At 37.2% G+C, this 144,179-nt stretch overlaps 2 protein-coding genes across 2 annotated transcripts; both read right to left on the bottom strand.

Annotated features, from left to right (window-relative positions):
- Nucleotides 1-15,341: 15,341 nt before the first annotated feature.
- LOC149782589 (uncharacterized) lies at nucleotides 15,342-18,755 on the bottom strand. The gene has a single exon (XM_089934066.1). It carries the CDS (start codon nucleotides 18,574-18,576, stop codon nucleotides 17,293-17,295), a length of 1,284 nt encoding a protein of 427 aa, XP_089790192.1. The 5' UTR covers nucleotides 18,577-18,755; the 3' UTR covers nucleotides 15,342-17,292.
- A 32,595-nt stretch (nucleotides 18,756-51,350) lies between these two features.
- On the bottom strand, nucleotides 51,351-131,256 carry LOC149782588 (uncharacterized). Its single transcript, XM_089935158.1, has 4 exons — nucleotides 130,168-131,256; nucleotides 70,921-71,709; nucleotides 63,353-63,454; nucleotides 51,351-54,399 (listed from the first exon to the last, which is right to left on the bottom strand). Exons 1-4 carry the CDS (start codon nucleotides 131,113-131,115, stop codon nucleotides 53,566-53,568), a joined length of 2,673 nt encoding a protein of 890 aa, XP_089791284.1. The 5' UTR covers nucleotides 131,116-131,256; the 3' UTR covers nucleotides 51,351-53,565.
- Between the last annotated feature and the right edge of the window lie 12,923 nt (nucleotides 131,257-144,179).

The following is a 144,179-nucleotide window of genomic DNA, read 5'->3' as shown; positions in this document are numbered from 1 at the left end:
CTAGTTTACCGTCAATGGTGTCTACATATTTTTTGTTGGTGGCATCTTCGGGGCCTTCCGGATCCGCTAACACAGCTATTTTGTTACCGTTCATGCTGAGTTCACCTGTCATTGTATCACCGGTCTTTGCTACACGTCTTTCTGCAGCCTTCCGTGCATCATCTCGAAGCGCCGCGATTGATATCAACGAATCTCTGATTCTGCCGCTGTCAGTGAATACAACGATGTTGTCCGTGGTAGCTCCAATAACCCTGCGAATTATGTCATTCCACTTAATGTTACTGGTTTTTAGTTTGCCGTGCCTGTCCTGAAAAATAACAACCTCATCTGGGTCTATCCCGGTTAACGTTAGCAGGTTATCAATTTCATCTTTGGTCGCATACGCTGATAAATCGATATCTTTTTTTTCTTCCTTGGTTCTGCTTGATCTTCCGTAAATATCAACCATTATTATTTATGGGGTTGTTTAAATTTGTGGTGTATTCATGCACGACTTTGTGAGGAGGACTCGCTGATTTTGAGATCGCATCAAGAACATTTAATACTTCACGGCCGCATATCGGAGGATCGGTTAGTGTTTGTGTTGGTAACGTTGAGTACCAAATCTTTGACTTTGTCCTTGATTTCATCCCTGACTTGTCAGGGGAGATGTTTTTTACGTATCGAAGAAATTCAACTGGCGGTGCTAACCCGTACGAATCGAAATAGATAATTCCACGTGGATCGATCGCGTAAGCAACCCAGTGAGTTCCAGGACCGTTTTTATTATCGAGATTAATAATTCCTGTTTCTGGATTATTCGGTCGTGCTGGTAATTGATCTCGCATAAATACACCTCTGAAATTATTTATACGTAATTGTTTAACAGCATCAAGTAAATCAAAATTACTCGCTGTAAGCTTCAACATCGGTGTGAAAACGCTAGCGTTTTTCAAAACACTTAGAACTTTTTTGGGTACCATGATGCCGGAGTTCCCGGTAGTCTGAGACCGGATCCCTTTTTTTTGTATCCTTTCCCGGTGGCTTTCTTTAGTGCCATTCCAGCTGCGGTTCCAACAGCTCCTAACGCGGCTGCTTTTGCGACTGCGGGAGCATCAGCAGCTATCAGTGCTGGTATCGTGGCGAGAAGAGGAAATATACCGCCGGTTTTAACCATATCTTTGACCGCGGCCGGAGAGAGATCAAGTCGAACTCCAGTCGTTGATTGCTTCGCGCTATTGAAATGTTTTAGCTGAGTTTTAGTCAGCGACAGCTTGTTTGGACCACCCGCTAGCTGATCGTGCTTTAACGTTATTGATGTCCCACATGTGCTCGCGTTCTTCGATTGTAATTTCTTCGCCTGACCAGGAGTCAGTGTGACATTAACATGACTGTATGACATTTTATTTAATATGATGTTGATCTAATTGCGCTTTTGGAAAACCTACAGGTTTTCCACTGGTGCATCAATGACTCTCATTCGGCCGCCAGCACCTTCAAGTAACATTGCTTTATCGGAAAGTATGACCGCGATTGCTCTAGCACCTCCAGGAAGTGGTGGTGCCGCAACTGGTACTCGAGCCAGGCGAGCCCGAATAACTATATCGACGACAGATTTTCTGAACAAATCCAAATGTTCCAACGAAAAGTAATAGATCGGATACAACGTTGTAAAATCACGCTGGGATATCTGCAGCCCAGTGTCAACGTTTTGATCACGCCCATCATAAGACATCAATCGATAATAAGCCCGTGCAACATCATTTTGTTCAAAATTTAGATTGACATCCTCAGCGGGTTCTTGATGTCCGTTTATTCTTAATGAAACTTCAGAAACTCCAAGTGTGTCAAATATCATTGGATTTGCTTCCTGGTTATTTATTCTAGAATTTGCCTGAAACGCGATAAATATATGTCGCGCTGCTGATACTCCCTGTTGTGATCCCAATTGCCACGTGAACAGTCCAGGAGCGTTGATAGAAGTACTATCTGTTGTCATTGCTAACCATGATAACAACGATTTTCCACCTTGATCCATAAAAGAAAGTAATTTTTGTTCTTCAGCGATTGATGGAGTCATTGTTGGCATCCACAGAGATAGTTTTCTTAACTCTACTTGACCAGGATCAACTTCAGCAGCTCGCCATATTGCATCATTATTAGAGTTTTTTCTGACAAGCGTTACTGTGTGTTTGGCACCAAATATAACCTTTCGGACATCTCTACAAAATCCAAAAATATGAGATAACGGAATTGCACAGGAAAACTCTTCGTCGCCGCTCAGCATTGCTCGACGCGCGGCAAAACCCAAGTTGAAATTTTCGTTCATGGCTGCAACTGCATCCCCGGCCGCGTTCATCGTTACATTTCTATTTTCGGGATGATCAGATGTGTCCTTTACAAACATCATTGTTGGACCAGCTGATCTTGTGTAATCATCAGAATATCTTGCAAGACCAAGTATTGTCGTGGCAACATCAACATTATCCAAACACGACTCAATATCTTTTCCATCAATCGAGTATGTGGCTTTGCTAAATAACGCCATCACACCATTATTAACAAAACCAACACGATCGCCTATTCCGTATCCAGTACCGTCCGCTTTTAAGATTCTACCTGTGACTTCAATAAAAGCCTCACAAGGCAGAAAATATCTACTTGTATCATGAATTTGAAACTCAATTCTCCCCGGCGCGTTAGGTGTTTTTGCATCATAAGAATAAAATTGATAATCGCGCAAGGATTCATCCTTTCTGACTGGTTTAACCATATCAAATGCTACGTTGGATATGCGCTGAAACATCTTATTGTAATACATTATTATCTAAAACGAAGACCACTCCCCGCTACTAAACTTGAAGCTATATTTTTTTCTATTTCTTTGGAAGGTATCAGCGACGCTAGTTTTTGATTCGCAGTTTCATTTATTATTTTACTAACATTTGCAGGCATATCCGCAGTGCTTGGTAATTTTACCGGCGGAGGCTTTCTGCGTATTAATCGTGCTAGTCTGTCCTTGATCGCCGTGAACACTTTGCCAGCGGCTTCACCGATTACACCAGAAGCTTTGTCTTTGATAACATCAATAGCTTTTGACGATAATTGTTTTGCAATTGGTCCCGCCTTTGGAGCTATTCTTGTAAACAATCCTTGAATAACATTTCCAAGTCCATCTCCATAATATGCGCTGTAAACAGGATATCGCGAATTTACCACTCTCTCTCGTCGGGTCATATGATGAGAGTCATGTATGATCATTTTATTTAATTAGTTATTTCTCTAATCGACTTTCAATCGCGGCGACTTTCAATCGCTGTCCACGAGTTCATCAATAAGTTCTCGATAGATGTGAGTATCCATGATGCCGCCGCGAAATAGTCGCTGACAGATATCAGCAGCTTCATTAATTATTTCCGGAGAGTTATTTCCGGCACGTTTTCCTCCGATGAGAACTTCTAGCCGTGATACATCATTGATGATATTATCAGGGCAGGGAATAAAACCAGACCCTATACCGCTCCCGGATGTTTCTTTAGGTTCATCGAAAAATTCCCCTGGAATGGCTCCCTCATCGGAGGATGATTGTTCTCGTTGTTGTATCTCTGCTAGCTCTGCCAATCTCTCATTAAATTTTATATAACCAGGATCGCTTGGATCAACGGGTAAATCTTGTCTACCAAAATATACCGCTTCTGCCCATTTCTCGAAGGTGTCAATTTTTTGTTTACGTTTTTTTCTTAAAAATTTTTCTCTGTCATCAAAATTATTTAAAGCAAAAGCGGGAAGAGACGTAGTCATAGTATTTTCTATTTTATCAAGACCGAATTTCGTAAACAAACCCCGAGGAGTTTCTTGTTGGGTCTGCTGCAACGGAGGAGGAAGTCGATATAATTCTTCTGATTCTTTTTCTGTTGGATCTGCGACGACTTGCGGTTTAGCTATTTTTTTCGGAGTTGGTTTTTTTATGTCGCTTTTGTTGTCGCATTTGGACATCAAATCGATCTGATCCTGACATATACTCTCGATAAAATGCATCACTGGTATCTAACCGTTCAACACCCCGTTTTATTTTATAAATTCCATCGAGAAATTGTTGTTTAGATACCTTTTGATTAGGATCTTTAATAAACTTTTCTCGAGAGTGATAAGCCCTAGCAGCGTCAACGCCAAAAGTAATTATTTCATCTCTGTTTCCGACTGGATATTTTTTTATTTCATCCACGAAACCTTCAACGAAATCCGTTTTATAATTAAATCCTTTGATCGGTTTCGGTTGAGCCTTCTTAAGTTCTTCTATTGCCTGAAGAAGACTTTGTTGCGGTTTATCACGATCAGGTTTTCCTATGATAGCGGTTTTTATTGTTTCAGTAGCTGTTGTTACGGGTTTAAATAATTCTGTTGTACCTTCCATGAATTCAACTTTTGCTTGCTGTTGCGCTTGTAATTTTTCTCTGACACTATCACGAACAGGAAGAAATTTTTTATTGCTTCTAGTCGCTCTCGAGCTAGTCTAGCAGAATGTGATTCTCCAATGTTGGCCATTATTGTTAACTTAAATTTTTAATTCACAACAGAAATCCTAAACTGATAGCAGCAGACAGACTGAGCCACCAACGTCGTCGTCGTGGCCCCCCCGTGAGGAAACTATTTTTTATAGCGAGTTATCGCTGTCGAAATAACCCCGTTAGCCAGAAAAGAGGATTTAGTCATCATAGTTTCTGGCTAGAAGGGTTTATTTTGCGAAATAAGACCTTCTATGAGAAATGTTTTTGATAGATGGTCCTTTTGGACGAAACAGTTGGTGGGCTCAGTCTCTCTGCTGCTCATACACCTAATATATATTCTTTTACGTTTACTCCAGTACGTATCCTCATTTTCACGTTATTATGCAACATCGAAACCGGTGAAAACGCCCTACTGAAAATTCGCCCCCGTAGTAAACGTAACCACTTTTCGCAAAATCGCCTCCAATTGAAAACGCCCCCACTTTTCACATGTATGGAGACAATTTGGCTCAACTATATATATATATATATATATATATATATATATATATATATATATATATATATATATATATATATATATATGGGCAAAAAAGTAGACACTACACACACACACATAATATATATATATATATATATATATATATATATATATATATATATATATATATATATATATATATATATATATATTTATATATTTAGAGAGAGAGAGAGACAGAGAGAGAGAGAGAGAGAGAGAGAATTATAAATATACATTAGACAGAACGGAAAACGCTATCCCTAGATTCCTATAGAAAAAATGTTTGATAATAGTAGGCAGAATTAATATTTTAATACAAATAATACTACCATAGTTTTGGAGAATTTTTATACAATTTGTATACTACCGTAGATCTAAAAATTCTAGCGTTTTATAACAGAACCAGATAATAATTATTATCTCTTTGTCCTTTGGGTTATAATGCATGTAATGTATGAAACAAATGATGTCACCTTTCTCTTTCTATGATTTATTTTGTTCTTCAAAGTGAGAATAAATATCAATAATATATAATAATTTGTTCCTAGGTGAACTGTCAACTGGCTTGAGGACAATATTTTACTTTCAATTTCAGTGGGTTGTAAAATTTAATAAGTTTTCGAAAAATAGTAAATTTGAAACAAACGAAACTATCTTGACATTTTGAATTTATTGTAAACAAAACACGTTCTTCGGTAAGACTGATTCTTATAAATGAACAATTAACTGTCATGCAAGCATACATATCTATATCTGTAAATAAGTCCGCTTATGCAGGATTCGTCTCTTCCATTAGGTCCAGAGATTGTTAGAACTACATGTTCTGTAAAGTAAAAGGACCGTGTGCCTTTATGTGACATTAGCTGATTGTTGTCTCAACTCCTTGGTCGATAGATGCTTCCCATTTTCCCCTGTTTTGCATTCTTTTAGAATACACGGATCTACTGAATTTCTTGTCTTCAAAGTTTGCCTTCATAAATAATCTACATATGGGGTGGTATCTTTCGTGCCTCTCAGTAAAGCAGCGTCAGCATCATGTATATCTTTAGGTATTTTTCCGAACTTTGCGGTTCAATCGATCGATACACGGATATTTCATTGTCTGATTTTATAAGAAAGAGACACACACAATAAAACTAATTCTTAAAGACCAAAATTATTAAACGAAATACAAATCTTCAAGTCAAGCAATCATTAAGTATATACAAAAGTACGACATGCGTAAAAGAAAAATCAGAAATAATTCGGTTTGTTCTACGGTTGTTTAGGCCTACGCTCGACACACATTAATTTTAAAAATAAGAAAAATGAATTTGAAGGAAATATCAATTAGAAGATGTAAAAACAATTCATACATCCCGTTTTACATATGTCCATGAACGTTGTAATGAACCACAATTCATGATGGGTATTAAAGGTCTTTCATTTTCTTCTCTATTCGCCGATTAATACAATTACAGATTGTCTAATTGATTCTAAAAGGAAACAAAACAAGTATACATTGAAAGATAATCACAAGAAAGTCTTTTGATGTATCCCTATCAAAGTTGAATTAGTGGGTAAGTCCTATACCCCGGCCCTACATTTATCGCTAATTTGTAACAACTACATGGATTATATTTATTTAAGCCACGTGTGTTAAATTCGCAGCACTGTTACAAACGAGTGTGTTAAAAGCGCAGTACTGTTACAATCGAGTGTGTTGAATGCGCAGCAATGTTACAATCGAGTGTGATTAATGTGCAGCGGTGTTACAACGTGAAACCTTTAAAATCTTATGGACGGTGTTACCAGTCTTAGAAAAATGTATACGTATTTTATAGGATATTGACTATTTATTGGCATAAAAAATAAATATATACAAAGATTGTAATTAGACTGCATCATTTTGTGTTTTATCTCATATGCATGTACATTACTGAGCATTATATTTTTTGGGTAAATAATATCAAGCTAGTTTAGTTTGTTTAAATTTGTTCCATTTCTAAAATCTCTTTTGCAACCGTTAAAATATTGTCAAAAATATTTTGTCCTAGTTAACTTCCTTACATACATACATACATACGTTTATAACAATAAATACGTTATTTCTCTCTCTCTCACACACACACACACACACACACACACACACACACACATACATACATACACACTGTTACGTGTTTAGGCTCTTACAAAAGTAACAAGAAAAAAGTTAGTACATCAAGCTTTGTAAAATTTAACAAATAAGTTATTTCTCTAGAACAACAAGGTAATAATGAAAGAACGAACTTAAGTTTTACGAATCAGATCCAAAAATGATCCAAGAAATAAAGATTAGAAGCCCTAGTAACAAAAAGTCCTAAATGAATCTGAGTTCGAATCCCAATTAAATCCAAAATGGGAGACGATGACCTCAGTTCTAACCTGTGAAGTACTGCATTGTCAACAGTCTCTTGTTGAATCACAGAAATTATTATTCTATTTTTTTTAATTCTGTATAAATTTCAATAAATTTACTTGTCTAAGAAAAATGTAGAGCACTAGTATTTCCAGGGAGAAAAAAAAAACCTTGAAATCCAGATAAATTGAAGAAAACAAAATAATTAGCTCCAAAACTGGTTACAGTATAGAACTTCTCAAGTGTTAAGGCAAGAATGACAATTCTTTCTCAAATCATTAGTAAGAAATATAACTACAACGCAAAACAGATTCACAGATGGAGGTCAAGAGTTCATCCTTCTGGGAAAACCAAACGTTTGTAACAATAAATACATGTTATTTGTTACATACTCCAAGTATAGCCTCGATTCCACTTTATGAATCATCGGAGAAAAAATTAAAAAGAAGAAAAAAAGTTGTTTACTACAACTCTTACTGGTTCTGAATCAAGGTCAGGAACTAGGGCAGCATTAGATACAGTGTTTCTATTATTAATAACAAAAATCAGTCAGAACTGAACTCTGTTCTAAACAATATCAAATCCAGGAAAAAAGGTTACATTACAATGGCATGTAAAGGAATGAAACAAATTTAAAACTAAGAAACAATTAAATTAAATCAAATATAAATTAAATCAAATATGCATACCACTTCCCCACATAAAAGAAAAAGAAAGATTTATATAATAACGCTTTCTTTCTTTTTTTACCCTAGAGCAATTGTATATGTGGTTTTAAAAAATAACATAAAAACTCTTACGAATTATACAAAGTATAAATGAATTAATACATTGCTATACACGGGAAAGCGCATCTACTATTAAATTATCTTTTCCTTAAATTTCGTAGAAAAATAGCAGACTGGATAATCAACACGATTTTCGTCTTCTTGAATCAATACTGCTCCAAACCCATCATCACTTCATCAACAGACAGTTTAAATGATTGACTGAAATTAGGAACTGTAAGAACTGGTGCGCTCTTAAGTATGGCTTTTAACTTACCCAAAGTCACCTGACATTTTTGAGTCCAATGAAACTTGGTTTACTTGCTCAATAAATTTGTCAGGGCTCAGCAATTATAGAAAAATTGGAACAAAATATCTAATAGTATCCAGCCATACCTAAAAATCGCATCACTTTTTGTTAACAGGCATAGGGAATTCATGGATAGCCTTGGCCTTAGCATCTATAGTTTTAACTTGTCCATGTCCTCCGATATGTCCTAGAAATGTTACACAAGCACGGCAGAACTCACTTTTTGACAAATTAATTGTCAAACTTGCAAGATCGAGTCTATCAAAGAATTTCCGATTTGTCACTAAATGTTCTTTCCATGTGTCTTTGTAAATAATGACATCATTAATATAAGCGTAAAAAATGTCTAGACCAGAGGTAATCATATTCATGATACGTTGAAAAGTACTTGGCGAACCTTTCATCCAAAACTGCATCACTTTATAATATAAAGTCCATCCGTTAGTGGAACTTGCCAAATCCTTTCAGAAGGTCAAATTGTGTGACATACTTGGCATTTCCGATTTTATCAATCCAATTATCGAGTCTTGGTAATGGAATTAAATCTGTTTCAGTCACACTGTTCACCTTCCTATAATCAGTGCACATACGGAAAGTTTAACCTGGTTTCGGAATAAGTAAGTATACATGGTGAACTCCAGTCAACTTTACTTCCTTTTTCAAGTATTCTTGTTTGAGAGTGTTCGTCCTGTATGGGTTATGCTTCACAGGTGTGGACGTTATAATTTCGTCGTCAAGACAAATTGTGTTTGTTCTTGTTGAATTATCGGGAAATAAGTGATCATATTCAAATAATAATTGTTAAAGTTCATTCCTTTCTTGTTATTGCAAATGTGAACGTTTTTGGTCCAGATCGTTCATAATTGCCGAATGTCGAAGATTTGTCACTCCGTACTCAATAGAGTCCGATGGTATTCCTTCACTTAAATCCTCACTGAGTGGAACATATACAACGAAATTAATTGCATGGCTATTACTCTCAATATTTATCTGGCAAAGTTGACTGAGTAGAGCGCAGATTTGCTCTTGTATCCGCACAAGCCTTAGACAACTTATACTTAAAATTGGAAACATAGTTGAGAAGATTAATTTCAGTATCTTCATTAGAAAGAAGTTTATCTTTCAATAACTTCAATAGCCCACTAACATTATGTCCAAAAACCAGCTCAATGGGAATGAATCCTAAAGATTCTTTAACTGATTCCCTAACATCAAACAATAGTAAATGAATGCCTTCATCCCAATTGATGAGACCCGTATCAAAACAATATGATCGAACCACATTTTTCAAAGTCTGATGAAATCTTTCTAAAGCCCATTGGCTCTCAGGGTGATAGGCCGAAGATTTTAATTGTTGGATGCCTAAGACTTGCTTGACCATTGCAGACATGAAATTTGACCCTTGATCATATTGGACTGATTTAGGAAGGCCAAAATGAGCACATAAAAAACTTTAACAAAGTTTGTTGTTGTTGTTGTTGTTGTGGGGTTTAACGCCATTTTTCAGCACACGATAGGCTATGCATGGCGGACAGTATTAATGGTGGAGGAAGAACCTGGGAAAACCCCGAGAAGAACCACTGACCCACGAGAAGCTACTGGCATGCTTTCTCACATATCCACATTTGCCGAATCCTGGATTCGAACCCACGCAGACAGAGGTGAGATGGCAGTGATCCGTAACGGAGAGCGCTTTAGACCACTCGGCCACTCGGGGCCCCTAACAAAGTTTGTACTATTGTTTTAGATTTAATATTCTTCAAAAGAATTGCCTCTGGGAACCTTGTTGATGCACACATTATGGTCAACAAGAATTGGTTACCTGACTTGGTCTTAGGTACGGGACCAACACAATATACCATTAGTTTTCTAAATGGTTCGTCAAATGCAGGAATAGGTTGCAGATGAGCCTTAGGCATATTCTGATTGGGTTTTCCTACCATTTGACAAGTAGGACAAGATCAGCAGTATTTACAAACATCACTTGTGATTTTTGGCCATCAGAAGTGAGTCAATATCTTGTCAATAGTTCTATTAATCCCTAAATGACCAGCCAAAAGGAGTTTCATGGACTAGACTAAGAATGTCCTGTCTGTACGAATTTGGAACTACCATTTGATAGTTCACTGACCATTCGTCACCAGCAGGTACCTCGGGAGGTCTCCATTTTCTCATAGGAATTCCATTTTTAATGAAATAACAAACAGGTACTTCAGTGGCTTCAGTTTCATTACTGGCCCTTTAAAACAAACAAGAAATCTCGGGATCTTTTTCCTGTTCGATGATTAGTGATTGTTGTTTGTCACCCTGATTAGAATAAAGAGGATGAGTAGTTAAAAGATGATCACTGTGACCAATACCTTCTGATTGATCCAAACAAGGAGTGAAGGTGACCTCATCAGAAGACTGACCAATACATGTGTTAGCTAAAGGAATACTTTCTTGTTCGACATCATTTTCAAGAGCTTTCTTTGCCATAGGTTGGGTCGGGAATCCGGGCACTTTTTCACATCCGGGCATTTTCAGTGCATAGTTACGACCGCAGAGGTGAAAACGACCGACATTGTTCTAGTGACTTTAGGAACGTGTGGGTGACATTTATACAACATTTTAAAATATGCCTAAGATTTGCAATTATTGTTATAAACGCAGTGTGGATAAATGTACATAGGTTGAAAAATACGCAACTTTGAGTACTTATTAATCACGGTTTAATAGGACAAATAAAGAATAATATTTATGGAAAAATATAAATTAATGAGAACTTTAAAAAAATAATTAGGATCACAAGTAATACCGACTGAAAATTTCAGATTTTGATATAGTTTAATTAAAGAAAAATAGGTTTGAGAAAAGGGTGTTCAATTACTTCAACAAAATATTTTGTTAAAAAACAAACTTGCCAGGTGTATCTGTAAGATAGTTGCATATATCAGGTAAAGTCGCTTCAGGCCATTTTGTTGGGTTATTTACCCAAATATTTGCTGGAAATTTAAAAAGGACAATCATTAATTTCCACAATCTTTAAGTTTCTGTAAATATCGTGAATTAGCATCGCTATCCAGCGTCTCTTTGCAAACGTAAGACATTGCAAGAATGGCCAACTGATCTTATGAACCTTGCATTTATATTCATTTTATAAATGAAAAGTGTACAATACACAAACTATATAACAATCAGCCTTCAAACTGCCTTGACACTAATTGGCGTATATTGTCGTTTACACATGTACGTGACACGTACCACAGGAGTCTGACGTTTTATCAATAAAGTACGGTAAATCTCTGACAACATGAAATCACCTTATTGGTAATATATTCTCCTTTCCTATTGTTTTTTCCCCTTCTTCTCTCAATCATTTTCATCATCATCATAATAAATAGTACATCTCTCATATAAGTATCACATTTTCTTCTCCACTATTATCTTCTGTTATGAAAAAAACAGTACAAACAACAAGATAATCCTACCTGGTGGCAACCTCTAGAAAATCAATTAAAAAAAATTGGATTCTAACAGAAAGGGTGTGTGACCGTAATGGTCAAAATAAAGGTTAATTCGGTGGATTGGATTCATGACATGATCGTCCAAGAGTTATACGTACGTCACTGTATTTTGAATGTATATGTGTAGTTTTTCAGTCTACTTGCGATTCTGAAGCGATAAAAGACGCGCGAGAAAAGTCGAATCGCGCGGAGGGTTGTGGTCATGCCTGCACTCCTTGTGTTCATTTATATTACCGATAAGGTGATTTCATGTTGTCAGAGATTTCGCCGTACTTTGTTGATAAAACGTCAGACTCCTGGCACGTACACACCACTATCACCCTTATCAACCTAAAATATATTACGTCTTTTTTACAGAAGACTATGCAGCACTTCTGAACAGAAAACAGAAATAATAAACAAAATACAGGTAAACTAAAATGGTTGGCATATCGAACATAACTAACGCTACTGTACTGTTACTAAGCAATTGTTTTCACCTCCGCAATATGGCGGAAAGTTGGTCGCTATGCTTGTGACGTCATGCCGACCCAACCTTGCTCTAGCAACTGCACAAGCTGGATATAAATCAGTTAATTCTTTTTCAACAGGATCGACTTTCTGATTCAAACATGGCTTGTCAGATACAGGTTCATTAACCTCAACCTTATCTCCAGCTGGGTCGTTGCTTAGTAATAAATGAATGCTGCAATGGGTAAAGTAGACACAGTTGCGACTGTCACGGGTCTGAGACTAAGACTGATGATAAATTTACACAGTGGAGAGGAACAGTAACAAAGCCGCACTCTACAAAAAGGCAAAGTACGTGACAAAAGATTATGAGAAGCTCATGTGTTCCTTAAAATTTTAATAGGGATGGGATTGGCCGAATCACACAAGAGTGATATAGAACCCTTCGAAATGATTGATAATTAATTCTCCATAATAAAATCAGAGTTGGGTTTGTTAGACCCAACAAATGTATTGCTTTGAATACATGACCGTGTCACTGACCTCTTAGAAATAAGATCATTTGGAATATGTCTGTCTTGAATCTGATGCTTAGTTTTCAATTTGTAGCAATCAGAAATACCGTGTCCTTTGCAATAGGTGCACGTAGGAAGAGACAACGACTTTTGATCAAGCATATCAGAAGCTTGATTTCTAAAAATTGTGCCAGATTGAAATTTAAAATGGCTTGTAATAAATTTAGAAAGGACTGTATTAGGCTGAAATACATTTCTACTACAGGACTGCTGAGTGGAAGTCTTATCGTCAATTTCAAACTAAAGATTATAAAGTTAACGATGTGGACGAATACACCGAGTCAGAGACAAAACTTTGAACGTAATATGCGCCATGTCAACAACGAACGAGAAAAACACACTGAAAATTCTGTTCTGATCACTGAAACAGTTATTTGGGAAAAATATTTATATCTGTTAGCAAATATAATGGTTCAGACTATAATAATAATAATAATAATAATAATTGTTGTTGTTGTTGTAGGGTTTAACACCATTGTTCAGCACACGATAGGCTATACATGGCAGCCAGTATTAATGGTGGAGGAAGAACCCGAGAAAACCCCGGAAAGAACCACTGACACACGATAAGCTACTGGCAAGCTTTCTCACATACCCACATTGGCTGAATCCGAGACTCAAACCCACGCAGACAGAGGTGAGATGGCAGTGATCCGTAATGGAAAGCGCATTAGACCACTCGGCCACTCGGGGCCCCAATAATAATATTAATAATAAGGACTTTGTATAGCGCCTAATCTTTAGAAGCTCTTAGTACTTTATAACATTAGACAACACCTACAACATAAAAAAACCATATATAATGATATTATTACAGAAAACAACACCATGAAATTAGAAAACACAAAAACATGCTGTAAATATTTAAGGTAGGGAACATTATTAGGTCTTTAAGGTTGTTTTGCAGTCGAAATAAGTGAGTTTTAAGAACACACTTGAATGGGATCACTGTGTCTTTGTGTCTAAGTTCAGCGGGCAATTCATTCCACATTGCTGGACCCTGGTATGCAAAAGAACGTTGTCCATATGTCTTCGTTTTCGTAGTGGGAATAATGAGTATACGATTGTCAGAAGAGGAGCGTAAGTATCTTGCTGGTGTTGACACATGGGTAAGGGCGGATAAGCATCTTGGACTAGAGTCCGTCAGTGAAACGTAGTACAGAGAACAAATTTTGTGTTTGATTCTGGATCGAATGGATAGCCAGTGAAGGGTACAGAGCAGCGGGGAGGTGTGCTCTGATTGTGGTACTCTAAGTATGATCCAAGCAGCTGTGTTTTGAACTTTTTGAAGTTTCTGAAGTAGATATTGAGATGAAGCAGATATAATTGAGTTACAATAGTCCAGTCTTGAAAGTACTAATGAACATACAACTTGAAGTATTTTAGTGGCATCAGCTGAAAGATATTTGCGAATTGAGCTGATGCGTCTCAGCTCAAGATAAGATATGCAGCCTTGCATATATTCATGACATGTTTGTGCTACGTGAGAGTACTGTCCAGAGTGACACCTAGGTTTCGTACTGTGTGAATTTAATGTTGGTGTTACTAATATTTATTGTCTGAGGTAAAGGATGTGACTGAGAAAGTCTTTGTGTTGTGATCAGAATGGCCTCAGTTTTTATCATCATTCATCTGTAGCTTGTTACATGTCATCCATGATTTCTCAAAAGAAATGTACCTCTCTACACCTTGGATGGTAGCATCAACTTCAGTTGGGTGGCTATATTTGTATATTTGGGTGTCGTCAGCGTAAAATTGGCGAGACACTGGATGATGATCTATGACACTTGAGAGCGGCTACTGTGTATAGAATGAAGAGAACTGGTCCAAGAACAGACCCCTGTGGAACACCACAGCTTAGATTAACTGGGCTGGAGTGTATTCCATTTGCAGACACAGTTTTGTCCTATTGACCAAGTAGGACCTGAACCACAGTAACGCCGTATCATAAATGCCAAATACACGCTGGAGACGGTGAAGTAATATATCATGGTATATTGTGTCAAATGCTGCAGACTAATCAAGGAGGGTCAGCACTGTAATATTTCCGCTATCCAAAGCAGAGAGATAATGTCATTAACTACTTTTAGAAGAGTAATTTCAGTACTGTGGCAAGGGCGATATGCAGATTGCACATTGCTAAAAAGACTGTTTTAATTCAGATAAGATACAAGTTGGGATAGAACAACCTATTCTAAGATTTTTGATATTTATGGGAGATTAGAAACTGGGTGGTAGTTCTTTAAATCGTTATGGTCGAGTGTTGGTTTCTTCAGCAGAGGCTTTACAATGGCAGTTTTGAAAAATGATGGGTATTCCCCAGACGAAAGAGAGAGAGAGAGGTATTAATAATATCATTTATTGAAGGCAATACTGAATCTAAGCACTCAAGCAGCAGTGATGTTGGAATTGGATCAAGTTCACATGACTTTGGTGCACTCTTCATCATGATTGTACGTACTAAATTCATAGAGACAGGTTCAAATGCTTCTAATGTTTGCTGCTGAAATTCTGTATCCCAACTGTATGGTGACGACCAGTCAAATGAAATTGTGTTGTCAAGCTTATCTCTAATGGTTTGTACTTTGTCATGGAAAAAAATTGCAAACAGGTCTGGAAGGTCAACTAGAGAGAAGGTAGTTGGAAGTGGTGTACATTTGTTCCTTGACATTAGCTTGTTAGTATCTCAAAGAGCTCTTTGCAGCTGAAATTTTCCATGATCTTAGTACTGTAGTGGGCTGATTTTGCTGTATGGACTATGTTTGTGACGTTCTTCTTAGAGGCTTCATAGATTTGCTTATGAATAGTGAGTCTGGTGGAAAGCCAAAGCCTCTCAGCCTTACAGCGGTCTCTTTTAGCAGTGGGAAGCTGGTCTCTAACAGTGCTATACCATGAAGAACACTTTTGAATTGATACTCTACACTTGATAGCTGGGGCATGTTTGTTAAGCAATGAACACAGGCAGTTATCGAGTTGTTCTGCTGTAGGAGGTAGGCAAGTTGTTAGGTTTGCTTGGATGTCCTGCATTAGTTTGGTTCGATTTATCATACGGAGGTTTCTCTTAGTAGCAAATAAAGGTGGAGGGTTTGGTACTGATATGTCAAAATGGCATATAATGCAGAGGTGATATGATGCAAGTTCATGGGATACCAGAGAGGAACATCGAATATTATCATCAGGCCTATGAAGAATCCAGTCTAAAATGTGACCATGTTTATGGGTGGGTTGGTTAACTGACTTTTTGAGGTTGAAAATATTAATGTAATCTAGGAGTTTTTATGTGTTTGGGTTTCCGGGACAGTCAGAGTGAAAGTCAAAATCTCCAAGAATAATCAGGTAGCCACCTATTGAATTTCCATACTCCAGGAGATTCGGAAACTACTCCAAGAAAGAGATTAGTCAGCTTGTTTTTTCTACTTGGAGGAGGGCAGTATAGACAGAAGAAATGGACTGACCTTTGTTCCAATGTAAGTGTGGTTTGGACTAGTTCAAACGATGTGTGGTAGAAATTGAAAGTTGTGGTGTGGTTAAGATGTTTGACATGGAGTTCTTTGTGATGACAGCAATTCCACCTTCGTGAGAGTGGCGGGGTTACTAGCTGATGGAGTAACCGGTGGGTGTTAGATCCGCGCACTAGAGTTCAATTAATATTGGCCTGTAATTCCCTGGATCCTCCTTTTCTCCTTTCTTAAAGATAGGTGTAACCTTTGCATATTTCAATTTTGCTGGAAGATGACCACTCATTATGCATTTATGATATGAAATAATGACTTTGTTATTAATGGTGCAGCAATTTTAAGAATTTGTGGACCAATACCATCCAATCCAGAGGATTTATTAATATTCACCTTAATTAACATATCAAAAATATCAGCTTCACTAACATTAGCTACTGAAAAATAATTATCATCAGGAATTTCTGGTACTGAATACTGTTACTGGAGATGCTTAGGAAGAAATTGTCGAACATTTCAACATTGTCTTGTACAGATGTTGCTATGTCATCATTTTGCACAGGGAAAATAATTGTTCTTGTGTGGGTTCAGCTCTTTAGATGCTTCCAACATGTCTTGGTACTCTTACTTTCATCAATAGCCTGTTTATAGTAGTTTGTTTTTGCCTTATTTATCTTATCTAATCCATTTGGACAAGCTTTACATTTGTATTTCCTTGTCATTATTTCTCGCAATCCATCATAATCCATTTGGACTAGCTGCACTTAATTGCCATTATTTTTCAGAAGATTCAGACATTTACTGTAACTACACATTTTATTAAATATTTCACATTAAAATTATTTTTCTCCAGTATGCATCCTCACATGCCGATTCAAATGTCCACTGGCATTAAACCTTTTATCACATACTTCATATTTAAATGGTTTTTCACCAGTATGTATCCGGATGTGCCTATTCAAACCTCCAACTTCACTAAATCTTCTTTTGCATACTTCACACTTAAATGGTTTTTCTCCAGTATGTATCCTTACATGCTTATTCAAATCTCCACTTTCACTAAACCTTCTTTGGCACACTTCACACATAAATGGTTTTTCTCCAGTATGTATCCTCATGTGCCGATTCAAATGTCCACTGGCACTAAACCTTTTATCGCATACTTCACATTTAAATGGTTTTTCTCCAGTATGTATCCTCATGTGCCGATTCAAACCTCCACTTTCACTAAACTGTCTTTTGCATACTTCACATTTAAATGGTTTTTCTCCAGTATGTATCCTCATGTGCTTATTCAAATCTCCACTCCTACCAAAGCTTTTATTACACACTTCACATTTAAATGTTTTTTTCCCAGTATGTATCCTCATGTGCTGATTCAAATCTCCACTGTTACTAAACTTTCTTTTGCATACTTCACACTTAAATGGTTTTTCTCCAGTATGTATCCTCATGTGCCTATTCAAATCTCCACTCCTACCAAACCTTTTATTACACACTTCACATTTAAATGTTTTTTCCCCGGTATGTATCATCATGTGCCTATTCAAATCTCCGCTGTCATTAAACCTTCTTTTGCATACGTCACACTTAAATGGTTTTTCTCTAGTATGTATCCTCGTGTGCCTCCGAAGGTGTTGACCCCAACTAAACAGTTTATTACATACTTCACACTTAAATGGTTTTTCTCCAGAATGTATCCACATGTGGTGTTTCAAACTGCCACTATCACTAAACCTAGTATTGCATACTTCACACTTAAATGGTTTTTCTCCAGTATGCATCCTCATGTGCCGAATCAAATTTCCACTCGCAATAAACCTTTTATTACACACTTCACATTTAAATGGTTTTTCTCCAGTATGTATCCTCATGTGCATATTCAAATGTCCACTCGTACTAAACCTGTTATTACACACTTCACATTTAAATGGTTTTTCACCAGTATGTATCCTCTTGTGGATCATGAGATGTTCACCCCGACTACACATTTTATTACATACTTCACACTTAAATGTTTTTTTTCCAGTTTGTATCTTCATGTGTTCAATTTGGGTTCCACTGTTATAACATCTTTTATCAGATATTTCACACTTAAATGCCTTTTCTCCTATATGTTCCATTATATGCTAATTCAGATTTCCTCTGTTGACAAGGGCTAAACAGGACATCGAGTACTTCACATTTACATGGTTTCTCTCAAGGATTCGTATTTCTGTTTACATTTAGTTCCGGCGAAACATTTCGTCCATATTTAAAAACGCGCATAATAGGGGTAATCCGAGGTCATTTTTGACGCGAGATGGACAACTACGTTATTGATGTGAACTACTAGATGCGTAGGTACAATATGGGGAGCAGTGAATCGGGCTTCTTGCAACAAGTTTAATTATTCAAAAAGCATATAATTTTAGTTCATGTTACCGAAACGTGATTTTGTTATAACTAAATGGACATAGAAAACAAATAATTTTATTATATGTTCTCTACATTTGTTTCTCAGTACTGAACTTTCCACTGTGTGACAATCAATACAAATCATATGTTAATCTAACATACCTTCAAAGATGACTTCAAGGTGAAGTTCTCGTCGAAGGTTGACCTGCTCTTTTTTGAGATGCTGGACTGTCAACATAGCAGCATGTAAAAAGAACACAGATTTCACTTCCGGATCATCACCAAGGCCTTATTACTCACTGTGCACTGTCGCTAAAATACATACAGACAACAACACCCTGAGCTTATATTCTCAAGAATAAACAATTACCTTTAAATGCCATCCAAAAAAGCATAAATAAAACTTTTCTATCACCACCAAAATGAGAGAGGGAAAAATGTTCTAAAAGTAGACTAGAACTACATTCGTGGGTACTGAACTGGAAGTATTAATTGTGACCCGATTCCTGACAGGGTTAGATAATTTTACCTCCATGGACAAAACTTCCATCCGTGATCAAATCAATGTCTCTTAAATACTGCTGCAAAATTTTAAGGAATTTCATCCATGAATAGGACAGTTACAGGCTTTTAGCTGACACCACTGTAACACAATCACAAGCCAATTCCAAATGGCCGAATTTCAAAAATGCACAAAACTTGAAGTTTAATTGTGATTTCGCTAATCAAATAAACACTTCAAATAAACTGCAATTAGTTTTTAGTCTTACACCAATCTGGAAATTACTAGAAATTAAACTTGACTGTTTAACTTTCTTAGACAATTCAATTTTAAAAAATGATACATATTTTGATATGAAAATTTAAATTTAATTTAATTTTAATGAAAATTTAAAACCTGAAGTTGACAAATTTTGTTTTATGGCAAAGTCTCTCCATTCCTTTGTCATAAACATCAATGGTGTTCCTTATCAGGTGTGAAGCAATTAAACCAGAGCTTGTCAATGAAAGGTAACACCTGAAATCTGGTAGCATATAAATACGCAAGCTAAGTCTAACCAAGTACATGACATCATTTCCACCCATGAAGGGGAGGAGTCTTCAGATATTTGGCTTCCAGTAGTATAGAAGAGTTGGTGAAGTTCTCTGAAACCAAGCTAGCGTGCCTTCTCCTAGTTATATAAGCCAGAGAGAGAGAGAGAGAGAGAGAGAGAGAGAGAGAGAGAGAGAGAGAGAGAGAGAGAGAGGATAATTCGTGTATTTTACATGCAGTTATCGTAACTGAAACCATGAAAGGGTACAAGAAGAGGAATACAACTTTTTTTAAAACCTGGATATATTCCACATAACAAAGGAATCAGATATCTGACTGATGATACTCAACCAAGTTCCAGTGCTGCACCTGTTCCAGAGACCAGAAGAATTGATGCAGACAAGTTCTCTCTCATAGCATTGACAAAACCGACAAATAGGGGTCTCAAGTCAGTCCAAGGACCAGACTGTAATGGCACACCTGGGTCTGCAAAAATTCTACGACCATCATCCAAAGCAAAACTGGACCTGAAAAAGACAAATTTGAATGAGCACGATGGGATACATATGATCTGTATGAAACAAAAATGTTGAAATGTGGAATGATATCATTCATCGGTATGGTAATCAAGTCAACATATGTGGCAGACCAGAGTTCCAAATTGCTAATGAAATAAAATGGGGACTTGCTTGGAAGCATACTATGATGTGTAAAAACTGCAGCTTTAAGTCACCAGAGTAAAGTTTGTATGAGGAGATAAAAACAAATAAACCTGGCCCAAATCCTGCTGCTGTAAATATGATGTTTCAAGCTGGACTACACGATACACCAATGGGCAACACCAGGGCTAGATACTTGCTTGCAGCCACTGACATTCCGCCACCTAGCAGAACATCTATGCAAAAGGCCTCCAGCCTTCTAGGCAAAGCAACTGTGGAGCTCAATGAAATGGACATGACAGACAAGCTGAAACTAGTCAGTCAAGTTAATGTTATGCGTGGTGCTCAGCATCCTGAGCAAATAAATGTTGCTTTTGATGCAAAATACAATACCATTAGCTTTGGACATGAACATAAACCTGGTCAAAGTTCGTCACAAGCTGTTGGAATTGCATGCGAAACTGTTACAGAGAAGCAATACATTGTGGGGACTACAGTAAAAAAAACAAGCTGTGTTGGACTAGAGCATGGCTGAAGGGGAAAGGTTTTGATGTGCAATGTCGAGGAGGCCATGTTGACTGCACAGCAAATCTGTCACCATTTGCACCACATTCAGAGTATGAAAATGGGCAAGAGAAATGGGAAACAAGTTTGTGCTGCATGAGATTCTCATTAGACATGCAGCAACAGATGGAGATGCACAGGCTGCTACTGGCTTCCAAAATGTTTACACTATTCTGCATCCAATGTGGAAAGTAGAAAGACTGTCGGATCCCATCCATTTGGGTCGTTTACAGTTCAAACGGTGTAATTCTGCAATATTTAGTGAAAACATGTTTCCAGGAATAAGACCAAGAGAAGGAAAAAGGCTCAAACAGAAAATTGTCAGGCAAGACATTAAAGCACGTTGCGGTTTAATCTTCAAGCAAATGATGGAGGACAATAGTGGTGATGTTACAAAAATTAAATGTCAACTTCCCCAAGTACTGGATGCCACTCTGCACTGTTATTCAGGGGACTGCTCAAAATGTCGGCATTATTCAAAGGTCTGTGGGGAAGGACGTACTAACAGCTGGTGGATGCGATCAGCATACCTGGGCCCTCATCAAGTGACTCATCTCAACATGACAGAAAATGATAAGAATATCCTGCTAGAAGTTCTGAAAATGAAACTCTCCTGTGATGTTGTAGAAAGACTGTGACTGAACACAAACACACAGAAATGTGAGGCAGTGAACAGATCAGTCAGTGTTTCATTACCTAAAAATGTGAACTATTCCAGAAACTTTGAGACAAGAGTGCATTCAACAATACATAGACTCAATAACAGCCTGGAATCATCACTGAAAATAAAAGTGACACACTTGGGAGGTAAACTTTCAACAAGGACTCTGATATCACTGGAGACAATGGATAAAGACTGCACTTACCATTAATTGTATCAAAAGCATCCACAAACCAGGAAACGTATTCTAGCAAGACGAGAAAATATGATACAGGCCAATCTGAGGTACAGGACACAGCAAGGCAATAGGAAGTCTGACTACTGCAAAGGACTGCTAGACACCAAGGGTGATCACTCCTATGCAAAGGTTTACCAGGAGCCAATGGACACTGCAGAAAGAAAACCAGGAGCCAATGGACACTGCAGACAGAAAAAGTTATCTTAATTCCATGTGCATAATGAAAGTGCTCAAAGACACCATGAAGAACACATTGTACAGAAAGGAAAACTGTAGTGGGGAAATCCGTAGGTAACACAACGCATGCTATGTGCAGTTGTGTTACTTACTACCACCTGATGAGACCTATGGAGACGTCGAAACAGTTTTCTCTGAATATGAAGACACAAATAAAGAAATTAAAAAGCAAACTAAATAAAGATTAAAACATTCAAAATTAAAATAACATGGCATGACAAGAAATGACTTACTAGACTAGCTGAATGAACGAATGAATGAATGAATAAATGAATGAATGAAATGAAGGAAGAAAGGAAGGAAGGAAAGACATGAAGGAAGGAAGGAAGGAAGGGAGGAAGGGAGGGAGGGAGGAATGTATTTAAGAAGGTAATATCATACCAGCATGGTCTACTATAATAAAGACCACACTCTTTCCTTTCTCCATGTTACTCAACACATCCATCCATCCATCCATCCTTCCATGCCAGACATAAATTGATATGGATGTGGGTGGTGTAAAGGACATATCATGATACCTGAATTTATTCCATATTACAATTTCAACTTTAACATGCAGTCTGGATAGTCACCATGGCCAATGCAATGACCATAACTTTTGCAATACTGCCTGTTATTGTTAACGGAATGACGCTCTAGAATCAGACGATCCTCATACACACAAACTATTATGGCATAAATGGGATGCATCTAGTTCCTTTGGTATAGCCAGACTTCTCAACGTCACCATCAGTGCCAGTCTGTGAACATGTGTTTTCTTCCATGTGTTTGTCACATGATCCTTATATGACAATAGGCCATATAATCCATTGGCTGTTACATTTCCTGTCCATATTTTACAAACACTATTATGTGCTATTACAGAATGTAATGAGATTTTCGCTGACAGGCTTTGAAAAAATCCTCCATTGCAACTTCTGTATGGGGTAGGAATACATTGAAGCTAAGAATAATGAGTGTCATCTCCAATAGATACCATTTCTGTGAATTTATAGGGAAAAATTTATTGTTAAATTTTAAAAATTTTAAAATTAATTATAAAAAATATTAATTAATTTTATTTAATTTTAATTATATTTTCTGATTGCTACAGTCAATATACACATGGTGTGAAAATCTCATGTGTCTATCATTACTAATATTTTCTTTTATAGCGATTTAAAGTTGAATCAATGCTGCCCTGACAAGACATAGAACACAATTAATTTTACTATATGTTCTCTACATTTGTTTCTCAGTACTGACCTTTTCACTGTGTGACAATCAATACAACTCATATGTTAATCTAAAATACCTTCAAAGATGACTTCACGGTGAAGTTCTCGTCAAAGTTTGACCTGCTCTTTTTTGAGATGCTGGACTCTCAACGTAGAATAGCAGTATGTAAACAGAACACAGATTTCACTTCCGGGTCATCACCAAGGCCTTATTACTCACTGTGCACTGTCGCCGAAATACACACAGACAACAACACCCTGAGCTCATATTCTCAAGAATAAACAATTACCTTTAAATCCCTACCAAAAAAGCATAAATAAAACTCTTCTATCACCACCAAAATGAGAGGGAAAAATGTTTTAAAAATAGACTAGAACTACATGAGCGGGTAATGAACTGGAAGTATTAATTGTGACCCGATTCCATATACGCAGGGGTAAATCCGATCGTGTAGTGGCTTATTCCGACCTCTGATATGTGTAACTCAGACAACCATGGGGAAATACCAACCACAATGTGGGTGACTCGGGTTTCTCGAACACGTGTGATATGCATTACATCTCGCAAGAATAAAAACGTAGGATCCGAAAATCATGTTTCTACAAAGATAATTCAGGACAGGTTTCGTAGTGTGATAAAGACAATTTAAACTGATTTGTGTTTGATGTACTCTCCTAAAGTCAAGAAGAACAACATTGTCAGGTCTTCCTAAATGTGTGTATGTATGTACAGCAGTATGAACGAGAGAGAGAGAGAGAGAGAGAGAGAGAGAGAGAGAGAGAGAGAGAGATTAATTAGATAATTAGATCTGCGACTACAGACAACAGATATTAATTTTTGCAGCACTGTTCCTCCAGGATATTGATCTAGAAATATTTGAGACGTGTATTACCATCACCTTAAATTAATAGGAATAAAATTAAAACAATCTTCAACCATTTACTGGTACTGAAAAATTACTAATTTAATTCTTTCATGGTCCCCTCTTATTTACCAATCCTCTCCACCATTTCAGAGTGTTTCTATCCTTCTCCTCCTTTCCTGCTGTTTTTAAAAATTATCACCCATGGAAAGAGGCTGTGTTTGCATTGAAACCACCACATGTTCTCAAAACTTCATTCGGACATGAAAAATACATATATAAATTTGAGGATGGGGAGAAACAAATTTTATTCTATGAATTTTCATTGACTTGTCATATCAAATGAATGATATTCTTGTGTGTTGCTTTATTATACCTATCCAAAAACATGAACCTTTTTGACCATACTCATGTATGTGTTTTTTTTTTAAAAAAAATGAATTTTATGTTGGGAAGGTGTATGCAACATTAAGTTTGTGCTATAAAAACTTTCATGTACCCCTTTAGTAATGTTGAATCCAAGCTGGAATAACGCAACAATTAGCAATCCCGAGTTGTTTCGCTCTTTCTCGAGAAATTGAAAGGCGTGCGAACCGATATAAAGGTGGCAGGGTCCAGTTTCGTAAATTGGCCTCTGGCACATTTATTAACTTAAGGCTATGGTCTAACTTTTTCAGCTATTATTGTTTAATATTTAAATATATGGATAATTTTTGTGAACTAGGTTATTCGGGCTTGTGTTTTTCTTGAAATTGATGTCAGGCATGTACACCTTCCGTAGTTACTCTGCAGTATGTTGATAGTGAAATACCAATATTCGGCTAGGAAGAAGAGCTAGCCTCCTATATCAGTAAACACATGGGATTGGGGCAAGTAGAATATTTAACAAACGGCTTGGATGACAACTATTTTCAATTGCATCAGCCTGTTTAGTATATACTGTTTTGCAGAATTGTCATATAGGAAAAGGGCTTGTGTTTGCACTGCGAGCATCACATGGTGTCAAAAATGACCTTCGGACATGAAAATTGCAGGTGGAAATTTGGGGTTTGGGTGCATAAACTTCTGCTGTGAACTGCCATTGATTTTTCTGGTCAAGTGGATAATATTCTTTTGGTTTGTTTTAATATAGTTGTCTAACAAAATGGACCTTTTTGATTTTTTTATACTAGGTTGCTGATTGCGGCATTAAAATTGTACATAAAAACTGGCCCCTGCCCCCTAAATAGACCGAGCGGCTAGTTTTGGATCAGTTTCGTTTGAGTGTTGACAATAAAGGATGTAGATATGGATATATATATTTTCTTTTTGCAAAAACAAAGTCAATAATAAGACAGAAAATAAATTCGTGAAAAGGGTTTTTGTCAATCATGTATTTGATCTGCTGGATGGAATGGGAGCTTATTATCAGGATTATTATTCAGGTAAACAAGAAGGCGTGCATATATTTATCTGGGTCAGGGTTTTGGAGATTCCTTAGTGAATATTGTAGGCTTTTGTGTTGTAAATAAACAAAGCTGATTAGATCATTCTAGAAGGCTATTTTCCATTAAGTAATGCTTGTTTTTAGAAAATCCTAATTGTGATATGAGGTCAAACAGAGAACTACATTATCTTGTGAGTGTAAGGATTTCACCAGTCGTTTTTCAACATCCAGTTCTTTAAGTTATATTATGTTGTGACAAGTTTGACTGAATTTTATTTTCTTTAAATTATTGAATTGAAGTGTTTATTTTCTCTGGAAATATAAAAGTGCTATGACAAACTTCTTGGATAAAGACAGTCAACGGAATCTATGCTGATTTCAGACCTGGAATACTATTTTTGTGAGTCAACAAGAGACTGTTGATACACCAGCACTTCGCAGGCTATAACAGACACTCGTAGCTTTCAATTTTAGATCTCTTGTGGACTTGAACTGAGCCTTATTCAGGACTTTTTATTACTAGGATTTGTGTCTTTAATTCTTGGGTTTGTTTTGGATTTAACACAATACAGTAAGTTCTTTTTCACATTTTATTTTTCACTTTGTGCTCTGGGGAAATAAATTATTTGTTGACATTGCCGGGGTGGGAGTGGGAGACAAGCGCTCCACTCCAGCAGATATGCCCCATACGGCTTGCGTCTCTGATCGCCTCTGTTAACTAAAATTCAGCTTCTGGCCTTCGCGAGTGTCTTAGCTTCGAAGCCCGGCGGACCATGTTTTCCACTAACAGGCGAAGGGGTGAAGGCGGGCCACTGGCGCCTTAAAACCATGCGCTTCGGGTAGATGGGACTCGTAAACCCTGTATAAGAGCTCATCTAGGAGAAGGAAAACTCCGATTCCAAACCTCTGCTGCCTTGCGGCTATACCCACTCATGGGAAAGGCTAAGAGAGTAAACTCCGACAGAAAATCCGGAAGCGGAGTCCCTAAGGCGGAGTGACATTGACTTCAGCGTCATTCAGGCAACTCCTGGGACGACGTTGGTGCCAAACTGTATTGGCATTCGTGGTTCCCTTGGGTCTACGAGGTGCTGCCCGCCATGGCCTGCTTACTTCACTGGTTGCGTGGAGCCTATCGAACCATCTCAACAAGTGGGCCACAAACTCCGCATCAGGGAAGACTCAAAGAAGAAATAAGAAGACTCCAGCTCTTCGTTCTGCAACCTGGAACATCAAGACCATGTGTCCTGGATTGACCGCTGACCCACAGCAGATCTATGATGCACGGAAGTCTGCAGTCATTGACAGAGAAGAACTCGCACGACTGAACATCGCCATTGCCTGCCTCCAGGAGACTCGACTGGCTGATAGCGGCACCATCAGGGAAGCCAATTACACGTTCTTTTGGCAAGGAAAGCTCTCGGATGAACCTAGGCAGCACAGAATAGGCTTTGCCGTAAAGAACACGCTAATCACCTTCATTGAACCTCTGTTATCAGGTACTGAGAGAATCCTTGCTCTTCGGCTGTCAACATCCTTAGGCCCGGTCAAGATCTTCAGCGTGTACGCAACAACCCTCTGCTCTACCCACGAGGAGATAGACAAGTTCTATGAGGCTCTGGATCTGGCAATATCCAGTATCCCAAACAATGAAGGCCTCTACTTACTAGGAGACTTCAGTGCTAGAATGGGAGTTGACCATGAGGACTAGTCCACCTGTCTCGGCTTTTACGGAAGGGGCAAGATCAACAAGAATGGTCAGCGACTGCTGGATGTGCACTGATTTCACAGCCTTTGTATGACCAACACTTTACTCAAATGCAAGGAGATCCACCAAGTGTCATGGAGACACCCACGTTCACGCCACTGGCACCAGCTAGACATCGTCATCACCAGGCGTGCGGAACTGGCCAGTGTCCACCTCACTCACAGCTACCACAGTGCCGACTGAGACACGGACCATTCCCTTGTTGTCAGCAAGGTGCGAATAATACGCAAGAAGCTGCACCATGCCAAGAAGAAGGGTCGCCCACGCAACAACACCTGCTATGCAATCAACCCAGAGAAAATACAGCAGTTCATCAGCAAACTTCAGGCAGCTCTCACCAAAGTGACACCTGATGACACCATCAACTCTAAGTGGTCCTACCTTTGTGACTCTTTGTACAATTCAGCCATCACTGCTTACAAGAAGAGGGTGCGAAACAAATATCGACTGGCATGAGTCCAAATGGGAGGAGATGGAGCCCGTGACTGAGGCAAAGAGGAAAGCCCTCCTGGCATACAAGGCTGCACCTAGTTCCAGAACACTACAGCCATCAGGATTGCCAGGAACAACGCCCAGAAGACCGCCGCCGCTGTGCCAACACATACTGGCTGAACCTTTTCACCAGTAATACAGACAGCAGCCGACACCGGGGATGCAAGACGAATGAATGAGAATATTAAGAAGGCGACAGTCCCCCCACTTCCAAGACCGCCCCCTCAAGTCCAAGACGGGCGAAGTCATCACAGACCAGGGGAAGCAACTTCAGCGACGGGTTGAGCACTCTAGCTGTATGCAACCCAAAACATCGTCATTGACACCGCCCTGGACACCATCCCAGTCCTGCCTGTCATGGAGGAACTAGACACACCGCCAACCCTGGAAGAGCTCGGAAAAGCCATCGATTGCCTTGCCTTTGAGAAGGCTTCTGGAAGCGACGACATTCTGCCTGAAGTCTTCAAGAGCGGGAAACCAGCACTGATCCAGCCCCTACACATACTCCTCTGCCTCTGCTGGGAAAAGAGATATATCCCACAGGACATGGGTGACTCTAACATCGTCACTTTGTACAAGAACAAAGGAGACCGTAGCGACTGCAACAACTACCGGGAAATCTCGCTCCTCAGCATCATCGGAAAGGCTTTCGCCCGTGTTGCCTTGGCGCGCTTTCATATCACTGGACAACAAATTTTTACAAAAGTCATGTTACTGAAATAAAATTAGTCAATTCTTATCAATTTTTATGTGCTGAACACGAATATGACAGTCAAATTGCAAAATTGGCTCTAGTTTTTTTGTAATCTGCAAGAAATTAATGTTTACATAACGAAATGCATTCCAGTAGTAAAAGGTCAACTGTAATAGCCTACCTATAAAAAATCAAGTCATTGACTACATCTTAGATTTCTTCGCCTGTCTCTTGTACAGCTGTTCGGGAGCATCTCTGAGGAGTGTCCAGCAGTAGTCAGCCAGCATTGTAGTGGACCATTTTCCCTGGTATCTTTGTTCCATTGTTGCGATATCTTGATGAAAACGTTCGCCGTGTTCATCACTAACAATACCACAGTTGCTAGGAAAGAAATCCAAATGGGAATGAAGGAAGTGAATCTTTAAAGACATATTGCAGCCAAGTTTCTTATACTTCATCAACATGTCTTCTACTAGTTCCTTATAGTTTTCTGCCCTAACATTTCCGAGGAAGTTTGTAGAAACTAGGCGAAAAGCATTCCATGCTTGTTTCGCGTCACCTTCCAGCAAGTTGTTGAACCGGTCATCTTTGAAAAGCTCTCGAATCTGAGGACCCACAAAAACTCCCTCTTTAATCTTTGCTTCGCTGAGTCGAGGGAATTTTTCATGCAGGTATCGGAATGCTGGCAAAGTCCGGTCAATGGCTTTCACGAAGTTCTTCATCAAACCTAGTTTGATGTGAAGGGGTGGTAGCAAGATTTTCTGAGCCTCAACCAGAGCTGGGTGTTGGATATTCTTCTCTCCAATGGCTACATTCTGCCTGTGAGTCCATTCCTTCCTCATGTAGTGCATTTCCCTTGCTCGGCTATCCCACTCGCATAACAAACACATGTATTTTGTATATCCTTGCTGCAGTCCCATTAAAAGGGCAACTACCTTCAAATCACCACAGAGGTGCCAGCTGTACTTGTTATACTCAATGGAATTCAGTAGCTGCCTTAAGTTATCGTATGTCTCTTTCATGTGGACAGCATACGCTACTGGAATAGATGGAAGAATGTTTCCATTGTGCAAAAGCACAGCCTTGAGACTCAGTTTCGAAGAGTCCACAAATAGTCTCCATTCTTGTGGGTCATGAGTGATTTTTAAAGCATTCATGAGGCCCTCAATATCGGAACAGAATATCAGATTACTTTCCTTTCTGAAGAAAGGCTCCAATTGCTGGTGGCGCTTTCGATATGCAGTAATTGTGACATCTTCTTCTAGAAGATTCCATTGTTGGAGTCTTGATCCTAGCAATTCTGCCTTGTTCTTTGATAAGTCCAAATCACGAATCAGGTCATTTAGTTCTTCCTGTGTTATTCTGTGTGGGGTTGATGATGCACCACAGTGAAAATCTGGATCACTGCATGCTGATGGACCAGGAGAAGAACAGGTCGACTCACCTTTGTCTTCGTCAGATGAATCAAGAGAATATTCTGCTGGAGGTTCTGGAATAGGAAGTCCCTCACCATGTGGAACTGGTCTCAATGCAGACGGAATGTTTGGGTAGACTATTCTCGACTTCTTTCACTTCGTTATTCCGCCGGAAAGAGGAGGAACCAAGCAGAAGTAACAGTCATTTAGGTGGTTGCTTGGCTCTCTCCATACCATTGGGACTGCAAACGGCATTGATGACCTTTTGCAATTCAACCACTGTGAAAGCTGTGTTGTACATGTAGCACAGCATATATGCGGAGCCCAAGGCTTGTCTTGGTCACCAACCTTGCATCCGAAGTAAAGATGATATGCCTTCTTCACTTGAGAATTGATACTTTTCTTCTGGTTGGCAAATGTCACTTCCCCACAAATATAGCAAAAATTGTCCGCGGTATTAACACACTTTCGAGGCATTACTGTTCTTTATTGTACATAAATGGATAAAATAATAAGTTTTATGTAACAGTAGCTTGAACTGTCTCGCACAACGTCTAAAATATTTTAAATGCTGAACCTATCTGATTGGGCTTTATATAGTACACTGCTTACGTCAGCTTCAGCAGCCGCCTGGCATTAGTATAATAGGCCTACACATGTATAGTACACTGCTGACGTCAACTTACTTCAGCAGCCGCATGGCATTAGTATTGCATTGCATCAGAAAATGATGCAATCAACTGTGGATGATGTGAGCATGATGGTATTATGCAATGTTACATCATTATTCCGGATGTTGCTGCAGTCCTACTGGAGAAATTTACACAGTGAAACATAGAAAATGAGGTATATGAATATCTTCAAAACGAGAGCCAATACAAATTTTTCACGGTTATATTCGTGTTCGGCACACCAAAATACTACAGATTAGGGCCTTTTCAAGTCAGTAATGATTTCACTGTTGACCAGTGTATCCTAACCTCACGCGTCTACCCAGAGTCACAGTGTGGATTTCGAGCCGGCAGGTCAAGTGTAGACATGGTCTTCTCACTAAGCCAGCTGCAGGAGAAGTATCGCGAGCAGCAGATGCCCCTCTGCATTGCCCTCCTAGACCTGACGAGGGCCTTTGACCTGGTCAGTCGGATTGGACTCTTCAGACACCTGCATAAGATCGGCTGCCCCCCACGACTGCTTGCTGTCGTTACGTCGTTCCACGAGAACATGCACAGCACAGTGTGCTTCAATGGCGCAACATTGGAGGCCTTCCCGGTCATCAGCGGAGTCAAACAAGGCTGTGTCCTTGCGCCGACGCTCTTCGTCATGTTCTACTCCATGCTTCTCCAGTACGCCCTCAAGGACTTCAGCGAGGGAGTGTACATCCATACCAGGGCTGACAGCAAGCTGTTCAACATCGCCAGTCTCCGTGCTAAGACTAAAGTCACAAATGTACTCATCCATAAATTGCTCTTTGCCGCCGATGCAGCATTTACATCATACACGGAAGATGTGGTAGGTCGTTGGTTCCATCCCCGGCCGAGTCATACCAAAGACTTACGAAAATGGTACTAACATCTGCCTCGCTTGGCGCTCAGCATTAGGAGGTTAGTGTTAGAACTAGTCGGCCTCGTGTCAGGAAATTGTGACTGGTTGGGTCATCATGCTACATGTCTAAGGCATGATGCCGCAGTGCTAGACATCACTATAAACTGCCACAATGCAGACATCGTAGCGATATGACTGAAAAATATTTAAAGCTACATTAATAATCCAAATCTCTCTCTCTCTCTCTCTCACACACACACACACACACACACACACACACACACACACACACACACACACACGTTGAAAAGTTTCATACAAGTTACACCGGTATTGTAATACCCTGATAGAGGACTTTCATCCAATATTAAAGGCACTCCATCAGGCCACTAACCACAGGAATGAACGCGTAATGCTACACAATGTATAATCCAACAATAATCCATAGATCCAACATTAAACGCATTCCATCGGAATATTCTCAATGGGAAGGAATGAGTAATGCTACACAAGGTAAATGACAATAAGATGCATTATATTTTCTATCATATTGGAACCTGGCATACTTGTACTTAGTTCAGTGATTGGGCGACTACGTAATAAAAAATAAATGAATACCATCATCATTGTTAAATTAATACCATCATCAGTGTTGTTGGTCTTATCATTATTATGATTATTAAAATAGTTCGTTTATATTTTTGGGATGCGATATTATATAGAATATAATAAGTTGTTTCATAATACTTATATACATTCCGTTGTTACATATTTTTGAACTACATTTGCTCGATGAACTATGTAATATTTTTTACCCAGGTTGCTGATCATTAAGAAGGACTGCCCAAAAGTGTTTTTCAAAAGTAAATTCCATGTATATGACATGCAGCAGGAATAAGGAACACGTTACGCAAGCCCCGCTCATATATACTGTTATGTATATCTGATTTAATTTATATATGATTTAATTTAATTGTTTGTTTGTTAGTTTTAATTTTTTAAAATTCCATTGCATGTTATTATAATACAATTTTTTTAAAACTGGATTTGAAATGGTCCAGAAATTTAATTCAGTTATAGACAGTCAATACAAGAAACACTGTTTATAATTTCTGGCCTTGAATCGGAACCATTGAGGGTTCTGGTAAACAACTTTTTAACATTTTTTTAATTATTCATTCCTATAGTAAGAACCCTTGATTTCAGCAAGGTTATGTCTGGCCTACGTGCCAAAGAACATGTAGCATATGTTACAAACTTTTTTTCTCCAGAGGATAAACCGGGTACCTGTTTTGCGTTGTAGTTAAATTTATTATGGATGTTTTGAGAAAGAATAACCATTCTTGTATTGACACTTGAGAAGTTAAAGTGTTTTATGTTGTGACCAGTGGCTAATTATTTTGTTTTCTTCAGTTTATTTGGATTTCAAATTTGTTTACAATGGAAATACTCGTGCTCTAAATTAATTATTGGAGAAAGATATTTATCGAAATTTATACAGAATTTAAAAAAACTGGAATATTATTTTCTGTAATTCAACAAAGATCTGTTGACACATCAGTATGACGATGACGAAAGCATACGTCATCGCCTTCCATTTTGGATTTCATCGGGATTAGAACTCAGTTTCATTAGGACTATTTCTTACTATGACTTCTATTTTTAATTCTCGTATTAGCTTTGGATTTGATTCGTAAAACCGTAAAGTTCTTTTTCTCGTTTTCATCTTGTTTTTCTAAGGAAATAATTATTTGATAACTTTACAAAGCTTGATGTCTTCGATCTTTTCTTGTTACTTTTGTAAGAGCCTAAACACGGAACAATATAATCAGCGAGGAAATGTTCTTCGATTGTCGGGTTAGTATAACAATAGTTAAGAATCTTTCCCATTTGTGACTGCATGCATGTATGTATTACAGTGCTATCACCAATTGACGAGTACATATTTCTGTATATATCATGCATAAAGATAGTTCTAGTATCTCATGCTCGATACTAATATTGGAGGAAATGCATAAATGTAACCATTATAATGTGGATTTTACTTTGTATCTCAACCAATGGCTCATCGTTTGTCAAAACATTTTTGTTCTTCCTAATAGCTATTGATCAACAAAGCTTTTCAGACTGCTTGAAAAGACCAAAGGCAATATACATTTGCGCTTTTGCAGTTTATGAAAAACAGCAGAAAAACAGACATGATTAGATTCATTAATATATTTAATGTTTCCAGGATGACCTTGTAGACATGACGAGGAAGCCATCATATGGCTATAAGTGTAGTCCACCTGATGGATCACTTCAGTAAGTTCCAATTACTGGCGCCACTGGTAAAGATGACGCAAACAGAGGTTAACATTGCCTTGTCAAATATGTTTAGTGTCACTGGAATACCAGCCATTCTACATACATAATGGAACAGAGTTTGGAGCTCTTATTGGTTTCCTGTAGTAGTGGCCAGGGTCAAGCGATAGTGTTCATTGACGTCCTCGTCCTCCTCAGACTCAAGGATTGGTAGAGAGAGGGAATAGGGTACTGGAGGTGAAGATTATGTCCATCTCCACATGTTATCAAAGAGCTCATATTATAGACAAAATGTAGACTTACCATCAACAGTTTAAATCAGTAAAAAGGTTATACCTATTAACGCAAGTATTATATTTATTGTGGACACTGATTTAACCCACGAGGATAAGTGGTATCATTACGCACTTAAAACGGGCGTTTTATTTGATTTTTGGACATAAATGAATTGTGCAAATTTCATTCAATATTAAGTGCAAGACTGTATGCGTTCTCTGCATGTGCGGTTGCCAGAGTGTACTTTCTTAAAACCAATTTCAAAGAAAATTGTTTGTATATGATACTATCTTTCAAATGTCTTTAAACACTTTCAGATCAACTCAGAACCACAGTGAGCAGGGTGATAAAGATTACACCAAATGAGTGTGTATTTTAGCAATAAACATCATTCCCATCATCACTTGGACACAACCTGCCAGAGTGATTGCGCAAAAAGAGGTGGATGTGGAAGAGTCACAAGAGTCTAGTCAAGAATGTGACACACTGCTTGATCACAGCTATGCTGGAGTAACAAACCTTCTTCTTCTTCTTCTTCTTCTTCTTCTTCTTCTTCTTCTTATTATTATTATTGTGGTCAAAATACGTGTAAAGAAAACAAAGTTATGGAGAATGAAAAATTAGGACAGCACTCAGACAAAGACAGTAGACTGACCCTCTGCTCTGGCCTTAATATTTCAGTGAAGTGTGGCAAGTATGTATATAATAATTTACATATATACAATATAGACAGCAGATAACTAGAAGCATCTATGCATCTATGCCCCCACATGTGAAATGATGTTAGGATGGTGATATTAATACTGTAATTATCCAATGATAAACTCATGCCCTGCTTTAACAAAGTTTGAGTAAAGCAAGTCATGATCGATGACAAGGCTCGTCCGGTACAGTAATGTGATAATAGCTTTCACCTGACATTATGTGAAAAATCATATTGATTTCCATTGTTAATGATGGTCAAAATAGGTTTCAATAGTAGTTCAATGACTTTCACTCAACTACCTTTTTTTAACAAGATCGAACTGAAGTAAATGATACAACTTGTTTTGTTTCCAGGTTACAGCCACGCGAAAGTTCATAGATAAATTATTTATAAATCCGCTTTACACAAAAAAAAATCATCTTAGTGCTGTTTCCTCAGGTAAAGAAGACAGAAAGCAAGCAATTACATTTAATATTTTTCCTACACGTACAAAGAATGAAACACATTTAGTGGAACCACTTTGTTGATGCATAGTGTTAGCGACATGCTGAAAGAAATTACACATTATGTAATAGTATTTTAAGACAGTTTCAGGTTTAATTGGTTTTCACCACGGTTATAGCCACTTCAATAATTTTGTGGTTAGTTTTTCATTACCTGTAAAAGCATTATATTGTGTTTGTGGGGGAGATAGCTCACTGCACATCTTGGTATGTATATTTATATATATTTAATAAAACTTGGATTCCTTAGATAAAAGTGTTAAAAAAATAATTTTACTCTGCTTTTGTTCAATATTTCTTCATCTACTTGTTCCTATTATGTGTATTTCTTGTTGGGGCTTTCCAAGTTTATAAATTTTAAATAATAACGCATACAATTATTAAAATAATAACCAAGAGCAACATTGTTAAAATAATGTTATGATTCAGTCTTATCCAGCAACATAAAATCAAACTTAGTACAAATATAATTAAAAAATATATTGGTTAAATAAATAAATAAATAAATAAATTTAAATATTTTTACAAACATATATTTCAAGTAAAATGTTTTTCAAACAATTTTCAAATACAAATATTTTTTAAGCATATTTCAAGTACAATTATTTAAAAATGACATGAAAAATAAAAAAAACATTAAATAAATAAAAATATTTTAAATAAATATATAAATCGTTGAAAACTAATATTGTTCAGTATAGTATTTCAGAAGAAATTGTCCATCATATCTCGAGACGTTGTGAACCATCAAAGTGGCATAACGACGACCATCTCCGTAACGCTGGATGTCCTCTTGACTCCATGTGTTGTCGATATGGGTCTAAGATCCATTGTGCAAAATTGGCCAGCGTGTTAGGTCCTCGAAAGATTGTTCTCACTACCTCTAGAAATCTTTTGCTTCAGTGTAGACAATGACTGAAGATAGGTTCTTGGATGCACTTCTCGCACGCTCGATGAGCTACACAGATATTTGTAATGTGACTGCCGGTCTCTTGCATGCTCAGAAACGAAAATTCCCGTTTACATTTGTCCTCCTCCTCCTGTTTCGATTGCTATTTTTGAATGTAGCATTCTTGTTCCAAGTCCACGATTTGGTGACATATATGACATCGTTTCTTTTTTTGTGGATAAATGTGTGCCTTGACACTATTTGGTACATATGAGTCATCCACAGGTTGAGTACAATTTCAGCAGTTGGCAAGCCCTTTTCTGCTGTGAAACTTGCGTTTTGAATGTTGTTGATAACATCTAGGGATAACACAAGTTCGCTGACAAGCCGAGCAATGCATTCGTTCTTGTCCTTCATGAATACAGGGTTTAGAAGCTAAGCGACCCCGACATTTCGATCCGCAATGAATGTGTTGCTCTCGATTAGTCACAATTCTCACAATAATAACAGTATGCTAGGAATACAGTTATAGTGGTAATGGCATCAAAATGTTCTTCGTGCTCTTCGTGATGATAGACGTGTATGTATTTTCCGTCCGGGAAATCTTTGCCTCAAAACAACAGAGTTCTACGCACTTCTTGAGGGTGCACTTTCAACGTGTAGGATGTAGCCAAGACGTCTTGCAGTTCTTTTTATTTATTTTAGGAATGACACAGTTAGTGCCGTTGGATAGACCAGCTTGCTGTAACAGTTGTAATGCCCCTCTTCGTTGTTTGGCTCGGTTCGATCGTTGAATGGTTTTTCAGACTCTTTCCATTCTGCTGCGTCGTTGTTGCGTCTTTCTTGTCGGCATACGTTCGTTCCATAACAATGGCTCGAAATAAACACATCTTGTTCTGAGCGTTGTTAATTTGGACGAGGCTCTGTTTGGTGATGAGTCGGTTGTCCACCAATAAGACTTTTCTGCGATGTCTGTTCCCTTTCAGAGGAGAAACGTGGTCGTGTAAAGCGTGGCTTTTCCAACGGTTATGTGAAACCCGTTGTTGGATTGCTGAACATATTGAATCTTGTCGATCACTTTGAAAAGAGTCAGTTTTGCCTGGCTGCTGAACTTGATCCAGACGTGCAATTTCAAAATGTCGTGATAAATGGAGAGTCTGAAGAGGTAGTCTTATTTGGCTTCACATCATCTTCTCAGTATAGTTACAAAGAATCTAACACACCGATGACGAACCCTTCTGCTTTTTCTAGTGGTACGTCTGACTTGAAATCCTTAAATTCACTGTGCTTGTGTAAGATGAACTTCTAAATTTTAAGGAGGAGTGTTTTTCTGTCTCTCGACTGTGGTAATCCTTTTTGAGTGCTACTGGATGACACTGGCTTAAAATAGACTCTCTAGGTCTGGGCACATACGTAGAACATATTGATTCAGTTTCGCTCATCTCGTATTCAGAATGGCTGGCATGGATCTGAGCCAAGACTTTAGCTCGTGTGCGAGGCGATTTGTCACGTCGTGGACTCTTACTTTCTTCTCCTTTCACAGTGAAATCGTGCGATCGTTTAGTCTTTATTGCAAAAGTGAAAATGACTAGATTTCAGACGCCATGGGCACTTTATGTAGGATAAGTGTATTATCATTGAACTATCAAGCAAAAAGGAAGCAGGAAGAACCAACACAGTTCGAACGAATGATCAAAAGTTTGCGAGGCGTCTTTCGAAAATTTAGTTCAGAGCAGACAACGGACTAGTCATCCTTCTTTCGAGATAAAAGTCAAAATAGTTGCTATATCTATCAGGAGAATTGGCATTGCGGAAAACATGTTCCAAAACGTCAAAGTAGGACAGGAGTAAAGAGAGACAAAGATAAAGATACCTGTCATCTATGTAAAGAGAAAGGGCGTTGGTTTTCAGGGTCCCCGAAGGAAAAAGAGACCCGATCAAAGAAACAAGAGGAGGAGAAGGCTTCCGAAAATGAAAAGTAAGCGCCAGAAAGGAAGAACCCATGCTAGTCAATAAAGGTAAGAAATCTAGGCCAAAAGAAGAAAAAGGGGAAGAACCTGTGCCAATGAGGAATCGTATCAATGTAAAAGAAAGAGGGCTGAAAAGAAGGAGAAGTGAATTGAACTTTTGTGATGTGTTGTGAAATTTCATTGTAAATCCTAAAATGATAGAATATACAAGAAAGAAAAGGCGTCTCTTGGTCTTGATTCGATTTATAATAAGGATGGGTTTTGTTTTTATTGACAGTGTACGAATATGTGATGGTTCACCTTTCTCAGTCTCTCTGGCAAATGTTTTAGTTAGAATTGCAATGGAAGGATTGTTTTCCTTCACGTATGTACTTTGGCATTGCAGGTTTGAAAATTTTCAGTCTGTTCAGCCATCATTGTTTAGTCTTGATTTTTTAAACTGTCGATGAATACTCACCCAGGCAGACCCTGACATCATATCAGGTTATGTTGAGCTTTAAATAATGTGAAAGAATTTTGATGAATGTCATATCTGTGTGGTTACGGGATAGAATATTTTGTGAGATTTGATATGCTTCTCTTGCACTCTATGCTAACAGATTACGTTTCAAACGAGTTTATCTATGTATGTGTGATTGTTTGTGTCTGCCTTTGTCCCTAAAAAACTGTTTTTGTTCCAATAAAAAGCCTTTTGTCCATATAAAATTCATTTCACCTAACTACCTACAGTAGCTCGTATTGACATCAGCCACTTAAAACTGACAGACTGAGGCTAGAAACTTGCAACACTGTTGCCAATTTCTTCAAGTGTGTCCAGTACCGTGAAGTTGCCCCTGATCAAATCCCTTTTATAGCTATAGAGACCCACAATAAAGTCCCATTGTCGTTGTACTTTCTTTTAGCCATTTTGTCTCTATACAACGCACATGTCGCTCGTTTGCCCCCATATACTACTGATACACACGAAGTCGAGATGTTTGGCAATATGCTAGAAACAATACTTCGTTCCACAAAGCATGGTCAGTTTTATATATAGGCCTTACTCAATAAATGCTCAGGTCAGCGCCATTTAATGTAGCTAAAAATACCTAATTGGTTCTAAACACGTCTTGTGACACTAATTAGATACTATTAGCTTTATAAATGAAATTTACCTGTAAATTTACTGAGCTACGGACATGATAAAATTTGAAATTCTTTGTGGAACAAACTGTGAGAGAAATCACTGTTCCAGGAACACCGACTACGCTCATCACTGACTCCAAAAATCTATCAAGAGCTACGACAAAGACCGCAACAACTATAAATAAGTTATATCAAACCTGCCTTCTTCAAACTTTGTCAAACACACACAAACAGCGCTAGTTGAATACAACATTGTAATTAAAAGAAATTAAAATTCCTGCACTTACCAATCAGAGTGATTCATTCATTAGTTCACACGCTATTTCACAAGAAATAAGATTTGCATTTGGAGTGTTAGTCATTGACTAGTAATAGTGACACTAATAAAATTATCACGAAAGAAAATACAAATTTCCAAGATTATCATTGATTTAGACTTCACGCTTAGTTAGAATCCCATGATAGTCTCTATCCAGTATTGCAATGTATCGTAGAGTTACCTACCATATAACATTTATTTTTAATTAGAGCTATGAAAGTTAAAAGTTACCCGTATAAAAGATATTAATTACTAATTGTTATTTTATTTTTACACCCATCAATCAAATGTGATAATACAGTAATAATATCAAATAGCTTCCTGTTTCTGTTTTCTTATGCATAAAACTGGTTTACTTAGGGTCGACAGTTCGCCCCATTGCCGCATTAACATATTCCTATTAATGGGCAAAATTTTATTTTGAACAACAGTAGCACCAGACTCGAGAAGGTCGTTGCGCAATATTTCCAAACCTAAAAGTTGTAACTTCTTTATTTTTCCTCTTATTGTAAGAAAACGTATATAGATTGATTCAATTTAGATAATTATTCAGATTTTCATTAGAAAAATACGTGACCTGATGACCTTTATATGGAGTGAGAAGTAATAATAATACCTCACGACAGTACTATGGTTCGAATATGTTAATTAAAATTGACAAAGTGCATGGTTATTTTAATTCAGTCAGGAAAAACTGGGTGAGAAAAGTAATCCATCTCGGTGTTTGTACCAAGATAAAGAAATCCCAGTCTCGGATTACATTTCTTGTCAAAAACCTCGGCAGAGCCTCGCTGCGAGACAAATTATATAACCCCTTGTCTCCGTGCAAACCCGAACATAGATTCCCTTAATCTCCTCTATCCTCTGCTATGTATATTTTATTTCTATTTTTGTCATTGTCATTTATTTCATTTATTGCTGTCGGTAATGTAAAATTGCATCCTAAAAGCTGGCCTTGTGAAAAATCAAGTTCACTGGCTCTGTCAGACTTTGAGCAGAACGACCGCCAAGTATCCGATACGACGAATGGAAGTGTAAACCTTCTCTATTACTGCTGGACTCTAATCCAAGATCGAAGATAATCTTTTCCAAGGACAGTTGCCCCAACATTTAATCAAAGGCATCGCCAGCAATGAAGCCCTCAAAGGAAACATCACTACCAATCCTTTCGAGTTTGAGCATTACAAAGTGTCCATTATAGACGTCAATGGAGATGGTCAGACCTTGTGAACAGGACCATTCAAACCGAACTCTGACAAGAATAAATAATTACTTGAGATCGTACATGTATGTCCCTGTACGAAGCCACCGGACAGTTAGGTACCAATACCAGTCACGGCATTTCGTACGACTATTATGCAGGACGTTCTTCTGTAAATGTGTCTGTCAAAATTAATTGTAAATGTGTATGTCAAAATTAATTGTAATTGTGTATGTCAGAATTAACTGTAATTGTGCATGTCGAAATTAATTGTAATTGTGTATGTCAAAATTAATTGTAATTGTGTATGTCGAAATTAATTGTAATTGTGTCCGTCAAAATCTGCATTATTTTCCTTGGGTCGTGTATGTTTATCTACAGGCAGAAGTGTGCATGGAAGTTGTTCTAACGCATTTGTGGACATTCTCCATCTTGGATTCAGTTCATTATCGTAAAATTCTTGTTTATATACTTTCATCCGTTCAACATACAGGTTTTAGTTTAGCCATTAACTAATTTTGGTTTAATATCACTTGCCATTGACAATTCAGTTGGCCAATATGGTTAATATTACATTTTGTGTACAGATACTCCATCTACTCTCACAATATACCAGTCAGATCGATTTCTCTCGATAATTGCGGAGTGTTTGATACCATGAAATTCGTATCATTGCATACATCAAATGTACTAGATAATGGTAAAAGGAATGATGTCACCAGTGATTATGGACTCTCTCTGAAAATCCTCCATTAACAGTTTTGAAATCTCCACTGAACTCTGCTATAAACTGTTGTATATGTACAGGTTGATAATCAGGGCGAGTAACAACTGATATGGACACAGTATTTGTTTTATTTCTATTACGCAGACGGTATTCAATATACATGTCCTAATTGATTCATCGGTAGAATTATCTTTTCCACAGTTGCGTTACAATGTTTGCCATGAATAATATGTTATGATTAAATAAAGCAATGACTTTTTAATTCCTTGGCATCCATCAAATAACAGTCAAGCATAAAATCTGTTCTCTAAAAATACGATTTAATGATTTCTTTCCCATATTTTCAAAGGCATAGTTTCATAATTTGTAATTTGATCAATCTTGTACTGTCTCCTTTATTTATGCTGCTATTTCTTCTGAATTATTATTATTATTTCATCATCCTTTAGTTTAATTTGATCAATAATATTTTCAACTGATTTCCCCCCCCCCCCCAAAAAAAAATTCATTACTTATGTTTCTCTTAACTTTTCTTACACTTTCAAATATCATTGAATGAATATTTGATCCTAAAATAGTTTAACAGTATATATATATATATATATATATATATATATATATATATATAGTTGGTGATTTGCTTACTAAATTATTTGTTCAATCAAGCAAGAAAAGACCCTATAATGCATCAAGAACGTTTCCAAATATGGATCATCCAACAATTTTACTTTTGATAACATGCATCACTTGCATATCTGAAATTATTATTCACTGATGTGATAGCAAGCTATAGCAAATATCCGAACCGGTGTGTGATATGTTTTATTTGATATATCTTTTTGGTATTCAAAATAAATGGGATGATAACTCGACATACGTCGCAGTTCGAATACCAATTCTATTGTTCATAATTACATGTAATTTTCAAAAATAATGTTTTATATTCAGTTATATTCATTTTATCAATATATCAATTTATTAGATATATATATAATTTCGTTACCAATACTTTTCATTATAATTATGAGCAATTTGTTTGCTTCCACATAGAATGAGCGTAAAAAGTCATTGAGATTAGAGTGTACTAAGTCATTGAGATTATAATAATATCTGATATTATCAAAATATACTGTTTTGATCTTGTATTGTCATTTTTGATATTTCCTTTTTACCTTTAATTAATCGGATATCCCTCGAAATCTGTCGGTTTTAAAGCTTTCAAAAGATTTGCAGATATAACCCTTTTTATGAGTTAATGTGTATGACTTAAGTAATCTGACTGTTCGTGTGTGTGTGATTTTGATTTTTAACCTAGCTTTAACAATATTTCAGTCATATCGCAACTATGTCTGCAGTATGGCAGTTTATAGTGATGTTTAGCACTGGGACATCGTGCTGCAGACACGTAGCATGATGTCCCAACCAGTCACGTTTTCCTAACACCAGGGCGACCAGTCCTAGCGAGGCAGCTGTAAGTAGCATTTTATAAAATGTCTTTGATATTTGACTCGGCCGGTGCTCGAACCTGCGACCTCCCGCATTCGAGGAGGGCGCTCTAATCACTAGGCTATCGGAGGGGTAATCTGGCTTTAATATGTTAGTCATATCCTACTCCTCCTTGCTTAGCTGGATTAAACAAATCTGATATTGTCAAATTACTCATTTTGGGGGTGATGATGGTTGCTCTGTTGCTTTTATGTACTTCCATTTCTTTTCATTAATTCAGGTGGACGCATGATTTGAATTTGTTCTGACCTGTAGGTTTGGTGCTTTATCTTCTGCTGGTTCTGTTTTGGTGGTTATGATTGACATTTTGGCGGTTCCATTTGTTGTGATCTGACAAAGTCAGATTTACTTTTTCGTTTTTTTTTTTATTTGGTGTTGAGTGGTCTTGCTGGACTGGAGTGTTTCTGTTGCTTCTGTTAAATTAGTGTCTTCTTTTGAATATAATCGTCTTTTCCAAATATTTTTTTTTAACGAAACCCACTTTTTATTATCTATTTCTTCTTTCTTAAAGATCACCCTTCACCTTTTTGCGAGTTACTTTACTTTTTAAAAGAAGTGATTCTCACATAGGCGTATGAAATACGAATGGCTTATCACTATTTTAAAATCGGAACTGGTTATATTCACAATACTATTTGGCCGTAACAATACTAGCTAAAACACGAATAGCTTTCACTTTTGTAATTTTGGCATTATTTCTCGCAATCCAGCATAATCCAGTTGGAGCAGCTTTACTTTTCTCTTTTCTTCGCATTATTTCTCGCAATCCAGCATAATCTATTTGGAGTAGTAGCCTTGTTACTGTTAATTGCTCTTATTTTTCTTCTAATGGTTTGATTATCTTATCTCTTGCTGTTTCCCTAATTTTCTAATAGGTTTTGATTTTATACAGATTTGGCAAAACGTTCTTGAAATTTTTATTTGCTACGTTTTCTTCTCTTACAAAGCGTAACAAGAGCGAAGACAATAAGCTTTGTAAAATTTAAAAAATAATTTATCTCCCTAGAAAAACAAGGTAAAAATGAGAAAAAGAACTAACGGTTTTACTAATCAAATCCAAAAATAATCCATGAATTAAAAAATAGAAGTCCTTGTAAATAAAAGTCCTAATGAAACTGAGTTCGAATCCCGGTGAAATCCAAAAATAGAAGGCGATGACGTATGCTTTGATCAGCTTCGTAATGATGTATCAACAGTTCCTTGTTGAATCACATAAAAAAATATTCCAGTGTTTGAATTCTGTGCAAATTTCGATAACTGTCCATGTCTAAGAATTAATTTGGAGCACAAGTATTTCCAAAGAAAACAAACTTGTAATACGAATAAATTAAATTAAACAAAATAATTAACCATAAAACTGGTCACAACATAAACACTTTAACTTCTCAAGTGTTAAGGCACTAATAACTATTCTTTCTCAAAACATCAATAACAAATCTAACAGATGCCCGGATGTGGGCCAATCCTCTGGAAAAACCTAATTGATACATGCTATTTGTCACGTACTCCAAGTGTGGCCTCGCGTCCACTTAATGAATCTTACTCTGAGAAAGAATAAAAAATAAATAAAAAAGTCGTTTATCACAATTCTTACTGGTTTCTGAATCAAGAGCAGGAACTAGGTCAGCATTAGATAAAAAGTTTCTATTGTTAGTTTTTTTTTTACATCAAAAACAGTCAGAACTGAACATTATCAAATCCAGTATAAAAAAACCCAGTTACATTACAATAGCATGTAATGGAATAAAAAATTTAAAACTAACAAACAAACAAGCAATTAAATTAAATCAAATATAAATTAGATCAAATATATATAACAAATGGTCTAACAACTATTTTTCAATTAATTTATGTTGTTTATTGGCTTAGTTTTCATCGAATCGATTCACACAGAGATTATTACGTTGTTTTATAATATATAATACCAAATGAATGTAAACTAATTTAAAACAACAATATAGGTATATTATATAATGAAACACCATGCAAAACTATGGGAATATGTTTTATTAAAGAAGTGCACATGCTAGATAAAAAATGTTGTTGCTTTTGTTTTGTGAAAGATGATTTTACATCTTAGAAAATAGCAGAGCATGGACTATGGGAAAAATGCTGCCCTAAACCCAATAAAAAATTATTTCATGTTGGTTGTATATATTCATACATTGTGCATTTTATCATTTTTATTTTCACACTAAATAATTCTCACTTGTCACGCAATTGTATAAATTCCTTTGTTATTTAGTAAATTGTACAATATTTTGAAACAGTGAGTTCGGTTCATGCTATGCCGCACGTGAATTACTTTCAGTGGGAAAAACCGATATTCATCAAGCGCACATACGAGTTAGGGCTACATTGTCTGTGTATAAATGCCTCACTGTAGGATGAAATCTTTACATTACAGAACGTATTGTCAGTGAGCCGTCTACTTAATGACTAATACGAACTATAGCACCCTGCAGACTGTGTAATAACCATACAGATTCAAAAAATCATTTTAAAATGTATCAAAACTTTTACAGACAGGTATAGAATCATGAATAAGATTAGATATAACTATGGGGAGAGTGGAATCTAAACAATTACTATACACAAATGACATCAATAGATAAGTTGTTGTTGTTGTTGTTGTGGGGTTTAACGCCATTTTTCAGTGCACGATAGGTTATACATGGCGGCCAGTATTAATGGTCGAGGAAGAACCCGGGAAAACACCGGAAAGAACCACTGACCCACGAGAAACTACTGGCAAGCTTTCTCACATACCCACATTGACTGAATCTGAGACTCGAACCAGTGCAGACAGAGGTGAGATGGCAGTGATCCGTAACGGAGAGCGCTTTAGACCACTCGGCCACTCAGAGACCCTCATAGACAAGAAAATGTACTCTGAACTAACACATTTTATTAACGAAATTGTGAAAACTTCAAAAATGATACGTAGACTTTAAAATTATTTTTTTAAAAATATGATATATAAACAGAAACCGACAATAACTATCATATACTTTTACCTATACTTATTCGAAATAAAAGAAAACAATAAATTCATTTTATGATATGCAAACAAAAACAGACAAGATGCGAAAGGTTTATCCGAAAACAAGCTTCTCTGCATCGTTTCTGCAACTGTAATTTTGATATTCTCTATCAACACAAATACGGAATACTAATAAAAACACGGAATACCTCGTAGAAACTAATACAAGCAGTAACATCGATAGGTACAGTGAGGCAGCGATTGGCCTTACTGATTAAGGAGCATATGATGTACTATGCCTATGCTATGTGGCTCACGCAAGGTAGCACGGATCGTATCGGATCTCCCCAAAGGTAAGGTCAAATTATAGAACATTATGAAAACACAAAAAATGGGTACATATACAATCTACTAAAACTACGAGGTATAAAATGCACAACATACACGCAACCAGCAACATTTTCTTGTTTCTTTCTCCTCTTGATTACTTTATTCTCAAACTTTTACTTAACTCTTGTATTCTACACACATCACTTTCACATTAGATAAGGACTCAAAGCATGGGAATGAAGTAGCTACGATGTTGTAGCCTCAGCTCGATTTGTTGTGGTTGAGGCTACGAACTGATCCCATATTATGTAATGGAACAAACAAAAAATCATCACTAAAGTCAGAAAAACAAACAGTGTAGAAATCAACTAAATAAGTATAATCATGTTGTGAAAGAAGTTTGGCTTATTTTGAATTTATTAATCCCTTGCACGATAAAATAAATTTATATGGTTACACTAACCTCACCGTGTCCGCCATGACAGATAACATGATACTCTCGCCGTGACCCTTTTCTACGTAAGGCTTGCCAGACCATATTTGGATATTTTACACTATGTTATCAATCAATCAATTGGCAATAATGGCTTCTTGGTGGAATTTCAAAGTTGCTGACAAACCATATTTACTTTTAATGCGCAGACTTGGATTCAAGACGGCCGCTATTGCTTATCGGTTAACCGGCTTGAAGCAGCTGTTCCGTGTTTTGTGCCGTTTTCATGATATTTGTGCTTGTTGCCTGTTTTTGTCTACACTATTGTGTTCATTATTAGACTTTTTCTCAGCCGTCTTGCTCCACTGCTACAGCTTCCTTTGTTTTTGAACAAAATGACATCACGTGTTACTTGCCAGTCAACTCGTTTATGCTATGATGGACCCTCATTAATTGCTTTAAATAGCCACTCCTTGGCTCTCCACACTACATTGTGCTCTAGACTAAACGAACTGGGACTACACTCATCATTACCTAAATGTAAACAGAAGCGAAAAAAGAAACGTTTCAAAGCTGGCCGGTGTAGAACAGGAAGAAGGATTCCAGTAATCTCCCTTATGCCCTTTCCGGCTCAATAATTTAAAAGTTCGACCCATAATTTTGATAACCTATTTCAAATCCCTGTTAATTCGTCAACCTTTGTGTCAACTATCCAAGAGATACCTCTGCGTATTGCATTATTCAATGCCCAATCAGTAGGACCACCGGAAAAGCGCACAGAAATAGTTAATTTTATCAACTACCAGAATATTGACGTCTTTTTCCTGACAGAAGCATGGCTAAAAACATCAGGCAATGAGCCCAACTGTGCAGATATAACACCCACTGGTTACTCCATCAAGTCGTCCCCCCCACCCCGTAGCTCTCGCGGATGTGGAATTGCTGTCATCACAAAGAACTCCATGATCAAACGTCTTAACAACAATACAACGTTCAATTTCGACCACACATCGTTTGAACTAGTCCAAACCACAATCACACTGAAGCAAAGGTCAGTCCATTTTTTTCTGCCTATACTGTCCTCCTCCTCGCAGAAGAAACAAGCTGACTGAATCTCTCTTTTTGGATCAGTTTCCGAATCTCCTGGAGTATGGAAATTCGATAGGTGGCAACCTGATTATTCTTGGGGATTTCAACTTTCACTTTGACTGTCCCCGAAACCCAAACACATAAAAACTCCTAGATTACATTAATATTTTCAACCTCAAAAAGTCAGTTAACCAGCCCACCCATCAACATGTTCACATTTTAGACTGGATTCTTCATAGACTTGATGATAACATTCTACGGTCCTCCCTAGTATCCCATAAATTTGCATCAGATCACCTCATCATTATAAGCCATCCTGAGGTATCAGTCCCTAACCCTCCACCATTATCTGCTACTAAGAGAAACCTCTGTATGATAAATAGAATCAAACTAATGCATGACATCCAAGCAAACCTAACACCTTGCTTACCTCCTACAGCAGAACAACTCAATAACTGTCTGCGTTCATTCCTCGACAAACATGCCCCAGCTACCAAGTGCAGAGTATCAATGCCAAAGTGTTCTCCATGGTATAGCAGTGTTAGGGACCAGCTTCGCACTGCTAAAAGAGACCGCCGTAAAGCTGAGAGGCACAGATATAGTCCATGCAGCGAAATCAGCCCACTGCACTACTAAGATCATGGAAAGTTCCAGCTGCAAAGAGCTCTTTGAAATTACTAACAAGCTAATGTCAAGGAATAAATGTACACCACTTCCAACTACCTTCTCTCTAGTCGACCTTCCGGACATGTTTGCAAATTTCTTCCGTGACAAAGTACAAACCATTAGAGATAAGCTTGAAAACTCAGTTTCAATTGATTCATTGTCACCATAAAGTTGGGATACAGAATTTGAGCGGCAACCATTAGCAGTATTTGAACCTGTCTCTATGGATTTCGTATGTACAATCATGATGAAGAGTGCACCAAAGTTATGTGAACTTGATCCAATTCCAATATCACTGCTGCTTGAGTGCTTAGGTCCAGTATTGCCTTCATTAACCGATGTTATTAATACCTCTATCTCATCCGGGGAATTCCCATCATTTTTCAAAACTGCCATTGTAAAGCTTCTGCTGAAGAAACCAACACTAGACCATAACGATTTAAAGAACTACCGCCCTGTTTCTAATCTCCCATTCATATAAAAAATCTTAGAAAAGGTTGTTCTTCCCAGCTTGTATCTCATCTGAATTCAAACAGTCTTTATAGCAATGTACAATCTGCATATCGCCCTTGCCACATTACTGAAACTACTCTTCTAAAAGTAGTTAATGACATTCTCTCTGCTTTGGATAGGGGAAAGATTACAGTCCTCACCCTCCTCGATTTGTCTGCAGCACTTGACACAATAGACCATGATATATTACTTCACTGTCTCCATCATGTATTTGGCATTCATGATACAGCCTTATTGTGGTTCAAGTCCTACTTGGTCAACAGGACACAAATTGTGTCTGCAAATGGAATACACTCCAGCCCAGTTGATCTATGTTGTGGTGTTCAACAGGGGTCTGTTCTTGGACCTGTTCTCTTTATTCTATATACTCAGCCGCTCTCAAGTGTCATAGATCATCCAGTGTCTCACCAACTGTATGCTGATGACACCCAAATATACAAATCTAGCCACCCAAATGAAGCTGATGCTACCATCCAAGGTGTAGAGAGGTGCATTTCTGATGTGAAATCATGGATGACATGTAAGAAGCTGCAGATGAATGATGATAAAACTGAGGCCATTCTGATCACAACATTCACATCCTTTACCTCAAACAATAAATATCAGCAACACCAACATTAAATTCACACAGTCAGTACGAAACCTGTCACTCTGGACAGTACTCTCAAGTAGCACAAACATGTCATGAATATATGCAAGGCTGCATATCTTATCTTGAGCTGAGACGCACTTATTTCGACTGCAACTCACTTATTTCGACTGCAAGAACAAACTTAAAGACCTAATAATGTTTCCTACCTTAAATATTCTCAGCTTGTTTTTTTAATGTTTCCTAATTTCATGGTGTTTGCTTTTGTAATCATATCATTATATGTTTTTTATCTTATAGGTGTTGTTTAATGTTGTAAAGCGCTTAGAGCTTCTAAAGATTAGGCACCAGAGATCTCGCTAGGATTTTAAAACTAGGAGTCCAGGACTCCCATTTTGGTAAAAATAGGAGTCCCACCATCAAAAGTTGCAGTCCCTTCTTTCCTACAGAATCAACACAGACATGAGTGCATCTATTTTCAGATGAAGAGGTTTTTGTAATGTAATCACTCACTTTAATATAGCTTCATAACAACAGTCCATTGACAGGATTGCAAATTTATGGTTTATGTATTTGTCTACGTCCTTGTAGTAATTTTAGGCAATGGTTAAATAGTATCTGATTTGCTGTTTTTTCCCCCCATATTTTCGCAAATACATGCCAGGTCGGAAAACATCTTAGACCATAAAGCGCACCTTGCGAATTCCACAACATAGCATTGTCCCATACATTTCTGACCTACATAAGTTTCATTTTAAAGTGAAATCTTTAATAAAATAATACCTTGGCTTTGCTTTCAATGATCTATATATGTTTCTGAAAATATCTGCCAGATGATTTACGAAAACAGACAATCTAATAAACTGGTACATCCCAGACTTGGCAAAGTTTGCCATTATTTCCCGTTTGGGCTACTGGTTCACTTACAGTTTTAAACTAATTTTATGATGAAATAGTGTACAAGAGGCAGTTAATATATATCCTAATCACCGATTCTGATCTTACAACACATGTCTGTATGTTTTATCATCAAAAGATATCATGCAGGAAATTGATAGTTGCTACCTTACTCAGAAAAGGGTTAATGTTAAGCAGCTATCACAACATATGCTTGTGAACGGGCAAGAGTTTGTTTGTCAACGTAATTGATATCAAAACTAGGCCTAGCTACTGCTGTCTTGATGAATACATTTCGCTACAACACTAGAACTAACCGGGCTAAGGCGAGGGGCATTTTTAAAAAAAAAGTATGGTCATTGTACCTCCTAAATAGCTCTTCTTTGTCCATCAGAGTGATACGGAATATTTGTCAATCCAAGTAAGGACTTGTTCCAAACACTAAGTTAGGCATCACACACTTTCTTACACTTAGCTACTGTCCTATCCGAACTATCAATTCTAGCAGCTTTAGCACTCTTCTTAATCTCGTTACAATCTTCGCAAGTTTGCCGTTTAACCCCAAAATACTTATCCAAATTTACGAATGGCATTTTGTCTAAGTCTTAACATGTCTTGATTGTTGTGCACTACTTATTCCGATACATTCGGAAATGAACACAATAACGAAAGCTAAAGTTGTTTATTTGATGTACTTTTATAAATTACCACATGTACATATCTGGGTCTTTCTGACTCTGAATTCAATCACTGTAAATATCAGTACATTTTCACATCCCGCCACCAGTCAAAGCCTTTGAAGTTGCCGCCCAGCTATGGCATCGTGTTCTTTTTTATGTACTCTTATAATGGCAACATGTATGTACATCAAGGGGTCTTTCAGTCAGTGAATTCTTTCATTGTAAATATCAGCACAGCTAACTGATCAACACATTTTCCCACAAAGCAGGTGGCTGAAGCAGGAATGGCAAGTCTTTGAATTTTGCTGTACACCTATTACATGCGTATGAAGGACTCCCGCCTCAGTGATTTTCTGCATCCCAGATAAAAAATTGGCATCCAAATACACGTAATTAAGCGTTTCCGAGATCTTTGGGCGCTAAACAAAGTCCTCATTATTATTGTTATTATTATTGTTATTATTATTATATACTGATTACATATGCTAAAGGAATATGATAGAGTTAATTATTCAGTCAAAATGAGCTGTACATATCCCACGCAGCGAGGGTGTAAATGATGGAATGCAATCCAATTATATCAAACAATCTGAACTAGAAGCTTTCACATCTACAACAATAGGAAAGGAGTACACTAAAAAGTTCTTGTATGAATAAGACACTTGTTTCTTGATGTTCCAACAAGAACAAACAAAAATACCATGACACTGAAACTGTTGATTCTACACCAGTGAAGCAGCATCCTTAAAGAATGAATCATTTCAAGGTTTGAAAAAAGAAATTCAATATTTACTGGAGAAAGATTTCATGGAAACATGTAAAACTTAAATGGAGTTCACCAAGTATTCCTGTGCTTAAATGAGACGATACATTCTGCATGTCTGCTGACTATATAAAAGTCAAGTGTCACCAAAATGGATCGATTTCCAATACCAAAAATAGAAAATTGCAATAACAAAATTGGAAATGCAGAATATGTCACCAACTTAGACCTTTGAAAAGGATTCTGGTAAATTCCACCCATTGAAAGAGATTTTTTCCCCAGCAATTTCAACTCCAAGCTATTCGTCCTGTATGCAGCATACTTTGTCATGCAGTGTGCAGCTATCTTCTGTAAATAAGGTACTGAAACTTGCAACTTATGAGTTGACGAACACTTTGTTGATTGATATTGTGTAAGAATTTGTATTCCAATATAGAATATTTTTTTTTTTTTTTTTTTTTATATTTATTGATTGTATTCAGATGATTTATTCTTATATCATGTAATCTTCCATGGAAGGAAATAAAGATGATGATGATGATGAACTCCAGATAGGCTTTATCAGTATATAGTGATGCGCTCTAAAAAAAATATTATCCAAGAATATTCCAACATCTGGTGAGCCTGTTAACATCCAGTCTACAAAAATGTGAGCCATACAATGACATAATCTACAAGGACACCTAGAAAGATCAACTGGAAAACATTTGGAAATTCTTCCATCAACTCCAGGATTCTATCTGATTAATACTTTATTTAAAATTCAGTTTTGCCATGTCTTTGTCACGTTTTTAGGACATAATGTGGGACAAGTTCAAGCTGAAACTGTAGAAGTTAAGGTCAAGGCTATCCTTGAATTCCAACACCTACTAGTAAAAAGGAACTGATGTGACTTTTAGTTATAGCTGGATATTATCGGAAATTTAGCTCAAATCTTTTTATAACTGCCAATGTGGCTCGGCTAATGTCTGCATGTAAGAAAGCTTGCCAGTTGCCTCCTTTGGGTTGGTGTTTGTTACTGGGATTTCCTGGGTTCTTTGTCCAGTATTTATACTTGCAATCTATAATAACCTATCATCCACTGAAAAATGACATAAAACTCAATACTCAATAAAATAAACATATAAAGGTAAAAGGGGTAAATCACACTATCATCTTTAATATTACCATCCACTTCTGACAAAACCCATAGTCTCATACTGTATTTATGTTAAACCTATGGTCTACTGCTAACTTCCCTATGTACCCAAAGTGTCATTTTGTACCTCAAGTGTAAAATTACATTACTTGTGTATCTCCTCATGCTTCTTCAGATTTCCACTATTACTAAATATTTCATAGCACACTTCATATTTAAATGTTTTTTTCTCAAGAATGTATCCTATATGTGCTGATTCAAATGTTCACTGTCACTTAACCTTTTATTACAAATTTCACATTTTAAACATTTTGTTCTCCATAATGTAACCTCATGTGTATCAGTAGATTTTCGTCCTGACTAAACTTTTCATTGCAAACTCCACACTTAAATGGTTTTTCTATAGTATGTATCCTCATGTGCTGATTCAAATGTTCACTTTCACTAAATCTTTCATTACAAATTTCACATTTAAATGGTTTTTCTTGATTATGTACCCTCATGTGCTGATTCAAACGTCTACTCTCACTAAACCCTTTATTACATATTTCACATTTATGTGGTTTTTCTCCAGTATGTATCCTCGTGTGCTGCTTCAAATCTCCACTCCAACTAAACCGTTTATTACATACTTCACATTTAAATGGCTTTTCTCCAGTATGCATCCTTATGTGCTGCTTCAAATTTCCGCTGTCAAAAAACCTTTTATTGCACATTTCACACATAAATGGTTTTTCTCCAGAGTGTATGATCATGTGCCGATTCAATGGTCCATGGTCACTAAACCTTTTCGTGCACACTTCGCATTGAAATGGCTTTTCTCCAGTATGTATCCTTATGTGCCGATTCAAAGATCCACTCTCATTAAACCTTTTGTTGCATACTTCACATTTATATGGTTTTTCTCCGGTATGTATCCTCGTATGCCGATTCAAATGTCCACTGTCACCAAACATTTTATTACATACTTCACATTTAAATGGTTTTTCTCCAGTATGTATCCTCATGTGCCGATTCAAATCTCCACTCCAACCAAACCTTTTATTACATTCTTCACATTTAAATGGCTTTTCGCTAGTATTCATCCTCGTGTGCTGCTTCAAATCTCCGCTGTCACAAAACCTTTTATCGCGCTTTCACACATACGTTTTTTCTCCTTTGTGTATATCATGTGCCTATTGAAAGGTCCACGGTCACTAAACCTGTTTGTACACACTTCATATTTAAATGGCTTTTCTCCAGTATAGTTTCCTCATGCGCCGATTCAGAGATGCACTTTGATTAGACATTTTGTAACATAGTTCACATTTATATGGTTATTCTCCAGTATGTATTTTCATATGCCGATTCAAATGTCCATTGCTACTAAATCTTTTATAACACACTTGACATTGAATTGTTTTTTTTTTTTGTCAAGCATGTAACCTCGTGTGTTTCAGTAGATTAGCATTCCAACTAAAGATTTTATTGCACCCAACACACTTAAATGTTTTTTTCTCCTGTATGTATCCTCATGCGCCGATTCAGAGTTCCACTGTCACTGAACCTTTTATTTTACTGTTTCGAAATACACTGTAAAACCGAAATTCCCACCGAAATATACATTTATTTATATGTTCTCGGTAGTCTATCTGTGTCTGTGTACACAAATAAAATATTATTTACTTTTGGTTAAATATTACTAAATAGCAAACTAAAATATGATTTATGTGATTTTGATTTGATTTACTTTTCCCTATTGTATAGCTAAATTTGTTGTAATGGAGTCAATCGGTCGTGCTTGATTCGACATACAAGATACACTTTGAATTGCAGTAATACATGCACAGAATGAAGGTGAAAATAATCAAAAGTATTCGCGACATTAGATGATATATTTACTTATCCTTTTGAATAATATGAATAAAACCGACCTACACCGTCCGTTCTGTAGATTATCTCAGTTTCGAAGCGATCAGTTTTAATCACACCACATCCATTCCCGAATGGAACCATCAGCCATTTATGATACCTGCTCAATAAAGTACGACAGATTGATGAGGTCTCACTGGGCAGTTTATCTGGTAAATTTTTATCCGAGAATGACATATTGCAGAAAAAATGAGAATAATTTTACACTGAAGATACAAATAAAAACAAATGTTTTTTGTAGAGAGCATGCATGTGAGATTTTGACAGCGGCAATCAGATTAATTCCTTATTACAACTGGTTGCTTTTATACTGAACCAACACTGTCACCAATCTCTCATTTTTACATTCATTTTTGACAGCAAAGAGCTATTTTGAATATTTTCCTGTGTTAAGGTAACTAAAAGAATCAGTATATGCCTTATGCATGAATAAAGTTCACTAGTACTACAACAAATTAGCATACTTCTCATCACCCATCAACCATCTCGATTTTTAGATATTTACCTCTGTAACAGACATACTTAAATACGTAAGCCAAGTCGGCTGTTCATTTGTAGCCCAAGTTACGCATTTGATCTCCAGTGCTAGTCTAAACTGTGACAGGCAGTCAGCAAACAAGCCAACCCATTTTCAAGCCTAACTCAAAGTAAATCTAAATCACATTACAGATTTAGCTTCTGTGTGAATTTATAAATGCTAGGCTTATCATAATTAGGTTCATGCCTTGTACCTTAAAATTTAGGGAGATGTCAAAATACCAAACTATCCAGTGAGACCTGAGTACTATATATGTTGTTGTTATTGTTGTTGTGGGGTTTAACGCCATTTTTCAGCACACGATATGCTGCTATAAATGCCGGCCAGTATTAATGGTGGAGGAAGAACCCCGGAAAACTCCCGGAAAGAACTACAGACCCACGAGAAGCTACTGGCAAGCTTTCTCACATACCCACATTGGCCGAATCTGAGACTCGAACCCACCCAGACGGAGGTGAGATGGCAGTGATCCGTAACGAAGAACGCTTGAGACCATTCGGCCCCCGCCCCCCCCCCCCCCCAAGTGCTATAACTAGGAGTAAAGTAAATAATACGTATCAGGTATCACGGTACCAATTGTTTTTCCATATACATCAATGCTAATGTTTTGTGAAAAAAAATATACTTTTTATCCTACCTCAACATGCATATCACACACTGTCATAGAGAACAATGTTAGATTGTCAATTTGACCAGGATACAACCAGGTACTCCATTACATATAAGAGAGATAACGCTACTGAAACTAGACAGGGGTAATAGTTACCTAGTCACAACATACATTTTCAGCCAAGTGTACCACATTTAAATAAAAAAATCTATTAAAAAAAATACAAAATAAGATCTGTATATGAATTAACATAATCTCACATGTTGCCAAGAGGCTCAACTTTTTTTTTTAAAGCCTAACAGAAAGTATAACTAGTTGTGTTGCTTATGTCTGAATACAATGTTCCCTACACATTATGCTCCGCCCACCTGGGTTTGTTCAATTGGTACCGTTATACCATCAAAATCGCTCTGATCGTATTTTGTTTCGCGCTATATTACTATTCAAACAAAATCAAGTCCTAATTCCTGTGTACATCGATATTTATACATTTTTAATAAGTGTTGTTGTCTCCCCCTGGTAGGAATTCTTTCGTGCATTTTTTGCGCATGCCTTAACTGTCACGTCTACTTCCACAAGCCATGTTGGGAACCAGATCACAATTAACAGTTCCGGTTTAGTACCCACGAATATAGTCCCAGTCAATTTTAGAACATTTTTCCTGTCTTCATTTGGTGGTGATCCAAGAATTAGAATTAGGCATTCTTGGTATGGAATTAAAGGCAATTGTTTATTCTTTAGAATATGAGCTTATGGTGTGGTTGTCTGTGTGTGTTTCAGCGACAGTGTACAGTGAGTAATAAGGTCTTAGCGATGATCCGGATCCGGTGAACCTATGACAAGAAATTCACAGTGAAGTCATCTTTAAAGGTATTTTATATTAACGTATGATTTGTAATGATTGTCACACAGTAGAAAGTTCAGTACCGAGAAAAAAATGTAGAGAATATATAGTAAAATTAATAGTGTTATGGGTCCATGTGTTACAGCAATCTGCTATGATCATATGGATGATGACATTACATGTACTTTCGTAATTTCTGTGGCAATAATTTTGACTGTTAAAATCATCTGTCTATATAATAAAACAGATTTACAACTAACTTAGTAAACAACATATGTTCATGTCAATTGCAGTCTTAATGAAACACATTTTAACCATTGTTGTTTAACCATATATTCAAAAATGTTGAGTACATCAATGACTTGAAATGTCACTTTAAGTCATTAATTTGACAATCACTTTATATCTCTTACTTATCATCGCTGACCGACTTTATAATGAATTACATCTAAACAGGCGGTTGTGTAGATTTTAGTATCAATTTCTTACAAATAAAAAGAATTTAGTTTTTCTACCATAATATTCCACAATTCTAAATCGAATGAAATGCATTGCTGGTGGTTGCTTCAAGGTCCAAACAACAAAATTACATCAGTTCTTGTCCGTAATGTGCGATTGTCCCGGCACTTGAAACAATATTCAAGCTTCCTTTTTAAGATTACATTGCAATTAAGGTCTAATGTAGAAAATAAATATAATTGCGGGCTTCACCCAACCAGAAAAAAGAGTGAAAGAGAGTCAAGTAAAATAACTCATGTTCAAGGTGAAGGTCCCCGACTATTATAAATACACATTTAATTTTATATATTGTAATTCATTTTGGAATTTAATTAGGAGGTGGGGTGGGGAATATTGTGAAGGTAAAGCCAAACATTTGTTCTCTTATCGGTGTTACTTTTCAAGCGAAATCAACGAGGTAGAAAACATATTTTCATTAGTTTTTAATAATGTATTTGGGTTATTTTTTCTTTGAAATTTGATATTTAAATACCGCAACAGAAAGTATAGGACATGCAGATTTATATTTGTAAGGCAATTTGATGAGATAAGAAAATTAATGTCTTTTTTTTCACTCTTTATCTGTCGCTTTGCCTTCATTGTCAAAACTAAATGCAAACGTCATTGTTTGTAAAATTTTAATGTTACAATGATCCGTGGTCCAATTATTTATTGACGACGATGCGTGATTACATTTTATGATCATTTGACGAAACAAAATTCACATCTTTTAGGCCCAACACTATAATCCCCCCATTTGCTCGTTTGAAAAGTTCTTCCTTTTCCCGCTAACATTCTGCGCATGTTGTCTCAGGTAAGAATTAAGTTCCTGGATTTTACACCTCTCTGAAGAATCATTGTTTAAGTAGTTCATTGTGACAATATATATTCAAAGTCGATAATGATAGCCCCCGGAAGTTGATTAATTGATGAGAGCGTCCCCATCTAAGGAAATAATTAGCATATTGAAAAGGTCTATACTCCAAGAACATGTAAATAAATGTAAATTTCGGTGTATTTCGGTTTTTCAGTGTATTTCGGTGTTTATCTTAACCCTTTTGTTACATATTTCAATTTAGCAGCAGGAGGGGGTGGACCGACCCAAACAAATTTGTTACCTATCAATAAAACCTCCACTGTAGAAGCAGACGCTTTTATTAACAAGAGACAATTTTTTGCTCGCGAATGACCTAAATTTATACGAGATTCATAGAGCCACTATGCTGTAATCTGAATAATAAAAAAATTTAAAAAAATAAAAAATAAAAAAGGAAGAGCCTGCGACCAGTTTGAGCGACGTTGGATATCTGTTGAATCTTGGGTAATTGTTATATTTTTCTTTTTCCATTGTAATTGTTGAAGCGCTAAGTGTGAAACAAACTTTTAAAGATTCAGATGGTTTTTAGTTTGTTTGTGATCAAGCACGTACCCCTCCCCCCAGTGAACCCCGGGTCATTTAGAATGAATACCCTTATTTGGAATTGGAGGGGGCCCAGGTAAGTGCACCTTGGTTAGTTTTATTGTTATAAGTTTAGAATTACCCATCCAATGTAACATTATTTTTCAGCAGATGATTACATTTCGAGATAATCCTTTGCGTTTTTTATTTTAATGTCATCAGAATCATTCTGTTTCTCGTAATATCGCTTATGCGCTCGATATTTTCGTCTGCCATAAGAAACACATATCTGGGTCGTTCCCATAACCCGCCCCCCCCCCCCACATACTTCAGACATGGATGCGGCCATGTGATATCCACAATACTCTCCATGACAATTGTTTTACAATATGTGACTGATCCGGTCATGAGGCATCGACAACTATATTTTGCCTGATGCCTATTATATTATTAGATAAAGACTAATTGGAGGAAAAACGTTTCCTAATTATATAGATGACTACTTCGTAAATTGCAAAACAACTGGAAGGACAGTATTTTAGTCTAACCAAGATAAGAGAAGCTTTCCCAAAGTCGAAAAATGCATAAGAAAAATTCCTAAACGAGATAAAATCGTTATTAACTACAAGTGAAATTGAGAGATTAACAAAAAAAAAAAAAAAAAAAAAAGAACCAGAGAAGAGAAGAGAAAAGTTTTTGGAACGAGAATGAACAAGATTATCGGAGATTGAACCACAACACACTTCTAGGTTTGGTCTAGGTAGATTAACCAGAGTTAAGACACAATTACCATTTGAGTTACACGTGCATGATTTTATCAAAATGGCGAATACAATTTTTTTTATTATTAACGTTGGTGCTGATCATGTTTGGTAAACGTTTAAAATTGATGGTGATGTAACATTTATCGATTCCACCATGAACGGTAAGACGGCGGCTAATATTATTAATAATCTTTTTGATGACAGCAAGTATATATTCAGAATCAAATTTGTTATTGAACACGTTAGTGAAGATTGTCCAACTTGGATTATTCGTGATAAATTCGACCCTGTTAAAGAATCACAGCGACATAACAGTGCCGTCGTAATAGATAACAATTACAAACCAGATATTTTCATAGGAGTCGACAAACTATACTATAATAACGCATATCCTGTGATAGCTGTTGTTTATGCAATTTATCTTTTGAATGAACCAGACATAGCTGCTATTACTCCGATGAAAACAGGATCGCTAAATTGTGCGGCTCAACTTGTAAGAGAACATTTTGAAAACTTAAGATGAGGGAAAGGACTTACAGAATCACGAATAAAAAACATTGCACAATGGGAAAACTCTCTTATGAACGGAGCTAAGATAGATGACATGGTTATTTTAGAAAAAAATATTAATGATTCCAATAATTGTAAAAACAATAAACAATGAGATTTTGAACAATTGTGGTAAATACTGTAGCAAGGTTTCTCTAATAATTTTATATGATCATAACTCATATGCGTGGAGTGATTCGGTGATAAAATTTCCAACCGAGAGAATAATGCGATTTTATGGCGGTGATATCTACGAAGAAATTTACAACATAAGTAAGTGTGACCCTGTATCGGTCTGGCTATTTCACGGAGATGACTGAGTAGGATGAATCAATATTTTATCATTTTCATCAGCCATCTGGCGTTCTTTATCGGCAGGAATCATTTCAACGTGCGATGAAACAGTTTGCGGTAAAATATGACGGCGATAATAATGATTTACTAGTTAACAGTTTTACAACGTCGTCTGTGGCCCAACAAAAAAGTAAATGGCGTCCAACATTTTCCAACACGAAAAGAATTTCTCGATGATATATCACAATGCTGTGTTGAGTTTGGCAATGGTGGTCTTTGGAACACAAAATAAATTTCCTCAGATCTGATTTCTGTTGACAATGTTGGTGATTATCCGGCGGTTTGTCTTGGACTAGGTGATTGTCATCCATATTTTGAACGATTCGGATATCCAACACATGAAATGACACGAATTGCAATAAACGGACCACTACCAAATATTGATTTTACTGGATTTACGGAGATTGAATCATTCAAGGTTTCAGCAAGTATTCATCCGGTTATACCAATTTGGTTCGGCCGTCATTTTAATAAACCTGATACAAGTGTGAATATCAATGACCGCTGAGCAAAAAATCAGCGTGGCTGGGCTCCATTAGTGCTGCTACGATATATGTTGGACACTAATATTTTAACGTCATTAACTGTAACATCTGCGATATCACACAAATCACAAAAATATGTATGGTTACCACAAGGCGAAAAAGATATTTGCAGACAAATTATCGGCAAGTTCACTCAGTTTTCTTCAACCGCTCCGGTTAGAGCGTCCGCCTCGAAAGTGGGAAGTCGTGGATACGAACCCCGGCCGAGTCATGTCAAAGACTTACAAAAATGGTACTAACAGTTGCCTCACTTGGCGCTCAGCATTAAGAGGTTAGTGTTAGTTCTGGTCGGCCTGGTGTCAGAATAATGTGACTGGGTGGGACATCATGCTACGTATCTGCAGCATGATGTCCCAGTGCTATACATCACTATAAACTGCGACACTGCAGACATCGTAGCGATATGACTGAAATTTTTAAAAATTACGTTAAAAATCCTAATCACACACACACACACACACACACACACACACACACACACAAATAGAGTTTTCATCATCTGATAATGCACTTTGTTGTACAAGATTAATCATGGATCCAACCGAATTAGATTTTTTTTGTCAAGGACACAGCAGCAAAATATGTGTTGGTGTCACGGATAAATGCAACTATGCAAGATGAGAAAAAAAAAAACCGTAGGTAAAATAGTTATCAACTACAAGGGCAATTCTCATTAATTTACTCATCTGAAATAATATGTGCTTGCATAATCGTCAATAAACCTTTTCCCGACGATCAATATATTTCCCAATGACGTTGTTAGAGTAGCCACGGATTCTTTCTACATCGACAAATCAAAAATGAATATCGTTGATCCATTTATTTATAAAGACTGATACTCACTGGGGTTCATGGCAAATAAAACATGAACAAATACGCAATCATCTAGAGTCAGCTGACGTTAAAGCACCTGATGTTTATTATCGCAACGATAATGTATCACAAATTTCATCGGAACCATTAGTATATGATACAATCACGAGACATAGCACAATCTATCTTATCGGTCCAGGTTGTTCTGATAAAACAACGAGTGTGAACAAACTATTAAGAAATTCAGATATGATTGTGTTGTCAGCTCGCCGGCTTCCCAGAGAGATGCATCATGGTAGTCTGAGCGCAAGCACATATCATAGTTTCTTTAGATGGCGTGGTGATGCATAGACACCCCAACAAATGGGTGAGAAATATATCCCGAAAATATTTTTTGGGGATGAAATATGCACGGTGTCTAAGGATTTAAAAAATATTTCTTGGTTACCTAACGATGGAAAACAAGTCAATTAGTATGTGTGGCAAACCAGGGCATCGTCCACCATTTACTGGAGAATCCCCACATGACTGCTTGAGCAGCAGTTGGTGCTATGTGATTATTAATATTGTTATTGCATATTGATGAATCTACGGTTATGTATTTATGTTTCAATAGAGCACACATTTAATTGCTTTTATTTCTTTTGTTATAAGTAAACCTAAGGTAGAATAAGAAAATGAGTATATAATAAAAAGGTTACTGCAATATGTTTGGGAAAATATGAACTCTTTTTCTCGGATGAGTACTGGATTTCAAAGGTCATGCATTATTAATCCGACTCCATACAAATTCAATAATCTATAATTATTATATACTCATTATTGTCTGCGTTAACTTCACATTGTAAAGATCGTTCAGAATATTTCCTCACTGCAAGGCTTCATATTGCATGTGAGTGTTAAAATAGTATGGTGTGTTGGGACCTACTTTGATAGTAAACAATGTACGTTCATGTAGCAGACGCTTCTTCTTTCGATTTATTACATTTGTTTGTGAATAAACTAAGCATGCTGTTTCGTCCATTTGAAAGTAGAGATAATAAAGGTAACGATGTGGACGAGTTCAGTGAGTCACAAACAAAACTTTCAAACAAGCAAACGAATTAACAAGATATTGGCAATGCCCAACAAACGTGATAAACGCAGTAACTACGAGCCTCAGAGCCAATAAGCCAAGATGACGAAGAAGTATTATTTCCGTTAGCTAAATGGACTGTCACAGAACAGTTGATCTGCATTTTCCCCTATTTAGTAATCTGGATACAATGTTAGGCTTTAGAAGCCAGATTATATCTTTACAGGTGATAGCTGTGATTCCTCCGACAGCGATCAAGCAAGTGACGGCACAAAAAAATGTCTTCTTTAGCTGGTAATAAGAAAGATATTTAATATGCTTATATTTATGCATCTTGAATTTCCTTAAAATGTACTTTCTTAGTTCTGCAAATCCGAATCACATAACCCAAGTCATGGAAAACACAATATACGCGGAAACTGAATTGTAATTTCGACTACATTACAAACTGAAATCACATTCTCTTTACTGCACTGAATTGACACAATAAATCCAGTCCACCATAATTTGTTAAGCAGAAATGAGCGGATCAACAGAAAAACAAAAATCCATACATTGCAGATCAACTGCAAAAGTTTTTTCAATGAAGATTCATTAAAAATAATACTCTAAATTTTCAATTTAAGTAGACCACAACAAGAATTATTTTTAAACTAATGTCAAGCACGCGATTAAGTTCAAATGTTTCTTGGCAGTGCTATGTGCGCATTAATATTATTACAATGTATTAAAGAATCTACAGTTGTGCATTTACTCTGAAATACAGCATAAATTCATTTACTTTGTTTTTTTTTATAGTGTATTCCTTTATTATTAAACCATATGTACAAAAAAAGAAACGAGTATATAGTTTAAAGAAAGTTACTGCATTTGTATGGGAAAATATAAACTTGTTTCTTTCAGATTAATATTTCACTCTCAAGGTCATGCAGTATTACTCAGAAATAAACTTGTTGATATTTTCCCATACAACTGCTGTAACCTATAGTTGGGCTTCAACTTGGAATATTTAATTTCTCGAGACATTGCATGTAAATACTTGGAATTTAAAACTGCTGTGCTTTTTCTTGAGAAATTGCATGAGTCCAAATTGATCAGAAGCCTTCTTTCATCGGTGCATGTGTATGTGTGTGTGTTTAAATATTAGTTTTGTGTGTGCATGTGCTTTGGATTTTTAACTTAGCTTTAACAATTTTTCAGTCATATCGCTACGACGTCTGCAGTGTGACAGTTTATAGTGATGTCTAGCACTGGGGCATCATACCACAGACTTGTAGCATGATGTCCCACCCAGTCACATTATCCTGACACCAGGCCGACCAGTCCTAACACTAGCCCCTTAAATGTTGAGTGCCAAGTGAGGCAGCTGTTAGTACCATTTTTGTAAGTCTTTGGTATGACATGGCTGGGGATCAAACCCACAACCTCCTGCATCAAGGTGGATGCTTTTATATTAGTTTTATCATTTAATATGTGATACAAATAATTAAACAAGAACTAGGTGATGATTTTAAGACTTTTATTTGTTTTCTTATATACAGCTTTATAAATAAAAAATGGACAACAACTACAGTCTTAAGAACTGATTCTCTGTTTACAACCGTCCTGGATGAGGACTTCAGCCTCAGGGTGGGAGATGCCTTCCAAATTTTCTATCATGTGTATCAGTAACTTGATGTTCATGAAGAAACAAAAGCTGTTTTAATGTATTTTATCAAACTTAAGAATGTTGTGTTATGGGGTTTAACGCCATTTTTCAGCACAAGATAGGCTATGCATGGTGGCCAGTATTATTGGTGGAGGATGAACCCTGGAAAACCCCAGGAAGAAACACCGACCCACAAGAAGCTACTGGCAAGCTTTCTCACATACCCACACTGGCAAAATCCTAGACTCGAACACACGCAGACAGAGGTGAGATGGCAGTGATCCATAATGGAGAGCGCTTTAGACCACTCAACCACTCGGGGCCCCCAACTTAAGAATGTGTTCAAGGACTTCATTCAATATATATCTATGTACATGCCAAGATTTCCAGTGAGTATTCTTTCTCAGTCATGTAACAGAAATCTAGCTGTTTTGCTAACTGTACTTTTCTTATCCAATCTGGTTGTCTCAGTCAGGTCATGGCAGTCATGGTGTCCATGCGAAAAGTACTTTTAAAAAAAGAAACTTTTGTTGCTTTCTGATGTGCCTGATGGAGTTGGCCTAAAATCAAACAACTGACACAGAACACTAAAAAGTTCTCACCAACCTTGAGGATATTACAAATAAAATATTTTGAGAGAGAGAGACAGACACATGTACACCAAGTTGATCTGTTTGGTGTTAAGCTCGAAATAATATTTTGTTCTACACAGCATGACAAAATTGATCCTATCTATAGGGCTAACTCAGTAAATTTTCAGGTCAACACCATTACTGAAGCTAAAATTAACTAATTAGTTTTATATGCTTTGTGTGAAATGAACTAGATACTGTTACTATATTTAATGATGCTAATCTGAACATTTGCTGATCTACAGATAGGATCAAATTAGTGAAGCTATGAAGAACTTTGATAGAAATTACTGTTCCAGGCTCACAGACTATATACATCTATGACTCCAAAATATTTTCTTTTTAAATCTAAATTCTCCATGCGCAACCGCAAAAATTATAATTTTTTTTATACCAAACCTGTCTTTTCCAAACCTTGTTAAACATCTTCAAATAGCGCCAGTTTAATAATTTTTTTATATAAAAAATGAAAATTCATGCACTTACCAATCAGAGTGTTTCATGCATCAGTCCACACAATCTTCCACAAGATTTCCATTTAGCCTATTATTAATTAAACCTTAATAGCAACACTTGCCATATTTCCATGAAAGAATATATTCATTTTCAAGAATAACATGAATTAGAAATCTGATCCGTCACTACACAACTGTATGGCAGTCTGTACACTGTATTGTATTGTAGTGTTGCCAAGCACAGAACATTTACCAAATTAGACCTGATGAAATATGAAACCTGTTCACTTAGGGTCAACAGGATGCCCACATTGCCCTCATTAACATATTCGTGTAAAAGCGTAGAGCATTACTTTGAACAACAATATCACGTGGCTTGAGATGCTCAATGTGCAGTACATCCAACACTAACAATTACGACCTTTTTCATGAATTTTCCTCTTTTCTAAAATGGCATATATAGCTAGATTCTACTTAGATATTATTCAGATTATCATAAAAAAAGTGCGAAAACCTGATGACCTTTATATAGAGTGAGAAGCAATACTAATACCTGATGAATAATACTGTGTTTTGAATCTCTTAATTAAATTGAAAAAGTGTATGATATTTGTACCAAGACAAGGAAATCCATGTCATGGAGCTTCATGGGGAGCACAAAAAAGAAGCCCCATGACTGGGATTTCCTTGTCTCATTGCAAGCCCCAACAAAGATTCTCTTAAACTTCTCCTTCACCTCTATTTCCTGTTATGCATATTTAATTTGCCTTTTTGTTACTGTTGTTTATTTCATTATATGCTGTGGTTTCTGTAAAATTTCATCTTGTTGCTGACCTTGTCCAACTTCTAGTTTACGGGACTGGCTACCTCACCAAAATGATAGTTTATGTTTTTTTAAAAAAAGAAACAGCTAATATATAGCTAATATTTTCTGTGTGTGTGACTGTTTAATATTAGAATCATTATCATTGAAAGTAGGCCATACAGTTTTGACTGTCAGAGCTTCAAACAGCACAATGAAGTTTTACTTCTTGACCTATTAAAATTAATTGAAGAGCAATTTCACATTATTAAATACACTAAAATGACACAGCTTTATTCAATATAAGCATCTCTCACTTACAACACCTGGCCCCTTGTATGGCTCCCATGCAGTGTTATCATAACCTCTGCCATTACAAAAATCTCACTTATAACAAAGGCCAGCTATTTGGCTCCCGTATACAGTAGTTATATAGATTATAGTTAGAAAAAATCTCTATTATGCTGAATGGGTACACTTTGGCTTACTTGGAAGAACAATTTTTTAATGGACATATTATGCTTTTTATTTCAAGCAAGACATAATTATGATAAACTGTCAACATAATTTTTACCTATCATGAGTTGACTTTTCTGCTTTTGCAAACAAACCCCTTTATCTTGGATTTACTACTATATGGAAACGGAAACAATGAAGTGAACAAAATGTGACCGTTTTACAGTCCTACAGCAACTGATAGATCAATCATCATCATAAATATTATGATCCTGGATTCTCTGGATTGAAATGGTATAGGTTTTATGTAAGCAACGTTACCGGTCTTATTATTCGAGTACTTCTCAGCAAAATGAACAAAACAAAGTTTCCATCAACATCCTCCATTAAAAAAGGAACTTATGCAGCTGATGTTAAACGGATGATCAGTGTATTTATATTGCTTTGCAAGTCACACAATTTATAGAGAAAGATCATAATAACTCGGGACTAAAAATTCTTGCGTTATTCCAAGTTGAAGCCCAAAATACATAACAATTCTATCTTTGGCATGATGGTCTTAAGGTCTCACTGTCCTAATTAGTAATTAAGTATACATTAAGAGGTAACTAAGTACTTTTCAGATGATACCCTGAATATAAAGGAACAAATTGAACTGACCGTTTAATCAATGTAGATGCAACACCAAGTTGGTTGTATTGTAGGCTACTGTGATGTCAAAACCTGTTGACAATTCTTGCATTGCCATAGTGCCAGTCTCGTGAAAGGACGTGCATATTTACTTCTTACTTTACTTTTGTATTTTCCTGGTATTATTTCTCACAATCCCAATCATAACCATTTGGAACTGCTTTACTTTGTCTTTTCATGTCCTTATTTCCCATAATCCATCACAACTGATTTGGAGAAGCTATCCATCTCTTTCTTCATTATATTTCACGTAATCCATCCCAATTCAACCAGAAAAGATTTGCCTTCACTTTTTTGAGAGGTAATATTTCTCACAATTCATCATGATAAACTGTGGAGTAGCTTTTCTGTTTTTTTCTTTTACTGGCATTATTTCTCACAATCAATCGTAATCCATTTTGAATAACTTTACTGTTGTCTTTAATTTGTATCATTTCTTGCAATCCATCATAACTGATTTGGAGTAGCTTTACTTTTGCCTTTCCTTGGCATTATTTCTCGCAATCCATCATAATCCATTTCGACCAGCCACTGAAGTTATTTTTCAGAAGATTCAGACATCCACTGTAATATTTTATTATATATTTCAGATTTAAATTAATTTATCTAGTAGTTATCCTCACATGCAGATCCAAATGTCCACTGGCACTAAACTTTTTATTACATACTTGGCATTAAAATGTTTCTTTCTCCATTATGTATCGTCATGAGCCTATTCAAAGTGCCAATTTCACTAAACCTTTTACATACTTCACACTTAAATGTTTTTTCTCCAGTATGTATCCTCATGTCATTAGTCAAATCTCCACTCCTACCAAACCTTTTATTACACACTTCACATTTAAATGTTTTTTTCCCAGTATGTATCCTTATGTGCTGATTCAAATCTCCGTTGTTACTAAACATTCTTTTGCATACTTCACACTTAAATGGTTTTTCTCCAGAATGTATCCACATGTTTCAAACTGCCATTATCACTAATTCTTTTATTCCAGACTTCACACTTAAATGGTTTTTCTCCAGTATGTATCCTCATGTGTCGAATCAAATTTCCACTTGCAATAAACCTTTTATTACACTTCACATTTAAATAATAATAATAATAATAATAATAATAATAATAATAATAATGACTTTGTATAGCGCTTAATCTTTAGAAACTCTAAGCCAGGGGTAGGCAAACTATGGCCCATGGGCCACATGCAGCCTGCCAAGGGTTTTCATGTGAACTAGGAACAAGTCATCATTCGCACTGACTCTGTTTATGATACTCTGTCTATCAAATAAATGTGCTTCTTTTGAAGTTTAAGTTTTCAAATATTAACAACATATTAACAATTGAAAATTAATTATGATGTTATTTAGAAAAACTTTTTGTTTTTGCCATTTCAAATATTAATTATTTTACTTAATGAACTATGCGTCCCGCAACAAGGTGTAAATTTGTGTATGCAGCACTTGCACTGGAAAGTTTGCCCACCTCTGCTCTAAGTGCTTTACAACATTAGACAACACCTATAACATAAAATACATATATATAATGATATGATTATAAAAGAAGCAACATGAAATTAGAAAACATAAAAACATGCTGAAAATATTTAAGGTAGGAAACATTATTAGGTCTTTAAATTTGTTCTTGCAGTCGAAATAAGTGAGTTTTAAGAGTACTCTTGAATGAGATCACTGTGTCTTTGTGTCTAAGTTCAGTAGGCAATTTATTCCATGTTGCTGGGCCCTGGTATGCAAAAGAACGTTGTTCATGTAACTTTGTTTTCACAGTGGGAATAATGAGTATACGATTGTCAGAAGAGGAGTGCAAGTATCTTGCTGGTGCGTACACATGGGTGAGGATGGATAGATATGTTGGACTATAGTCCGACAGTGAAACATAGCACAGAGAATAAATTTTATGTTTGATTCTGGATCAAATGGATAACCAGTGTAGGGTACATAGCAGCGGCGAGGTGTGCTCTAATTGTGGTACTCTTAGGTATGATCCGAGCATGTCTTTTGAACATTTTGAAGTTTCTGGAGTAGATACGAGATGAACCAGATAGAATCGAGTTACAATAGTCCAGTCTTGAAAGTACTAATGAACACACAAGTGTCTTAGTGGCATCAACTGAAAGATATTTGCAAATGGAGCTGATGCGTCTCAGCTCAAGATATACAGCCTTGCATATGTTCATGACATGTTGGTGCAATGTGAGAGTACTGTCCAGAGTAACACCTAGGTTTAATAATGATTGTGTGAATTTAATATTTTAATGTTGGTGTTGCTGATATTTATTGTTTGAAGTAATGGATGTGAATGAGAAAGTCTTTGTGTTGTGATCAGAATGGCCTCAGTTTTATCATCATTCATCTGCAGCTTGTTACATGTCATCCATGATTTCACATCAGAAATGCAGCTCTCTACACCTTGGATGGTAGCATCAACTTCAGTTGGATGGCTAGATTTGTATGTTTGGGTGTCATCAGCATACAATTGGTGAGACACTGGATGATGATCTATGACACTTGAGAGCGGCTGAGTGTATAGAATGAAGAGAACAGGTCCAAGAAAAGACCCCTGTTGAACACCACAATATAGATTAACTGGACTGGATTGTATACCATTTGCAGACATAATTTGTGTCCTGTTGACCAAGTAGGACTTCAACCACAGTAAGGCTGTATCATGAATGCCAAATACATGCTGGAGACAGTGAAGTAATATATCATGGTCTACTGTGTCAAATGCTGCAGACAAATCAAGGAGGGTGAGGACTGTAATCTTACCACTATCCAAAAGCAGAGAGAATATCATTAACAAATTTTAGAAGAGTAGTTTCTTTACTGTGGCAAGGGTGATATGCAGATTGGACATTGCTAAAAAGACTGAGTTCAGATGAGAAAAAAGTTGGGATAGAACAACCTTTTCTAAGATTTTTTATATGAATGGGAGATTAGAAACTAGGCAGAAGTTCTTTAAATCGTTACGGTCTAGTGTTAGTTTTTCTCCAGTAAGAATCCTTATGTGCCTATTAAAACTTCCACGTTCACTATACCTTCTTTTGCATATTTCATACTTTAAGTTTTTCTCCAGTATGTATCCTCATATGCCTATTCAAATCTCCACTCCTACCAAACCTTTTATTACACACTTCACATTTAAATGCTTTTTTCCCAGTATGTATCATCATGTGCCGATTCAAATCTCCGCTGTCATTAAACCTTCTTTTGCATATGTCACACTTAAATGGTTTTTCTCCAGTATGTATCCTCATGTGCCTCCGTAGATGTTGACCTCGACTAAACATTTTATTGCATACTTCGCACTTAAATGGTTTTTCTCCAGAATGTATCCAGAAATGATGTTTCAAACCGCCACTATCACTAAACCTTTTATTGCATACTTCACACTTAAATGGTTTTTCTCCAGTATGTATCCTCAAATGCCTAATCAAATTTCCACTTGCAATAAACCTTTTATTACACACTTCACATTTAAATGGTCTTTCTCCAGTATGTATTCTCATGTGCAGATTTAAATGTCCACTGTTACTAAACCTTTTATCACATACTTCACATTTAAATGGTTTTTCTCCAGTATGTATCCTCATGTGCCTATTCAAACCTCCACTTTCACTAAACCTTCTTTTGCATACTTCACACTTAAATGGTTTTTCTCCAGTATGTATCCTCATGTGCATCAGTAGATGTTCACCCCGACTACACATTTTATTACATACTTCACACTTAAATGGTTTTTCTCCAGTGTGTATCTTCATGTGTTCAATCTGGGTTACACTGTTATAAAATCTTTTATCAGATATTTCACACTTAAATGGTTTTTCTCCTATATGTTCCATTATATGCTAATTCAGATTTCCACTGTAGACAGGAGCTAAACGTAGCATCAAGTACTTCGCGTGTACAGGGAGCAGTCAATCGGGCTTCTTGCAACAGGTTTCATTATTCAAACAGCATCTGATTTTAGTTCTTCTTTACTCAAACTTGATTTTATTATAACAATATAGGCAGGGTAAACTCCAGCGTATTGCGGTTTATTCCGACCTCTGATATCTGTAACTCCGATCACCATGGAGAAACACCGACCACAATGTGGGTGACTTGGGTTTCTCGAACATGTGACATACTGTACATCTCGCAAGGATCCGGAAATCATATTTTTAGAGAGAGAGAGAGAGAGAGAGAGAGAGAGAGATCTGTGACTACAGACAAAGGACATAATTTATAATTTTGCGCAGCACTGTTTTATTCAAGATAATGATCTAGAAATGTATGAGAAGGGGAGTCCATTAATTATGTCAACAATTTTTAGGCAATTTTTTTACCCCTCCCCCCCTTGTCAACAACTGTCAAACTTTCAGTGACCCCCTTAATAAAATTTTACCCCCCCCACACACAAACTAACAATATTTTATACGGCTGGCTTTTATGCTAAAAATAGAATTATGGAAATTAAAAGGTCTACAAATAAATTTTAATACATTTTTTTCATACTTGTTTAACAGATTTCAAATTGACTATAACACTTTGAATTCATGAAAAAATCGAGAGTTTATATTCTAGCTTCTATCATCTTCCCATGGGGAAGCCAAATGTTCCTAAATTGTTATAATGGACATAGTGGCTGATTCATTCATTTCTTGTGGAACCGATACACCCGACGATTTGGTAACAGCTTCCCTTAAAAATCTGTCTACAGTCTACAATCTACATTGAATAAAAACAAAATATAATGATGCAAGACTATGACTTCCTTGGCAAGAGCTCAACCGGTTTAGGATTAAACTGGTGGGCTGTTGACGGGCGAGCGATTGTGTACCATACCAACGCACCGACTAATTTCCTATTTTTTGATTTATTAAATTTATTGTAAAAAATAACATTGTTGACGTCAATTTATATTGAACTCCCCTTCCCCCATGTCAACAATTGTCAAACTTCTTCAAACCCATTACCCACATTTTGTTGACATAATTAATGGACGACCCCGAACGTGTATTACCACCACCTTAAATTAATAGGTATAAAATTAAAAATTCATCAACCACACAGTATTACTGAAAACTAACTAATTTTTTTTCTTCTTCACGTTCCCCTCTTATTTCCCAATCCTCTCCATCATTTCAGAGTTTTTCTATCCCTCTCCTCCCTTTCTACTGCTTTATTTGACTTTAAAATTTCAGCATTTCTCCTTTTATAATTCATCGGATGTCAAAAATATATGATTGCTATTTCCCCTGTTCAACTGACAAACTTCGGAAAATATTTTCAGATCATTGCTCCCCACTGAACTCAATGTATGATTTCCAAAACGGTATCATAACCTTCTTGTAGGATACATCTGTTACAGCACTGCCTTCTGCTGATACAATAGACAATGCAAGTAAAGTATTTGTTATAAGAAATAAGGTTTTATTGTGCACGAGGTTGGTAAATGGAGATAAATATATTTCTCCTGCTTTGTTACACCCTGCAGTAGTGGGATACTATAGCGTCAGTAGTGTAGTGGGGCGATAAAGCCTCAAAAGGAATTAACATTATGCCCCTCCCCCCCGTCCTGTATAGCCTCAATCTTTATAGCCTCAATGGGAATTAGAATTACAGACCCCCATTGGGCCTGTATAGCCTCAAGACTTTGAAGTGCACCCTGGGTCACTATAGCCTCAAGGGGAATTGAGCATGGGGACTATTGGGTCTGTATAGGGACAAGGGAAAGATAGCGTCTGACGTCACAGTAGGGGAGATTGGTAACAATGTTGTAACTGAACATAGAACACCATTGATTTTACTATATGTTATCTACATTTGTTTCTCAGCACTGACCTTTCCACTGTGTGACAATCAATGCAAATCATATGTTAATTCTAAAATACTTTCAAAGATGACTTCAAGGTGAAGTTCTTGTCAAAGACTGACCTGCTCTTTTTTGAGATGATGGACTGTCAACATAGCAGCATGTAAACAGAACACAGATTTCACTTCCAGATCATCACCAAGGCATTATTACTCACTGTGCACTGTCGCCGAAATACACACTGACAACAACACCCTGAGCTCATATTATCAAGAATAAACAGTTACCTTTAAATCCCTACCAAAAATGCATAAATAAAACTCTTCTATCACCACCAAAATCAGAGAGGAAAAAATGTTCTAAAAACAGACTAGAACTACATTAGTGGGTACTGAACTGGAAGTATTAATTGTGACCCGACTCCAACTAGGGGAGGTGACGTCACAGTACTAAGCATAGAGTGGGTGTACAGAGATAACACAGACAAGAAACAAACACTTATACATCATTTTAAAAAATATTTTTTTTGGTGAGTTAGGCAAGGAAGTGATTTCATTTCGAGGCCTATGAGTGGCCCTGAAAAGGGCCTTTGGGTTCTTCTTCAATTTCCTCCACTTCTTCATCCATTTCATCACTTTCCCAATTATTCCTTCCTTCTTCTCCTTTTTCAACTCTGGAATCCAGTCTGGATGACCTAATGTTCTAAACTTGTCTTGTATCTTCATCCAATTATTATTCAGTCTTTCAAACTCAACTTTCTTCTTCATATTCTCTTCTTCCTTTCTTTCTTTACTTTATTTTCTTTTATCTTCTTCACTTCTACCTCCATTACCTTTCTGATGAGTTCTTCTGCTTTTATCAGCTGGTTTAGACCTCACTTTAAGTACCACCAGTTGGCCCAATAAAGCTGTCTTCTAGGAAGCACCGGACTTCGATGACATGATCCAGTGCCTCCTTTAAACTTCCAACTCTCACATATGGTGGGTCAATGAATCATCTTATTTTTCCACTTCCTCCTCTATTATTCCCTCTACCAGGTCTTTCTCTACTCCAAGACTCTTCACATTGTTTAGACTACCTCCAAATCTCCCTTCCTTATTCAATCTTTCCACCACGTATGTCCCATCCAATATCCAAAAATAGATATCTCTCAAATCGTTGAATAAAGTTGTCACTGCTGCCATCTTCTTTGCTTATTCCGTAGAATGGCGCGAACGACGAACGCTTTGAGTTTTGATCTGTGAAGCACGGACGTGAAGGAAAACATCCCCTATTTTCTCTTCTCATATTATCTACTATCCATACAGAGGTGAGCAGTCAAAAAAAAAAAATAACCATAATATACTATCCACACACGCGAAGAAGGAAAATCAATCAAAAAATTTACTATCCACACACGCGAAGAAGCCTAATCAAACCCAAATTATACTATCAACTCACGCGAAGAAGCAAAAACCATAACCATAATATACTATTCACTCACGGGAAGGAGCTAAACTAACCCAAATTATACTATTCACATACGCGAAGAAGCCAAATCAAACCCAAATCTACCATTCACACACGCCAACAAGCTAAAAACAAAACCCAAACATACCATCCACACAGAAGGGAAGGTTAAAAAAACAATTCACTCTACTATGCACACAAACGTAAGTGAGCGCTTACAAAACCCAATAATCTACTATCCACACAAACGTACGTGAGCGCTTACAAACACAAACACACACATAAACACACACAATCTCACCAGGAAATGAGTGTTTATATTCACACCACTGCACATTCACACATTGGCAAATTAAATAGTGTTTCTTTTCTAGAGGTTTGTTTAGCCCTGTAAAGGGTTGTTTTTTTAAACTTCAGATGCATCTGGTTAACGCCTGCATCTTCCAGGCCGAGCACCGAACACTCGTAGTCTGCTCCAATCTCCTTCCCAATTCACCCTTGTGGCTGGGAGAGCAGAGGGGGATGAGTGGCTTCACTATCCCACTTCTCCGTTTGGAGAATAGTGAACACTTGTTGTTCCCTCTGCCTTCTTTGCCTTCTTTGCGCCACTCGAGGATGAACTGGCCTCATTGTCTCCTGTGTGCGCTCTACTGGTTGTTGTTGTTGTTGTTGACGATGTGGTTGTGGTACTGGTACTGGGTCTGTATGTGGCAACTTCTTCACCTCACACATATGCCTCATAATTACGTGAGGCAGGATATATCTTTTGTTTTCCTTCTCTTATTTCTTTTTCCTCTTCTCATCCTCTTCCTCTATCCTGTCTTCCTCTGCTACGGCCTCCATAGCGATCTCGTCCAAGAATCTTCGTGCATACTCCAGATGCATTTGAAGTTCAATCAGTTTGGCGATTCTGCTCCTCATCTTATTTTAGTCGTCTCGTTGACAATGGTTAGCCAGACTGACGAGTGATCCGTATATATTATCGAAGCACGGACGTGAAGGAAAACATCCCCTGATACCAAAACTTGTTGTTGTTGCATTGAATTATAGAGGTGTTCGTCTACATTAGACATGTACCTCTTGTTTATGGTGCCAATGGCACCTTTTTGATAAATCCTGGGGGAAGGAATGGTGCCACATCCCCCAGGCATTTATGTACTCTCAGAGTACTTCTTGATTGTAGCCGTTAGATTGTAGAAACATTATGTTCTTAACAACCTAAATGGATGGCTCTTACATGAGTGAGAACAGTGAAAGCACGCACTCATGTTAGTGAAAATTCAGTCTGCATTAAAATTGCCCCAGGTGTCAACCCAAGCAGTATGTAACGTCCGCTGCGATTGGTCGGCAGCGATGACGGCACACTAGGACACCTGGTCGTGTGGCAAGTGGAAATCGTTCCACATCTTGCCACGTGTACGATATCCGAGCGTGGTGAAGGAGGAAAAGGCACTCGGCAAGCCAGCCATGGATGTTGTGTACTTCCTGAAACGCTAGCCCGTACTTATTTCAAAATGAGTCCAGTTGTACTAATGGACAATAAAAATACCAATAATGTGTAAGCCACCTCTGCAATTGATCAAATAAAATGAGTTATCAATTTTGAATAAATTTTTACGGACAAGTTTGAATTTAGTGTACAAAGTGTACATGAATGATTAAAATAGGAACCAATCAGTAAAGTCTAAAACGACTTATATCAGTTTGAATCACGCATGGTTTAAAATTGAGTATCAGAATTTAGACGGCGGTACCAAAATAAATCAAATTAGGTAATTCATGAAAAATAGATATTATCAAATTGGTTCTCTAGCCAAAATGAGAACACAACATTCAACCAGGCAATTTAATACGTTGCTCGACCTTTTCAAATCGAGTTCGGGAATGTCACCAGGTCTGGTTTGGTCTCCACTGAGATTTTTTTATAAGCTCTGACATTTTCCGGCATCAGCGTTGATACTGTGCTAATGCGCAAGTTTCTGGTTTTCCGTTACGTTGAACGGTTGAGAATGGCTGGGTCGTTAGGTTTCCGTGGGCTGCAGGCTCCGTGTGTATGGTCGCGCCACCTTTTTTGCTTATTTGATGCTGGTTGGTCACGGCCCACGTGTCGCAGCTAAGTCCACTCCTTACTCATTCCTTTTCTCTAAAATTCCTAGAAACGAGCGCTCCGGTTTCTTTTCTGTGTCGTTCTGTCTCCCAGTGTAACTCCATGCTGCAATGCCCTTTGTGCTCCATGTTGAATTACCTATGCTGCAATGCCCTATTTTGCAGCATGTCGAATCTATTTTGGCGAGCGGCACGGCGGTAGGCTGCACTGTACTGCTTCGTAGCACGTGGTCGGCTGCCTTGCACTGCTCACGATGTTAACCGGTCGACGTTCCCTGGTTGAATGATGATGATGTGTGAGACGTGTGTTGATACCAAAACTTACATTATCCGTATTATCACCAAAAACGCGCGGACCTAAAAGAAACACTCACTCACTTCTATTACTGACACTCACTCGTTGAACATTTTTTGACAAGCGACGGAAACTAAGGACTTAGAGTCACACATTCTAACCAAGATTAACAAATTATGTGCTTATAGACGCACTTCTGTAGTTTTTTCTAACTCACTAACGTACCATTGGCAATTGAATGATTATTTCTTTTCTAGAGTATTGGGTAGTCCTGAAAAGGGCTGTTTTTGTGAACGAGGAGCTATGGCAATGTTTTATGATATAAAATTGCGGGTTCGTCTGGCGACAGGCTTTCCCACAGGATAGGGTCCGCTTCTTCGGAAAGAGAAGGAGAACTCTTTGGTGTCGACACGGCAGTCGACATTAACCTCTATCTTGTTCCTGCTGCTCTTGTTGCTGCCGCTCTCTTTGCTGATTCTGAAGTCTGTACTTCTCCGTCCAATTTTCTTTCTTCTTCTTGATTTTCTCTCTGAAGAGCTCTTCTAGCAGGTCTTCAGTGACTTTAAACATTCTTACATTGTCTATCTCTCTAGGTCTCGGTATCAGCCTTGTCATGACCCGATGCAAATTCACGTAGCCTTCGTTCAACTTGGCTAGTCTTGAGCACATCTTCGTAGGAGGATGAGTCGACAATGGATGGTCAGGCTTACTTATTTACTTAGTTGGATTAAAGTGATTTTCGCTCCAATGGTTCATGTATAACTATTTTATGCACGCACAGCGTGCTATTTAATTACTCCTGTGGGAAGGAAGGAGAGCCACATCTCCCAGGCTTTTATGTGTTCATGAAACACTTATTAATTCGGCCGTCAGATCGAGGTACTATTTAGTTCCTAGCGATTTGGGTGTATGGCCGAGGTGAGTGGGATTGGACCCAGCACGCACTCATTGCTTAGGTTGCATTGCTTTGCTGATTTGAGACGAGTGGGATTGGACCCAACGCGCACGCGTGTATATTGCTATGGGGGCGTGCACTGCACACGTGATGTTTGATGTTCGGTCGTGGCAGATGAGGAGGAGGCTTATGGATCAGGAGGCGGTTCATGGCACAGTTTTTAGCGTTTATAAGCTCCAGGGTATAGTTTCTAAAAGTGTCGTCCTGCATAATTTGGAGGATAACTCTGTGCTGTTTTAGAGTAGGTTAAAGATAGATACCCAGGTTGACAGCCATGGGTTTTGATGTCGCAACCTTGTGTAGCGGGCCCTGATGGTTTTGGGTATTTGAGACCACCTTGATTTGTATTGGTTTTAGGGTTTTAGTGGTCTAATAGTTCTGTTTGCGTTGCAGCTTTGTGCTGCTGGATCTGATGGTCTTTGGGTTTTAGACTACCTTATGCGTGTTAATTTGAGGTTATACTTCCTAATGCATAGTCTTTGTTTTGCAGCCTTGTGTTGCGGGATCTAATGGTCTTTGGAGTTTAGACCACATTATATATTGTTAATTTGGGGTCGTTGGTTCCTAAATCTGATTGGGTGTGGATGGTCCTGATGGTCTGGGTTCAAGCCCACCTTATACCATCTGATTTTGGCTCCTGTCGGTAATTCTAGGTATTTGTTTATGGCTGTCACCTGTAGAGGTGTTAATTTTCATGCCAGATTGTTAAGATGTTGTTTAAGGTGGTCAGACTGGAGACTGCCCCGATTTTAGGGTAAAAGCGCGGACGCAAAGGAAAACACCCCTACACGGATTCGAGTCGGAACGCTAAAATAATTTGATGTGAGGGATAGAGAGAAGTCAAAGAGCATGGTTCATGATACCCATGACAAACAAATGATAACCGCATTTTTTTCAAAACACAACATTTTTATTCAAATAACTCACAACTAACAATTAACAATCTTTTTAAAACTAAAAAAAATTCAATAAACTAGCAAACATTTTATTCAACTATCTATTTTGGACAATGTTGACAACGTTATGAATTAAATTGTGATTTCCACTGTTGGAAGTCATTGGGCCATTGATGTACATTACGTTTCCTAGCTAAAGATAAGATATAACCATAATAGTCACAGAACCATCGATCTACTTTCTCATCGTTTCTAGAAGAATGAGGATCAAAATAAGTCACTAAATGTTCTAAAGAATGTCCCAGACTGTGATGATGCAGACAATACACACAGTATTGTCCACACATCAATGAATATGTGCCTTGTAATTTCACATTATTGAATCATGTTGTCTGAGCATTTCTTCTCATAAAGTCAATGATATCATCTTCCAAAGGGGGCAATCCATACGAATCGAAATACTCCACACAACCTTCTTGAGGAAAGTAGACGGCTACCCAGTGAGTTCCGGGGAGATGACTGTCGTCCGTGTTGATGACATAAGCTTGATGGTCTCGAGCTTTGCGATGAGGTAGTTCATCTTTTGGACATACGACAGGATTCCAAGTAGCAGTGTACGAACTGTGGTTCAAAAGGTAATAAAGTTCCCAGGTATCCATGTTTGTGTTGTTTTTCTTTTTCTTGTTTTTCTTCACAGGTAATACTAAATGGTAAATTCGATCATGACTTTCTCTTTGAAAAAGTCTGACAAGTAACCGTTTCTTCGCCTTGTCTCCCAACTCTGAGCTAAGAGAGCTTCGATGCGACGGATCTGTTTAGTTGTTAATGGAGGACAAGAATGTTCACGCAAGCCTTTATACCACTGATGCATCACGTCTTCGTCCGAGATGAGACTCCAAGCTTCGTCCAGATACTCGTCCAATTTTTCTTCTTGACTCAGCATCAGACATTTATCGTGTTGAATTTGACTGGGATGATCGTTTTGACATCTATGGCAATCTTTCTTGATGAATTCCTTACATTTTTCTAACAGGTATGTAGCAAAACAGGAGACTAAATGTTCTTCTTGTTCTGGCCATCTGGACTTTATCATTATGTCATTTTCGTTTTTGTCCACGGTCTCCTCACATTCCATGTCCAAAGATTATCCACTATGTAAAGAGGGATAACAGTCTTCCATTACTTTTAATAGTCTAGAGTGACTTCTCTGAAACTGTTGATTTCTATGTTATTATCGAATTCGGCATAGAAGATGACGTTCACTGTCTTGTCCAACGCTTTTTAAAACTGAAGTTCCACTCGAATCTGGCCCGATTTTATAGACTGGAAATGTCCCTCGTCGCTGCCTTGGTCTGGAGTGAAATCAAAAGCCCACAAAGCGTAGCCTCCATCATATTCTTCGTACGTAATGCCGTGACTGGTGTTGGCCCTAACTGTCCTGTGGCTTCGTACAGGAACGTACGACCTCAAGTAATTCTTCTTGTCAAAGTCAGGTTCGAAAGGTCGGGTATACAAGGTCTTGACATCGCGACTGACTTCAGTCATGGTCACGTCAAAGTGTTGAAACTCAAAAGGATTTTCCTGGATGTCTCTGTTGAAGGCTGAATTCCTGACGATGCCAAGGATTACACGTTTGGGTAACTGTCCTTGGAACAGATGATCTTCGATCATGGATCGCTGACCCCTGGGAAAGGTGAAGGTTTTCACTTCCACGCGTCGTAATGGATACTTGGCGGTCGTTCTGCTCATAATTGTGATTGATGTCGTTTCCCACTTTAGGTAACATTTCCACACGCCGCACGTAAAGTCTGGCTTCTTGAATGATGGTTTTGCAATTGGCAGAAGTAGCATCGGCCATCAAGTGGAAAGCGGCACTGTTGCGATTCAGTCTCAGGCGAACATCGACACCATTCAGCAAATACTTCTCTTGCAACCACATGTCTGAATGAAAGCGATCCATCAGTTCTAAACTACGGCTTCCAGCAATTTTATCTTTACGAGCTGTAAACCCTGTATTGTTGGCATCTAGGCAATTAAACTTTTTTGTCGTGTCAGGTTTCTATGAGTGTTCTTGGTCTCTGTTCCGTACGTCAAGAGACTTTCCAGGTATGCTCGGTAAGGGTAAGTATCCATGCTACTGCTTGATCAGTTTGTTATTCAAATACAAATCCACAGCGCTGAACAAGGAATGCATGATATCGTTGACGGGAGCTACTACCCCGTCGCCCTCTAGATTATCACTATCGATCCCTTCGACTATTCTAACTTTCAAGTACAAGTAACTGCTATTCAGATCAATGTAATGTTCGGGCTGTCCTTTGATTTCAAACTCAGTGGGAGCTGAGATTGTCAAAGAGGAGATGGGATGAAATGCAACCCATTGGGATTCTTGCATCGTCATCAATGGGGGGGGGGGACATGTCAAACAGATCCAGTTCCGACTTGGAACAGGCACAAGAATCTGGGTGCATCATTTTTTTCTGTCTTTCTATAATTTAATAATCAAAAACGTCTAAGTCTCGGACATTTCTTCTTTTCTTAGTCTTTCTAGCTTTAGAAATGTGAAGTCTTCTGAAGAGGTGTTTTCTTCGTCGTCTCTTTCTGCCTCGTCCTTGCTGTGCCACTAGGGAAGTGGGAGGGCCTGACTCAGTAGCATTCAGAGCATTTATATGCGTTTCTTGTCGACCCAGAATGTCTTTACCCGTTTGCAGCAAGACATTTTTGCCTGCTCTCAAGAACGCTTGTTTAGGGTTTTGTTTGTCGATGATGACATTTTGGAGAAATTCTTTACCCTGTGTCAATGCGTCATCTTTCAAGGCTTGTAATCCTCGTGTCACCATTGGTTTCAAAACAGGAGCCACCAAACGAAAGGCTGATTTCAACATATCTCCTAAACCGTGTCCTCGCTGTACACTGGATACATGACCTACGAATCGTTAGAGAACCGTTTTCGAAAATGGAGTTTCACCTTGACTTTCCCTTTGGTGAATGGAATATTTTGTCCCAGATCTCTTTTTATAGCAATGTTGACAGTGTCAACATACGACTTGCTGACGGGCAAATAGTGAGGATGTACAAATTCGCGGTGAACGTGATGGGTGTTTCCACCTTCCTCGACAGCGTTCGTGGTAGAATCTACTTTGTTAGGGATGACACGCAGTAATGGTACCGAGGTGTGTCCAACCACGTTGTACTCCACCACATCGGAGTACACAAAGATCAAATTCAGCCCTTGGTTCAGTTCTACCGGGTTTCCAAATGCCCTGTAAAAATCCACATTACTGTTGATCTTTGGGCTCAAATTCTGTGTTACCATTTGTTGATGTCCGTCCAAAATTTCAAACAATGTGTCATTAAATGTAATGCCTAACGTTTCGGTATCTTAAAATTTCATCAGTAGGCGACCAGCCACTTTATTGCACTCAATCTTAACACTTCTTTAGGCTCTGTTCAGGGCTTTGCCAAAGGCTAATTCGAACATGTCCGCAATGGTGTCCACCAAATGTTGACCACTAAAATTATAGCCTGGCGGAATTTTCACAATGTAGATGCTGAATAATGGATTTCTTACTGGTTTTGTGGGACCTGAAAACCCGATTTTAGACATTTCCTCTTTTAATTGGAGGTTCATAATTTCAACGTGGAAAGTGCATTGATTTTCAGTGATGTTTTGGATTTGTGTCGGGTGAATCATTTCTACCAAAGCCACTTCCCAATGGGCTTTGTGATCTAACTGGATGCCCTGAGGGAATTTGGCCGTTTAACAACACAAAGTGTTGTGGGGAAACACCTCCATGGAACTGCCACTGGGTAAGGTTAAGTAAAATTGGTTATGGTGACTTATAATTCCAGAGTTATGTGGCTGTCCGAGGGGTTACTGGAAGTCAGGACTGTCTCCGCCCAAAATGGGGTTGTTGTTGTTGTTTTTTGTTTGAGTGGTGACTGGCACTGGACGCAAGATTCCCGTTGTTCCCGTTCGAGGAGATGGATTGGGAAGAAGGTAACCGATGCAAATGCTCAATAAAATGGTCCACACTTGTTTGTCTTCTTGTTGCAAACTCAAATTGGCAATGGTTGCACCGATGACCCACTATATCACAAAGATTTGGCAGAAAAAAGACGATTTGTGTTTTAGGCACACGTTCTCCACACTACACCTACAAGGGTTGTTTCTTTAAATCTTGCAGAGAAGAACTGGGTGAAGGAGTGGTCGCTGCGGTGGTAGCTGTAGCTGAAGCTGTGTGAAAGGGCATGATGGTTACTTCTTTTTATAGTCGATGACTTGGGAAGCGTCGATCCAAGAATCAAAACTGGGTGGCTATCCTTTCCAACGCACTTTGACTTCTTTGACACGTTGTTACAGGGTTCTGTGTTCGAGAATGCTTTCGATGTCGTACACTTCGTCTTCTGTTTTGGTGACACGTTGTAACTCAGGCAAGAAAACATTCCTTTTAACACTTCTCCGTTCATGTCTTCCAATTTATAGACGGTAAGATGACGGCCATGCACTCGTCCAGTGACACGAAACAATTCGGTGGTCCAGCTAGGTAAGTAACCTTTGTCGAAAGTGCGTTTGGTTTTGCCAATGCGCACCTAACACTTCACCTTTCTTGGGGACAGCCGCCTTCGGGGACATACCAAAGAGGCGATCAGAAACCAGCACTTTGTTGTGTCGTGAGCCACATATTGCGGGGCACGTCCAATGTTTCGATGGTAAGATTGGTTGTACGCTTGAACCAGGTGCGGTAAGATGTCGATGTACTTGAGAGTGTGGTGATGCCTAAAATATTTCCACATACGATCTTTGAAAGTGTGTTGAAAACGTTTCACGATACTGACCTTGGTTTCAGGAATCTCGCTTGTAAAAAAATGAATGTCACGTTTCTTTAATTCTTTTTGGAAAGCTTGGTTTAGAAATTCGGTGCCTTTGCAGTTTGCCATCGAAGAGGGTGACGACCGCTTTGTTTCTACACCAGTTGCAGAGTTTGAAGAGTTGACCGTACTTTTGCGATTTTTCTGTTTCAGACAAATCGTGGCGATCCATCAACGACTGCAATTCGTGTTGTAACTGGGACATCTCGGTCAAATTGGGATTGCAAGGCAAATCCGGGGTTCGTTGTTGACAGCGATGGCATTCCATCCATCGTTTGTAAGGAACTAAAGCTAGTTTTTGTCCTACCATTCGATATCAAGGGTCACGTCTGAGATCTTGGGACTCCAGAGGTCCTTTTTATCTTGCTCCCACGAGTCCTTCCAGTATGGTTCCCAATACTCCTTTCAGCAAAGGTCCTAACGTGCCAAAATTCCTCCACGTTGGAATAACATCTTCTTCTTATGATGAATGGGGATTTTCTTTTGAACCATTTGACGAAGAACGTGACGATGTTTGCCTAAGCATTGTTTCTGGTGTTTCGACAAAGGGATAGTACCTTTCAAGACGTTCAAACAACATTTGCACACGGTATCGATGACATCTCTGGAGGCCTTTTGATTTTTTTTCCCGCATGGGTGGAGAAGCTAAACGAGGAGGCAGTCCTTTCCTTTTCTTTCCTATGGGTTTAAAAGAGGGATGTTTTCTGGAGGGTGACATCTTTGGGTCTTCAGGAGCACAAAAACACTGATACACATGATTTGTCTCAGACCTATTTTATACTGGAACGCGTGGCCACTGATTGTCTTTACGTCGTATCAGCTTGATGACAGGCATCACGCGTCGTGGAGGTGTTCGCAACGGACTAAATCGAGTCAGATCTTGCTTGGATAAATCCAGTAAATTCTGTAACATGCCCGATCTCTCTTGGACTTTGCTTTTGGGAGCAGGTATTTTGTGAGCAGCTGCCACTGCAGCTGAAGAGGAGGAGGGTGTCACCATTGGATGAGAAGTTCTTGGAGACACAGGCAATCATGGCGTCATCAACGGAGAAGTGGATGAACCTGATTCTACCGGAGACGCGGTCACCGTCTTTGCAGGCCGTGGTTTGCGAATGTGAGGTTTCGTCCTGGCTGAAGTTCCGCTCTTGCGAGTAGAAGCTGTTTCTGTGCGATTTTCTTTTTCTTGGGAGGACTTCTCTGTTTCTTTTTCTGTGGGCTTTTCGTTTTCTGGGGTTGTGTCCTGGTCTTGACACCGTTGCTCTTTTTCTTCGTGGGGCTTCGTTTGGCTTTTTTAGGAGTGTTTTTTTTTTTTGGGGGGGGGGGAGAACTTTGGGAGCATTAGGATCCCATTTTAAGAGGTAGCGAATGATGACACATCCTAGAGCATTGCTCCCTCCAGGGTTCAAAATGATTGGCTTTTGGTTTGAGTGTCAATGCGGACATCGGCCAATTGGGTCAAAGCTAATTTGTTTCTATCAAAAAAGCGTTTGGTTTGATGAGGAATCTGAATGATGCCTTGCAGTAATTGACGTGCTGTCACCGTGAACCATCGTAAGACTTCTTTGAGACTGGCTTCTAAGACACGAGCACGTATTTGTGGATTTTTTTCGCGACTGATGGCATGCAAGGCACGAATCAATTTGACGGGAACATGAGACTGAAGGGACGTCATATTGACGTTGTGTGAGACAGACGAAAAGTGTCGGAGGTTTTTATTGATACTTTTGGGTTAAGTCGAGGAAGGAGACACGTAGAGGACAGGCCCACCGTCTTGACACCAGTGGTGAAACAAATAGGCACGAAATCGCAAATGATCGGGGGTAGTGGGTTTCAAATCGACGAGAAAATAGGCGTGTGGAGTTTGAGTGTCATCGTCATACACCTGAGTTAGCCAAGGCGTTCCTAACTGTTTGGCTAGGACTTGCATTTGCAATTTATTTCTAGGGCTTTTAAACAAGACCACGTAATGAGCATTGAGACTGATGGTGCGATGGGCTTTACTTTGTTGAAACAAATTCTGAGTGATGTAAATGACACTGGCATTATGGTGCTGCCCTTTGCACGTAAACAAAAGTTTGATTTCTTCTTCTTCTTCTCTTAACATGTCGTCGAAAATGACCAAATGGGTTTGACGGGGGTCAGACACGATTCCGTCGTCTTCGTTAGGAATGCCTTCCACAAACACAATGGAATCGTCTTGACTTTCTCGCAGGAGACTGTACGCCGATTGCCACTCGTTGTAACACCACACGATTCGTTAAGGTGGACGATCGATCAAATGATGTTTATGTTCGATCAAACGTTTGACAAATTCGGTTTTGCCTGAACCGCTAGGTCTAGCAATGAGGATGTTAAAGGGATGGCGAAGATACAAAGCCTACCAACTGGCACGAAGTGTTCGTCAAAGACTTTGAAAGTGGAGGAAGAGGGAGCAGAGACTACAGAGGTAGCCATAGTGTCAGGAATGTCACTTGTGACAGGAAGAAAAACAAGACAATAGTTTTCATACTTTTTCAGGACACGTTTAATGATGTTTTAAAAATAAACACGAAAGGCTAAAATACATAAAAGCCAAAGGGTTAAGTACAACGATAAAATGCACATTAAAACGGTCCAAGTGGTATATAAACAAGTCTCTGCACAAGATGTTTTGGGTAACCAAGATGTCCTAGGGACAGGGTGTAATGTTGTTACAGGTTCTACAGGGGGTAATGTCACACAAGTGTCCTCCCGAAAGGGTCTTTCAGGAATATCCATGACAGTCCTGTCCTCGGTGACGGGTTCTTCTGGTACTGTCACTAACACAGGTTAAAAAGTGACTTTTTTCCTGGGAGGTTGGAAGGAAGGATCACAATCCTTGAGCATACTGGACCACTTCTCGGGTCCAAGCGTCAAAATCCCATTTTTTCCAGTCACGTACATCTGTCCAGTGGGGGTGTAAGTCACAAGCTACACACACATCGTCATACACTCTTCGGTACCTAAACGTTGTCGAATCTTTTTTTCCCGTAGAGGTCGAGAAGTATCCAAATGAAATCCAAGGCTTTGAGCAAAATGAGTCTCTCGTGACCATTTAAAGGAACCACTGTCATGTTTGAATGAGTGGTAAGTACTGATCGTAAATAGTCCACAAGGAATCGGCTGGTAAACGAAATCCCAGAAAACAAGTCACTAAGACACAAACCACACGTCGACCCAAATTCAATGGATGCAGTTGTCGTACTAAATGTTGGTAATCATCGACGGTTTGAATAGTGTCATTGAGTTCCTTCCACGGAATCTGTTGAATCTCTTTTGATAAAAGCCGTTGCATAGCAGCCTGTTTTTATAACCCTCTTTTCTACGGAAGCAATAAATGTACTTTCTGCCCTGAGATATTCGTTCTCCAGTTGGGAATCTAAATGCTCCAATCACTAACCTACAGTTCATAATTCGTTCAGAAGTTTCCTCTTCTACTAAGCAGATGTTGCGTAAAAGATTTTTGTAATCCTTCAACTCTTCTTCCTCAGTTCGTTGCAGTTGGTGTATCTCCAAGTAACAAAAATCATGAACATGTTGATCCTTCTCGTCCTCGAAGTGTTTAACAAGGTCTGACCACTGGATCACGTTCTCATGAATCAGTCCCCTTATAGCGTTCAGGTACCAGTGGTTTAAACACCGGTGTCGTAACGGATGCAATTGTTCTTTACGTTTCACTGGAATTTTGACCAGTTCTCGGTAAATGCGTTCTCTCAACTCCACTGGCAAACCACGAATGTTCTCTTGTAAAGTATACATGATTAGGTCATACTAAACCTCTCTTTTGTCGGAGACAATAAGTGTACCGTCTGCCCAGAGATGATTTTTACACCAGTGGCGAATCTAAATAGTTTAGTCACTAACTTGCACATCACAGTTCGTTCAGAAGTTTCCTCTTTCACTAAGATAACGTTGTGTAAAAGATTTTGGTAACTCTCCACATTTCCACCACTTGGTATCCTTGCTGTTCTAACTTCAAGCGTCGCTGACAAGTGGCCCGGTACAAGTCTTCCATAGTTCGTTGTAAAAGCTGATTTTTAGTGACATGTTCAGGGTAACAGACGGGACATCCGTGAAATAAGCAACCGTTAAACTCGTACACGATCTTGGTGTTTTCTAAGTCCTAGCCATGTACCGAGTAGATTCCGATGGTATTTTCGCCTCTTCCGTTGCGGGCGTGCTGAATCCATTTCTCTTCCTTGTCGCACAAGTAATGTAACCAGCGTAGGGCCTTGACCGGATATTAACGTTTGACAAAGTTGGTCGTTTGAGGACTGATGACAGCCAGGGTGTTTTCAGGCATGAATCGTTGGTGGTACACTAAGGAACACGCTTTGACAATGGTGCAAGCTTCTTTCAAAGAATCGACCCCTTCGTGTTCCATGAACAGTTCTCGAAATTTTCCACAGCGTAAAATGTCAACGTCGGAACGACAATACTTTAGCATTTCTTCCTGAAAGTCGAAGGGGTCCGAGGCGTGAGCCTGGTACCAAGCGTATAAATCTTCTCGTTGTTCGGTGCGCATATTGTCGGGGTCGTAGTCGTGAGCCTCAGGCAAATGGGGTAGAACGGCATGTTGATTGGCTTCGATATTGAAAAAGTGTGGAAAGTAACCTTTTGCTATTTATGTCATTCCAAACGTTTTAGGCATTCGACTCATAGGCATGGCCAAATAGCTCATCGAATCTTTAAACTGTACTTGTCCCACTTGCATGGAAATGATTTTGGCTCCGTTCAAAGCCACTTTAGGACGTTCGGTGCCTTGTTCCGTATAGTATCGGAGAAGAAACTTTCCATCGTATTCCGAGAAATTGTGGGCCATCAACATGGCATGACGTTCCATGTCCTCTTGGCTCCACGTCTCGTCGATCGGGTCTAAGATCCATTGAGCGAATTCGGCTAATGTGTTCGGCCCCCGAAATATTTTTTCACGTCCTCCAGGAATCCTGTTGCAGTGAGGGCAATGACTAAAGATAGTTTCTTGAATGCACTTCTAGCACGCTCGATGAGCCACGCAGAAATTAAGAATAAAAAGGCCGGTCTCTTGCATGATTCGAAATCGAAAAAGATGAAATTCCCTTTCTTCTGGTCATCTTTATCTTGTTGTCGTTGATATTTTTGAATGTAGTGTTGGTGTTTCAAGTCCACGATTTGGTCAGTATGCCTTGTCCACACGTAGGACACTATCTCTGCAGTATTCAAGCACATTTCTGCTGTGAACCTTGTGTATTTAAATGTTGTTGGTCACAGGCAGGGCTGACAAAAGTGCGCTGTCAAGCATAGCAATGTACTCAATCTTGTCCTTCGTCCAGGCAGGGTTGAGAGGCCAAACATCCTGAGCATTTCGATCCACAATGTTTGTGTTGCTCTCGATTGTTATAGCCATAGTCACATTTCTCACAGTAATAACTGTATCCCAAGACTGCGGTGATACTGGTAATGACATCGAAATGTTCAGTGTGATAATAGACGTGAATGTATTTTCCATCCTTAAAATATTTGCCTGGAAACAACAGAGACCCGCGCACTTCTTGAGGGTGCACTTTTAAGTCGTAGCGTGAAGTTATGACATCTTGCAATTTTTGCATTTCAGGAATGCCACAGGGTGTGTCTTTGGACAGGCTGGCTTGTTGTAACAGGAGTACTGCTTCGCTTCGTTGTTTGGCTCGGTCCGATTATCGAATAGTTTTCCAGGTTCTTTACCTTTCTGCCGTATCGTTCTTGTTGGCATGCGTTCGTCCCACCACGATGGCTCGGGCTAAACATATGTGGTCTTGAAGGTTGTTAATTTGGACGAGGCTACGCTTAATGCTACGAAGGTCGTCCTCCAATAACATCTTTTTGCGTTGTCCGGCCTCCTTGGGGAGAGACGTGGGTCATGAACAGTGTCGCTTTTCTATCTGTGATGTGAAATGTGTCATTGGATTGTTGCACGTGTTGTATCTTGTCCATGACTTTGGAAGGTGTCAGTTCTGCTGGGTTGCTAAACTCGATCCAAACAGGGGATTTCAAGCTGTCGTGATGAATGAAAAGTCTCATTCGATCGTCTTCTTTGGCTTGACATTGTCGTTTCAGTGTGGTTAACAAAGAATCCCACACCTCCGTGATGAAGCCTTTTGCTTTCTCTAGTCGTACGTCGGTCTTGAAATCTTTAAACTTCATCCTGTAAATGTAAGCAGTGGTTCTAAATTTTCTAGAGGAGCGTTTTTCCGTGTCTCGAATGTGATAGTAATTTTCAGGGTTTACTAAGGGTGGTGAACTTTGGCTGAATGTAGAATTACTGGGTCCGGAATCTGGTTCACTCATGTCATCTTCAAAATTACTGGCATGAATGTGTGCCAAGACTTCAGTTATTGTACGAGGCGATAAATCACGTATCTGCCTCTTACTGTCTTCTTTCTTCACGAATTGATGCGATCATTTCATCTTGACTGCAAAAAGTCAAATGACCATATTTTAAACACCATAGGTCACTTTATAAGCAGACCAGCGTATAGAAAGGGTGTGTGTCTTGCCTTCCAATATTCATTTCACTCTCAAACCGAGCAGAACGATGGAAGAGCCTACAAAGATCGAACATTTGATCAGAGCTTTGCGAGGGGTCATCAGAAAATTTTCTTCAGACAAGCCGACGGACTACTCTCCCTCCTTTCGAGATAAAAGTCAAGATACTTGCTATATCTGTAAGAAGAAAGGGCATTGGTCTTCAGAGTGTCCAGACCGTCAAAAAAGCAAAACAGGTGCTAGAAGAGACACAAGTCGAGATACCTGTTATCATTGTCAAGAAAAAGGTCCTTGGTCTTCAGATTGCCCTAAGAAACGACAGGAGCATGAAGAAGAAGAGAGGGATTTTAGAGAGGAAGAAGAGGTAGCCTCCCCCAAGGAATAACCCAGACACGTGCAGAAAGAGAAACATGAGAAGAAAAGAAGAAGGGGAAAAAGTGAGGAAGAAGTGGAGGAACAAACTGTGAAAGTGAAGAAATTCAAAAATCAGAGAGAAAGAGTTAAGACAGACACAAAAGAATCCTAATAACTTTTTAAATTTTAAAATTTGTACCAGAATCGACCAGGCATAAAAAGTAAGTGTCTCTTGGTTTTCATTTTTAGAATAAGAACATACACGCTTTCATACATTCACACATACAATAGGGGTAAAAAGGGGCTTTTCTGAGTTTTAATTGATGTTGGCAATTGAAATAATATCTCGTTTCGAGAGAAATGGGTGGCCCTGAAAAGGGCCTTTGGGTATTTGTTTGTTTAAACAACAAACTTAGGAATGGGAACCAATCAACTTTAACTGCCTTAAGCTTTTGCCACATCCAAGGCCTACTTCTGAACTGCTTCCTGTCGATGATGATTTGGTAGAAATCACTAAGGATGGTACTGCAGGCGTAGTCGCAGGTTAGCTCGGGAAGGTCTTTTTCTCTTCGGTCGTAATAAAGAAGTCTGATACATATTTTTCAGACTTCCTAACTCGGCTAAAATGTCTAAAAGTACCGTGACCGTTTGACTTTCACTACCTTGTTTCTTAGCTGCTTATTCTTCCTGTCGTTTCCTTCTTGGCTCTTTTTCTTGCTGTTGTTGCTGAAGGAGAAAAGCTTGTTCTGCTTCATTTCGTTGCTGTAAAAATTTCTCCAGTTCTTAGTTTCCGTCATGTTTGAAAACTGTGTCGCATGGATTGACTGCGCACATACACTAGCGCATCTATATAGGGAATGTGATGTCACAGGCTGCTCTCTTCGGATTGGACGACTGATGCCGTGTGGTGAATGAATTTTGTAACGCGTGTTTGGATTGGTGAATGAACCCAATCCGTTTCAATCCTCTCGTATCCTATAAATAACCGCAGTTCGCTGCATTCTTTCACATGTTCTGGTCACAAGATGTGGACCGACGTAGAACCCTCTACTCTCGTATCTTCTATGCTGTTCCGTACGGACTTGCCCATGTATGTCAGATCATCGTGTACCATTATCAGGATGACGGATACAAGCGTCTGGAAAAGAAGAATTTATGTGGAGAGACAAGGCTGTCTGAAGAGAATTTTGATTTACGGTCCAGAAGTCAGACAAAGGAAAAGAAGAAGGCCTATACGATGCCCTCTATGTTAACGGAATAATGTTAACATAAAGCCAAATGCCCTTTTCAGGGCCACTCATAGGCCTCAAAAAGAAATGTCTTTCTTGCCTACCCCCCCAATTGTTTTTTAATGTTGTATAAGTGTTTGTTTCATGTCTGTGTACACCCATCTCTTTGCTTAGTACCGTGACGTCACCCCCTAGTTACAACATTGTTGCCAATCTCCCCATCTGTGACGTCAGACGCTATCTTTCCCTTGACCCTATACAGACCCAATAGTCCCCATGTTCAATTCCCCTTGAGGCTATAGTGACCCAGGGTGCACTTCAAATTCTTGATGCTATACAGACCCAAGGGGGGTCTGTAATGCTAATTCCCATTGAGGCTATAAAGCTTGAGGCTTACAGCTTCTAAAGATTAGGCGCTATACAAAGTCCTCATTATTATTATTATTATTATTATTATTATTATTATTATTATTATTATTATTATTATTGTTATTATTTTTATCATTATTATTATTGGACGTTTTATGTTGTTATTTTTCTTTGCTCATGCGTATAAACTGTGTACTTCAGAAGCAACGATCACACCACAGCCCTCATTAACATATTTATATTCATGCGCCGCATGTAAATATTGGACGTCAACACTAGTGAAGAATTCTTTTTACTATAAAGGAAAATATTGGGTGAGAAAAATAATCTACTTTGGGTTAGGACCAAGACAAGGAAATCCCAGTCGCGGGTTTATATTATATGTCTCCCTACGAGGCTTGCCCTCGCGGGGAGACAAATAATATAAACCCTTGACTGGGGTTCCATGTCTCGGTCCAAACCCCAATAATAATAATGATAATAATTCTATATTTCTCCACATAAATTCTTCTTTTCCAAATGTTCGTATCGGTGATCCGGATGATTGTCCATGATGATCTGACGTACATTGTTAAGTCCATACAGAACATCATTGACGATACGAGAGTAGATGAATCTTTTTTTTTTATTGGTCTCAGAGTTTACATCATTTGACGCCCCCACCCCCAGCGCCGAAAGATTAAAAGATTTGATTTGTTATTGTTTCCCCCTCCGTGTATGTGTATTTTATGTTGATTTTATAAGAAGTTAAATTTTATTAATTTAGATTTAGAGTTTCTACACCTTTCCTATTCCAGTGCATAATTATTCCTCAACCCTGACTAGTCTTGGAGTTGATTTAACAAGCAATGTTCCTTGCCAGGGATCAGTTGTGTCCTATGTGTGCTATGTGTGTGTGTGCTATTTGTTTGCATGTTATCTTCTTTAGTTGTAAGGACTGGCTATATATGGGTCAAATTCAAAGAGTTGTCAATTATTTATTGGTTCATTTGTAAGTCGGGAAGTTCGGTTGTGACGCGATTGTCGTCTGTACCGTACTTCCCGGTCTGTAGAATCTTGTATATTTTTAGTGTGTGAGCTATGTAAGAGAAGGATAAATAGATATGAATAGTAGTAGGATTAGCATGTTGAGCAAATGTGTGTGCATTTATATTATTGTGTGTATGTATGTCGTGCGTAATATACAGTGTTTATGTGTTCGTAATATTCTTGTTTCTCGCCTTGCCTTTGGGGGAGATTCGGTACGACCCGTACCACTCCACGGGAGTTACCTAGCATAGGCATCTTACCATCATATTCTCCTTTCTCAGCAAGGCCATAATCCTGTTCATTGTATGTGTATCTTAATTTTAATATGGTAGTGAAAAGAGGATCTCAGGTACGGCATTGTTTCAAAGTTAGCAATTAAATAATAAATAATAGGAATAATCTATGAATTAAAATTCGAAGCCTTCTCTTAATGTTTTCATGATTGAGTTAATGTATATAATTAAATCCTTGTATATTTCTCTATCAATAATTATTTGTGTAAAAGTAGTTGTTTATTATCTATTACTCCATACTTAGCCTTAATTTTGTCTTTTATCACCTGTCTTTCTATTGATTTTTAAGAACATATGAGTTTTAAATGAGTTTTAGAATCTATAGAGTTTTTGGTAAAATATTTCCTAAATGTCTATTAAAAGCAACTTTGCCCGTTAGCCATTTGTTGTGCAGGTATAGGAATAGTGTCCCCTGTATGGAGGCTGACCCTATACCCGCCCAATTTTTCCAAATGGACGTCCAGTTTAAATCAGGGTAACGAAGTTCAATTTTCTGTTTATCCTGGGAAGCTATATCGTTCAGGATTGCATAAATATTGTTCATCTTGTCCCGTACTCTTGGGTTATCTCTATAAATATATAAGAGTTCACTGACTCTTCTACATGACCCAGGTTTTTTAAAATAATTCAGTTTATTATTTTTATGAATTTCATTAGTAAATCGGCATAAATAACCATATAGATATATACTTATTGCTTTCCATGGTAACTTGAGAAAACCATTTAGTTGACTAAACCTATTTAAAATAATGGCATTTTGTTTATTGCTGGGGTTGGGCAGAGGCTAACACTTCTTTTTATTTAGGTCTGCATCTATATTTTTTCTTCAAGCAATGAATTTTATTGGTCCAAATGTAGCTCAATATTTTTTCTCAATGTTGCCAATCATGGCTTCTGAGAGTTGCACTGAATTCATTATATATTCCAACTGGCTATACGTGTAGGGTTTATCGACCTGTATACGGTCCATTAAGTTACTCTTCGTGTGTGACCAAGTTTCAATCTGCTCTTCTATCACAATTAGTAACTCATTGTAGTTCTTGTGAGTAGTGTTCATTCTGTAAATTATCCTTAGTGCTTTTACATGAACTTTAATTAAGTTTGGGAGAAGACCAGAGTGGTTGCCCCTCCAGTTTCATATTAAGGTCTCATTGGGTAGTTTCGTATTTTGACACCTCACTAATTTTAAAGGTAGAAGGCATGAACCTAATTATCACAAACCTAGCATTTATAAATTCACACAGAAGCTAAATCTGTAATGTGGTTGAGGTTTACTTTGAGTTAGGCTTGCAAATGGGTTGGCATGTTGGTGACTGCCTGTCACAGAGGTAGATATCTAAAAATCTAGATGTTTGAAGGGTGATGAAAAGTATGCTAACTTGTTATAGTAGTAGTGAACTTGATTCATGTATAAGGCACATACTGATTCTTTTAGCTGCCTTGTCACAGGAAATTATTCAAAATAGCTCTTTTCTGTTGAAAAATGAATGTGAAAAAGAGGGATTGGTGGCAGTGTTGGTTCAGTATAAAAGCCACAATTTGCATTAGGAATTAACCTGATTGCCGCAGTCAAATTATTAGTATCTTCAGTGTAAAATTATTCTCATTTTTCTGCAATAGGTCATTGTCGATTGAAAATTCACCAGATAAACTGTCCAGTGAGACATTAATAAAATTTCTGTTTTATCATGGTTAATTTTGGAACCAGAGGCTTTTCCAGATTGTTGGAATTCATACTGTAAATGTTTGAAGGAATATCCATCTCTGGTAAAGTTTGTACAGTCATCTGCATGCAGTATAAATTTAAAATCATATTTCAAATTTGGTTTTTGGATTCCTTGAATATTAGTGTTGTGGTTGATATTTATATTCAAGGATTCTATTGCTATTACAAATAGCAACATAGATAAAGAATAACCCTCTCTTACTGAGCGTTATATTTTTTTTATCTCATCTGTACGTGCTCCATTAATAATTTTTTTAGACGTAATATTAACATACATGGCTTTAATCCAATTTATAATATTTCTACCAAATCCACACTTTTCCAGGGCTTTAAAAATGAAGTCATGCTCTATTCGATTAAAAGTCTTCTCTTGATCGAATAGAAACATGACTCCCTTTTCATCTCTAATTTTTAAATATTCTATGATAGCGAATATTGATAAATGTATTATCTAAAAGTTTCCTTCCTACCCCTCCACGACTTTGATTTGATCTATATTGAATTTAAGCAATTCCTTATTATCTTGGTTATAATCGTGCTTAATATTTTATAATCGTTATTTAATAAAGTTATAGTTCTATAGTTTTTGATTTCTTCACTATCCCCTTCCCCTTTATATAATAATGTAATGATTCCCTCCCTCAGGATTTTTGACATTTCCCCATTTAATTATATATTGTTATAGAGCAATTCTAAAAGATCTACTAGTTCATTTTGAAAATTAATATAAAATTCCGAAGTATTACCATCCCACTTTCCTTTTTCGGGACTTTTATATATGGTAGTTTCCCTTTTTTTATAAAGATTTTAATACAGTTCCCTTCCTTTCTTATATATATACCAATGTTTTACTGCTCTAGTTTTGATACTTTAAGCTTATTCCTTTTCTATTTCCTCCCATTGTCTAATAACTTTCTCATCCTCTTGTGTTAGAGGTTCATTCTTTGTCTTAATTTCAGATTATGTCTTTTTAATCCAATGTTTATAGATTGTTTTAGTTTTGCTAAAATACTTAGTTATTCTCATAACCTTTCCCAATCCCCAATAATATTTCCTACATATTTAGTTTTAACAATATTCAGGTGAGTACGTATGATATTTACGTACTCATAGTTTACAAGGTGAGCATTATTTATTTTCCATATGCCTAGTTTTCCATTTTTGATTAGTAGTTCAAGTGAAACCAATTTGTGATCTGAGATTTGCTCATCCAATATAACACACGTTTTAATTACATTAATATAGCTGTCCGATGTGTAAAAAATGTCATGTCTACTCCCTTTGCCATTTTCATATTTATATGTGTATTCCCTTTTGTTTTTATTAACATATCGATAAGTACCTGTTATATTATTAGTTTTTGTGATAAGTTTAATCCATTTGTGAAGATTTTGTATCAGATTCATTGAGTTGTTTGCTTGTATCTAATTTGGTTAGGATCCAATTTAAGTCTCATCGTATGATACAAGGATCTGTAACATAGTGTTGAATGTAATGCTTTGCATTAATAATCAAGTTTCTTTTTTTAGGACTTGTACCTCCAGATGGTACATACATACATATATATATATATATATATATATATATATATATATATATATATATATATATATATATATATATATATATATATATATATATATATATATATATATCGAATATATTCCACTTGTTCAGTTTTATGTGAACTAATCGACCTTGAAACTCATTTTAAAAAAAAAATGTTTTCAAAGTTTGATTCCTTGACAGAACGTAGAACAATTGTGGCCACCCAGGGCCTGCTCTCTGTCGGGTGGATACTGGTGAGGACTAAAGCATCCAGGTCATCCTCCAGTTTCCTCACCACATGCTCAGGCATCCTATGCGTTTCCTGTAACATAATTATGTCTTAATTGTTTGATTGCTTTATGACTTTATCTACTTAATTTGTAATTGCATTTATGTTTAAGGTCAAGGCATGCAGGTTTAATCCCTCCATCTTGGCTATGGGCAGATGTTAAGTTTCCTTTACGCAATAAATTATAGATATTCAATTTGTTTTTATAAAGTAAAAAGGCAATTGATGTGAAAATTTAGTGGGCGGTCCTCTTTGCTCAGTATTGTTCTATGTTTATTATTCTCTTCTCTCTGGTCAAGAAAATTGCTCTTCTTTCATGTTCCTGATCCTTCTTCTCGTTTCTAAATGCTCTTACAAACTCTGTAATGTCGGACTCTGAGGGTGTCATGGGGATAGAAGCTGCTCTTTTCAGCTTGAGTGGTACTATGGTAGTTGAAGTGCCCTGTATTTGTACTGGTGATTCCTAGTTTATTGATTCCTCCATTATGTTTTGGTTTTCATGGTAGCTTTGACATATAGATTCTTCCAGTGTTCTCTTTCTTTCTTCAAAATTTGGCACTTCTCTTACAAAACACGGAACAATATTTTTCTCATGGAGTTTTAGTTCTTTAGCCTCAGTTTCTTTCTTTTTTTATTGATTTTTCTTGCTCTGGCTCTAGCTTTCCTTCTTTCTGCCGAACTTGTTTGGCTTGCATCATCCCAGTTCCATGAGACATCTTGTATTGGCGATTCTGTGCTCGTTTCCAAGCTATCTTGAATAGGAAAGCTTATCATTTCTATTGCTTTTCCGGTTTTATCTTCTGTCGGTTCTGGTACTTGTTGTGGTCTTTTTTTCAGTTACTTCATCTACTGTTGTTTCTTTCGTTGCCTTTCCTACTGCTGCCGCATAGGATTTCGGGGCTGTGTTTTGCGTCTGCTGCTAATTTTGGCAGTCTCTTGGCAGATGGTCTATGATTTTCACATTCTCTGTACCAGGATTTGATAATAAACCCCATTCCATAGAAATATGGCGGGATCTTCCTGTCATCCTCAGCTGCTAGACTCAAAATCCTTACTCCGATGACCACCGTGTGGGAAACCCCAGTATGTCGCCATCTTGGTCTTGATAGCTTTTACTCCAAATTTCTTCTCAACTTTATTTGATAGTTCTTTCAGTGGGATTTCTAGTGGAAGCCCAGACAAGTGGACATCCACAGATTTTCCTCCTAGGACTTTAATCAGTGGTGGTAGTGGTGGTGGTGGGCATATATCGTTACCCCTTTTCCTTTGATCTCCATTGTCTGGTTGTTCTTATATATGGGTGTATCCCATTTGGCGAATAGATGATTCTACGTTGGTCCACATCTTTGACGAGAACAGAGAAAGGGAATGAACTGAACGTGGTTATTTATAGTGGAAGAGCGAATCGAAACGGATTGAGTTTATTCACCAATCCAAAGACGCGTTACAAAATTCAGTCACAATACGGAGTCTGTCTTCCAATCCGAAGAGAGCGGTCTGTTTCGTCACATTCCTTATATAGATGCACCAGCGTCTGTGGGCAGTGAATCCATGATACAGACTTTTCAAACGTGACGGAACCTAAGATGACTCTGAATTGGGGTGCACTGGCCGTGGAGACGGGAAGCAATGGAATATCAGCGGCTATCAACAAAGTCAACTCAGTCTTACTTCCAGAAGAGGTCGATTTTAATTGGTATTTAGTCAGTTTTCTTTCTTCTTCCCAAGAATTTGTTCCGGTATCAGTTCCTGTGCCACCTTCTCCTTCTTTACCACACGTCGAGGATTTTAAAGAGAGACAGAAAGAAGAATTGGAGAAAAGTTTACAAAAGCAGAAAGAAGCCGAACACGATTTTCTCCTTAAAACAGCAACAGCGAGAAGATGAAGAGGCAGGAAAGAAACGACAGGAAAAAAGCAGCAGAGAATAAACAAGGTCTACGAGAATAAAAGACTAGTGAAAGTCAAACGGTGACGATATTTTAGACATTTTAGCAGAGTTAAGGAGTCTGAAACAAATGTATTAGACTTCTTTATTCCGACGCAAGAGTAAAAGACATTCCCAAGCCAGACAACTCAGCCCTGTTAATAAGCCTGCGACACCACCCCTAGTGATTTATACCGAATCATCATCGACAGGAGCCATTCCAGAAGTAGGCCTTGGCCGTGACAACGGCTTAAGCCAGCTAAAGCTGATTACGCTCCGTTCCAGAGTTTGTTTTTTAAGCAAAAAAATGCCCAACGGTCCTTTTCAGGGCCACTCATTTCTCTCTAAGAATTTAATATCTAAATGCCAAATTCAATTAAAACTCAAAATCCTCTTTTGACCCACAAATTTTATAATCCAATTTACAACACAATAGAACACTTTAAAAAGTTCATGGACTTCTTCTGTGTCTCTGTTCACTCTCTGTTTTGTTTCAATTTCTTGACTTTCACAGGTCTTTCCTCTTCTTCGTCATAACTTTATCCTTGTCTTTTTTCTTCTCTTATTTCTCTTTCTGCACGTGTCTGGGTTCTTCCTTTTGGGAGGGTACATCTTATTCTTCCTGTTCGGAACCCTTCTATTCCACTTGCTTCTGTTGTTTCTTAGGGTATTCTGAAGACCAATGTCCTTTTTGTTTCGATAATGATAACAGGTATCTTGACCTGTGTCTCATCTGACACCTGTTTTGCTTTTTTTGACGATCTGGACACTCTGAAGACCAATGTCTTTTCTGCTTACAGATATAACAAGTGTCCTGACTTTTATCTCGAAAGGAGGGGGAAATAGTCCATCGGCTTGCTGAAGAAAACGTTCTTATGACACCTCGCAAAGCTCTGATCAGAAGTTCGATCAGTGTGGGCTCTTCCATCATTCTGGATGGCTTGAGAGTGAAATGAATACTGAAAGGGAAGACACTAACACTTTATATATACACTGGTCTGACATGGATATAAAGTGACCTTTGGCGTTTAAAATGTTGTCATTTGACTTTTGCAGTCAAGATGAAACGATCGCATCATGTCGCGGAGAACGAAGAAATAAGAGGCAGAATCGTGATTTATCGCCTCGTACAATAGCTGAAGTCTTGGCACAAATTCATGCCAGTGATTTTGAACATGACACGAATGAGACAGAATCCAGACCCAGAGAGTCTACACTTAACCAAAGTTTACCACCATTACCTCCTGAAACTTACTACCACATTCGAGAGACGGAAAAGCGCTCATCTAGACAATTTAGAACCACGGCTTACACGTACACTGTGAAGTTTAAAGATGTCAAGGCCGAATTACCATTGAAGAAGGCAGAGGGGTTCATCGCCGACGTGTGGGATTCTTTGTTAAACACACTGAAGCTAAAGAAGACGATCTCATGAGACTTGCCATTCATCACGACAGTTTAAGGTCCCCCGTTTGGATCGAGTTTAGCAGCCGAGCGGAATTAACACATTCAAATGTCATCGACAGGATTCAACACGCTCAACCAATTTAACGACAAGTTTCACATCACCGGTGGAAAAGCCACACTGTTCATGACCCATGTATTTCTTCCTCAAGGGGCCAGACGCAAAAAGGTGTTATTGGTGGACAATTTTCGTAGCATCAAGCGTATGATTGTCCAAATTAAGAACCCTCAAGACCAGATGTGTTTACCCATGCCGTCGTGTTGGGACGGACGTACGCCAACAAAAACGATACGGCAGAATGGAAAAGAAACTGGAAAACTATTCAACATTTGGACCGAGCCAGACAACGAAGTGAAGCAGAACTCAAGAGAGACACCATGTGGCATTCTTGAAATGCATAAACTGCAAGATGTCATAGCTCTGCGCTACAACTTGAAAGTGCACCCTCAAGAAGTGCGCAGACCTCTATTGTTTCGAGGCAAAGATTTCAAAGACGGAAAATACATTTACGTTTATTATCATGATGAATATTTTGATGCCATCACCAGTATCACCCGTTCTTGGGATACGGTTATTACTGTATCACAATAGCCATAACAATCGAGAGCAACACAAACATTGTGGATTGCAATGCTCAGGATGTTTGGCCTCTCAGCCCTGTCTTGACGAAGGATAAGAACGACTCTATTACCCTGCTTTTTAGCTCATTTTTGTTAGCCCTACCTGTTACCAAAAACATTTGAAGAAGCAAGGTTCACAGCAGAAATGTACTTTTAACTCCTGAGATTATACTCTACGTTTGGACAAGGCATACGTACCAATAATACCAAGGCACACGTATCTTCAGGAAAGAAACGATGTCACATTTGTCGCCAAATCGTGAACTTGGAACACGAATGCTACATTCAAAAATACCATTTCAAACAATTAGAGGAAAATAATCAGAAGAAAGGCAATTTCATCTTTTTCAATTTCAAATGCATGCAAGAGACCAGAATTACATGTCTAATTTCTGCGTGGCGCACGGAGCGTGCGAGAAATGCATCCAAGAGCCTATCTTTAGTCATTGCCCTCAGTGAAGCAAGATTCACGGAGGACGTGAATTAATCGTTCGTGGAGCAAACACGCTATCCAATTTCGTTCATTGGATCTTAAACCCGATCGGCGAAACATGAAGCCAAGAGGACATCGACCGTTATGGAGACTGTCATCGCCATGCTACGGTAATGGCTCACAATTTCTCGGGATACGATGGACAGTTTCTTTTGAGATACTATATGGAACAAGGCACCGAGCGTCCTACGGAGGCAAAATCATTTCCATGCAAGTGGGATAAGTACAGTTTAAAGATTCGATGAACATTATGGCTATGCCTTTGAGTCTAATGCCTAAAACGTTTGGAATGACAGAAATGGTCAAAGGCTACTTTCCGCAGTTTTTCAGTACAGAAGCCAAGCAACATGCCGTTCTACCCCATTTGCCTGAGGCTCACGACTACGACCGCGACAACATGCGTACCGAACAACGAGAAGCTTTCTTCGCTTGCTAACAGGCTCACACCTCGGACTTCTTCGACTTTCAGGAAGAAATGTTGAAGTATTGTCGTTCCCGCGTGGACATTTTACGGCGTTGCTGTGGAAACTTTCGAGAACTGTTTATGGAACACGGAGGGGTCGACCATTTGAAAGAAGCCTGCATCATTGCCAAAACGAGTTCCTTTGTGTAACGCTAACGATTCGTGCCCGAAAACACCCTGGCTGTCATCAGTCCTCAAACGACAAACTTTGTCAAACGTCAATACTCGGCCAAAGCCCTTCGCTGGTCATATAACGTGTGCGACAAAGAAGACAAATAAAAATAAGTTTTTGCATCTGGTCATGGAAGACTTTACCAGGCCACTTGTCAGCAGCGCTTGAAGTTAGAACAGCAAGGATACCAAGTGGTGGAGATGTGGGAACACGATTACGATTACCGTTTGAAAACCGATCCTGAGTTTAAACCCATCGCGGAAAGTTAAAAGTTGGTGGACCCACTGAACCATCGGGACAGTTTGTACGGAGGAAGGACAAATGCCACCTGTTTGCTGTACCAAGCGGATAAGGAGAAAGGATACGATATCACTTACTCTGACGTGTGTTCTCTGTATCCATACGTTTGCAAATATAGTGGCTTTCCTTCAGGGCAGCGTTAATTGCTGACATCGATCTGGACAACATTCGACAATACGAAGGATTGATCAAGTGCAACATCTTGCCTCCCACGGACTTGTACCATCCCGTGTTACCTCACCATTGCCAAGGAAAACTGATGTTTCCCTTGTGCAGTTTTTGTGCCTAAAAGTGTAACCAAGACCAACCATGTCAGCACACACAGAAAGAACGCGCCTTGACGGGAACGTGGGTCAGCGTAGAATTATGTAAAGCTCTAGACATGGGATACCAACTGTTAGAAGTATACGTAATTTACCACTTTCCCAAGACAGAACAGTAACACAAGGGCGACGAGACTCATAAAGGCCTTTTTGAAACAGAAACAAAAAGCCGGCGGCTATCCTTCCTGGTGCCACACTACCGAAGACGAAATGAAATTCAAAGAGAAATACATGTGAGCAAGAGGGCATCACTTTAGACCACATGGAGAAAAACGAAGGAAGGCGACCCTTTGCCGAAGTGATGTTAAATTGTTTGTGGGGCAAAATGACACAACGGCCTTGTTTATCTAAGACGGAGTATTTGACAGAATCTTCCCGCTACTTCCAGATGATTCACGACAAAACCAAATACATGAAACACGTGTACGTCGTTCGAGAGGATTTGATTTGATATTAGTCAGTTAGGAAGAAGAACTGGACTTTGTACAAGCCGACGAATTTGGAAATGTCACCATTGCGGCTTACGTGACAGCCCATTCTCGCTTAAAGTTGTACGAAGCTTTAGAACTGTTAGTTGAACGTGTCTTGTACTTTGACACAAACAATTGCAGCTACATCGATTGCCTGGGTCAACATCACCCTGACATCGAAGGAGACCGTTTAGGAACTTGGACAGACGAACAACACGAACAACACTAGTTTTGCTAGTGGCGGTCCTAAAAGTCACGGCTACGAATACCGGGACAATCAAGAAGTGCACACGGAGTGTAAAGTGAAAGGATTGACTCTCAATTATCACAACCGTCGAGTGGTGAACTTTGACGTATTGAAAGAAGCCTTGGAGTCTGGACAGGATGGAAACGTTGAAGTAACCACGTACGAACGGCACAAAATTGTACGTTTAACAACCCACCAAATTTTCAGTCCACCCTTGGAATAATCAAATTGTGTACCAGAAGCGAGTGCGGTTTCCCCAGCTACTTCACTTTACAGTACAGCATAGACCCGTCGATATTGGTCAGCAGATAAAATGTGACAACATCTAAGATCGATAGTTCATTGTATATACCAAGACCAAGAGAGAAACATGTATCATTTTAAACAGATATCATTCAATTTTGGGGATTCTCAAGTGGATTGTGATATTGTACCGTGCAATGAGAGCGATGTAATACCACGTCATGGGAACTTTGCTATAACTACTACTATTGGCATACCTACCATGTAAAGTGATGCTATGCGTGTCAAACCTGACGGATCCGAAAGCGATGCCACTCGTTATCGTGGACTCATTACTGGTTTTCATTGTTCATGTCAACCTTCACGTGACACCATGCAGCTACCACCCTACGGTTGTCATCCAAAACTGAGCAAGCACCTGCTGATTTCACCCTACCCTCATCGAAATTAACCTGTGAAAGACAAATATTCGTTGCTTGTGCGTTTGCCTGAACACTGCAACTTTGAACGTCGATTGCAAACCTTTCAAGGAAGATGGCTTAAATATCTAAGAGGACCTACCCCCGAAGAAGTAGCCAGAGCCGGAATTTTCTACTTGGGCGAAGGGGATAAAGTCAAGTGCTTCAGTTGCTCGATGGCCTTCGGATTGTCACTACCTACTTTTAGTGGGACCGAGTCATTGAAGTGTCATACCATGCCATTTAAGAAACCAGCTGGCTATGAGTCAAACGTTGGACAACACCTAGACAAGTATTTAAACCACATTTAAAAATAATATTTAAGGATTTATAAAAGAACTGGAAGAGAAGATCTACAAGGAAGTTTGACAGGGACTTGCCAGAGCAAAATCTCAATTGGTGACTGTAGAACTTTTGTGTCGAGAAATTCATAAGAGGAAAGTGAAATAAGTCAAAAAACGGGTCCGATTTCTCTGAATCAAGTGTGCGTTTATCCTATTATCCCGCTTTAAACCGTTTACATCAGAAGATTTTATTGACATTCTTGACTGTTACTCTGAATGGGAGTGGTCAGAAATTACTCATTACTATCATTACTTTCGCTCTAGGAGACGATTTTAAACGAAATAATATTGACTGACATGATCATGGATACTTTACAAGAGAACATTCATCTTTTGCCTGTGGAATTGAGAGAACGCATTTACCGAGAGCTGGTCAAAATATAAGTGAAAAGCAAAGAACAATTGCATCCATTATGTCGCCGGTGTTTAAACCACTGGTGACGGAACGGTATAAGAGGAAAATGTTCCAGTGGTCAGACATAGCTCAACTAGACAAGAACCAGAAGATTTTGTGTCTACTCATCCTACTTGTTACATGCTGGCCATACTACAACGAGTACCAGAGGAAGAGTTAGTCGATTACCAAGATCTTTTACGCTATTATCACTTGTGATACAACAAATTCTGTGGAAGTAAATCAATGACACTATTCAGACAGTTGAGGATTACCAGCACTTGTTACATGAAATGTGTTCGTTGGATTGTGGTCGACGTGTGGTGTTTCTTAGTGACTTCCTTTCTGGGATTTCGTTTTCCAGCCGATTCCTTGTGGACTTTTTATGAACAGTACTTGCCGCAAAAGAAAACATGAGAGTGGTCCCTTTAAATTAGCACGAAAAACTCATTTTGTTCAAAGGTTTGCGTTTTCATCTGGATACTTCTCGACCTGAATGGGAAAAAAAAGATTCGTCAACTTTTAGGTACCAAAGATGTGTATGATGATATGTATTTAGCTTGTGACTTACACCCTCATTGGACGTGACTGGAAAAGTTGGGGTTTTGAGGCTTTGACTAAAGAAGTGCCAAATTATTCCCAAGAGTTGTGATCCTCAATTCAAACGTCCAGGGAAAAAAGTAACTTTTAAACCTGTGTTAGTGACAGTGCAAGAAGAACCCGTCACCGATGACAACCACTCCCTTCAGGATAGGACTGTCATGAACATTCCCGAAAGACCATTCCGGAAGGACACCTGTGTGACATTACCCAACGTAGAGACTGCAAGATCATTACACACTGTCCCTCGGACTCCTTGGTTACCAAAAGGGTGTCGTATAGTGCCTTGTTTATATTCCCCTTTGATCGTTTTGATGTGTTTTCTTTTGTGCTGTTCGTTACCATTTACCTTTACGTGCGACGTATGGAAGTGTTACCTAAGGTGGGAAACGACATCAGTCCCACTTTAAGCAGAACGACCGCTTAGTATCCGATACGACGCGTGGAAGTGAAAACTTTCACTATTCCCGCTTAACATTAATCCATGATCGAGGATCATTTGTTGCAATGGCAGTTACCCAAAACGTTTGATCATTGGTATCGTCAAAACTACAGCCTACAATGGAGCCTTCAAGGAAAATTATTTCAAGTTACAGCACTACAACGCGTCCAAGATCGAAGTCAGTCTAGATGACAAAACCTTGTGTACCAGACCTTTCGAACCTGACTTTAGTGACAAGTAGAAGAATTACTTGAGATCGTACTTTTCTCTGTACGAAGCAACAGGACAATTAGGAACCAACACTAGTCACGGTATTACGTACGAGTATTATGCAGAAGGTTACACTTTGTGGGCCTTTGATTTCACCCTAGACTAAGGCAGCACACCAAACAGCCTAGGAAAGGTTAAGATAACCATAAGGAAAAGGGTGAACTCAACCAAAATCACCCCATCCAAATCAGAGAAACTGGATACAGTTATAATAACCCTACAGACTATCACTAAGCGGTCACTGATGCGGTACTATCCTTAATTAAAACAGCACATAATATTTCTTCAATAAATCTGAAATTCTGTCAAGACGACAATTCAGTAACCTTTTGGCAAGGGGCTCAAAAATAAATATCCTGGATACACCAAGGTGCCTTCCCGATGCGCGAGCTCCTCCCTGACCGAATCTTAATCCTTGCCACTTCCAGACATAAATTAATTAAGGTTCCTAACACATATTAATTACATGAAGGGATAGACACTTATTCCTCTCTTCATGAACAAACAACTAAAAAAACCTAGGTGTGCCGATGTGACGTCATAGTGGCGACCAATCGGAACTGGCGTCACATACTGCTTGGTCGACACCAGGATCAGTAAATGCAAACTGAATTACCACCTCTAACTCGTGTGAGTGCTGCGACTATCCTCACTCTAGTACAGCCTTACATCCAGGTCGCTAGGGTCTAAGAAGCCGACCCAAGACCTGACGGTTCAATTAAATTTTGCCTTCTATGCACAGTAATGACTGAGGAATGTGGCACCATTCCGCTCCCCATGACCAATTAAATAGTCCATTTCGGATATTAAACGGACATGCATGCCCGTATGAATGATTATGTCTAAAATTTAAATATGATGATGATAATAATGTCACACAACTCTACTTCGGAGCTGTCCACGTGGCGGCTAGGAAATTACCACGAAGAATGATGATAATATGGGCCACCAGCCATAAAAGATTAAGTTGTTTGCCCTGGACGGCAATGAGTATTGCCAAACCACTTCACCGGAAAACTATATCTTGGGGATGGGTGGAATCAGGTTTCCTACGGCGAAATTTAGGGGTCCTTTTCTTCAGAACCTCAGACTGGTTTTTTGTCTAGTTGCATTAGGTCCATGAAAATTTACTCGGCATGAGCGGGCAACGGGACCTGTATAATTAAGGAAGAACAAAGAAAGCTGGCCGAGAATACCTACCTTGTCAACGGTCTCTACTATTGAATAATAGTGGAGAGTACTGCTGATGTAAAAAGGCGACCTTACACTCCAAGTATACTAGCCATTACCTACCAGGCTGAGAAACAGCAGTCTGTTCGAGGTTAGGATCCCTCAGGAGAGGCCCTTTCAAGAGTGGGACCGCCGATGTATTGAAAATGAGTTATAACAGCGCTGTAAATCAGGGGCTGCTTACATATGAGGACCCCGGAATCACTCAAATTGAAAAGATCGAGTGCCTAACAAATTGCCGTAGAGAGTCATGCAGTTTCCATTTGCTGGAAACCGCTTTTGATAATATCTCTATTTTTAGTATCCTAATTTGACTTGTTTCGTTACCACCATCAAACTTTTTATTCTCCTATTTTCTCTCATGTGTGATACAAACTATTCATAAGTCATTTCGACTTTACTGATTGGTATTTAATTAGTATATCGAAAAAAAAGTACACTAAATTCCAACTTTCAACGAATTATTTTTCAAAATTTCTGACTCAATTGATTTGAATAATTGCACAGGTGACTTACACATCATTGGCATCTGCAAACCTGGACTAGATTTGAAATAAGTACGGGGTGGCGTTATTGGGAGTACACAACAACCACGTGTCCTAATGTGACGTCATCGGTGCCGACCAATCGTAGCGAACGCTACATACTGCTTGGGTTGACACCTGGTGTGTTCAAACGCAAATGAATTCCAACTTTTCAATCATGTGTGTTGGGTTCATTCCCACTCATGACGGCCCTACATTCAGGTCGTTAGGGACTAATTAGTCACACGATATGATGGCCAAATTAATAAGTGTTCTTTGAACACATAAATGCCTGGGGATGAGGCACGAAATCCTTCCCCCAGGAGTAATTAAAAATCCAGATGTGCTGGAATAAAGCGTCGAGCATGCACTAACGCGCGAAATCGACAGTAATTCAATGCAACAACAAGTCCGACCGTCCATTGCTGACTCATCCTCCTATCAAAATGTGCTCAAGACTAGCCATGCTGAACGAAGCTTACGTGAATTTACATCATGTCAGGCAAGTCTGATACCGACGCCTGCATGGATAGAGAAAATCAGAATGTTTAAAGTGACCGAAGACCTGGTAGAAGAGCTCTTCAGAAAGGAAATCAAGAAAAAGAAAGAAGAATAGAGGGAGAAGTACATACTTCAGAAGCAGAGAGAGTAACAGCAGCAACAACAGCTGCAGGAACCAGACAGAGGTTTTGTTCACTGCCGTGTAGACACAAAAGAGTTCTCCTTTTTTCCGAAGAAGCAGACCTTATCCTGTGGGAAAGCCTGCCGCCAGACGGGGACGCAATCTTAGACAATAAAGATTGCCATACTTCCATGTCCACAAATGAACAGCCCTTTTCAGGGCTACCCAATATTCCAGAAAAGAGATGCTAGTCCAATTTGCAAGTTAAAAACTAGAAGTGTTTCCATAAGCACTTCGTTTCGTTAGCCTTGTTAGAAGTGTGTTTATAAGCACTTTGATTCCGTAGCTTGTCAAATAGTCAGTGAGTTTTTGGTAGTAGTTACGGTTTGAAAGTAAAATAGGTGGGTGAGGGTTTCTTTTAAGTCCGCGCAATCCATTTATGTTTTGGGTAATAATATGGGTCTTGAACGTTTGGTATGAGGTGATGTTTTCCTTCACATCCGTGCTTGACAAATATAAAGGTAGAGCACGCCAATCTGGCTAGCATTGTTGATTCATCAACTATGAAGAATGAGCAGTAGACTCGCAAAAATGATGGAATTCCAGATGCACATGGAATATGCCAGACGACTCCTGGATGAGCTGTAAATAGAGGCCGTAGTTGAAGAGGTCAGTAATGATGAAACCTGTGTGTGAGGTGAAGCCTGAGGCAAGGACGCCTAAACACAAACACCACAGCCAATATCAGCACCACAGCAAGTACCAGTATAGCTGCGTGAGCAGGATACAAGGAAGTCACAACATCCAAGAGTTGGAATAGGAGACGACAGAGGGAAGTCTTCACTATCCCTGAAAGTGAAGACTGAGAGAGTGAAGCCAATCAACCCCCCTCTGTGTTCCCAACCACAACGGTGAATTGGGAGAACGAATAAAGTCATCGTAGTATCTGTGGTGCCAAGCCTGGGAGATGTCACCATTAGCCAGGTGCACCTGGAGTTCTAAAAACAGCCCTTTTTAGGGCTGACCAAAGCTCTAGAAAAGAGACACTATTCAAGTTGCCCATTTGTGTGAATGGGAGTAGTGTGATGATAAACACTGTTTAACTGATGTGATTGTATGTGTGTGTGTGTGTGTGTGTGTGTGTGTGTGTGTGTGTGTGTGTTTGTCTGAGCTCACGTACGTTTGTGTGAATAGAGTGTGCGTTTGCATAAGTGCGCATACGTTTGTGTGGGATAGTAGAGTGTGTTTGAATAAGTGAGCATACGCTTGTGTGGTTAGTATATTTTTGGGGTTTGTAAGCGTTCGTGTACATTTGTGTGGATAGAAGAGTGTGTGGTTTTTTCCCTTCTCTTCCTTGGGGATGGTATATTTGGGTTTATATTTTTATTCGTTGAATAATAATATTTCAACATAACCCGATTTCGGCATTCCCGGCTTTCATTGCTTTCCAGCCAACTGAAATGTAGGGAAACGAAATTTGAAAACATCTCCATTTCTTTTGTGAGAATTTGAATTTATTAGAGAAAAGACATCAGAGTAAATAAAGTCTGACTAAAACATTATGACGTTACTTTGTAGAAAAGCGTCGTTATTTTAGTTGTCAATTGTGTGAAATATTACTGAAAATTTGATTTTCGTAACGATGTTAGTCGACATCAAAACACGCTACACAGCACCGTTAGTTAGGCTGTAAGGCCTTGAAGCCCACAACATAAATATCAGCGTCAAGGTTTTCCATGTAGGACTAGGAAAGATGATACCTCGAAAGGAACCATTTAAACGTGAAGTATGTCATGATTAGTTAAGGTTTAGTCTATATTGGAAATCTGAATAAGCACACGATGGAACAAACTGGAGAAAAACTATTAAAGTGTGAAGTATCTAAGAAAAGATTTTGTAACAGTGGAAATCAAATGAACACAGAAATTACTGGAAGAAAATAAAACACATTTAAGTGTGAAGTATGTGATAAAATGTTTAGTTACTGTAAAATCTACCGAAGTACATGATAATACATGCTGGATAAAAACCATTTAAATGTGAAGTATGTAATAAAATGTTTAGTGATAGTGTAGAAATCTACCGAGCCACATGAGAATACATGCTAGTTAAAAACCATTTAATTGTGAGGTATGTAATAAAAGGTTTATTGACCGTGGAAATCTGAATCGGCATATGAGATTACATACTAGTAGAAAAACCATTTAATGGATTATAATGGATTGTGAGAAATAATACCCATAGTGCATATACACATCTTCTCGTGAGAATAGCGTTATGGCGACGTTGCATGAATTTACAACAGATTCTGACATGACAGTAGTTTACATCAGAGCCAACTTGGTGTTACGTATACTTTTATCAGAGGGTCAGAATCTTTTGAGCGCTTATCTTAGTTGTAACTGAAAAATAATTAGAGACATTGTTTTATTGACGGAATGTCAGTCCTTTAACAGGTTTCAGTTTGAAACACTCAATGCTGAAATTAGCACATGACTCTTTGGTGCGGGATTGAAAGCACGTGTTTTTAAATCCTCTTTTTTCGAGGGTAATAAGTGTCCTTTTTTCACAAAAGTGATTGTACTCCAGTAGCGAATCCAAATGTTTAGTCACTAGTTCACACACCACACATCGCACATAATTTTCCTCTACAGACAAAATTTGATAGCGTAAAAGATCTTGTTAATCCTCTAACTCTTCCACTGGAACTAGTTGTAGTATGGTCAACTTGTAACAAGTAGGATGGTTAGCCACCAAAGTCTTCTGGTCCTCGTCCAGTTTAACAATGTCTGACCATTGGAAAACTTTCAAATGAATCAGCCCCCTTCTAGCATTTAGGTACCAGTGATTCCAACATTGGTGACGTAACGGATGCAATTATTCCTTGCGTTGGACTTTTCTTCAGGCCAGCTCTCGGTAAATGCGTTTTCTCAACTTCACAGGTAAACCACGAATATTCTCTTGTAAAGTATACATGACTATGTCAGCCACTGTGTATACCCACGTTGTTGGGTTACTTCTGAATGCCTCTTAGTTTTATCAATGTTTCCTTTTCTTAACTGGATGAATTTGACAAACAAAAGGGCATAGTTCTTCTGAGGTTCTTTCACCCTATAGTCTATCATTACACAAACAGTATTTGTTGATGCATCTAACATACGTTCACAAAAGGCTTCTCGTACAGGCGTGATGTCCGCTGGTTGATCCCACACATACCATGGTAAATTTCAACAGTCTTTGAAATTCTGTTCCTGCTCTTTGCTGTCTGGAATTTCACAATTTATTTGAATCTTAAAATGCGTACAGTACATCAATATCCATTAGGTAGCTGTTGAAGGTCCGACAATTTGAATACTTTCAAATGAATCAAGTCTCTTAAGACATTCAGATACCATGGGTAACTTAAAAGTTGACGATTGTTAGGATGCAGGCGTTTCTTGCGTTTCATTTGTACCTTGACCAACTCTCTGTAAATGCGTTCTGTCAACTCCACAGGCAAACCACGAATATTCTCTTGTCAAATATCCATCCAGAGATTACTGAGGTCATCCCACTAAAGGTAGGTAGTGACAATTCAAAGACCATCGAATATGTTCCAGGTAAGCCGAATCTTTCTGCTCCCATTCATGAATTGACACTCGGCAACTGAAGCATTTTACTATATCCCCTTCGCCCAAGTAGAAAAATCCGGCTCTGGCTAATTCTTTGGTGGTAGGTCCTCCCAGATTTTTAGACCATTTTCCTTTGCAGGTTTGGAATCGCCTTTCAAAGCGGCAGTATTCAGGCAAACGCACAGGGAACGAATATTCGTCTTTTATAGTAAAATCCGCAGGAGTTTTCTCATTTTTGGATGACATCCGTAAGGTGGTAGATGCATTGTCTCAAGTGGAAGTTGACATCCACCATGAAAACCAGTAAAGAGTCCTCGATAACGAGTGGCATCGCTTTCACTTCAGTCAGTTTTGACACGCACATCATCACTTTCCATGATAGGTATTGTAGTAGTGTTAGCATTAGTCAAAGCAACGTTCCCTTGATGTGATACTGAATTGCTGAGGTTACAGCGTACGGCATCGCAAGGTACAGCATCGCACTCTATTTCAAAGTCCGCAACGCACTTACAATCGTAACCGCATTCGTACTTAACAGTTTCCTTCTGTACAACTTCCGTTGCAATGCATGTGTCTTATCCATCCACTACTAGTCACACTAAGGGTGGTAAAGATTTTTTACAATCCCCGAACATTAATCGGGAAAGAAGACAGGAAAACGGTATGGTTTGAACTTGGAGTTCTCAGTAGGCCTCTCACTCGATTCTTGCTGTGTCGAAGTCATCCTTCTTGTTGGTGACTATAGTCATGGAACCAGTTTTCAATACCGGCACGTCCCTAAGGTAAAGTGAAGTGGTTGGGAAGCCGCACTCGCTTGTGGTACACGATTTGATACAGTTTTTCTAAAGGTCGACTGACAATTTGGTGAGTGGCTAAACTTCCACTTTTGTGCAGTTCGTAGGTGGTCACTCTAAAATCTCGATCCTCTCCAGACTACAACGTTTTTTTCACGAAAGAGTTCACCAGTTGACTCGTGCGATGATTCAGTGTCAGTCCTTTCACTTTACACTTGGTGTGCACTTCTTGGTCTCGGTAGCAAAAGTTAAAATCTTGTCGTCGGGGGTGCACGTCCGTCCTGGCTCCCTACGATTTCAGGGTAATAATGATCACCAGGACAGTAAATGTCGATGCAAATGTCCGTGTCAAAGTACTGGACACGACCTACTATCTGACATATTACATCCGCATACCTTCTCTAAGTGAGAGGCATACTTACATATGTCATTAGGTTGATTAAATTCGGTTTTATTGGTTAGTCATCGTTAATCTTTAATTTTATTTTTGACGCATAATGTTTTGATACAAAATTTAAGGCTTTCTGTTGTTGTAATGATATTTATGTTGTTTAGTCTGTTGCAGAAATTATCTATATGTTTTTTTATTTCAAGCCCTACAAAAGAATACCAAGTTTGTCTTGAACGAGGATCGAAACTATAAGTTACACGGACGTGAAGGAAAATACCCCCTTTGTTACTACAATTAGATTCTGTTCATTCTAATCATGTTTGCCGTACATCTTTTTGTTTTAGAGGTCATATTTCGGTGGCCGGACAAAATTGTAGCGGACAAGATGGTACGGACAAAATGGTATGGCCAAAATGTTAAGTGGACATAATGGTATTGGACAAATTGGTATGGATAAAATGATACGGACAAAATGGTATGGGACAAAATGCTACTAGGATTAAATGGTATAGACAAAATGGTATGGATAAAATGTTGCAGACAAATTGGTATGGGACAAAACGGGATAAAATGGTACATATATTAGAATTTCGCAAGCTAATAAATAATTACCTAAAATCATAATAAAATTTAATTTTTATACACATTAAAATATTCACGCATCCAACTGAAAAAGATACCAATACAAATGATTTTTATTAAATTCGTGTAACTTCGGAAATGTTAATTGTATTTTATAAAATATAAAAAAACTCAAGTGAAACTGCAAATAACATGCAGAATCTACAAAATCTACAAAATGCAACGATACCAAATAGTAATTCAATGCAATTTTAATGACTGAAAAAAATTCGCAACAATTTTGAATCAGCAAAATCAGTCTTTCATGACCTAAAAGCAATTTATGTCATTATACATGTGCATTCAACCCAGACATAAACTAATGGACAATGGTTATTCATATCATCTGAGACAGAGTTTATGTTGGTCTCATTTTTAAATCAGACAACTAAAAATAACTTTATGATGACCTTCATCAACCTGGCTTTCTGGCATCGAAATGAAGCATTTACCATGAAGCCTAGGAATAACTTGATCTAGTGTTTGTGTCACGCTTCCATGCTCTTCCTTCCGTTTAAAAAGTTATTTTTTATTATAGAATTTTAAGTTCTTCTAACTACACCTAATTTTTTGTGTCCCGTCGTTTGCGCGCAAAAACGCGCCGACAATATATTGTAGCAATTGTGACATTTGCGATTAGTGGAAAAGTGACACCATAGAAAGCCTGGTAAGACTTACGAGAACGGTGTATATTTGGTAAGGTACCATTTTGTCTGTACCATTTAATTCTAGTACCATTTTGTCCCATACCATTTTGTCCGTATCATTTTATCCGCACCATTTTATCTGTACCAATTTGTCCAATACCATTATGTCCACTTAACATTTTGTCCATACCATTTTGTCCGCTACCATTTTGTTCTAGTACCCGTATTTCTTCTTAAATAAATACACGCATCAATAAACAGATAGTTTGGGTCATCATCCTTGAGATTCACTACACTTTCGCTTCTTTATTTCATTCAACCCCAAAATCACTAGTTTAAAGAAAGGAAGAGAGAAAGAAGAAAGAAAAACATGCCACTCTACCGTATGAGTGTGAGTGTGATTATTTATGTCAAAATGTTTAAGTGAGATAAAAGATATTGTAATCTTGAGAACGCGAACCAATACTGACCACTCAATATTTGATGTGGTGAGAAGAAATGGTACAATACACAACAGAGAGATTATAAGTTCACATTCCAGTATGTATGAACTGCAATGGTAACAACGCAAGAACGTGGGCATTATTTTGCCACACTACCTTAGAACAAAACAATGCCTCACCCTTTGTAAGCAATTTAATTGGCTAGATTTTTTTCTTACCGCATTCGCTTCGAATTGACTTCATTAGCTCCTCACACCATGACGAGATAGGTCCTGCTTTTCTGGTTCTCGCCGCTAGTCGATTTACAAAAAAATATATAAAAAATTAAACTAATGCACGAACAATCGTACCATGGGCGATCACATGGAACTTGTGTCAATCTTATTTTTATTTGCAAAATACATCAAGGAATGTTTAATTGTACTATTCTGTGAGAACGTTTTAGTCGCACTCGACATCAGTTCACTCTGGTGATATTTTACAATGGTGGAGTTTTCCTATGAATTTGATTTTCTAAGTGGAATGTGTTTCCTTGAAACTTTCTTAATGAAAATATACCATAAAAATACGTAAGTGTCGTAATACGTTTTAAAAATACGAATAAGGTATTCTCTCTCTCATAGTAGTTTTGATTGAAATCCTAATGGCATTTGTTCCGTTTGAAGATACCTCTAAAAATGTGATCAGTAGTTACCATAAATATGTGAACTGTTCCGTTTGTCATGTAATTTTTTTTTCTTTAAAAACTTACACCATAACAATTGTAGAACGATGTTTTTCTTCTATCAGTAAATCGTTTGATGAAATAAAATCTTAAGTTGACGGACTTGCACAACGCATGAATCTTAACTTTATCCTTTTTCGGCACTGCAATGTGTAACGGAAAATATTAATAACATTAGATCCATTGTTTTTTCCAGAAAGGCAACAAACACACGCCTTTTTCAAGAAAGACGTGAGCAACATTGTACTGTATAACCCTGCGTATGGTAAACTCTGAATTATGACACCAAAACATGCGTTCAGAAAGAAATTTAATAATGTTCGACCTATTTTCTCTCAGGTTAGACTGTCGATAAAATAAGGCGCGTTTTGCTGCTGCTTTTTTTTCTCACGCGAATCACAGTACATCTCTTAGATTTAGAGTATACAGCAAAATGTTAAGCATTCAGTCGACAATACATTTCATACTACCTTTTTATACAATGAACATTTCTCACATAGAACGTGTGGTTGTCTTAATTATCTTTGCCTTATAATACCTCAAAAAATGACAAAACCAAAAATTGTGACCTACGTTTTTAAAAAATCATGTTTTCTTTCTCTCTCCAATGTAATATTAAGTCTGTCTGCTCATCTCACAAAACACTCTAGAATAAAGTAACACTTATGTATGCGCGCGTGTGTGTGTTAGCTATCGTTTTTACAAAATTTAATTACAAAGAAATAGAAACCATTTGATTTAACAGTGCAGATCGCCAGCACAAACCTCTACCAACTCATTTTGAAATGTGTTGTCTGGCACGGATGGCTATTGTTGCTTGGTGTCTGCTTTCACCTTCGAAAATAGATCGTTTCGTCTTGATTATAAAAAATTAATTTGACTAAGTTTTACACACTACTTGAAATCTTTACATTTCACGTTGTATGTGTAAGTCGTCGTTCTCAGTTTTCTGGAAGTTCGTTTTTGCGTTTCTCAAATGTGGTAATATTTTTTATTGACGTGAATCAGGACTCTTGCTTTTGTTTCATAAGTGGAGAGCGTTGTTACAAGCCCACTTATGTTGTCTTCGAAATCGCTGGCACGGATTTGATTTAACACTTCAGCTCTTGCGTGAGGCGACGCTGCACGTCGTTGCCTCTTACTTTCTCAATGAAATCATTTCATCTTATTGCAAAATTTCATTTGACTAGGCTTCATACCCTGCAGGTCCCGTATATAGGGAGAGTGTGTAAGAGTCAGAGTATATATTCAACTTTCAAACGATCAAGAAGATGGAAGCGTTAGCACAGATCGACCTGCTGGTCGAAGATTTGTTAAGGGCCGCACGAAAGTATAATTCACAGACGAAAGTGGCAACAAAACTTCACCTTCTGGTCGCTGATTTGATGCGAGTCATACGTAAGTGTATAAGTGATGATGAAGCTTGGTATATCTACAAGGTAAATGGCTATTTGTCTACAGAATACTTGCTTCGTCCAAGAAAAAGAGACAAAAATAAAGATACCTGTCATCGTTGTCAGAAGAAAGGACACTCGCCTCCAGATCGCCCTAAGAGAAAAGAGAAGAAACATAAACAAAAGGAGAAAGCGGAGAGGGGTTACGAAGAAGAAATTTATGATGAGGAAGAACTTGTGCCAGTGAAGAGATGGAAATGGAAAAATTGACAATTTGAGCCGATGCATTGGAACTGATGTGAAGTTTCATACTAACTTCTAAAAGAGAATAGACCAGAAGAAGAAAAAAACGTAAGTGTCTCATGGTCTTGAACTTTTATAATAAGGATGGTTTGTTTTGTTTTTACTGACAATGCATGAATATGTGGTATTTTACCTCTCTCAATCCATTTTGGTCATTTGTTTTAGTTAAAACTGAAATGGAAGGGATATGTTCCTTCACGCACTCACTTTAGGCATGGAAGTGTGTAAGAAATAGTCAGTCTGTTCAGCCATCATTTTGTGTCTTGAATTTTTCTAAAACCACACACTGACGCCATAGAATAACGGGTTGAATGGGTTTTGGAGTGTGTGTGTGGGTGAGTGTTCGGTGGACTTGGTCATTGTAGGCTAGGGCTTAGGTGCTTTCAAAAAAAACTTTTTGTTCTTCACTCTGTGTTGATAATATATAATGAGTATTTTCTTCACTCTATGTGGATAATATATTATGGTAGTCTTCTTCACTCTGTGTGGATAGTATATAATGGTTTTTTCTTCTTTCCTCTGTGTTGATAGTGTATATTGGGTTATTTTTTCTTGTTCCCTCTGTGTGGATAGCAGGTAAGGGGTTCGGTGTTTTACTTATCGCCTCAGTGTGGATAGTAGGTATGGGAATTTTTGGTTCCTCTTCCCTGTGTAGATATTATATTTGGGGTTTGTTTTCTCTCCCTTCTGTGTTTATAGTATATTTGCGGTTTGTATGCGCGCACATACGTTTGTGTGGATATTAGATATTGTTTTATGCGTTCACGTACGTTTGTGTGAATAGTAGAGTGTGTGCTTGTAAGCGTTCGTGTACGTTTGTGTAGGTATTATATTTGAGGTTTGTTTTCCCTCCGTTTTGTGTTGATAATATATTTGGATTTGTTTTTACTCATTCCCTGGTGTGGATAGTAGATAATGGGTTTGTTTTTTTCTCTTCCTGTGTGTGGATAATAGATTTAATATTTTCCTCTTCAGTTGTGTAGATAGTATATTTTTTCCCCTCCTTTCTGTGTGGATAGTTGATTTTTTTTCTCCTTTCGTTGTGTGGATGTATATTTTGAGGTTTATATGCGTTCGCGTACATTTGTGTGGTTAGTATATTTGGGTGTTTTTTGCTCATTCCCGTGTGTGGATAGTAGATTTGGGGTTTGTTTTTCTCTTCTGCTGTGTGGATAGTAAATTTTGATTTTTTTTCTCCTTCCCGTTTGAAAATAGTATATTTTTGAGGTTTGTACGCGTTCGTTTGTGTGGGTAGTATATATTATATTTGTATACGTTCGCTTACGTTTGTACGGATAGTATATTTGGGGTTTGTATGCGTTCACATAGGTTTGTGTGGATAGTACATATTGTGTGTGTATGCGTTCACGTAGGTTTGTGTGGAAAGTAGATATTGTGTTTGTATGCGTTCGCATACGTTTATGTGGATAGTAGATATTTTGATTTTTTCTCTTCCCGTGCGTGGATAGTATATTTGGGTTTGTCTTCTTGCTCATTCCCGTGTGTGGATAGTAGATAATGTTCTTTTCCTCTTCTCGTTTGCGGATAGTATATTTGGTTTTTTTTTTTCTTCTTGTCCTTACCGTGTGTGGATAGTCGAGTGTGTGTTTGTATGCATTTGCGTACGCTTGTGTAGATGGTAGATATTGTGTTTTTTCTTCTCTTCCCGCGTGTGAATAGTACATAATATGTAAAGTCAGTGCATAAAATGTTTTCCTTCACATATAAAGTCAAGCGTTGGTCATTCACGCAATTCAGCATTGAATAATCTAAGAAGATGCCAAGTAATCACATCGACAAAATGAAGACGTTGCAAGAAGCAGTAGTCAATTCGGGTATGGTGGAGGAGATGATCGTCAAACTAAATGATGGTTACTATTCGTATAGCCTAAATAGAGAGAAAACGGACATCAACAATTTGAGAAAGACGAGGGAAAGACTAAGGGACCTGATGAAATAAGAAAAAGAGGAGGATGAAGGGGATAAAAAGACGAGCCAGGAGCGGTACAAAAAATAGAAAAGGAAGAGAAGAATGATAAGAGGAAAAAAGGAGAGATGGAGATGGAGAAAGAGGAGAAGAAAAAGAAGAATGTAGGACAGAAAATAAGAAGTTGATGGAGGAAAAGAAGAAATTAAAAGAAGAAGAAGAAGAGGAGGACGAGGAGGAAGAAAAAGAAGATGACTAAAGTCCCTTCTCAGGGCCACTCCATTACCTCGAAAATATTTGCTTTAAGAAATTGTTTTAGTGTTATACATGTGTTTACCTATGATAGCACCTATTCAGGTCAGCCACTTGTTACATTGTTGGCAATAGCCAGTACCGTGACGTCACCCCACCTGTTCCATTCCTATTGTCCCTATACAGTCCCGATAATATTTTTGTCATTCTATAGTCCATGCCATGTTAAAATTTCCCATCTTAAATTCCCCTTGTCCCTATACATTCCCAGGGTGTTTTTCCTTATATGTTCTCATTTTCCCTACGGTATCCCACATTACTTCTAATATGGAGTACAATACAACATGAGCTTGACACTAATAAATTAAAATACACTGTAATCTTAGTCTTCAACATGCAGTAAGTTATCGTTATCGTATTTAGTGTGGACTGCACAGAAACCTTTTAGGTGAATATCATATCACTCCTTGATTGTAGTACAAAATATTTTGGAGGTGGGGTGTTGTTAACCTCGATTAATTTTACTTTATTTGTACATGATATTTTTTCCATATCAAAATTTTAATTATATTTTATGTTAGGTATACAACATTTTTACATTGTTTTGTCTTATTGATAGCGAATTGTCTACTAAGAAATATGCAGCAAGAAATGAACTTATTACAATTAAACATTTATTTGGACAAATCAGGTCACCATGGCAATAACTCTGATCATCCGAAATGTTATAAAATTTAGATATGAATAATCGTAAGACTGTAAGATTAGAACAGTATGTGAGTTAGAAGTGATACAGGAACATAAGAGATATTGATACTAAAACCAATGCTACTTTTATAATTTGTTTCATGGATAGTCCGTTTCAAAACGTTGACAAATACTTACAAAGATAAGATAAAAGATCACCAAAATAAAATGAAGATTCTTTGAAAATAACTGGTAATGCAACTAAAGGAGAGCTATTAATCACCTTCAGTGATCAGGACTATAAAATAATATTAATAGTACCAATTATCGCGATCATGACGACAAAATGTTTTTTTTAAAAATCTGCAGATACAATGAGTGGCACGGTAGACATCGCTGGAATTAAAATAACAGGCCATCAGTCGTCCATTAATTCGATGGAAGGCCTGTGAGAGTGATGGAGCCCTTAAAGATAGGGTAGGGATGCAATAAATTATGTCCCTTGTAGTTCTTCATAAGCTTCCAGGGCGCAAGCACGAGGTGGCACACTAGTAAAAGAAGGCGGAAATAGAAGTCAAAAGGGGAAGGAAGGATGAAGAAAAGGAGGAAGTAGGATTATGTATTTTTCACGTAGCTTGAACAGTTTTTCAGTCATATTGCTACGATGTCTGCAGTGTGGCAGTTTATAGTGATGTCTAGCATTGGGGCATCATTCCGAAGACATGTAACATCATGTCCTAACCAGTCACATTATCCTGACACCAGTCTGACCAGTCCTAACACTAACCTCTTAACGCTGAGCGCCTAGCGAGGCGCCGTTAGTACCATTTTAACAAGTCTTTGGACGCTCTAACCAGGAGGAAGTAGGAAGAAGTAGAAGGAAGGACAGATGAGAAAGGAGGAAGTAGAAAGATGGAATGAATGAGGAAGAGGGAAAACGGAGAAGGAAGGAAGATTGAAGCAGTTGAGTAGAACGGACAATATAAAGAATTGACATATGTAGATCACAGTATTCCGAGTGATGAATTAACTTGTAAAATGGGAATTGGATTAAAAACGTAGAGTATAATGTCCATATGAGCAGAAAGTGAAGTATTTATGTTGAATGTGTTTATTAATTTGATTCTTTATAATTTTATAAAAATTTGTATCTATTGAATCTTAAGTTATGTATATTTAGGTGTCAGCTATGCTGACTGGCGGCTCAAAATTTGTTAATGCACATCTTCTGCAGTATTAATTATAATACCGTATCTGGATTGTAACACCAAGTACTGGATAGAGAGAACTTTGGTTATAACGCTGTTGTGGTTTACAATATCAGGAGTGTAAATGAGGAAAATCCATCTGGTAATGGAAGTCTAACAGGTTCAAAGAAACAGAAACAGACTGATCAACAGCTGGATTATGGTTTTGAAACTCACAAGCAGAATAAAGTAATTCAGTTAAAGGGGGCAAGTGATGATAGAACAGGAGTTAGTATCATTTTAATGGTCATAAAGTTTAGGCTATTGCAGATACTGGTGAAAATGCTATTGTCATTTCAATGAGTACTGCAGAGAAGGTTGGTATTAAACAGAAAAGCAGAACATGTAAGTTTCTGAGCATAGACGAAGATGATGAGATCAAAGCATATAGGGGATTGCAATGACATTCCAAATCACCACCACTACCAGACAGTGGCCTGTGTATGTTGTGCTAATTACAAGAATAAGTGATCCTGGCAAAAACAAAGGGCTACAGTTTAGAATCACCCAACACCTAGCTTCATAAACTGGTGGTGAATCAACTTATGCTTGTTCGAGAGGTCTTGTGGCCCGAGGACATAATATTTGGACATGCATCAATAGATGATACACTGACTTGGTCTGAACATCTGATATAAAAGACAAGAAAAGCTCAGTGTGTTGCTAGAGGATAAATATCTGTGATGCAGAATTTAGGATATCAGTGTATGCCTGAAAGAATACATAGATGGGGATCTGGTTCTAACTAACGAATCAAGGAATAAAAGAACATCACCTAAATGCATAGACTAGATATTATGTTATTGCCAGAAATACTGGCCAAGTGCTTTAAGGCAAATAATAAATATTTCCGTTTGGATGACCATCCCTGTTTTTTGTTGCCAACCCTAGCACTCTTTCTCTTGCCAAAATTAAATTGTTGTGTATCTTACTGAGCCACTTTTACAAAGTATTTGAAGCGATGTATATATATAAATATAAATATATATATATATATATATATATATATATATATATATATATATATATATATGCTCTTATTTTATAACCAGTGCGGTAAGAATTACATGATTTGCTTAATTAATCAAGGACGTCAAGAAGGCATTGCTAGGTCTTCATAACAGATTGAAGCCATTCTAATCTGACGCTGTGCCTAATTTGGTGCCAATATTACAGGCTCATACCAAGGAATAGAGAATGACTGAATAACCTCATTAGCAGAGTTAAGTGTTGATGATGCTTGTTATGAAATGGATGTGAAGTTGTCAGCAATGCAATTAAACAAGAGCAATATAACCAAACAACCATTTCAGGAAGATATTATGTCAGGTACCACAGTCGAGCAGATTGGTGAAGGGCAAAGAGCGCTTGATATAAGTTCACAGCGAACTACATAAATGCACATTTCGGTCAAGACATGGCATGGGCACAACATACATGCACCACAAAGTATTGACCTTTAATTACAAGTCAATTAAATTGTTTCATTTTTAATGACTTTGTATCTTTATTGTGATAAATAAGTTGTTTTTTTTTTCTTCAAAGGATTTTATCTTTATTTTTGCAACCAACTCTTTCCACTGTTTTAGATTGCTTTTCAGTAATGATCCTCATATGAAGCAATCCTCTTTTATGTGGAGAGACAGTCTGTTCTTTTGCAGCTCTTAATAGTTGTTAAGACCGTTCAGGAATAAAGTCTTTTTCTTCAAATCAATAGGGTTGGTTTCTGTTGAACCTTTCGAGGTCATATTTCTCATAAATGTAACAGTAGTAAACCTATGTAAGCACCATAATATTAAAAATTCAAACTCTTCCATTTCTGAAAGCTCATGATCAAAGTTATATTTATCGGTAAAGAAATCCTCATGCCCATTTATCTGTAGATGACACTATATGAGCCATGATATTTTCTGAATCAACATGTGTCTGAAACATGTTTTTAATTCTGTACAAAACAGTCAAGTGCCCATATCAGTAATGAGGTTTCCAACCTCAAGTATGTAAATGAACTTAAATTCCAGCAATAAAACATTATCTCTAAAAACAATAGGGACAAACTCTAACAAAGATTCTTTTAGTAAATTTTACTTGTATTATCAGCCAATACTGGACAGATAACCCATATATACTCTATTTCCTGTTCACCTTCCATATCATTAGTATAGTGAGTCCTATGTCACTCTTGATTTACTTGACAAACCTGTGTATGGTAGTAGAATGCATAAGTAATCATTATGCATGGTTCTGCCTGTCAAAGATTACATTATTGAATGCCAAATTATATTTTAATTTCATGCATACAAATGCAATGGTACATTTCCGGGCAGTTTTTAAGTATTTGAGCTTCAGTTTTGAAAAAGGGCCGAGTGGTCGAAAGCGCTCTCCATTACGGATCACTGCCATCTCACCTCTGTCTGTGTGGGTTTGAGTCTCGGATTGGGTATGTGAGAAAACTTGCCAGTAGCTTCTCGTGGGTTGGTGGTTCTTTCCGGGGTTTTCCCGGGTTCTTCCTCCACCATTATTACTGGCCGCCATGTATAGCCTATCTTGTGCTGAAAAATGGTGTTAAACCCTACAACAACAACATCGTTTTTAAAAATCATAAAAATATTATTACTGTTCGAAAGGTGGAGCTCAGCCAAAATGGTTGATAAAAATTATGATTACCTTACACAGCTCATATTATTTAAAGAGTTAATGAGGTGTATCCATAGTGATGTCTAAATCTATCTTGATCAGCAGACAAATGGAAACTTTGGAACATGCTGCTTACACAACATAATTTTACCTATCCCACACAGTGAGGACATAAATATTAGAACACTGACTGTATTGATTCTGGTTTCAACAAACTTAAGAATTTAGTCATATTACGCAAGCTTGACCATAAATTTTTACATCTGGAACAGGAAAACAATAAACTAAAACAGCTATTATATCAATATTAACACTTGTGTCATCATGTTCTAGCATAACGAAATAAAATGTCAACAGTGTCACCAAAATGGATTTATTTCAATGCAAAATAATACATAACTACAATTACAAAATAAGAAATATGAAATATGTCAGCAAGTTTGACCTTTTAAAATGATTCTGACAAATTAAACTCATGGAAAGAGGAAAAAAGGTTTCAATAATTACAAATCCAGATGAGGTTTTATCAGTATAAAGTTATGCCATTTTTAATTAAAAATTCTCTGGCAACATTCCAACATCTAATGAACATGTTAACATTTTCTTCCCCTACATAATTGTGAGGCATATATCATGGATGATATCATCTAAAATGACACCTAGAAAGATCACTTGGAAATAATTCAAAAATTCTTTAATCAACTCAGCAATTCAAATCTAATGGTTAATTTATGTAAAAGTGAGTTTTGCCATGCTAGTGTCAAATTGTTAGGACATAATATCAGACAAGGTCAAGTTAAACTTGTAAAAGTTTAGGCCAAGGCTATCTTTGAATTCCCAGTGCCGACTAGTAATAAGCAACTGATGCACTTTTAAAGTATATCTGGTAATTCTGGGAAATTTCGCTCAAATTTTCCTATAATTGCCAATGTGTGCTCAGTTAATGTTTGTATGTGAGAAAGCTTGGCAATAGCTTCCTGTGGGTTGTTTTTTTTTTACTGAGACTTTTCCAGGTTTCATCGTCCAACAGTTATACTGGTGTCAATATAGCATAACATGCAGTGAAAAATGGTGTTAAACCCCAAAAAGCAACAAAACAAATATATACCGAAAAAAGGAGTAAATCATATGTTCATCTTTAATAGTACTTCTGCTTGACACTACCCACAATGTCAAATAGTCCGAGTTTCCTCTGACCCTTGCGACCCCATTTTTTATATTTGCAGAGGTCTCGCTAGGATTTGAAAACCAGGAGTCCAGGACTCCCATTTTGGTAAAAATAGGAGTCCCACCATGAAAAGTTGCTGTCCCGTCTTTCCTACAGAATCGGGTTATTAGAAACACCGAAATACACCTGTATTTACATGTTCTCTCTGTACATATCGGTTTCCACACACAAATTATTATTTGTTTTTGTTTGAATAATAATATAAAGCAAAATAAAATATGATTTATGTGATTTTGTGTGTGGAAACCGAGATAACATGTAAATGCATGTGTATTTCGGTTTTTCAGTGTGTTTCCGTGTTTCTAGTAACCGTACAGAATCAACACAGACGTGAGTGCATCTATTTTTAGATGGAGAGGTTTTCGTAATGTAATCACTCACATTAACCCCTAGCGACGACTTTACGGGGCAGGAGGTAGTAGCCTACTGCCGAGCTCTGTAGCGTCATGGTCATGCATGATACACTAAAGTGGGTGGTATTATAGAAAGGTAGACAGATGTAGCTCTACAGTGATACCAAATAATCTCGAATATCTAGTTGCACTACAAAATACAGATAGAAAAACCTCAGTTTTTGGACCCGACTTTTTTTTACGCAAAATTCGCCCGTGGTCGGAATCCCATTTTGTGTCCAGATTTTAGACTTTTAGGTCTCAGATCTAAGGTAAACCGGTATGAACTGCAAACAGACAGACGAGCCTTTGCAAAAAGTAGGATAAGTTGGGCATTTGGAATAAAAAGTGGTCTCCATACAAAAATAATGGCTCCGTTTAGCAAAAAAAAAAAACAAACAAAAAAACAAAATCCAACTTTTACCCTTCTGCTCATGCGCGAGTCAAATAGCCAACGAAAAATGATGTTTCTGACACAACTAGGCAGCATGTTATTGAAAGATGACCGGGGATTTGTTGTTTTCAAGTCTATTCAGAAATAGCTTTCAAAATGTGTTTCCTACTCGATTTTCAGGCAAAAATGGCAAAAACCTCCAGGGGTTAATGTGTTAATATAGCTTCTTTACGACAGTCCATTGACAGGATTGCAAATGTATGATTTATTTGTTTGTCTACGTCCTTGTAGTAATTTTAGGCAATGGTTAAATAGTATCTGATTTGCCGTTTTTTCCCCGTATTTTCGCAAATACTTGTCAAGTCGGAAAACAGCTTAGACCTTAAAGCGCAACTCGCGAATTCTACAACAGAGCATTGTCCCATACGTTTCTGACCTACATAATTTGCATTTTAAAGTTAAATCTTTAATGAAATAATACGTTGGCTTTGCTCTCAATGATTTGTATATTTTTCTGAAAATATTTGCCCGATAATTTACGAAAACAGACAATTTAATAAACAGGTATATCCCAGACTTAGCGAAGTCCGCCATTATTTCCTGTTAGGCCTTCTGGTTCACTTACAGTTTCAAACTAATATTATAACGAAATAGTGTATAAGTGGCAGTTAATATATATCCAGATCACCGATTCTAATCTTAAAACACATGTTTGTATGTTTTATCATCAAAGGATATCATGCAGGAAATTGATAGTTGCTACCTTACTCGGACATGGGTTAATGGTCAATCAGCTATCAAAACATATGCTTGTGAATGGGCAAGAGTTTGTTTGTCAACGTAATTGATATCAAAGCTAGGTCTAGCTACTGATGTCTTGATGAATACATTTCGCTATAACACTAGAACTAAGCGGGCTAAGGCGAGGGGCATTTAAAAAAAGTATGGTAAGTCAGTGTATCTCTTACATAGCTCTTGTTTGTCCATCAGAATGATACTAAATTTTGTCAATCCAAGGACATATTCCAAATACTAAGCTAGGCTTCACACATTTTCTTACACTTAGCTACTGTCCTATCCGAACTATCAATTTTAGCAGCTTTAGCACTCTTCTGAATCTCGTTACAATCTTCGTAAGTTTGCCGTTTAACCCCAAAATACTTATACAAATTTACCAATGGCATTTTGTCTAAGTCTTAACATGTCTTGATTCTCGTGCACTACTTATTCGGATACATTCGGAAATGAACACAATAACGAAAGATAAAGTTGTTTATTTGATGTACTTTTGTAAATGACCACATGTACATCTCTGGGTCTGTCGGACTCTGAATTCAATCACTGTAAATATCAGTACATTTCCACCTGGCCGCCAGTCAAAGCCTTTGAACTTGCCACACAGCTAGTGCATCATGTTCTTTTTGATGTACTCTTTTAATGTCAACATGTATGTACATCAAGGAGCCTTTCAGTCACTGAATTCTGTCAATGTAAATATCAGCAAAGCTAACTGATCAACACATTTTCCCACAAAGCAGGTGGCTGAATCAGGACTGGCAAGTCTTTGAAATTTGCCGCACACCTATTACATGCGTACAGAGGACTCCCGCCTCAGTGATTTTCTGCATCCCAGCTCAAAAATTGGCGTCCAAATACGCGTAATTAAGCATTTCCGAGATCTCTGATTTGGAAATTTATGTCGGGGGGTAGGGTCAGAGCGCATTCCCTATTGAAAAGTTGGAATTCGCCGACAACATTTGGTGTCGGCATGGGGTAGCCGCTTTCTAGCCGACCCAGCACATTTGAATGACCTTTCATCGAGATATACATGCATGAAATTTATAGGAATATGATTTTTTTTCCCCTAAAAAATCTTGAGCATAGCCAGGGCCGTCTTAACAACATTGTAGGCTCTGGGCAAAGCAATGCATTGGGGCCCCCTACCAGCCAATATTCATTAACAATATGGGCATCATGTTGCCCCTTGAAGCGTGAGACTCTGGGCAACTGCCCACTGTGCCCATGCCTTAAGACGGCACTGAGCATAGCATTCGTCATGTCTTTAATCCGCTGACAGACTAGATGAAAGTATGTAGTTGCTGAAATTTGACCTGGATCTGGCCATTTGCATTCCGAGTCACATTACTATACAAATCTTGGAACATACATGTTAATTATATCAGCGGTCATAGTCACGTGATATCGACAATAAACAAATTTCCCAAGTTGTTGTAGATAGGATTTGGACATATTATATAGAAGTCACTAAATGTTTGTAAATAAATATAATGCACCCTTAATTCTCAACATACTTATTGTGAGAACAACGAACAGAAACCTGTTGGTATCGCAGCAGGGTGGAGAAAACCATTTTCAAGAAGTACAGAGCACATGTCAGCGATGGTTTTTTTTGTTGGTGTCACGTGACTACCACATTGACACGTGCTCTTCGAAGTGAATATGGTTTCCTTCAAATTTACAGATTGTCGTCGTTTTCACAATAAATATTTGCGAAGTTTATGGGTTTTTAAAGATATTTTTCTATAAAAAAATTACATGACTTTTATTTATATGTTCGATTTGTTTTCCTACAGCAACACTAGAAATGGTCTGTTGTTGATATCATGTGAATGTATGACCTCTGATGTCATTGAGATGTCGATTGCGAGAGTTGTGTAGTCACATGGCTAGGAATACAAATGGCCTGAACCAGGGAAAATTGTATCAACGATGTACTTTCGTCTCGTGTATCAGCGGATTAAAGACATAACGAATGCTATGATCGCAATTTCTGAGAAAATAAATCACATTCCTATCGATTTTATGCAGGTATATCTCAGTGAAAGGTCGTTCAAGTTTGCTGGGCTGGCTAGTAAGCAGCTACCCCATGTCGATAGGGAATGCACTCTGACCATACACTCCAACATAAATATCAAAATATCAAAAATGGGGTTGCAAGGATCAGAGGAAATTCGGACTAAATGGCAAACAGTACTCATGCCAAACTATGACCCACTGTTAAATTCCATATGTAAACCAAGCATCATTTTATAAAACTTTGCTACTTATGTTACGTAATATGTATTCCCTTGTGCATCTTCAGAGTTCCACTATTTCATCAGAGCCTTTATATTTAAAAGGGCTTTCTCCAGTATGCACCCTATGTACTGATTCAAAGATAAATGTCACTAGAACTACATACTTCACATGTAAATGGTTTTTCTCCACTATGTTTCTGCACATGTGCACCCTGGCAAAATCATTATATATTTCACACTTAAATTGTTTTTCCTCCAAAATGTGTTTTCAAATGCCCATTCAGATTACCACTGTCACTAAACCTTTTATCACACACTTCACATTTAAATGGCTTTTCTCCGGTATGTCTTCTCGTGTGTATCAGCAGCTGTCCACCCTGACTAAACCTTTTATCACACACTTCACACTTAAATGGTTTTTCTCCCGTATGCATCCTCATATGCCCATTTAGATTTCCACTGTCACTAAACCTTTTATTACATACTTCACACTTAAATGGCTTTTCTCCAGTATGTATCCTCATATGCCTCCATAAACTTCCACCCATGCTAAACATTTTATTACATACTTCACACTTAAATGGTTTTTCTCCAGTATGTATCCTCATGTGCTCATTCAGAATTCCACCAATACTAAACATTTTATCACATACTTCACATTTAAATGGTTTGTGTCCTGTATGTATGATCGCATGCCTCTTCAGGTTTCCACTTTTATTAAACCTTTTATTACACACTTCACACTTAAATGGTTTTTCTCCAGTATGTGTTCTCGTGTGCTTCTCCAGACCGTCACTCCCACTAAACATTTTATTACATACTTCACACTGAAATGGTTTTTCTCCAGTATGTATCCTTACATGCATCTTTAGTGATCCACTTACGCTGAACGTTTTTCCACAAACTTCACACTTAAATGGTTTCTCTCCAGTATGTGTCCTAGTGTGCTTCTTCAGATTTCCACTGTCACTAAACTTTTTATCACACATTTCACATTTAAATGGTTTTTCTCCAGTATGTATCATCATGTGCCTACGTAGATGTCCACCCTGTCTAAACGTTTTACTACACATTTCACACCGGAAAGGTTTTTGTTCAGTATGTGTCCTCATATTTTCATTCAGAGTTCCACTATTAAAATTTGTTTGATCAGATACTTCACATTTTACTGGTAATCCAGTATCTTCCATTATGTGTTATTCAGATTTCCACCACAGACTAGGTCTAAACCTATCATCTTCTCTCAGTGCTCATCTTTCTCAGTACATTCATCCACAGTAGTCTGGCGTTTAGTCAATAACGTACGGTGAAATCTCTAACATGAAATTATCTTATCGGTATTGAGTTCCAACTTGGAATAGTCCAGTTTGCGAGAAATTGCACTCAACAACTTGGAATTTCAAATCGTTGTGCTCTTTCTCAAGAAACTGCATGGTCGTGGGCTCCAACTTGGAATTGCCATTTCTTGAGAAACTGTTTGCAACAACTTAGAATTCCAAATTAATAGATATTTTTGTATATTTTAAATTTATACATTTATTTAAAATCTTTATATTTGTTTCATCTGATTTTTCTTTTTCATGACATTTTTAAAAATACTTGAAACATGTTTAGAAAATATTTGTATGTGAAATATATTTTTGAAAACATTTTTGTACTTGAAATATATGTTTGTAAAATATTTAATAAAAGAATATATTTATTTATTTATTTAACGAATAATTTATTTCTATGTATTATGCTTGTAATAAATTTGAATTTTATTTTCTGGATAAGACTGAATCAAAATATTTTATATGAATCTTGTACAAAACTATTTTCAAAATAGATAGTGAGGAAACTGGTTATCTGATGGTAGGGAAATATTGCACAACAACGCAGGTTACACCTATCTCTTAAATGATGTCTTATGCAAATTTTCTGACTTTTGTTCTAAAAGAATAGCATAAATGTAGGAAGGATCTAATTGGTCCATTGCCAAGTTTCACCATTATGAAGTATACTACAAACTGTTGCCTGATGTCCAAAAGAGAGACGTTTCATGAAAAGTATTTCTGGAATGTATAAAAGATAAAAGGGATTGTTACTATCCCCCAAAGAGTTATATTTCACAGTCATGAAGATTTTTTCCAAGGTCTTACATGGTGCCTGCACGCCATTTAATTTTTTTATAAAAAAAAAAAAAAACATTTAAAGACCATTTTAAAAGAAAGGTCATTTATAGGATTTGACACGGAAAAAGAATACATGTATGTGTTGTTGCTGTTACCCAATATATTAAGATTTATCTATAGAGATTATTTCAAGTTGCTGCAGGCCATATTTTGGAATTTAGTCCTAAAAAAGACTGACTTAAAGGTAGCAAATGTCCTGAAGGGTGTTTTTGCATAAAATGAATATTGGGAAGATATTAAACATCTCAAAGGACTGTTACTAACACAAAGTATGGTCAAGTTTCACAATTATGAGGGTTATTCCAAAACGTTGCAAGATGCTTGCATGCCACTTTTGGGAATTTAGCCTTAGATGGACTGATTTAAATGGAAAGTTCTTGAATGGAGTCTAGGATTAGTAGAGCTAATAAAGTATACATGTAGACATACCAAGAAATTGAAATCAAAATTATTTTTTAGACACAAATTTAAATCTCAAATTAAATCTCCGCTCTTACTAAACCTTTTATTACAAACTTCACTTTGATATGTTTTTCCCAGTAAGTATCCTCATGTGCCGATTCAAATTTCCACTGGTACCTAACCATTTACCACATACTTCACATTTAAATGGTTTTTCTTCAGTATGCATCCTAATTTGCTGATTCAAATGTCCACTGTCACTAAACATTTTATTACATTCTTCACACTTAAATGGTTTATCTCCAGTGTGTATCTTCGTGTGGTCCTTTAGACTTCCACAGTTATAAAATGTTTTGTTAGATACTTCACAATTAAGTGTTTTTTCTCCATTATCTTCCATCATATATTTTTTTCAGATTTCCACTGCAGACTAGACCTAAATCTATCATCACATACTTCACATTTAAATGGTCTCTCTCAAGGACTAATTGTTCTGTGTATATTCATCAACAGGAGTCAGACGTTTTATTAGTCAAGTACGATGAAATCGCTGATAACACGAAATCCCCTTATCGGTATTGGGCTCCAACTTGGAATAGTCCATTTCGCGATAAAATGCACGCAACAAAATCGAATTCCAGCACAAAATGAATACTTTGGAACCTATTAAAAATCTCAAAGGACTATTACTGTTGCCCCGTAGGGTTATATTTCACAGCCAAGGTGTTTATTAACAAGTTTTTGTATTATATAGGCATAATATATTTGTTTTAAAATTATTTTCTAGGTAGGAGAGATTCAGATGGGAGATGTCGCATGACACGAATAGTAGGAATATATCAAACCTAAAGCGAATTTTAGTCCTAGAAAGAATGACTTAAAGGTAGGAAATGTCATGAAGGGAGGTTTTGCGTAAAATGAATATTCGGAAGATATTACGGTTATATAATACGGTTATATTTCAGAGGTATGTGGGTTATTCCAGATCGTTGCAAGAGGCTTGCGTGCCATTTTTGGGAATTTAGCCTTAGAAGGACTGATATAAATAGAAAATTCTTGAATGGAATCAAGGATTAGTAGAACTAATAAAGTATACATGTAGACATACCAAGAAATTGAAATAGAAATGTGTGTTTTATAGATATCTTCCTTACATGATTATACAACAAATGAGTATAGCATCTTCGTGGTAGTAAATTATATGACATCCATTCATACAAAGAGTTACAGTTTATAAATATGTAAAATTATACGATACCCATTCTTACAAAGAGTTACAGTTTATAAATATGTAAAATTATATGACACCCATTCTTACAAAGAGTTACAGTTTATAAATACGTAAAATTATATGATACCCATTCTTACAAAGAATTACAGTTTATAAATATGTAAAATTATACGACATCCATTCTTACAAAGAGTTACAGTTTATAAATATGTAAAATTATATGACACCCATTCTTACAAAGAGTTACAGTTTATAAATATGTAAAATTATATGACACTCATTCATACAAAGATTTACAGTTTATAAATAAGTAAAATTATATGATATCCATTCTTACAAAGAGTTACAGTTTATAAATATGTAAAATTATACGACATCCATTCTTACAAAGAGTTACAGTTTATAAATATGTAAAATTATATGACACCCATTCTTACAAAGAGTTACAGTTTATAAATATGTAAAATTATACGACATCCATTCTTACAAAGAGTTACAGCTTATAAATATGTAAAATTATACGACACCCATTCTTACAAAGAGTTACAGTTTATAAATATGTAAAATTATACGATACCCATTCTTACAAAGAGTTACAGTTTATAAATATGTAAAATTATATGACACTCATTCATACAAAGATTTACAGTTTATAAATAAGTAAAATTATATGATATCCATTCTTACAAAGAGTTACAGTTTATAAATATGTAAAATTATACGACATCCATTCTTACAAAGAGTTACAGTTTATAAATATGTAAAATTATATGACACCCATTCTTACAAAGAGTTACAGTTTATAAATATGTAAAATTATACGATACCCATTCTTACAAAGAGTTACAGTTTATAAATATGTAAAATTATATGACACCCACTCTTACAAAGAGTTACAGTTTATAAATATGTAAAATTATACGACATCCATTCTTACAAAGAGTTACAGCTTATAAATATGTAAAATTATACGACACCCATTCTTACAAAGAGTTACAGTTTATAAATATGTAAAATTATACGATACCCATTCTTACAAAGAGTTACAGTTTATAAATATGTAAAATTATATGACACCCACTCTTACAAAGAGTTACAGTTTATAAATAAGTAAAATTATATGACACCCATTCTTACAAAGAGTTACAGTTTATAAATATGTAAAATTATACGATACCCATTCTTACAAAGAGTTACAGTTTATAAATATGTAAAATTATATGACACCCATTCTTACAAAGAGTTACAGTTTATAAATATGTAAAATTATACGATACCCATTCTTACAAAGAGTTACAGTTTATAAATATGTAAAATTATATGACACCCACTCTTACAAAGAGTTACAGTTTATAAATATGTAAAATTATACGATACCCATTCTTACAAAGAGTTACAGTTTATAAATATGTAAAATTATACGATACCCATTCTTACAAAGAGTTACAGTTTATAAATATGTAAAATTATACGATACCCATTCTTACAAAGAGTTACAGTTTATAAATATGTAAAATTATACGACACCCATTCTTACAAAGAGTTACAGTTTATAAATATGTAAAATTATACGATACCCATTCTTACAAAGAGTTACAGTTTATAAATATGTAAAATTATACGATACCCATTCTTACAAAGAGTTACAGTTTATAAATATGTAAAATTATATGACACCCATTCTTACAAAGAGTTACAGTTTATAAATATGTAAAATTATACGATACCCATTCTTACAAAGAGTTACAGTTTATAAATATGTAAAATTATATGACACCCATTCTTACAAAGAGTTACAGTTTATAAATATGTAAAGAAATCTCATGCTGGATTAAAGATATTGTCATATAATATGTGGTGAAAATGATAACGCAACAACTATGTGATGATTTTAAGATTTTTTGTGTGTTCTTATTTATAGTTTTATAAATATTAAACAAAAAAGAAATTCACATATTATAAACTAATTCTGTGTTGACCATTTTCCAGTATAATGACGTCAACCTCAAGATGGGGATGCCTTCAGCATCTGATATTATATGTATCAGTACCTGGAAGCTGATGAAGAAAAAATGCTGTTTTGAAATATTTTGTCAAACTTGAGAAGGTGATCTAAGGTGTCCAAGTACTTCATTCAATATATATATATATATATATATATATATATATATATATATATATATATATATATATATATCCATATACATGCCAAGATGTACTGTTAGGACTATATGGTCTTAAACACAGTAACATAAAAATGTTACGAGTCTATGCTCTTAAAATAAATACAGAAAAGAGTGAAAGACAACAAACTTTGTAAAACTTAACATATATACTATATTTCCCTAGAATACAAAGTGAAAATGAGAAAATAAGAACTTAGAGAATGCGACTTAAATCCCAAAATAATCCAAGAACTACAGACACAAGACCGAGTTATTTAAACTCTTGAATAACACTTAGCACAAGTCCTGAAGAAATCCAAAAACTGAAGGCGATGCCATTACTATTATAACCTATAGAGTGTTGATGTGTCAGCAGTCTGTTGTTGAATTACAGAAATATAATTCGAGGTTTGAATATGCTATAAATTCCAGTGAATATCTCCATCCAACAATTTTATCAGAGCACTTTTGTAAATCCAGAGAAAATAATCACTTGAATTCAATAATTTGAAGAAATAAAATTCAGAAAACAGAACAAAACATAACAGAAAACTTGAAAGTGCTATATATTAAATCACGAATGGCTACGTCCTCTCAGTTACAAGATTTTATTGTTCTCTACTTGACCTCAGGTCGCAATTAGCATTTTCTAAAATAACATTTACTAATGGAAAACAATCTTCTAGAATGATCCAAAACAATAACACGGCTTATCTATAATTCACTTAAGAAATTCCAAAGCCAAGACCCATTTAAACATGTTTCCTTCTTCTATTAATAATTATACTTATTTTAAATCCAGATACACGGAGAATAATGTAGCTGTGTACACAGAATAAAATATAAAAAATTAAATTTGGGTCAAGCAGAAATGAACTCAGTTTTGGAGCAGGTCAGGTCCAATATACAGTGTTACATTACAACAGCATGTAATGAAATAAAATTAAAATCAAACTTACTAACAAAGCAAATTAAATATACATAACACTATATAACCTTCGAGTGAGTTCGTGCAGAGAACGAACATACTGAAGATATTAATGGCCTGGTTGTTACTATACCCTGACCGTATTGTATTTCACAGCTATGAGGACTATTCCAAGTTGTCGTACCATGCTTTCCTTCCTTATTTTGGAATTTAGTACTTTAGACCATTTTAAGGGTAGGAAAGGTATGTATGGTAGTTCTTGTATGAAATGAGTGTTATAGGACTGAAAGGAGTTTATTTACTGATCCATAAAATGATATTTCACACTTATGGGGCTATTCTAAATTGTTGCATAATGATTGCACTCCATGGTTGGAGATTTAATGGTGTAAAGACTATGGAAAAAGTAGGAAACATCTTCAAGCGAAATGTTGCAGAATAGAATATTTGGAAGATAATAAAGGTGCAAGGTTTGTTCTTATTGCCGCATAAGTTATATGTCACAGGTATGAGGTTACCTCAAGTTGGTTCATTACGCTTTCGTGTGATATTTTGGGATTTAGTTCTACAAAACCTGATATCAAGGAAGGACATGTCTTGAAGGGAGTGTCTGTATACAGTGAATGTTTGGAAGATAGTTAAGCAAAGCTAAAGATAATGTTACTATTACCCTACCATAGATTATGTTCATTGTTGTTAAGGTAGTTCAAAGTTGTTGCATTATTCTTGCATAATAGTCTTGAAATTTAGTCTTAGAAAAGGAAGGAAAAAATCTAGCTAAATTGATGCATTTAGCTTGCATGGAACGTTTTCTAATATAGTCATAGAAATACTGATTAAAGACAGGAATGGTCTTGAAGGGAGTCCTTGCATAAAGTGAATATTTGGAACATATCAAAAGTATAAAAGTTCTGTTATTGTTGCCACATAGAGTTTTATTTTATAGTTGTGGTGGTTATTCCAAGTTGTTGCATGATGCTTAAATACCCCATTTCGGAAATTAAATTCTAGAAAAACGAATTGAAAGGAAAGTAAGGTTTGAAGAGAGTTGTTGCATAAAATGAGTATTTGGAACAAATCACAAATGTAAAGGCGTGCTGAATGGGCAAATCATCTGCTCTGCTCAAACAAACAAAGTTTTTAAAGGGATAAACATAATTTCGTTGAGTGAGTTTAATATAAACACGGAGAAAACAACTTCAGGAAATCAAATTTGTATTTCAGTATTATGGGTTTCACTTCTTATGGAAAGAATTTTTTTTTGTGTGCAGTTCACATTCATTAAACAATCTACTGTCCTATAGTGTTATTGTGACCCATTAGAATTTCACAGGACAAGTAAGTGGTTCTGAATCAGGTCAATCTGGGTAAACCATTCCCTAAATCCCCCAAGTAGTCCTTTGAATCCAGGTGTCCTTTCCCATCTGCAATCTGCACCAGTCAGTGAACAAGAGATGACAGCTCTAACAAGATATATTGATAACACATGGTTTCAGGAGAATCAGCTGGAAGCTCCATCCAAAAACACTTCTCTGCTAACAAGCCTGATGAGGGCTGTGACAAGAAGGCAATAGTCATAATGTGTGAAAGTTACTCAAGGAAACTGCAAAATGGATATTCCAACAAACAAAAATATCAAAATGACTAGTTAAACAAATACCAGTCAGAAAAAAGAGACATGACTAGGTCGCTGAACACACTTCAAAAATGAAGGTAAAAGTTGAATTGCTGGGGGGAAACCAGTGTAAGCTACTCACAATGAACGGAGAAATTTCCGTTTAAAATATTTTAGTTAACATACTTTTTTTTATCTCTGCAATAACAACTGAGAAAGTTTATAAATTTTTGAAAATTATTGCAGCAAGGAAATTAACAGGCCTAGATATTATTGGAATATGTATCATGAGGGTTGCAACAGATATAATATCTGACAGCAATGCTTACACATGTAATTTAGGATGCTAAACAAAGTGTTTCCGCAGACATGAAAATTGGCAATAGTTACCTCCAATCACAAGTCTGTCAGTATGGGTGTCAACATCTAAACATCCATATATATCTTAATGGAGTGTGTGATCTAGTTCATATAGCATTTTTATGTAATATGTGGTAATAATGAAAGAAAAGAAGAAGAAAAAAAACCAACTAGGTTATTATTCTGCGAATTGTATTTGTGTTGTTATTCTCAGCTTGGGAAAAAAGACGCAAAAATACACACATTAAGATCAATTTGTTTGCTAACAACTGTCTTGTATGAGAACTTCAGCCTCATGGTGGGATATTTCTTCAACAGTTGCCATCATGCATATATGTACCTGGAAGCAGATGAAGAAATAATAAACAAAAGCAGATTTAAAATATTTTATAAAACTTGAGAAGGTTATCAAAGGTATCCAAGTACTTTATTCAAAATATATAAATATACCTGCCCAGATGTACAGTGAGCTATCTCTCACCCCAATATTATATCATGCTTTTTATAGGCAGTATGAAGTTATACAATATCTGACAAGAATGCTTACACATGTAATCTAAGCATATCCAACGCAGTGTTTCCGCAGACATGGAAAATAACAATAGGAACCCCAAATTATGCACAAGTCAGGCAGTACAGGCGTCAACAACTAAAAGCATATATATATATATATATATATATATATATATATATATATATATATATATATATATATATATATATATATATATCTTAATAAAGTCTTTGATCGTGTTAACAAAGCATTGTCATTTAATATGTGGCAGTAATGAAAAACCAACTAGGTTATTATTTTAAGAATTTCATTTGTGTTGTCATTTACAGCTGTATAAACATAGAAAAAACTCAAGAAATACAGATATTAAGAACAAATTGTTTATTGACAAATGTCTTGCACGAGAACTTCAACCTTATGGTGGCATATTCCTTCTACAGCTGTCATCATGTATGTATGTAATATATATATATATATATATATATATATATATATATATATATATATATATATATATATATATATATATATATATATATATATATATATATATATATATATATGCCAAGATGTACAGTGAGCTTCCCCGGCTTCATACCAATACAACATGAATCTTTGAAAGGTAATGGGAACCTAACCACAACTTTATGAGATGGCTAGGACCGTGGTGAAAACCAACTATACCAGAAACTGTTTTAAAATGCAATTAAATATTGTGTAATTTTATTCAGCATGTAGCTAACAACATGTATCAAAAAAGTGCTTCCACTAAATGTGTTTCATTCTTTGTAGCTGTAGGAAAAGGTTAAATGGCTTGCTTTTTATCCACTTTAACTCCAGAAATAGAACTAAGTAGATAATTTTGATATTAGTCGGGTTTTGCATCAATTCTTTTATGAACTTTCGCACCGCTGTAACCTGCAAACAAAATAAATTATATCATTTACATAAGTTCGGTCTTGTTAAAAAAAGGTGAGTGACAGTCATGAAACTAATTCTGGCCCACATTTCACCCATTCTGAACAATGAATAATCAACACGATTAATCACATAATGATAGGTAAAAGCTATAATCTCATTACTGTTCCTGGATCAGCCTTGTCATTTATCATGAATTACTCATACAAAATCTTTATTCATACTTTGTTAAAGCAGGGCATGAGTTGATCATTGGATAATTGCATTATTAAAATTGTAAAGTGTCAAATTGTGAATAGAATTGAACCTTATAGTTAAATGCATTAATCATTACAATTTTATCACATTTAAGCCAGTAAAGTCTTATGAAGGGTTACTTCGACCTTTTATATTTTCTCCCTCCCCATGTCAGTGTTAAACTTGAAAGGCTAACTTCTATGACTCACTGGAATTTGACCAGGGCATTGCAATGCTTGCCTGAGAAAGTAAACATCTGAGCTACCATCCATAAATGCTTGATAGGAACCCATGTCAAATTATCATTTTCAAAGGGATATTGATATGCAACGTGGTTTAGAGATTTTAGGCTATCCAAAAGCTGACATAAGAAATATTGATCATTGGGAAAATTATTGAACTGCTACGTACGATTAGTCAGAGTGAATTGAAGTGTACATTTTGAAGTAATGCGAATTAAAAGTGAATATCTGGGTCGAAATTCTTTAGTTCCAAATACTGAGAGAGAAGTTTGGCTCCGAGGAAGCCTAAAATAAATAGTGCTTTCCTCGTTAAGCAAAAAAAAAAAAAAAAAAAAAAAAAAAATGGGACCAGATGGATGTTTTGTAAGAAAGATAGGTTTTAGTGCTAGAATGCACACTTTCTGAAAAATTCAGGTACGCAATTTTAATTTTTCACGTAATTTTATTTTCCGATTGTTTCTTTTGTGCAAATATGTTAAGTATATAACCAGGATCCATATTGTGCATCGTTTATTCAATTTCATGGCAATCTGTTGATGCTAGAGTTGTTATGCAATTTATCTCTTTAATTGTACAGTTACTAGTTCATTCATAGAACTGACGCCTTGCATGATATTAAAAGTTTCATATGTGTAGGATTTCAAAGGTTTATATGAAATAACTTCCTTTGTCTGTTTGGATGATACTGATTATCATGAGTTAACGATAATCGCATATTTATATCTGATTTTGTAATGTTCAAAAAATCTTGTAAGTTAGGGATTGATGTGAGCTATAATGTTGTGAATATTATGCAATAGTAATCGAGCATGTCGTAGTGTAGGTAAGGAGATGCGGTAATGTTAAATATACCGCTCACGTATTAATTTATGGTCGGTCGCCGTGAAGCAAGAGTGAAGATCTACCGAATTAGGTCAGAATGTATGCAGTCTTTGTATAGCTAGTTATTTATTCCTTTGAGTAACGCAAGTTCGTAAGCGAGGAAATTTTACGTACGTATAGAAAGTGATACGTATTGAGATTTAGGGACAATTATGTCCTTTAAGGAAACAGCCTTCGGGGAGAAACAGGACAATCTGAAGACGTAAGTCGGAAGTCCGGAAATAGATGACGTGTTCAGAATAAAGAACTAGGTGGTCCAGGAAGAGTTGAAGCGTTCAAAAGAGGAAGACTAGATAATAGGAAGACGTGATACATCGGTCACGAGAGGAGGGTGATGCAATCAGTCGTGACATTGCACTCTTTTCACCACTCGTTAGTATGATGAAATAAATCCAAATTAGACACTCCTATTAAATTATGTTGACCAACTTAGATTTAATTGCAGTTGTTGCTATTTTTTTATTACATTTTGTAATTTTATTGTCAAAAAGGGCTCGTATTGCATTATATCTTCCAAATAGTCTTACTCAGTTCTCATTTAATGTTCCAGCCATCTACTCCCATCAGGCTATAAAATCGAAGGAGGTCATCCTCTAGATAACACCAGCCAAACTCAATTAACAACTCTTCTTACTAAAAGGGCGACGTTACAACGATCACAATACTATCACTACACCAGTGTATTTCTCAACACAATCTTTATACATCTGCTGTCATTATTGTATTTTTGTAAATTATCATATACATACTTACCTCGCTTTCATTTGAAATATTCAGACCGCAGCAAAGGGTCAGTTTTCTGAACACATGTGATGACCTGCTGTCCAAATATGCCATTCTCCATTATTTTGATTTCTTTTCACATGTGTTAACCGCAACGTTTTATCAGATAAGTAAAGATAGTCAGCGTTTGCCTTCACCATTTCAAAGTAGGAAATTCACTCGTCTAACAAAACCACATAGAGCGTTATTCTAGTAGAACTTTTGATTTATTTATAAACATAATTCAGACCATATGTGTACTTGTAGTCTATGTAAAATAAATGTTTTCTTTAATATATATTTATATTATTATGATTGTTGATTATCAATATACACTGTTAATCTAATAGAGTGTGTGATTTACTTGCATTTCATACACCATAAGGTGTCTGTTTCGTTTTATAGCACACCGTATCCGGGTAACAAGGAACTTTTTGTATTATTGTAACAACAATTTCATTCAAATTGTGATAAAAATACACATACAAGAATATCAAGCCAGGACCAAAATTAATCTCGATTAATACAAATATTGTGTAGGTTTGTTCAAGAAATTGATTTTGTATACAGGTATAAAACTGAAACTGCTGATGTGAATTGTAGCATGAACATTTCTCAAAACAATGAGCACAGCTTAGTCATAAATTGTTATGCTCTGTGTTCATTTACTGGTTGAAGTTTCCAAGGGATTATATTGAATACTTATTACACTGTAAAAATAATTTTAAAAAGAATGGTTTAATCTGTTCTAAATGAACTTGAAGGCTGTGCTTTATTTCCTAATGAAAGCAGATGGTATATTAAGAATCATATTAAAATTATTTGATTAAAAAGAATAAAGATAAAAATGGCATTAATATAGATGGAAATAAATTTATAATATCTCAGTATGCATATGCTGCAACATTGTTTTGGATGGATAAGAAAAAGCTCTTAAATATATAATACACACATTAAAATTATATGCAAAGGTTTGGCTTTAAAATGTAATCATAGACAAAGCAATCATAATATGGATAGAAAGCGTGAAAAAAGCAACAGTCGTTTGTGTATATAGTATAATTTATGCTCGTTAGATAATAGATTCAAAAAATTAGGCATCAACTTTTCTACATATTTAAGTCTCATGATAAATCGTAATTATGATAGCAAATTAAATTATATCAAAACACCACTGGTTGGAGAGATTGCTTTCCCCTTGGGATAAATATTGTCATAAAATCATTTTCTTTATCAAACTTAAATCAGATATTAATATGTTTAAGAAATCCTCCAGAATGGTTCATTAAATAAATTAAATATTAAACAAAATAAATAGTTTAATGCTCAAGTACTTGTGGAAAGGATCACTTGACAAAAGCAACATAACTCACACAGCATGTTCACTGCAAGTCAAGTACAATGCATTTATACGATATATTAATTAGTGTTATCTAAACATATTAATTATTATTTATCTGCGTAAATCAACATGAATTTGATGGGTCTATACATTTTGTTTCCAAATTTAAAAACAAAACAAGTTTCAAGTTTTAATCAATGCTCAACAATAGCTTTCGTTATTATGAAATATAGGAAAGTCATATTGATAGTCATTAATACGATTTATACTATTTGCATTTTGATGACATTGTTCAAGAGTTAATGTTACAACCTACCTAAAATTTCACTTGAAACATACCACATCTTGAAGTCTCCCACCCAACAGATTAAATACACGACTGACATCAGCCCTTGTCAAGGATTTATTCGTCGTCTTATCATTCACGTATTTTTCCTTGCAAAAAGAATCAGAAATATCCCTATCAACAACCTCCATTGTTA

Source organism: Sinohyriopsis cumingii, chromosome 15, assembly GCF_028554795.1.
Source record: "Sinohyriopsis cumingii isolate HCF-2022 chromosome 15, ASM2855479v2, whole genome shotgun sequence".
NCBI classification, from domain to species: domain Eukaryota; kingdom Metazoa; phylum Mollusca; class Bivalvia; order Unionida; family Unionidae; genus Sinohyriopsis; species Sinohyriopsis cumingii.
The sequence above is the reverse complement of the archived record's forward strand: the minus strand, read 5'-3'. Positions and strand labels throughout refer to the sequence as shown.

Bases quoted from the DNA above. Each gene is read 5' to 3' on its own strand.
- LOC149782589 (XM_089934066.1), bottom strand. From the start codon at position 18,576: ATGGAACATATAGGAGAAAAGGCATTTAAGTGTGAAATATCTGATAAA.
- LOC149782588 (XM_089935158.1), bottom strand. From the start codon at position 131,115: ATGGAAGATACTGGATTACCAGTAAAATGTGAAGTATCTGATCAAACA. The intron at 71,710-130,167 runs TAAGTGTGAAAT...AATCTGAATTAG, and splicing joins ATTTTGGAGGAAAAACAATT to CATATAATGGAACATATAGG. The intron at 63,455-70,920 runs GTATGAAATATG...TCTTATTACCAG, and splicing joins ATACTGGAGAAAAACTTAAA to CTAAAGAAGACATTTTTTTG.